This window comes from Thamnophis elegans, chromosome 1, assembly GCF_009769535.1.
Source record: "Thamnophis elegans isolate rThaEle1 chromosome 1, rThaEle1.pri, whole genome shotgun sequence".
NCBI lineage: Eukaryota > Metazoa > Chordata > Lepidosauria > Squamata > Colubridae > Thamnophis > Thamnophis elegans.
This window is the reverse complement of record NC_045541.1, coordinates 112788689-112910584: the sequence shown is the minus strand read 5'-3', so window position 1 is coordinate 112910584 and position 121896 is coordinate 112788689. Positions and strand designations below refer to the sequence as shown.

The following is a 121896-nucleotide window of genomic DNA, read 5'->3' as shown; positions in this document are numbered from 1 at the left end:
AAACAGTGAGATTCTAGCTGGACTGGACCTCTGACCCCAGTAGTCTGTCCTCACAGTGGTCAACTGGTAGACACCACAATGCAAAACACTTCACACAGAATAAATTCCAAAGTCGTCTCTTCTTCCAGAATAGGGAACTGAAGGGAAATTCCTTCTGAATGGGGGAAAAAAACTTCCTATCAATAAGAACCGTTCACTCATATCCAGTTCACTCAAGGAACCAAGTATCTTATGCACACATCCAGGGATGTGTGCATAAGATGAGCTCAAGCCAGGGTTATGACAGCTATTTTGTGAAGTTGCTTTATTTTGGATTCCTGAACTGGGTAGAGGTTTTGTCTCATTCTTGCTGCCTGTAAACATTAGATATGCTGCCTAAATATATGTACATTAAAGTCCAACAATATCTGGAGTGCCATGAAGTCCACACCCCCATTTATAATTTCATACTGCTCACTTTTACATTTCTTGAATATTCCCCAGATCAGCGATCCCCAACCTTTCTGGCTCCGCAGACTGCCATCAGTGGTAGCGGCAGAAGGAGGAGATGGTTTCATGTGCACGTCTGCCGCTTGTGCAAATGGCATATTCACCAGCGACATGTACAGTCCAGTTGCCGACAGGCAGCAAATTGTTAGCAATGCGTGGACTGGAATTGGGGACCACTGCCATAGAGTACATATTTAGATCATTTCCTCATCCGTGATTTACAACATTTTATAAAGAACCATCCAACAATCTCTGTAATGAATGTAATGAAGGCAGAGCTGATATTATTTAACAAAGGTTGGGTGGTGTTAGAAGACACTCCTGTCCAGGAAGACATTCCTGAATCTGCTGTGCCTCTTAAAAAGGAAACAAAGGAAACAAAAACCAGGCAGGTATCAAATAGTTATCCTATAGCCAACAGAAAATCACTGTGTAATTTACATTTTATGTACAGTATATTAAACATTTTTTCAAGTTCAGGCAATCCTTAAGATTTAAATCACAAGTAGATGTTCAGCTTTCTTTCCAAATTTCAGTGGTCTTTTCTTCAGATTACTAAAAAAACCCTGTATTATATGCAGACAATTTTTCTCCTCCTCTTCTTTTTTCTTTCTTTTTTAACAAAGTGCAAATGTTGTGACTGCCACTTCTGCTATACTGGTTGTTGCCAGTCCTACATGTTTTCAAATGGTCATGCATCCCATCTCCTTCCATCCATCCATCCATCCATCCGTGGCATATCCTCTTAGACAAGACGTCCTACTGAAGTTGTAGACAGAGAAGAAAGCAAAGGTGAAAAACCAATTAAATCCTATTAAAAAGTAATCAACTGATTAAGGGAGCCAGTCTGGAAATATAAAGACCGGTAGAAGATTCACTGCAAGAGAAGCACCCGGCATAGCTAAAATTAGATTATTTTAATTCCTTCTGGAAAGCAGCTCCTTTTACCAACTGCACTCATTTGAAAAGTGTTTCTGATTTTTACGGAGGGATTTTCAGGTTCAACAAAAGGGGTAGATTTTTTTCAATTTGCACAAATATTAAAATGCCATGGGTAAACATCAGGTCAGTCAAACATATAAATGAATGAATGAATGAATGAATGAAGGAAGGAAGGAAGGAAGGAAGGAAGGAAGGAAGGAAGGAATAAATAAATAAATAAATAAATAAATAAATAAATAAATAAATAAATAAATAAATAAATCTAATCATCTACCTGAGTGGGTCAGGCAGAATTTTGGTCTGGCAGGTTGTTCAATGCTTTTTAAAGTCTGTCTGTTTAAAGCAGTGGTAGTCAACCTGGTCCCTACCGCCCACTAGTGGACATTCCAGCTTTTATGGTGGGCGGTAGGGGTTTTGTCCGATACTGAAGCACTTTCCTTTTTTTTAATTTAATTGACTTTTTAAAAAAATCATAGCATTATTTAAAAACATTTTCATTAGGTTTTCATAAAATCACCATTACTGTGGAACCGGTGGGCGGTTAGAAAATTTTATTATTAACAGAGATACAAAAATGGGCAGTAGGTATAAAAATGTTGATGTTTGATGTTTATTGGTCTTGTATGCTGCCCATTCCCGAAGGACTCCGGGTGGCTTACAATAAACAAGGGAAGGGGATAAATAAACAAAACAACACTTTAAAATACACAACAGTCACAGTTTCCGTGGGGCTGAATATTTCGAAAGCCCCCCTGCCTGCTGGAGCAGCCAGGACTTAACGGCTTTGCGGAAGGCCGGGAGGGTAGTAAGCGTCTGGATCTCCACGGGGAGGTCGTTCCAAAGGGCTGGAGCTGCGACAGAGAAGGCTCTCCCCCGGGGAGTCGCCAGTCGACATTGGCTGGCAGATGGAATCCGGAGAAGACCTAACCTGTGAGATCTAATCGGTCTATGGGAGGTGATCGGCAGGAGGCAGTCTCTCAGGTACCCAGGTCCAATGCCATGTAGGTTGACTACCCCTGGTTTAAAGAGTTCTGTACCTATTTCCATTCTCTAACACTTTCTCCTCATGTGCAAAGCTTTCAATAGTCATTTCCCAAGCAATCTGTTTTTATATAGTTTCTTAATGCTATTATTTCATTCATACCAAGGGAAGTTCTTGTTTGAAATACAGATCTTTTTATATGCTTACTTTCTTAGACACATGCTCTTTTTCAGGCACATATCTCACAAAAAATATATGTTTATGATTATATTAATTTAAAATAATTATAATAATTTACACTTTTTTTAAAAAAAATCTTAACTCCTTCCCTGCTGCCCATACCATCTTGGGTTGAGAAAAGCAAGATACAATGAAGCTGTAAAAAGCATCATAAAATAAGGTAAGCATATAATCATGCAGAGAATCAAACTAGTCACTAGTTATGGTTTTAAAAATAAAAGGAAAGAATTTTTAATGCTGTATTTTATAACTTCTCTCATTAATTAAAAAGTGAAGAAACATAATTTTGCAAGACTGAATCTGAGTTGGCCACTGGGACTAAAGATTAAGTCTTCTGAGCTTTTAGACTCGTGATGGAGCCCCATGGGTCCAAAACCGTGGTGGGTTTCAGCTGGTATGGCCCGGTACAGCTGTACCAGTAGTAGCTAGGAGCAGCTGACAGCGTACCGGTATGGTGGCTCATTTGGCTCACCCGTCCACCTGTGTTCTACACCGATTTTTAAAGCAACTGGCCAATTGCTCATGCACCCACAGCATGTGGTGCCTATGCGAGCTCCAACAAGTAGTTGGGTGTCACAGGGGTGCAGCGCATGTGCACGAAAGGACGTGCGGCCCTGTGAGCACCGTACTGGTAGCGACGGGGAGAGGAACCCATCACTGGTCCAGAAGCACAGAAGATAAAACCTCCGGTCCCAGAAACTGATCCAGATTTGATCCCGCATCATTATCCTGGGACACCTATAATTGCTTTTAGTCAAGCATAATTTTGTGTAATTGCAAACTTCTTCTAACGTATTCTTAATACTTGTTTCCTTTATCCTTCTCTGCTCAACTAAAAAGCAAGCAAAAACATTCTTTGGATATTATTGAGAGAATTTATGTTATTCAAATATACCAAGTTATATAAATTGTTATAAGACAAATAGTTAACAAAAACCATTCAATAAGGCCCTTTCAAATCCGAATCATTTGGAGAAAGATGAAAATTGAGCCTCCATCTCCTGGTTTTCTTGACAAGCTGGTGTGTTAAGTTTGCTACTCTGAAAAGCATCAGCTTAAAATGCCCCAAGTGGCAGGTTAAGAAAGATCATGGGATAGGAAGGCAATCAAAACAATAAAAAACTACTTACTGAAAGGATTAACGCCTTGCCTTTTTCCATGTGGGAAGCTGCCAATGCTACCTGCAAATACAAAGAATATTCTTTTGTCTATTAACTCTAGATATTGGTCAAGATTACTACATTTCTTCAAAATAGAAGCTGTGGCTTCTCCTGCGCAATAAACTCACTAATATCTGCAGAAAAATAAAATGAAAACAGCTGGGCAATTCTGAACATAAGGCCTGTCCTTTCATATTAATAAAGGATTTTGTTTCATTTTTTCCCCCAAGTCGGCATGTCTCCAAGGTAGGGATAAGTGGTGGGATTCAAAACTTTTTATTACCAGTTCTGTGGGCATGGCTTGGTGGACGTGGCAGGGGAAGGATACTGCAAAATCTCCATTCCCTCCCGATCAGCTGGGAGGCAGAGGATAGATGGGGCAGGGACAGTCAGAGGTGATATTTACTGGTTCTCCAAACTACTCAAAATTTCTGCTACCGGTTGTCCAGAACTGGTCAGAATATGTTGAGTACCACCTCTGGTAGGGGTAGATTGAGGCAGGGAGAGCAAGAAAATTGCCACTATAGTCCCTTGCTACAGATGAGCTAAGGTGTAAGTAATAATTGCACAGGACTGAATAAAGACTTGTCTTTAATTACATCCTAGAAGGCGGAGGGGTGCAACATACACAATCTAGGAAATCCACAATTGTACAAGTGAATTATTAGACCCAAGGAATCTGTACTTAGCAGAGTCCCTCAGGATGAGGCTTGCTTAATCTTCACCCTAAAACAACATGATTTCAATCCAAATAAAAAAATAAATGTAGACAATAGCATTTCAAAATCAGTTAAATAGTTGAAAACTCCTGACTCCCGGTGACTCCTGACACAGGCACATGAAGTCTTCCCAGCAATCTTTTTTTAGAAGTGGTTTGGCTTTGCTTTCTTCCTAACACTGACTGGCCCAAAGTTACCGATCTGGCTTTGTACCTCAGGTGGGTCTAAAATGTACAGTCTCCTGATTTTTAGCCTGATGCTTTAATCACTACACCAAACTGCCTCTCTTGAAAGATATTATGAGGTAAATAACATTTTTAATGGAACTATTTCAAGGGAAATATGCACTTAGCTAAATAAGTAGTACCTGTCTCCAAATGACCAAGATTACCAGCTCCTTAGCCCTTTTCAACTGTCTCTTATGCATACTCCCTTCCCTTCAACCCCACCCCCAAAAGCCACAATCCCACCAAAACGACCTGGACAATAAAGCAAAACAGGCTGAATTCTAAAGCCAGTTGTTAGTTCAGCTTAATGAATAAAAGACACACCAACCTTCTTCCTTCCTGACCCCCAAACAGCCTTTCAATTCCTGAAGTGAGATGGACTTGTCTTTGTTGAGATCACAATAGTCAGTGAAGCGTCGGGTACATTTCTTGGGCTTGGCTTTCTTCTTCACGTAGCGCTTGAAGGGTTTCATCTCCCTTTTGTTGATGTCGCTGCTGTTATTGTTGTCCAGCTGGCTGAAGTACCAATGAACCACTCGCTCTTCCAGGGTATGACTGGGATCAGGCTCAGAGAACCTTGGAAGACGCATAATAGTTATCAGGCTAGATGTTTTTCTCTCACACTCATATAAAATGGAAACACAAACATAATCTGGTAGTCAGATCCTTAATACACTCCTATCATTATAATCAACACTGTCAGATGTTTGCTTCTAGGGACAATAGGACCTTTTTTTCCAAAAGTGTTTAGAGAAGCCTTGCATCAGGGGTGGGTTCCTGCCAGTTCTAACCTCTTCTATAGAAGAGGTTCCACAAATCTACAGTGCCGTTTAAAACCGGTTCCAGCTCCCTCCCCCCACCCGTCCACACATCATCAAGATGAAAAGCGAGAGGAGGAATTCTGGGAGTTGAAGTCCACAAGTCTTAAAGCTGTCAAGTTTGAACACCCCTGGGTTTTTTTTTCCTAAAGGGTTAGGGATGCACGGGTCTTGTAACTTGACAGCTTTACGATTTGTGTGCTTCAAATGCCAGAGTTTCTGAGCCAACATTTTGGTTGCTAAGCAAGAGCATTGTTAAGTGAGTTTCACCACATTTTACAAGTTGGCCACCCCCACCCAGTCACATGGCCGGCAAGCTACTCCCACAAAGCAGGCCACACCTACAGAAGAGGTTCTAAAAAAATGTGAAACCCACCACTGCCTTGCATGAACACAAAAGATTGGAAAAGATACAAATTTACGCAGTTCCTAATTCAATCAACCAAACATACGTACACACATACAAACACACTGCTGATATAAAATACATGAAAGTGTTATAAATGTTCTGAAATGAAAGAAAATGCTAAGTGGAAACTCCATTATCATCTTTCAATTATCTGTGAAAATGCTTCCTCTGCAATCATTTTAAAAATGTTGGATACAAAGATGTCTTTGGTCTAAACACCGATCTTAAAGTATCTGATGGGAATTTCAAGAGGCAGCAAGTTGTTGAGTGAACCCCTGTGAAAAACTGTTTAGGTGTTTTGTGAGTGGTAAACAATAAAAGAAGGCCATGCTGGAAAGCGATAGAACAGAAAGAGATTTGCACACATAAGCACACAAAGTTTGTGTTAATCAGCATCGTTTGTGATCTTATCTTCTGCCAAATTAATTGAAGGTTAACATTGCGGTTCAATATAACCCAAATGTAGAAAGAAAGAAAAACTAGCACACCAGAATTGTTTCACTTACAGGCTGTAAAATTCAGAACCAGCAAGATTCCAAATAGAATAGATGCATGAACCTAAACAGCATTTCTCTGTCTAGTAATTATTGTTCACGAACAAAGATTAAAATAAAACATAATCAGTGCATGTATAGATTTAAAATATTATGTGCGTGCACACACAAACACACACTTTAATGCTATCAAGAGCTTCAGAGAGGTGCTTTTCCCCACTGAGAGTGATCCCAGTCCCCCAGAATCCAATGGGGTTAGGGGAAAATGGTCTTGATCCATGGGGGAAATTTTACCATGGGGATGGGCTATCCTCCTGCTTCTTTTCAATTGGTATCCTCCATTAGTAATAAAATCAAAGGAAGAAGAAATAGATATTGTTGGTGCAAATTCTATTTTCTCACATTTCTACCTCTTTCTCTTTTAACGCTACAATAATAGACATAAATGAAAATGTAGGAAAAGCATAGCTTACACATGAATATTTAAGAATTGTGAATACCAAACAGAGAGTGATAAAGTCAGTGAAAGGAAATAAAAACCTATATAAATGTGAAGAAAGTGTGAAGGTATCTTAGTGTTAATTCAAGCATGTGGATGCAACTGGATGGCCTATATCTTATGCAAGCGTAAACCAGCTTATATTGACTAGCCAACTAAGAACAGAACAGATTTTTTCCCTGAAGAACCAAAATCCCAAAAGATAAGTGACGTACATCCATATTTTAAATGGTTTATCACAGGTTCAGACTAAAGGACATAAGAATAAAATATAGGTTCAGGAGCATAAAACCATAAAAAACTGAGGGGAGGGGGGAGGAAATCTTCCTTTTCCGGAACTCTTAATACTGCATTACTTTTGCTTGGTTTCAATAGCAGGCATGACCCTAGCAAGAAAGAACTGTGAGATAAAATGGAAGAAGGTTCACTCGTTCTCCTTTTTAGAGAAGAGACCCATTTTATATATGAATTGTACAAACCTTAATTATTTGTGTCTCAAGCACAAAAAGCAAGAGCTTATCCCTTTCATAATGAAAATGGGGAGTGATACAGGTAGTCCTCAACTTACAATCTTTTATTTAATAGTGCTTCAAATTAATGACAGCCTCTCAAAAAGTCAATTAGGAGCTACATTCAAATTTATGACTATTGCCCTTCCCCCATGTTTATGTAATCACAATTTTGACACTTGGCAAGCCGTTCGCATTTGCAAACAATATCCCATAGTCAGATGATCACAATTTGTGGTGCTGTTTTGTTGGTTTCCAACTGTGTGATGCAAGTTACAAAGATGATAATTCAATCATAAAAAGATGCAGTCCCATCAGGTGATGATTCAATTTTTCACCACAACTTACAGTGGAAATTTTGGTCGCAGTTGTGATTATAAGTCAAGGACTACATGCATATGAGGAAGCCTCTTAGATTTACGTAAGATAGTATATACCGCATAGATTTCTACTTTGTATCACCCTCTTGCAATTTTGTTATTGTCCAGGCACGAAACAGGTTTTTGGGTGTCTCATTTCTGTTTCACCTGAATGCTTCTAAACTCACCTTCCTCCTCCAGCAGGTGCTGCTGAGTTAATAGCCTGTACCATATCTGTGGTGAGCGCATCCAGTAAACTGGTAATAAATTCTACTTTTTTCCCTTCTGGGCAACCTGGAAAGAAGAGCAACTTAGTTTTTTTTTAAAAAAAAAACAGAAGACAAAACAGGTTTCTTTTTTTTTTTCCATATCTATAATGTTGCCATGCTATGTTTCAGGCAGTTCTGATGAGATGTTTTCAGTAAGTTGAAATCTCAATTGGCTTTTCAATAGCAGCAGACATTTTCTTCTTCCACAGTAAGTGTACATTTCATGAAGCTATACCCAATAAGAAGGAGGCAAAGATTGATTTCTCTAAGAAAAACGCTTTTGGTTGTTCCAGTGGAATTATAACATAATTGCACAAAGGCATACTGTGCAAATTTCAGGTTGATATACATTAAACCCGTCAATAAGAATAAAAAGAAATAATAGCAAAAAAAAACAGCAAGGGGGGTTTCATGGACGCTGAAAATCAATCACACACAATCATTGGAGTTTATAGATTTCAGTCCTTACGGATATTTTAAATTGACTTTTGCTAACGTCTTGGAAGGCCCAGAAGTCTCAAACAACATGGATAGTAACAATCCCAATAGAACCGAAGGCTGACTGGTTGGGGAAAGCTGTTTTAAATCAAAATGCAATTATCTCCTTATTTTTTATTAAATGTAATTATAGGGTCCCCACAATGAAGCTTCTAGTGGCAGGAACATATACTGTAGCTATACTGGAAATTTCTACAGGTTTAAAATGTGAAGTGTCATTAGCATGTTACTAAATTATATAGTGCAGAAAAAAACAGGATGTTTCAGTTCCATCATGATCATAATCCAATAATGAAGTAATGCAAATTAGCAACTGCGCATGCTAAAGAAAATCCTGAACAGTTATTCAACCATAATGAATACCTTCCACATTTTTAATTCAACATTTGTACAAAGATTCCTTGAATATGAGTCAAACCAAATTGATGGGAAAGAACTAGAAATAGGACAGCAAAAGGAACTGTTCAACCCCAAATTAATTGTAATGGGGAAGGGAATTACCTCTTCCCATACATTTTATGGCATTGTCGTCACCATTATTGACATTATATGATGCGAAGTGATTATATAAATAAAAGATTTAACATCAAAACAAAACTCTATATATAATCCACAGGCTAATTATATCCAACCAATGGGTGGGAGCCTGCCCATCCTTAACCACTCTTACTGTTCTTTTATTTTTACCTGGAAGTTCTCGGTCTTTGAAAGGATCATCAATTTCTGGGCTTCTGGATCGAGCATCGCTTTCACATACAGGGGTCTCATATCTAAAGAATGGAAATATTTTTTTAAAAAACCAGCACATTCGTAAAGCATGTGTGCCAATAAGTTTCATATTCTCCAACCCTATGGAAATCCAAGGTACACCAGACCAGGGAGTTCAAAAAATCATTTTATTTTCTATATTATCCCTTTCAAAACAATACTATATCACACGATTTTATTCCATGGGCATTTGGAAATGCAGACTGTGATTTTGAAAGGGTAAAAAGGAATCAAATCTAGGAGTTGGATTTGGAGGAGACTAAATAGAAATAGTCTCCCTGAAATTCAACTCTTCCCTGTGTGACTTTTATGAAGAATCCCTTCTCATTGACCAGAAGCTGCCAGGCTGATATGTTGACTGTTAGTTACTGTATTGGGATGATCACAGTGGGAAATAACATTACTGTACTGTCCACCCTATTAAAGAAAGTTTTTCTTCCTGAACTAATTGGGACAATCTTGGGACAGTCACAGCAGAGAACTTTTAAATACTTGAAGTCTGAAGTAATCTGAACTCAACTTTATTGAACAACTACAATGTTAGAACAGAACACGAACGGAGAACATAGCCCGCCTGACAGCTATTTATACTTGACAGCTGTCAGGCGGGCAACCAATCGGCGGTGCGCATTTCTCCCGCCGGCCGGCAGCCGCGTCAGAGCCAATCAGCTGCTTCGGGCTCTGACTGCGGCTGCCGGCTGCGTCGGGAGGAGGTAACAAGAACTATCCTAGATATTATGTCTTGAGGAAATTTAATTTTCATGCTGAGGTTGCCATGTCAGAAGTGGCTCAGAATTTCATGCATGCCGTGATGCCAATGGACTTGTTCCAACTTATATCTTGCCTCACACAGGCAGTAGAGCACCCAAAGGACTTGACATTCAGATGGAGCCTGTGAGACAAAAGGGATGAATCTTTCTGTAACTGTTGTCATATGGAGATCATTTTCTGATCAGTTTTATAATGCTGGATGCTGTAGACCTCAGAAGAGGTCTAGAGCCATGATGGCGAACCTATGGCACGCATGCCAGAGATGGCACACAGCACCCTCTCTGATGGCACATGAGCCATTGCCCCAGTTTAATTCCTCTGTGCATGTGCCTCCCGACAGCCAGCTGGTCTTTGGGTCTCTGCTGCGGGGCACATGCAGGGGGCAACATGTGCATGTGTGGGGGATGGGGGGCTGCATGAGCATGTGTGGCGGGTGGGGGACATGCAGAGCGTGTGTATGCATGGGGGGTGGGCCACATGAGGGGGTACACGTGCATGCAGGGGGCACATGCGCAGGGGCCACACACACATTGCATTTTGGGGATTTTGGTGCACACTTTGGGCACTCGGTCTGAAAAAGGTTAGCCATCACTGACATAGAGCATCAGATAAAGCAGTATGCTCCAAATGTCTGATGAATTTGCATATTTCCTAAATGGACCCAGATGAGGGAGACCGTGTTGAAATTTAATTCAGAAATGATGGAGACCCTATTAATAAGTACATCTGAAAACCGAAGGAAAGCCTGTTTGCCCCAGGAAATGGACTTTACAGTTTGGGATACTTTTTGAACCCATCTGTCACTGTATTTGTTGACAGTTGGAGTGATGAGGAGAATATTTGCACAATTACAACTAGTGCCAACTGGACAGCCACTTATCAGAAATAGTGTAGGGTGTCCTGCTTGAGCAGGAGATTGGACTAGATGACCTCCACTGTGTCTTCCAACTCTGTTATTCTATTCGAAAAGGATTCTTTTACTAGGATGCCGAGTATTGCAACAAAAGATCCCAGGAAAATAAAAGTCTGTTCCATGTATTAATCAGTTATTTGCATGTTTGGATCATCTAAACTCAAAAGAATTGTATAGGGCTGCAATCTAATATTTGTTTCCCAATTAATAGGAAATTTGAAGAAAGTTTAATAAAATATAAACAATCATTAACAAATTTTATGTTGTAGATTTACACCTGTCTGGAATTAAACAAAGTAATTATAATTTTTAAGCTAGCAATTTTTTCTCCAGTTTAATCATTAATGACATTAAGCATTGATACATGCACTTCAGACACAAACAAATTAAATGGTAAATATTTGTCTTTTTCATACTTACAGAGGGATGCTACATTTCAACCTACTGTAGGTTGAAAAAAGTTGTCCATCCCTGATCTAAATCCTCTTTATCTAAATCCTGCTTCTTCCAGCTCCATTCCACCTCCATGCTACGATTGATTGCATATAAAGGTGAAATGTATTTATTTTATTTGTTTGTTTGTTTACCAAACATGTACAAGATAGCAAGTATAGGTATGAACATAAACATGAACAAAGGAAGTAAATACAGATAAATGGGGACAGCAAGAGATGGTAGGAACACTGGTACGCTTATGCATGCCCCCCAATTCCAACAAATTGGAAGCAAATTGTTCTTACCGGGTGGAAGTGCCAGGTAGGGGGCGACCAGTGTCTACCAGAACACACCAGCAGTAGCCCGTGGACTGATGACACTGCACTGGTTTGTACAGTCCTCCAGGGGCACATTCAGGGATAACAATTCCTTCACGTGGATTCTGCTTGGCTTCCTCAAGTGCACTCTGCCTTTCTTGGTCACACGAATTAATTTTCTCTGAAAAAGAAATCATGAATTACCATGTTTTTGGAGTATAAGATGCACCAAGATTTTGAAGAGGAAAATTATTTAAAAAGTTTTTGCACTCTGCAGACCTCCCAAAAATGACCCGTTTTTTGTCAAAAAAAAAAAAGGGCATGAATAGCTTTTAGGAGGCTTAAAGAGTGCTCCTCTGCAAGCCTCCTAAAGATGCCCCCCCCACCTTTAGGGGTGCCCCCCCAAAAAAATGATCAAAAAACAACCTGTTTTTTGCAAAAAAAAACAGGCCCTTTTTGTCAAAAACTGGGCATGCATAGCCTTTAGGAGGCTTATAGAGTGCTCCTGGTGGCTTAGGGGTGGAAATTGAGCAAAAAACCGGCCTGTTTTTTTGCTCATTTCTGCCCTCCCCAGCTCCCAGGAGCACTCTGTAAGCCTCTTAAAGGCTATGCACAGCCATTTTTGCAAAGGGGCGGGGTTTTGGGAGGCAAAAAATGCTGTATTCAGTTTCTAAGATGCACCCAGATTTTCAGCCTCTTTTTTGAGCAAAAAAGACGCGTCTTATACTCCAAAAAATACGGGAGTCACTATTCAGGAAATTTTAAAGGAGCTTCCATCTTAGCAGCTTCCCGCCTCTAAAACAAAGCAAAACAAAACAAAACCCCGCCTAGTTCATATATCACATTATCGTAAATCATGATGCAGTTAGAATGGTTTAGACTTAACGAACCAGGTCTATAGCTTGTTCAATAGCTACCTCCTTGATTGCAACTTTCATCTTTTCTCCTGTTGTTCACTTAGTCAAACAGAGAGAAAGCAGATTGAGCAACCCTTCAGTGGATTACTTGGGTTTCTATTCATTTGTTTTGATAATAAGAAATGTAGAAAAAGAAAATGGAAAATCCTCTACTGGAACGGAAAAAAAAATCTAGATATATGAATCCTGAATGCATTGTTTGTGAAAAGGAAGTGTGAACATGCGTGAATACAGGACCATTGTTTAGATATAGGCAAATATGAAGTTGAAATGAATGTTATATTTTTATAAAATAAAGTAATGAAGCAAGTTGGGGGGAAATAACATGCAGATGGAAGAAAAATTGACAAAATCTGCTGAAACACGGATAAAATCTGATTGAACTCTGCTGGTGAGCATTCATGGTAAAGTCTATTTTATAGCAATGATGAAGACAGAGGAGAAAATATTCTTTCTTTTCTTTTCCATTGCCATTGCAACTTCAGTGTTCCCAGTAAAACTTTTCCAAATGATTCCTGAGCCTTTTGAGATCTGGGCACTGGATGATTTACAACTCTCAGCGGGTTAGCTACAACATGTTTATAGGGACAAATAAATGACACTTACATTGATTTAGAATTTACACTTCCAGCAATTTAATCTACTGGAGTGCCTGGCCCTTTGGTGGTCAGACCTCTTTGGAGGAATTTGAGTGCTCAGGTCAAGCAAAATCAAATCCTGATATTTCTAAACTTGTGTTTTTCTTCTTGAGAAATAAATGACATGTTATTCTACGGATAAGTGAATGATGGACACAGAAAAGGAAGAAGCAAATGCAGATGTTCAGCTATTAGAAAAAAAGACTTGTTCTGTCTGGCAGAAACAGATGGAAAGGACACAGGTCACAGCAACTCAAATAAAAGCATTGATGTCAAGACTTGTCTTGTATTTTGTTTGTAGAATAAAAGCTGCTTCGGTTACACTCCAAATTCTATTTCAAATAAGCTTCTCAATCTCTACAGTGTTAGTGCTTTGAATAATTGCAACAGACCTTAAATTGGACTTGGAAACTAATTGGAAAGCAATAAAAGCATTGTTATTTAAGCCTTATACGTTTTAAATAAACCTCAGGATTCAGCACTTTTTCAACAGCTTTTTCATACTCTTTGCAATCTCCACACATTTTCAAGGGCTAAAGATAAAGCTCCTTGGCTTAAGTCTGATCCTTGATGAGTGCATCCACGTAGTTTTTGGCAATGTTACACTTCCAAATCTGTTCACTGCCTTGGAATTTGAGCCCAAAATTTAATGTTGCTAAATGAGACATTTGTTAAGTGAATTTCGCCCCATTTTACGACCTTTTGTGCCAAGTGATTCATTGAAGTTGTTAAGTTAGTAACATGGTTAAGTGAATCTGGCTTCCCATTAACTTTGCTTATCAGAAGTTTGCAAAAACTGAACACATGACACAGGGACACTGCAACCATCATAAATATGAACCAGTTGCCAATTATTTGAATTTTGATCATGTGACCAAGGGAATGTTGCAATGGACATAAGTGTGAAGTCCTAAGTCACTTTTTCAGTGCCATTGTAACTTTGAACAGTCACGAAATGAACTGTTGTAAGTTGAGGAATACCTGTACAGGTCAGGGTAACCCTGCTTAACATCGGAAAACAGCCCAAATCAGCTAAAACTGCTTGGTTCTAGCTTAAAAACTAATTATCGTGCATAGCTCAATTACTTTTCTCCAGCAAAGAGTAGATCTTCAGACTATATTCATTCAATTCTCTATATTGGTTTTAGAGTGACACGCTACAAGGTCTAGATACTATAACAGGTAAGTCTAAAGTAGTACATAGTATGCTTGGCAATACAAACTTCTCATGTAGATTAAAGAGTAAAGCCTTTGATATGTCTTCATATTTAAGAATTCAAGCTGCATTCAAAGTTACAGGGCTTGTCAGCAAAACGTTTTGAAATCATATTTGAAGTAAAATACTAATCATCTCAGCATATAACCATGCAATGTTACATAAACCCTCTCTCAGGTTATAAGTTTGCATGTGTTCATTTATTTAAACCAAACTCCAATCTCAAAGGTTCAAACTCTCAGGAGGTTCAGAGGTGCACAATAAAAGCACGCAATCCGAGTAAGGATACAACATAAAATACAAAACTTTGTAAACAATAAAATAAGCCACCAATCCATAAACTTAACCAAGTTGGCCTTGTAGTCCGAATATCAACCAAAAGAGTTTCTTGTGAGTTACTTCCAGAGTGTAAAGTAGAAGCCAACCCATATTTATAGGGAGGCCATTCCAGATCAGCGTTATCCCTGAGTAATAGAACCTCTGAAATCCATTCCCCTTTTCCTTCCTAAATCAAATATCCCAGGCCATTTCCCATGGAAGACTGTAATCCTGCAGGCATCTTGGTACCAAGCCATAAAAGGATTTATGGATTAGCCACAGCATTTTAAGTTGCAGCTGGAAGCCCAACACTGTTGAAGGGTGGGTCATAAATGCCACTATTTGCTCCAAAATCTTCCATGTACTTTCGAACTGAAATCAATTCAAATTACTGTATAGTGCAATCATTTAAGTGAAATTATGCATGTGGCAATTATTTTATCCCAGAAATGCAAATGTAATTCAATTTGAATTCTACAATCTCAGAAAATTTTAGTTTCTGCATTTTCTATGACTTTTTCTATTTTATTGTCCTACCAGTTCTTGAGAGCCGAGGTAGCGCAGTGGTTAAATGCAGCACTGCAGGCTACTTAGCTGACTGCAGTTCTGCAGTTCGGCTGTTCAAATCTCACCGGCTCAGGGTTGACTCAGCCTTCCATCCTTCCGAGGTGGGTAAAATGAGGACCCGGATTGTTGTTGGGGGCAATATGCTGACTCTGTAAACCGCTTAGAGAGGGCTGAAAGCCCTATGAAGCGGTATATAAGTCTAACTGCTATTGCTATTGCTATTGCTATTGCTTGCAGGCAAATGATATTTCTTGCAGAATCTTCCAGTGCACCATTGTTGCTACTTTGTCATGCCATTCATTGTTTGTAGTCAGTCTTTGCTAATAAGGTAGTTCAGTGATTTTTCAACTTCTTTGCAGAGGCAGCATTTGCTATCTCTGGCTGCCTTCTCAATTCTGGTTTTGTATCCACTTGTTCTTAAAGCTTGATCTTGTGCAGAATCAGCTTCTCTGTTTCTCTTTCCAATTTTCTGTTTTTTAGCCATTGACAGATCTTGTTATAGCTGCTTTGCATATTTTTTAAAATATACTGGCCATGTCATGTTTTGCCTTCTCATGTCTATTTTCTATTTTTCATTTGGTATTCTTGAAGGCCAAATTGATCTCTCCAATACTCAGTAAGTCTTCCTGGTATACTAGTTTCAGTGCATCTTCTTCACTGATCTTCAAATATTCTTCCAATGGCCTTTTTTCTTTCTTCTTCAACTGACTGGTATATTTGCAACATTCCACACCCATATTTTCCTTGGCAAGAAGCAGCGGTGGGTTGCTACCGGTTAGGGTGCGTTTCTGTACATGTGCAGAAGTGACCGGCCAGCTGGCCGGAGCCTTTCACTGCTACTACTACCAGTTTGGTCAATCTGGGCCAAACCAGCAGCAACCCACCTCTGCTAAGAAGCCATGATTCACTGGCATTATTTTCCAGATCTTCTTATCCAGGGCTTTTAGTTCTGCTTGAGTCTAGTCTATTATTCCAGCTGTGCATCTAATGATTGCAATTACCCAGGTATTAATTGCCTTGACTTTGGACTTTAAGATCTTGTTTAGTCAAATGATTTATTCACTTCTAATCTTTTTAACTTCAGCATTTATTACTATTATTATTATTATTATTATTATTATTATTATCATCATCATCATCATCATCATCAATTAATTCTTGAATTTTCCATGCTTAGTTCACATGATAAATACATGTTGGACGATTTACGTTTTTAGTTTACAAAAGGTAGCCAAATGATTTTTGAATGCCAGAGCAGAACATGATCAAATAGCACAGTTTTAGAAATAAATGCCAAGGCTGGGGTGATTTTTTTTTAAAGGCAAACATATACCCATATCCAGCTTCTAACCTTAATAGATTACTCAGTCTTCCTTTCAAATAACGTAATGTACAAATCATTAGCAACTGTAACATATTTACCTGACTGCTACTGCTGGCTTTCATAGAGCAGTTTATATTTCCATTTGTCTCATCATTACATCATCCTGTGGTTTTCTTTAAAGGTTAAAAGTGTAGAATGACTGCATGGTTGAAATCTGTCTTTAACCAAACCCAAATAATTTCACAATAAAAGAAAATAAGGAAAAAGTCTAAGGTTTTTACAGAAGAAGTCATTATATAATGACTTCTTATATAAAGCCAACATGGGTTTGTCAAAAACAGATCATGCCAGACTAATCTTATTGCATTCTTTGACAAAGTAACAAAATTAGTAGACCAGAGGAATGCCATCGATATAGTTTACCTGGACTTCAGTAAGGCATTTGATAAGGTAGACCATCAACTACTACTCAGTGGTGGGATTCAGCCAGTTCGCACCTATTCGGAAGAACCGGTTGGTAACTTTCTAAGTAGTTCAGAGAACCGATGGTTGGAAAAAAATCTCTTTTTGTTTTTTTCCACTTTACAGGGCTAATCCTGTAAGGAAGGCAGGAAGGAAACATTCTAGTGTTGTTTCTAGCCTAATCTTTATTGACCTGCTTACAGAAACTGCCTCTCCGGTTATTACATTGTAACAGCTAAGGCGAAGCGTCCATCGACCTGAGTGACCTTGAGTTGGCCACACCCACCCAGTCACATGACCACCGAACCCCACCTACCCAGATGGTCATTAAGGCAGAGAACCGGTTGTTAAATTATTTGAATCCCACCACTGCTACTACTAGGTAAAGTAGAAGAATGTGGGTTAGACAGCATCAACACCAGATGGATTTGTAACTGGCTGACCAACCGCACTCAACGTGTAGTCCTCAATGGAACTGCATCTTCATAGAGGGAAGTGTGCACTGGAGTATCCCAAAGCTCTGTTTTGGGCCCAATACTCTTCAATGTCTTCATCAATGATTTGGATGAGGGAATAAATGGGGAACTCATCAAATTTGCAGATGACACCAAGCTGGCAGGAATTGCTAACACTCCAGAAGACAGGCTTAAGATACAGAAGGATCTTGACAAACCTGAACATTGGGCACTACCTAACAAAATAAAATGAAATGAAATTCAATGGTGAAAAGTGTAAGGTTCTACATTTAGGCAAGAAAAAACAAAATGCACAGGTACAGTATAGGTGGTACCTTGCTCAATAGTAGTAACTGTGAGAGGGATCTTGGAGTCCTAGTGGACAACCATTTAAATATGAGCTAGCAGTGTGCAGCAGCTGCCAAAAAAGCCAACACAGTTCTAGGCTACATAAACAGAGGGATAGAATCAAGATCACGTGAAGTGTTAATACCACTTTATAATGCCTTGGTAAGGCCACACTTGGAATACTGCATTCAGTTTTGGTTGCCACGATGTAGAAAACATGTGGAGACTCTAGAAAGAGTGCAAAGAAGAACAACAAAGATGATTAGGGGATTGGAGGCTAAAATATATGAAGAACGGTTGCAGGAATTGAGTATGTCTAGTTTAATAGAAAGAAGGACTAGGCGAGACATGATTGCAGTGTTCTCAGGAGTTGCCATAAAGAAGAGGGAGTCAAACTATCCTCCAAGGCACTTGAGGGTAGAACAAAAAGTAATGGGTGGAAACTAATCAAGGAGAGAAGCAACTTAGAACTGAGGAGAAATTTCCTGACAGTTAGAACAATTAATCAGTGGAACAGCTTGCCTCCAGAAGTTGTGAAAGCCCCAACACTGGAAGTCTTTAAGAAGATGTTGGATAGCGATTTGTCTGAAATGGTATAGGGTTTCCTGCCTAGGCAGGGGGTGGACTAGAAGACCTCCAAGGTCCCTTCCAACTGTGCTATTGTATTGTATATAATCCAAATAATATATTCTAGAAGAGTTAAGAAACTACCAGGTGAAGGAATAATAATCTGTAAATGGTCAGGTATCTGTTATTTATCCTTGCACTATCAGTCACAAGAAATTACTATCTCCATCTATGACAGATATGAATTCCAATGTAGTTCAACATCCATAAATGAGAACATTCAATTTTGTGGTGCAAATTTGTGTGTGTGTGTGTGTGTGTGTGTTCGCACACACACACACACACACACACACACACCACTGGATTCTGGAATGCTCTTCCAAACAAGGATATAGGGATTTATAAATGGAAATAATTTAATACTTTATTCTATAAGAAATATCCTTTTAAGAACACTCTTAAAATTTATTTCAGTTCATTAAGATGCAGCAAAATAAGTCTATCTTTGAAGGTATAATTCCAATGTCAGAGTAGCAAGAGGCAAACAAGTTTAGAAAATAGAACTTATACTAATAAACTAACTACATTCCATAAAATGGAAAACATGATAAAATCCAACCCGAAACAAGAAATTGAAGTTCTTTCGCCAGAGGCAGCTGACGCTTCCTTTCCTACTAAATATTGACTATCCAGATACGATGCTCAAGAATGACTCACACTAAACATGAGTGCGAGATCTACACTAAAAAAATACACTTCAATGAACACCATCACATACAATTTGTTATAGATTGTTTGACTGTTTAAATCCAATTTTTAAAAAGGAAGGTAAAAACTAATATAAGCTAATGTGCACTAAGAAAAATAATAAAAGAAAAAGCTAAATGTAAAAAAGGAGGGAAGTGAAACAAAAATAGAAAGAAAGAAATGGGATACAAATAAATTCTTCCCATTTTCTTTATAGCAGTTATAGTAAATTTATATAACTCTTTTCTTTCTACAATCCATCCTATAATCTATAATATAAAAATGTTCATTTTTTTCTGCTTCATGCAAAATGTCAATAAGGGGATTGCTAGACAGCAATAAATTTAGACAATTGTCTTTTCTCTTATTAAAAAAGACAATTTAACCATCTCCGCAAATTCCATCATTTTCACCTTCATTGTGGGTAATGCCAAATCTTTCCATCCATTTGCATATGAAAACCTTGCTGCTAAAATTTTTAGCCCATCTTATACTTTAAAAAATAGTTAAAACTTTTTTCTGTTTCAAATTTCAATAAAATTGTATTTATTTAGCAATTATGTGTTCATCATTTGTATGCAAAGGAAGAAAATATCTTTTTTTTTTAAAAAAGCATTACCTGAATTCTTCATACTAGAGCTGTTCAGTTTGGAATCTTTGATGACCAAGTGTTTAATCCAAAGGGTAGGGGCTGTAATTTCTGAAACACAAGGATAGCCTTATAATTTGCTTTAAAAATTAGGTCATGATTTAATAATCATCATAATAAACACAGTGCACATTAAAAGCATATTAAACAAAATACCAATATATAGATAGGTATTTAGGGAGGTAGAGAGGTAGGAAGGGTGGGAGGGAGGTAGATAAGACAATCAGAGAGTAAAAAACATTTTTTTCAAATGCTTGTGTGCAAATTTTCCCAAAATGTCCCATTTTCAAATGCAAGCCTGCCACTTCATGTATGAAGTAACCTTGAGAATTTCTGAATAATTAAGAAATAATTTTTGGTAACTACTTATATACAGACATAATAACACGCTTTGAAGGAATATTAATACTGTACATCATTTTAATCAGGTAAATCCACTTATTCCTGGCTTATGATATACCCCCCAAAATATAGTATATACCAGGTAAATTGTACAGGAACTATGGTATGTAGCACAATATTAATTTTCATTTGCCGTCATGTCACAAAACAATCTCACTCTGATTTCAACCAATCCACAAAGAAATAATGTGCATAAACAGCAATTATCTAAAAACACAATTTGTTTTTTCAATAATACAGTCATACCTGACATTTTCTTTACATAACATTACATTTTGGGGACTGCATAAATCAAAAGAGGCTCTTACCTTCTCCATCTAAAACTGGTTGTGTTTCCATGGTGGGTGTTGGTTTTGAACCATCATCTGAATTGAGAGTTAAAAAAAATTGAAAAGAAACTACCATTATTGAGGTAAATACTATCTACTCTCCAGTACTGTTGAATAATTTGGGATTTTACATGGCCCGGCCAAGTACATCAGAAGAAAATCAGAGAGACAGAAAAAAAAAGTACAAATCATAAAAGTACAAATATAAAGGCAAAGTACTTTATGGAACTGGCTAAAAGATTAGCAAAATACTGAAATACTTCTTTAATTCTATTTTTTAAAGTAGATACTTTTATCATCAACAACTTCTGTATTGCTGAATAATGAAAATCATGTGAGTACACTAAATTTATCTCACATAATTTAGCACTTCCTAGAGACCTCTTCTTAATAAAGATGTTACATGATTTTGTGGGTATAGTGACCTCAAAACAAATAATCTCCTCAAAGTTTCTGGGAATGCAGGAACACAGTCCATTCACAAACTCACTGCAAATGCTGGATTTACGGAGGCTTTCCCATCCTTATAAATAACGGACAGGAGAATTGAAACGAACTATTTGACTGCAAAATCCCAGCTCTCCCAAATAATTTTATTAGTTTTGTTTGAAGGGTCTTAATCTTTTAACCTTGTCGGCATCAAATTTATAATCAAGTTTTCAGAAAAACTTTGGTAATGACCATATTATTTCTATCAGTTTACAATGTAAATGATTTGATACTAATGTAATTATAACAGAAGAGTATCAAAAACATATTGTATACCACCCAGAGACCCTCTCTGCGGGAGATGGGTGGCTAAGAAATAAGAAAAATAAGCAAATAAATAAAGCAAAGTGTTATTCCGTTTCTTTGTTCAGAAATGTTTGTAATTCTAGCCTATATCAAACAACATTTAAATGATATTAAAATTCACTACAGAATGAAGAAATTGCTTACATTAATCTTCGGTTTCTGTCCACAGAGGCCTAGAAATAAAGCCATATTAGCTTTTTGTCTTACTTTACAAACATTGGGTCTAGACTGTGAGGTCTCCATTTTACAGATATATCAGAAGTGCAATATTGTCATTGTAGTGTTCCATTGCATGTAGTTCAATAAACATGGAAGAGATACAAACCCCTTCCCAGGCACTGAAATACCTACTTATTTCATTATGTAAGAATATGGAAGAATGGATGGATCTATCCATTAATCTGAACTGGCATTTTGGCATATTTGTTACAATCAAATAAATAAATGCCTGGACACATATTAAATCCTTAAATACAGAAACCTCTATACAAAAACATTACAGAATATTTAATATGAAAGACAGATTTTTCCTCAGTTTTTGTTAGTATCTAATGTTGAATTTTACAGATTCAGTGCACACAATTACCCACAAAGAAATACCAAGAGCTGGAAGAAGGAAAGAGTTATATAACAAATAATATTTTTTTTAAAAAAATATACAGAAAGGGTGATAAAAATGTACAAGTTTATATATAATAGTATTGCAGGATTTAATCAGGAGTTAAATCAGGATTAAATCAAAGTTTAAGATTTAAACTTTAAAAAACTTGTTTTATTTTTGAGTTTTCATAACCGTAAAATTTTCACTTTGATTAGAATGACGTGTGTTGTTGCATTCACATATATGTGCACATGTAAGGCATGACACATAGTTGTTTTTTTTCCTTGTTGATACTCAGGACCATGAATTGGGATTTCCCAAAAATGTAGAGAAGCAAGGGGTCTTTGGTGCTCTCTAAGCTTGGTTGTTTCCTTGCAGACATTTCATTACTCAAATTAAGTAACATCATCAGTGCTAGGCTAACATGTTGACATCACTTAGTTTGGGTAATGAAACGTCTGCCAGAAAACAACGCAGCTCAGGGAGCACCAAGAACTCCCTTCATTTCAATCCTGAGTTAATATTCTCCTTTATTAGTAGAGAAGTAATATGCCTTAAACCAATGCAATGTGCCCCGAACAAGACAATAGAAAGGAAAATTATGAAACAGGAAAAACAAACATATAGCTATAGCATTCAAAAGCAAACATACAAAAGCAAAACCAATTATTCTATGGAAGAATCAGAAGTTATTAAAAAAAGAACAGCAAGATAATCAGATAGCACAAAAGATATTTAGAAGACCAGTGAATAAGGAATGCCTTCATATAAGGAAATATCACAAGATGTTGGTCTGTAATTTTTAATATAGATGCCACAGCTGTCTGCCCCATTATTTCTTTTGTAAATTTATCCATCTCTGCACACTCTAACACTTTCATTATCTGCCCCAATCCTATCTCCCCTCTATTCAATCTCCCCCTGAATAGGAGTAAGGAAGCAGCCACTGTTAAATGCTGAGGAATTTTGTCAGACAGAAGATCCCACGGTAGGTTGAAATAAATTTTGGGGAATCCCCACAGCTATAAAATTGGGTGAAGTTGTGATTTAAGCCTTAGAAAAGGAGAAGAAGGACAAAGAACCAACTACATGGAGCATGAAAATATGTCCACAGAAGTAGCAAGAAGACACTAACAACATCCTTCATAGTGGTCACTTTGTGGAAATGGTCGAAACATTTTTTTTTCAAAACTCTTATTAGGCCCAGAGGCCATAAAAAATTGCAAGCTTGTTTGTTATTTTGACCCAAGAAATTAAATTAGGATGCAGAGCATAATCATCAATCAAAACATGATATCAACTTCTGAAATAAATTGTATCTGCTTCTTACAAACCCTGCCAGTGGAAATTGAGGCAACATGGTGTAAAAACCATCAACCAAGCCAGAAAGTATTTCTAGAATACATTAGGCCACCCTCCCTTTCCCTCACCCTCCTCAGAGCTCCCTTGCAGGTGCACTGATATGAACGAGGTGACCTCGGAATATTCTTCATGCTTCAAAGGCTTTGTAATTCAGCATGGTGAGTATGTGTTTGCGACAGACAGCACAATTCTTTGGTGTGCAAGAAAGGCTGTTCCGTACACAGGCAGCTGGAAGTCCCTTCGACCCCTGATGACACAATTCAAAGCCTCTTCTGTTTGGCTTTTTGATTTCTGATTGACATATTCACTGCTGGCTGGAGATAAATGCCATTGGAAGGACAATGTTGATCCGCTCCAACTATTCTGATGAAGGACTTTCTTCTTCTTCTTTTTTGAATAATAAACAAAACAAAAATGGTGTGCTTAAGTGTCTGAATAGAGCTCAAAACCGAGAAGTTGCATAGTGGCTTTAGAGAAGCTGGCAAGTCACTTGAAGTGTTAATTATCTGGGTGTACAATGAGTTTATTCTGACTCCAGACAAAGCACTTTCTTTCTCTGATAGAAATTCTTTAAAAGGGATATGTCAAAAGGGCCAATAGCTGCTGGTTTTCTTCTTACAAATGGCATCATATGGGCATTGCTTTGAAAATCTTGACTCCTAAAAACTTGGGTACAAGTGGCATAGCACTGAAGTTCAATTGCCAAACTTTACTTATGACTTTGGACCATGCAGAAATTCAGCTAACAGTGCAATTAAAAATGATAACCATACCTGACAGCCATGCGGATCATACATTGAAGGAAATTATTAAGTATTTATTCCAAATTTCATAGGAATTACATACAGGTAGACACTGAAAAAAAGTGACCTATGACCTGTTCCCACACTTATGACTGTTCAAGCATCACATGATCAAACTTTGGGCATCTGCAACATGGTTTCCAGCATCCCGGGGTCCTGGAATTATCGTTTGCAACCTTCTTAGGGAGCTTCTGACAAGCAATTAATGGGGGAAGCCAGATTTGCTTAACAATTCACTTAACAACTATAGTGACTCTCTTAGCAACCATGTCAAAAAAAGATTGCAAAATGTGGAAAAACTCACTTATCAACTGCCTTGGGGCTCAGTTATGATTGTAAGTCAAGGACAACCTGTATCCAATTATAAGTTACAGAGATACTGTATGAAATCTACTATAAAGCTTATAATGGCACAGTTGTCTATATAAGATACACGCTGTCAGTTACATCCCTTAATCCTCTGGCTTTTTATCATTATGCTCTCCATTTGCTAATGCTCTTCTATTAAAGTTAGTTTCATGTAGAGACAAATAATGGAGGACCAATCAGTTATTTCTTTCAGTTTCTCATTTCTGTAAGTCAGTCTGGGTCAGTTATCTAAATTCTTTATTTTCTCATTTATACAGTGAGACATCCCATCCCATTTAGCAATTTGAGATTTGAGCAAAGTTTCATACTAGCATTTGGGGCATTTTTATTCCAAATATTTTATTATATTTTATTTGAGATTATGCTAAAGCTGCAAACAAATCTATGCATTTGGCACAGTTTTGTGTACTTACACATTTTTAACATATTTTTCTGGTAAAAGGTTTTCTTAATTTTTGGTTTGCAAGTACATTGCAAAATGTGGAGTATTAGTATATGTTAAGAATGAATGAAGACCTTCCTTTATGGTCTGGCTTTTCTAAACAATAAGGCCTATATATTGGCAGTTAGAGCTAGATGAAATCCCACTTTCAGTAACGTCAGAAGATCTTTAGTTCAGAGGAAGACAAGGAGTGTATAAAGTCACTGTCAATTCATTGCAAAAGTGAATGTTTGATTGTAGGAGTTAACTAAAGATAAAGGTAAAGGTTCCCCTCGCACATATGTGCTAGTCGTTCCCGACTCTATGGGGTGGTGCTCATCTCTGTTTCAAAGTCGAAGAGCCAATGCTGTCCAAAGACATTCTCCATGGTCATGTGGCCAGCATGACTAAACACCCAAGGCGCACGAAGCTTTGTTACCTTCCCACCAAAGTGGTCCCTATTTTTCCACCTGCATTTTTATGTGCTTTCCAACTGCTAGGTTGGCAGAAGCTGGGAGAAGTAACAGGAGCTCACTCCATTATGCGGCGCTAGGGATTCGAACTGCTGAACTGCCAATTTTTCTGATGAACAAGCTCAGCGTCTTAGCCACTGAGCCACCGCGTCCCTTTCATAGCTGTATTGGTTCCGCAAATCTCAGTTTCTCTTGTGGGGAATTAATTAATTCATCTCCCACTTCTATTTTAAGGCTATACAATTTGTCTATAAAATACTTTTCTAGATAGGAATTTTATCATATCCTCTATCTATCATCTATCTATCTATCTATTCCCTTCTTGTTTTACCCCCCCCCCCCCTTGGGTTTGTTAGCCGCCCTGAGTCCCTCCGGGAATAGGGCGGCATATAAATACAATAAACCTTCAAACCTATATATCTATTATCTATCTATCTATCTATCTATCTATCTATCTATCTATCTATCTATCTGCATTTAAATCACTGCACATGTATACTTAAGACTGTATACCAATCTTCCATCTCTATGGAATTATGGAAGATAAAATCTAACATGGTTTGGAAGGCTAATATATACATATACATAAGACAAAATATGTTTAAATTAGACTTGTTTTGATTTAATCTTATTATTCAAGTACAAGGAGGATCTGGAGAACATATACTGGTAGTCCTTGACTTATGATCACAATTGAGCCCCTAATTTCTGTTGTTAAGTGAGACATTTAAGCGAGTTTTGTCCCATTTTTTATCTTTCTTGCCTCAGTTGTTAGTGACTCACTGCAGTTGGTAAGTTAGTAACCTGATTGTTAAGTGAATTTGCCTTCCCCATTGACTTTGCTTGTCAGAAGGTCGCAAAAGGTGACCATATGACCTTGAGACACACAATGGTCATTAATATGAACTAGTTCCCAAGCATCTGAATTTTGATCACAAATCATGGGGCTGCTGGAAATGTCATAACTGTGGAAAATTGTCATAAGTCCATTTTTTCAGTGCCTTTGTAACTTTGAACGGTCACTAACTGAATCGTTGTAAGTGGAGGATTACTGTTACAGAACACAGTAAGCATTTACTTTATTATATATATTTTGCATATTATTTATATCACTCTATATTGCAATTTCATTTAGGCATATCCAGTATCTTCCTGCATACTACAATAATGCTATGGCTATAATGCAACTAGATGTCCTTGGTCCCCTTTTCCCCCCAATAAAAATACACTTTTTACAATGAGAAGTGCATATTGGAAAGCAAAGGGTTCTTTCATGTAAATTAAACATTTTTTAAAAGATATTCGTAGAGAACAGAAAAAGCAGATTATATGATTTCTTGATTTAACAGGAAAATTTTTGTAATATACCTGATCCTAAGAATAAAACAATTGGAATATGCTCACATAACCGAAACAACTGTCTACAATGTTCACTGTTTTTCAAAAATAATTTAAACTTTCCTGGATGTTAGGCTCTTAGAATCCATGGAACTGTATGCGTAGTTCATACCTTCCAAGCAAATAAAAAGCAGTTCTGGCACAAAATGTAAAACGTAACCCAAAAGCGTGAAATATAACCCAGCCACTTCAGTTTATAAATCATGGTTTATGGTTTACCATGCTGCAAAAACCCAACCAACCATTTGGATTACACTCAACAGGACATACCAAAAAAGAACCCTGTAAATTAATAAAATGTACAAACCCAGACACAGTAGTTGGAAGCAACAGATGCCAAGATATGAATAACTTTCAATTCAGCTGGAACTCATGGAGAGATATTTCCATGCAAGTGTGTTTATTTATTTGATTTTATTTAACAGATTATATATCTGCCCAGTGCCCACCTTATGTAATATAACCCTGGCAGCTCACAAACAACAATAAAGATAGTAAAAATAATTAAAAACCACAGAAAATGCTTAGGGACCCTAACTTAGCCACATCTCCCCTTCTAGGCTCCAGATTCACACTACCTCAATGTTGGGGGGGAGAGGGAGAGCTAGGACTTTTCAGAAGGCTAGAAGCCCCATCGGATCTTGTGGAGAAGGTGTTCCGAAGAGTAGGGTCAGCTACCAGGAAGTCACACTTATCTAGATCCCACTAGAGGGCAACATTTGAAGGAAGGGATTTAAAGCACACCCACCCTATCAGACCTAGTGAGTCGGTAGGAGAAATGATCCTACAGACAACCTAGTTTTGTGAAAATAAGGACTTTAAAGGTGCTAACCAGTATCCTGAATCACACCCAAAAAGAAACTATAAGCCCGTGACATGAACCTATGGCACACGTGCCTGAAGTAGCACACGGAGCCATGTCACCTGGCATGTGCAGTGTCACCCATTCGTCTTCCGGGTTTCACGTGAGCATGCGCTTGCAACAATCAGCTGGCCTTCAGCATGCGGCAGTGCCGGAAACTGAAACAGCTGGTCTTCCATTTTCCAGCATGAGCATGCGTGCCGGCCAGCTGATCGTCACACACACATGCGTGCCAGTAACCAGAAGATTAGCTGGATGGCACGCATTCACGCACCAGAAACTGGAAGTTCATTTTCCCGCGCACGGATGCCCCCTGGGCAGCTCCTCTTCCAGATTGCAACCTAGATGAGCATGTGCATGCTGCCTTTTCAAACTCAGTGTCGAAAAGGTTCGCCATCACTGCTATAAGCCACGGAAACTCACACAGCAGTGGTACAACTTTGGCGAACCTCAAAGCACCCAGAATTGTGTGTGCCACTGCCTTTTAAATCAGCTGTAATTTACAGAGGGCCTTCTGCAAAAATCCAGCCAGGAAATGACCAGACCATCATGAGATACTATGATCAAGGCCTCCTGGTTCAAGAATGGGCACACAAGATGAATCTGTGCCCACTTGCTCCTTGAGCAGGAGTCAAGAGTCCAGGAGGATTGATTGATTGATTGATTGATTACATTATATGCCGCCCTTTTCCCCGAAGGGGACTCAGGGCGCTCACAATTCAATCAGGGAAGGGGGGTACAGACAGGGGGGGTAAAAAAGACGAGACATAACAATACAAAATTTAAAAACACACACAACCATACCGAGAAGGGGGGCAAAAAACTCTTTAGCCCCAGGCTGTCGAACAGCCAGATGGCATTACCAGCTCTGTCTGGAGGAGTAACCATGCCAGCAAGAGTAACAAATGATACCTCACCAAAACCCAGAGCCACTCTATCTTGCTAGGGGTGAATTGAAACTGATTTCGCCCCAACAATGCATTACAGGCTTTGAACTATTACCAAGGCAGTGTCCCTTGGTTGTCAGGAAGTGGAGACGCATAGCAGATTGCCTGCTGATGATACTGCACCCCATGGTGTTCGATGACCTCTCCAAGCATTCTCATGTAGATGATATGGATGGTAAAATGGAGAAGTGAAAGACCTGAACCATGAGGCACCCCTTCTACAGAGGCCAAAGATTGAACTGCTCAACCTCTCACATCCCACTAGCTAGAACCTGTCACAGAGGAAGGTAGAAAAGTCACTGTAAAAATAGGGCCCAACCTCCAGATCTGGCCTGTTCTAAAGCCAAGTTAATCTTCAGAGAGTATCCAACCTACTACTACTACTACTACTACTACTACTACTACTACTACTACTACTACTACTTCTTCTTCTTCTTCTTCTTCTTTCTTCTTCTTCTTCCTTCTTCTTCTCTTCTCTTCTTCTTCTTCTTCTTCTTCTTCTCTTCTTCTTCTTCTTCTTCTTCTTCTTTTTTCTTTTTAAATCAAACTGGCTTTTTTCTTCCCAGCATATTCTACCCTCCTCCAATTTCTTATTTGCAATCGAGATAGAAACATAACTAGCTTTAATTACTTGATGCACTAGTCTATGAAAGCAGAGGTCAAATGGAGACAAGTGGAAAAGTGCCTGCTGCATAGGAGTGGAAAATATTTAATGTTTTGCTGCCAGTGCAGCAAAAAATTGTCTCCCTCTTTCCTGTGCAATCTGGTATAAAAAGGTAAAGGTGAGCAAATCTTGTTTTATGTAAACAAACTGTATTGGGACAAGGACCATTATCCTGATTCTTTAAAAAAAAGCCTTATATTTATATTCTCATTCTTTTCCCTCTCGCTCCCTCCCTCTCCCAACAGTAAAAGCCTCTGCATTAAACCTACTCACATCTTCCAAGTCCTCAGGTTGGCAGAAAGGGGGCAGGGGTGCAGATCATGGTCATTTGAAATTCAACCATATGGCTGAAGACCCACAGCTGCATGTGTTAATTACCACACGTGCCCCCTGTAAAGCGGTCTGTTCAACAGGAAAAGAAAAACAGACGAGAAAAAAGGCTGTTCCAGAGGATTAAATAAATAGTCGAAATTTTTGGCCTAATTCCTCCCAGACACAATTGGCCTTCCTTCAGCCACCTGCATGGTCAGAAGCCATAATACCCCACTTTACATCTCCAGCTGTGTTCAATGAACCCAGGGAGAAATATCGCAAAGTGTACTTTTGCTTCTCAATTCTTTCCTCCTCACCCACCCACCCACCCTCACGGACACACCCTTTTTCTTTTTCTCACCACTAGGGCCACAGAAGCAGCCTGGACCACTATCCCCAAGACATTCACACAATTTAATACATTTGTAAATTCTGGATCAATACCTAGGCCAAACATGGAATACTAAAGACCATTGGAGCAACTGACCTTTAGGTTCTCTATTCTGAATAATATAAATAACATAATTTTATATGTGGGCATATTTTGATGAACATTTTTAAAAATCTATATCTTTAAGTATTGAATTCTGGCATACTTTTTTTCGTTTTCCATTAAATAGAATAGAATAACAGAATTGGGAGAGACCTTGGAGGTCTTCTAGTCCAGCCCCTGCCTAGGCAGGAAAGCCTACACCACTTCAGACAATTGGTTATCCAACATCTTCTTAAAACCTTCCAGTGTTGCAGCATTCACAACTTCTGGAGGCAAGTAATCCCACTGATTAATTGTTCTAACTGTCAGGAAATTTGTTCTTAGTTCTAAGTGGCTTCTCTCCTTGATTAGTTTCCACCCATTGCTTCTTGTTCTACCCTCAGGTGCCTTGGAGAATAGTTTGACGCCCTCTTCTTTGTGGCAACCCCTGAGATATTGGAACACTGCTATCATGTCTCCCCTAGTCCTTCTTTTCATTAAACTAGACATACCCAGTTCCTGCAACCGTTCTTCATATGTTTTAGCCTCCAGTCCCCTAATCATCTTTGTTGCTCTTCTCTGCACTCTTTCTAGAGCGCTTTCTCTACATGCCTTCTCTAAAATCATTCCAGAATTTCTTCTGAAAGGCAGGAAACCTATGCCCTGCATCTACTGAACTTTTTCTAAAGAAATGTATAGAATGGGTAGGTTTTTTTTTGTCAATGGCCATTAGGTTAAAGATTTAAGATCACTTTCCTTTTAATTTCAGTACCCCTTCAATAACAATTGATACAGTGGTGTTACCTGTTAAAGGAGGGGTCCTCAACCTCCAGTCTGTGGACCAGCACTGAGCCACAGCATGCCAAAAATCGGGCCCTACAAACAAGCGAAGCCCCATCTGCGCGATGCAGACAGTACACGAAACCATGCCCCTTCCGCTCTGCAAAAACAACCTCTCTCCAGAACCTGGTCCCTAGTGCTTAAAAGGCTGGGGGCTGCTACGTTAAACATTTTTAAAATGTTATGTTTTTCTTTTACACTTCTGTTTTTATTCTTGAATGCTGCCCAGAGTTATTTTAGATTCAGTCAGTTTTAATGGATAGATGGATGGATGGATGGATGAATAAATAAATAAAATAAAATTCTGTTTTACATCAGCATAGTGGAAAACAAACATACAACTCTATTTCTCTATTTCTCTTTCTTTCCTCTCTCTTTCTCTCTCTCTATCTTTGTGTGTGTTTGTGTATGTGTTTCTTTTCCAGGCACAAAGCTACAAAGCGCATTTAAGTCTGTGCCAATGATCACTTACCCTTAATAACAACTAACCGTTTATGCAGTTATTCATTTAATATGACATGAATTCCAAGACAAAAATAACACATTTTCTATTCTGCTTTCAGTACCCATTCCAACTCATTTAACACAAAGAAAAAGAATGATCTTACATTGGCACTGATATTCTACAGGTTCAGGAATTATTACATCACATTCCAGGTTTAATAAACAATCTATCTGGGGGAAAATGACTCTCCAGATGCAGTCAAAACTTAATTCAGTCATTCCGGACCTTCTGGAATTTGCTAACCGTTGTGGAATGCTACATTCCATTGAATTAACAGAGAATGATTGAACATCTGAGGTGTGCATCTGTTTTCCCTCAAAAATTTAAAAATTCTGAAAATGTTGTGCCAGCTTTGATATTTACAAATTTTTACAAAACAAAATGTGAACTACCTTGTTGTAGACAGCATGAGATAAAAAAGACTTCTGAAGATAGCCCGCAGAAAAGCATAAAATTGCCGATTATATTCTGAATACTTTAGAATATTGTGTATTGTATTCAATCTAATAAAGATTGAAGTTTATAAATCAACAACTAATACAAAACTACAGAAACAAGATGGGAGCTAGCATAGATATAGGTTGGAGAGATATGTTTTCACCTTTGTTCATGATTAAGCAATAAATATAATCACACCAAAAGCATTTTTAAGAAATAATAAATAATATTATGCCCACGGAGAGAGTCGGAGCATTGCGGTCATAACAGGGAGAGGCAGATATGGCGGGGACTTTAGGGCTGGCCATCATAGGGGAAGGAGGGTTCGCTATATTGCAGAGATCCCTCCTTCCGGCCCTACGTCCCACTCCAAGGTCAGATGGCGTGAGCGATCAGGACCCTGGTCTCAGGCTGCTGTCACTAAATGCCAGGTCTGTTATCCATAAGGCTCCCCTCGTCCGGGACTTGATTGTAGACGAGGGGCAGACCTGGCATGTATTACTGAAACATGGCTGGGCACGGAGGGAGGAGTCCCCCTCGTAGAGCTGTGCCCAGACGGGTTTCAGGTGCTTCATCAGCCGAGAGCCCAGGGAAGGGGTGGCGGTGTGGCTATTGTAGCCCGGGAGTCTTTAGCTCCTCGTAGGATCCCTGCTCCGGAGCTTGTCGGGTGTGAGTCCCTGCTAGTGAAGTTGGACCTCAAGGGTCAAGCGGGTTTGCTGCTAACGTACCTGCCTCCCAACTGCGTTGCAGCGGCCCTCCCTGCGCTCCTCGAGTCAATAGCCGAGCTAGCAGTTTAGTTCCCTAATGGCTAATGGTTCTGGGGGACTTCAATTTGCCTTCGCTCGGTGAACACTCTGATGGAGCGCAGGAGTTCATGGCCTCCATGACAGCCATGGGCCTGACCCAGGTAATTCGAGGCCCTACCCACTTGGCAGGACATACACTCGACCTCGTATTCCTCTCGGAGCAGTGGAGTTATGATCTTGGTCTGAGGGGAAATGAGATCATTCCCCTGTCGTGGTCAGACCACTACCTACTGAGGTTAGACTTCCGGAGGCCAAACCCCCACCGTAGGGAGGAGGAACCGACCAGGTGGTTCCGCCCCAGGCGACTGATGGACCCTGTTAGGTTCCAGACGGAGCTTGGGGTCATTCCAGATGCTCTCGCCCACAGTTCGGCGGAGACTATTGCTGCGGCCTGGCACTCGGCGGCATCAGAGTCTCTAGACCGAATTGCGCCACTACGGTCCCTCCGGGTCAGCGGCTCGCGGAGACCCCCTTGGTTCACCGAGGAGCTCCGCGAGATAAAGCGCCGGAGGAGACGCCTAGAACACCGGTGGAGATCCGACAGGTCCGTATCGAACCGAGCACTGTTGACAGCTTGCACCAAGGAGTATATTTGGGCATTGAGAACCGCCAAAAGATCACACATTGCCTCCTTGGTAGCGGCCGCCGAGTCTCGCCCAGCCGCCCTGTTTAGGATAACCCGCTCCCTCCTAAATAGGAGGGAGACGGGGAACCCCCTGCAGGGTAAGGCTGAGGAATATAGTCAGTTCTTGGCGGACAAAATTGCTCGGTTTCGATCGGAACTGGACTCCACCCCTGCAGATCCAGCCGGGACACAGGGGAATAACTTGGTAGACCATCTCTGGGTTGAGTTTCAGGATGTTGCCTCCGGGGATGTGGACAAGGCTATGCGAGCTGTGAGTTCCTCCATCTGCATACTGGACCCGTGTCCCTCTTGGCTGACTGCCAACAGCAGAGAGGTGACACGAGGCTGGATCCAGGCGGTTGTTACCGCCTCTCTTCGGGAGGGACACCTCCCCACCGCGCTTAAGGCGGCGGTGGTGAGGCCCCTCCTGAAGAAACCGTCCTTGGATCCAGCAGTTCTTAACAACTATCGCCCAGTCTCCAACCTCCCCTTTCTGGGGAAGGTTGTTGAGAAGGTGGTGGCCTTACAGCTTCAGCGTACCTTGGAGGAAGCTAACTACCTTGACCCCTTCCAGTCTGGCTTCAGGCCCGGTTACAGCACTGAAACCGCTTTGGTCGCATTGACCGATGATCTCTGGAGAGCCAGAGATGGAGGCTATGCGTCCATCCTGGTTCTCCTCGACCTCTCAGCGGCTTTCGATACCATCGACCATGGTATCCTTCTGCGACGACTGCGGGAGGTGGGGGTGGGCGGCACTGTTTTACAGTGGTTCTCCTCCTACCTCTCGGACAGGTCGCAGTCGGTGTTGGTGGGGAGGGAGAGATCGTCCCCGAGGCCCCTAACCTATGGGGTGCCGCAGGGTTCGGTTCTGTCCCCCCTGCTATTTAACATATACATGAAACCGCTGGGCGAGATCATTCGAAGGCACGGGATAAAATACCACCAGTATGCGGACGATACTCAGTTGTATCTGTCCGCCCCGTGCCAACTCAATGAAGCGGCGGACGTGATGAACCGGGCCTTGAGGCTGTTAAAGACTGGATGAGAGCTAACAAACTGGTACTCAACCCAGACAAGACCGAGTGGCTGTTGTGTTTTCCTCCCAAAAATTTGGCTAACGTTCCACCTATCAGGCTGGGGGGGCAAAATTTATTCCCCTCAGATAGGGTCCGCAACTTGGGAGTCCTCCTGGATCCACAGCTGAGTTTTGACCACCACTTGTCGGCTGTGACCAGGGGGGCATTTGCCCAGGTTCGCCTGGTGCGCCAGTTGCGGCCCTACCTGAACCGGGAGGCTCTCACAACAGTCACTCGAGCCCTTGTGATCTCTAGGCTGGAATACTGCAATGTGCTCTACATGGGGCTGCCCTTGAAGAGCATCCGGCGACTTCAGCTAGTCCAGAACGCGGCCGCGCGAGTGATCATGGGTGCACCACGGTTCGCCCATATAACACCAATCCTCCGTGAGCTGCGCTGGCTACCTGTTGATCGTCGGGTGCACTTCAAGGTCTTACTTACCACCTATAAAGCGCTCCATGGTAGTGGATCTGACTATTTGAGAGACCGCCTCCTGCCAATTACCTCCCTGCGTCCCATCAGATCGCACAGAGTAGGCCTCCTCCGAATTCCATCCGCCAGTCAGTGCCGACTGGCGACTACGCGGAGGAGAGCCTTCTCAGTTGCTGCTCCGACATTATGGAACAACCTCCCCGTGGAGATCCGTACCCTCACCACAGTCCAGGCCTTCCGCACAGCCCTTAAGAACTGGCTATCCCGTCAGGCCTGGGGATAGGATTACTCTCACCCCGCCCGAATGTTGAGTGAATGTTGTGTTTTTATGATCAATTTTCTTTTTAATCACGATTCTTTTCTTTTTAAGTCTTGTCTTGCACTCCCTTCCCTTCACTGTTGTAAGCCGCCCTGAGTCCCCTCAGGGAAAAGGGCGGCATATAAATTTCCAATAAAATCCAAAATCCAAAAAAAATCTAATACACAGGTAAAAGATAGGATTAAATTTAAGTTAGGGGGAGAACATATCATAGTGAACTGTCAAGTCAAAATTATTATTTCCTTACTGCACCTCCCCTTAAGTGTGATGTACAAAATAATTGTGCACCAATTAAGTCATTAGAAAAACAGTTATAGTGCCATATGATTCCATTTGACAATATCACAGTTGCAATCAGCAGCACATACAGCTTCTAGGCCACCTTAAATAATAGCAGATCAAAGGGCATTAGAGTAACAATTTTTTGAAATTCTTAACATAAAAGTAAGAGCTTCTCAGCCTAGAAAATATAAGAGTTAGTAAATGGATTGGAACTATGTTGTAAGCCTTTTCCTGTAGTGACATCTTTAAATTAAGGAAGTATTTAAATGACATTTCTTCAAAGCAGCGCACCTCATCTAGTATCTTCCTTATTTTCAAACTAAAAAACCAACTCTCATGGCATCTCAGTATCAACAAAAGTTTTTAGTTTCTGTTTATTGGCTCTTCTTCAGACTGGAAATTCTTATATGATGGTCAAGCTCTCCTAAAACTATAAGATTTTAAAAGATGCAAATATTGGGAGGTGTTCTTTTGTGAGGTTAATCCTAGACCAGGATATCAAACTCATGGCATCATGTTGTTGTCACGTGACATATCACGACTTTTCCCCCTTTATTAAATCGGGGGTAGGTGTGGCCAGCATGTGACGCATCCAGCCCATGGGACGTGAGTTTGACACCCCTGTCCTAGACCAAACCATTCATTTAAACCAAGTTATTTCATAATATTGCACTCTCCAATATACTAACATGCAAAGCAACCCACTGTGCTGTCCTAGTTGAGGCATTGGACTGGCACCAGGAAAGCCCACCCTCTTGTCCACTCTTAACCATGGAAATTTACCAGATGACTTTGGCCCAGTTACTCTTTCTCAGCCCAACTTACCTTACATGGTTTTTATAACAAAACTTAGAGAGAATACTATGAACATTGACATGAGTTCCAAGATAAAAAAAAACAAATTAATATTGCAGCTGTATTACCAAAATAAAATACGGGAGCTGAGTTGTTTCACAAATGTGAAATACAGAAAGAAGAATGAAAATGAAACACTCAAAACTCAAAAGTGCAAAGCAAGTCAGTAGGCTGGGGAGGAAGAACTAACATTTAACCCAAGATCAAATATTGCACTGTTTAACTAGAAAATTGCTGTGTTTCAATATATTTAACTCTCAATCAACAAGAATTAGGAACTTAAAGATAATGTTAATAATTATGTGGGAAATATTACATGTAACCATTGTGACAGGCTTATTAAAGAGGTGGAGCAAGAAAGGTCTCACCCAACCAGTCCCCAAACCGGTAAAGAAACTAGGTTATGCAATGGTGGGTTGCCGATTTTTTTTACTACCGGTTCGGACATGCTCCCATGTGGAGCATGGGAGGGTGGAGCCTCCCATCGCTGCTACTATCGGTTTGCCCGATCCAGGCCAAACTGGGAGCCACCCACCTCTGGGTGCATGTAGTTTCATATAAGGCAGAAGACTTCTGACTGAAATATATGCGTTAATAAGCTGGAAGGCTGCTCTCTCTTTAGTAACGAGACAAAGACAAAAGGTAGATTAAGGAACAGTAGAGATGAAGTGGGGGCGGGAACCCTGACAACTTACTTTCAGGCAAACAAATGGGAAAGTTCAGTGAAAGGGCAGGACCAAAAAAAAAAAAACCCTGATGGAAACAGACATAAAAATACTGTCAAGTTTCAGTCAATTCACCGTTCAGCACATGGCAGAAAAGAGCGGAGCTGTTCTGCTTTACATCAATTACATATGAGAAGGATTAAAGGTCAGGAGTGGTTTAATCCAAGACTTCAGATGAATGAGCAACAAATTCTTATAAACCCCAATTGTTACTCTCACTTCCAAGGTGAGGGATACTGAAACCCAGAGTTGAACAAATTATGCTGCTGTTTCTTTTTTTCCTCCTCCTCTCTACCCTTTCCATGGAAAAATGGCAGAAGATTCAGTTTGAGAATCCATGTGTTTTTTGCTCTTTCCCTCCCAGTTTGACAGCATACAGAATCACTACAAAGGAAAGCAAGGTTTGCATGGAAGATGGAAATAAATATCTCTCTATTATCCTCTTTAATAAAAAAAGATTAAAGTAATTTTATTATTATTTTTTGCTTTGCATAATGTAGGGTCAAAATGTAGCAGGAAATGAAATAAGAACCCCCTTTATACAACAGATAGATGTTTGCAACATGTTTTTTATGAGAGAAAACTCCTAGCAACAATGAATGGCATCATCTATTATATAGTATAGTTCCCTAACCCTCTTTTGTAGTGCAGTGACAATAAACAGCACAGAGAAAACCACATTTTCATTCCCTATCAGTTGCCACCTTATACAAAATGGTACCCAAGGATATACTGATTACCTTTACTACCACATGGCTGCTATATAGCAGTAAAGTCTTTCGGTAGCTCTTACCTGAATGCTGATCTCGCTGACATCATTTCTCATCAATCAGTGGTGTAAACTAAGGGAGGATTAGTACAAAAAGCCACATTCTACTTGTCTGGATTGTAGTGGCTAAAACCATTAAAACCTCATGTCTGAAAGCATTAAAACAATAGTTCTCATGTAAACATTGGATAGCATTCAGGGTAGCTGGGAATTTTGAAGATTGTAGCCCAAATACATATGGGATCATCAGGCTGAAAATTGCTTTGACCAACAAAATTTGCCTTGCTGGATGAGATCACTGTTTCAGTTGATCAGAAACTTTATTTCCAACACCGATCAGCCAAACAGCTTTTTAAAAGTTCGAGTTTCTAGATGACTGTACTATTTAATTTTATGGATAATAATTATCATATAATAACCGACATATAATTATTCAGAATATATGGCTGACACCCACTAGAAGCCATTTTTAGTTATTACAACTGGTAGTTAAATTTTACTTACATATTTATGTCATATAGTCATATATCATGACTAGTAGTCATATATCTGACTACTTCCAGGAACTTGGATAACTGCAATTCTATAATAAGCATAGATCATAGTACATGCAATATATTAGAAAAAGTTCAAAAATCCAAAGTACGTACTTTTCTAAAGCACATATCATAATTCTGGAAGATAAGCATCAATTATAAATCTAATCACTACATAATGAACATATCCTCCTTAGGTATTGTTCATTTTAGCAAAAGCTGATATTTGTATGATTTCGGATTCAGCTCCTAAAGGGCAGGCTTATAAAAATGCTAAAATGCATGTAACAGTTATTTAGCCTTTATAATGGAATTAAAGGGGAATTGTGTCCCAGTAGAAATATGGAAAATATAATACAAAACTACACAATTTTCTATATTGTCTGCCTTGGAATCCGCTGAAGTCATTTGAAAGATTTGACCTAAACAACTTTTAAAAGCTATTAATCTTCAAGTGAAAAATAGAGAATGGTTTACATAAAGATCAAGTATTTGTTTGGCTTATAAAGATTATACTTGGGAAATGAAAGACAATGGCATGTTTATAGCAGCATTTGAGTTGACCTGATATTCTTCTGCGGAGCTGGGGGAAAAAAGACCAACTATATCCAAGTCAAAGATGCTACTGTTCAGAAAGAAAAGTCATAAAACCTAACTTGGAACAGCCACTGTGTCTTGGATAAAGCTTATGTTAAGCATGCAAGTTTTGCATTCATTGTACAAGAATACTAGATGTCCTCAAGGTTAGCATGATTATCTTGAAATTTCTGCCAAAATTCTTATTTTTAAGTAATACTTTAAGATGTAGCATTAATGTCCAGCATAGAAGTTGAAATTTGGTTACAATGACATCCTTTCATTATGCTTTATGTTCTCCTAGAACAAGGGTGTCAAACTAGTTTTCATGGAGTGACACATCAGGGTTGTTTTGACCTGGGGGGGGGCATGGCCAGGGGGCATGGCCAGCTCGACGTCACTTGTGTCGGAGGTACCTGTGGTGACCCAAGCACTGCAGAGGCACCCCTGGCTGGTCCTTCACTGTTTTCAGGGCAGCCCCACGGGTCGATCTAAGCACCCTGCAGGTTGCATCTGGCCCATTGGGCTTGAGTTTGACAAACCCTGTCCTAGAAAGTTAAAATAGGGGGCAGATGTAAATGGGAAAGCCTTGAAAACCTCCCCTCTTGTAGCATAGAACTTACTCACCTTTTCTTCCAGAATTACCCTGTCCTAATGGCCGTCGGTACTGAGCCTTAAATGAAAAACAAGTATATGAGCAAAACATTCACTGGTATCATCCAAATTACTGTCCAATCTATAGGAAGCTTCAAAGCACTATGCCAATAGTAGTAGCTAGACAGCTGGATCCAAGCAATCATTGATTCCCTACACTTATTGCTTTGCCTGCCAGCTCTGAATTAGGTCTGTCTTTTTGCTGGTTTAAATTTGAAATAAACTTATGAATTACAAGGACAAAAAAAAGGCAGTCAGGAAAATTGGTGATGTCACCAACCTGATAAACACATGGCCAATGAACCATGGTAATTTGGTTATTGATCAGAACCATACTTAATATTAAAACTAACACTGTAGAGCAGGGGTGTCAAACTGGATTTTTTCGAGGGCCGGATCAGTATTGTAATTCTCCTGCGTGGGCTGCCTGAGAGTGGGGGGGTGGGACGGATGCCTCCTGCAGCAGTACCCTGCTGGCCAAAAATCAATTTTATCTGCCAGAGGCACCGTGGGCCGGTCCTTTGCTATTTCCAGACAAGCCCCATGGGCCAGATTTAAGCACCCTGCAGGCCGGATGTGGCCTGCTGGCCTTGAGTTTGACACCCCTGCAGTAGGGCCAATGTTTTTTTTTTCGTAGATGTATAACAGAAATGGGCAGTGTAGCATAAATGGTTAATTTAAGAGTTGTGCTATCCAGCTAAACCCAAAACAGACGCTTCTAGAGATAATTATTGAAATTGCCAGAATTTTTTTTCCAGATATGATAGGAATTTAAATTATTTCATTCTTAAGGATTTCTGTTAAACAATAAGTAACAATATACCATGTATTTATTAAAAGAAACACACTACTCAAACAGAATCAAGAAACTATGTGTTATTATCAATATAGTTTAGCACTATAGGTAATCCTTGACTTATGACTAGTCCACTTAATATGTGAAGATACACAGCCACAAAATCGTTACTCCACTTATAATACCTCCTCAAGTTATACCTGCTGCCCCACCTCCATCGTTGAGGTGACGGAGTAGTTAATGCAGCACTGCAGGCTACTTTAGTTGACTGCAGTTCTGCAGTTCTGCAGTTCGGCTGTTCAAATCCTCACCGGCTCAGGGTTGACTCAGCCTTCCATCCTTCCGAGGTGGGTAAATGAGGACCCGGATTGTTGTTGGGGGATTCTGTAAACCGCTTAGAGAGGGCTGAAAGCCCTATGAAGCGGTATATAAGTCTAACTGCTATTGCTATTGCTATGGTCACATGATCTCATTTTGGTTGCTTGGCAACCAGCTCCCTGGCTGCCGTGTCCCGTGGTCACATGTTTGCCTTTTCCAACTTTTTTTGCCATTTTCCAGCAAAGAAATGGAATAGGTCCAATGGACAAGCTGGATATCTAAGTTACAACCATATTGTTATTTAATGACCATGGTGACTACTTTAACAACTGTTGTAAAAACGATTGAAAATCAAGTCCAGTCACATGATCACTCAGCTTACAACAGTAGCAGTAACAGTAACAACTTACAACCAAAGGCCTGGGCTCATTTGTGATCATAGATCAGAGACTACCTGTAACTCCAATTGATATCTCTTGACCAGCAAGGTTTCAGCCACAAGATGGACAACAACCATTGTTGTTGAGTACAGAGCACAGAGTACAGTTTGGACTGTTGAACTGTATTAATTGAGTTTTAAAGATTACAAATGCAAAGAGCTTATTCCTTTCAAAGTATGCAAACCTTTAATTCTCTGCCTTCAATACCTGAGCATACAGGAGTTTTGTTCTGCACAGAAGAACCACTGATAGGCTTGCCATCTGGAGTGACACACCAGCAATATCCAGTGTAGGTGTGGCACTGGACCTGTTTGAGAGAATAGATGGTTACTTTTGCAATATGCCTCTGGCTCCACATTAATGCAACAACTTTCATCTCTTTAAAAATACATTTTCAGGAATAAGGAAACGTATTTCATGCATATTCGTGTAATGGTTTGTTATGTTGCACAGCATGCAATATTTATACTTCAAACATTAATATTATTTCAAAAAAAAGGTACTGCTCTTAATAATTTTACAGGAAACCAGAAACCCTAATTTGTGCTGTGTGCTGTCTTTTTTATATTACTGTCAGACATTACCTTCCAATTTTATCCACCAATACTTAGTGGATGCATTACCGCATTACCACATAACCATGACATGTATAACCATCATATTAAAGACTTGTCTCCTGCATTTCTATGATGTAATAAGCTTGATTATATTTTGTTGCTCAGTGTGCTGCTTGAGCCCAGTTACAGAAATTATAAATGGTGATGTCCCATAAATCTCTTTTTAACTATATTTCTGCAACTGAAAGCAAGTTTTTAGAGTGAGTAGATATAGGGTCCAATCTGGGTTGGTCACTGGGACCGGAAGTTTAGTTTTTCAAGCTTTTAGACTCATGCTGGAGTCCATCCTCAGGGAACTTCTCTCTAGCAGTGTGTGTGCTTTGGCCCATTCTGTGTGTGGTATTTATATGGTGCCTGTTGTGTGTGGCTTTTTAGTTGTTGATTGGGGTATTAATAGCAAGGTTCTGTCTAATACACTAAGCTCGTCCACCCCAAGGATAACAAATTGAGCAATGTGATATAAGCAATACAATACAGTGAGACATGTACAGATTGTATATTGGAGAAACAAAACAACCACTTCACAAACACATGGCACAACATGGCCATCACAACAAGATTCAGCAGTCCATCTGTTTTAGAAAGACAAAGGTCACTCTTTGGACAATAGCAAAGTCCACATTCTGGACAGAGAGGACTGCTGCTTTGAAAGTGGGGTCAAAGAGGCCATTTACATTAAGATTAACAGTTAACTCATCAGAGTGGGAGGAAAATGACACCACCTATCTCCTGTTTACAACACAATCCTTCCAGCAGTTCCAGAAGGTTCCACACCCCATTTGCATTATTCAGGTGACCTTGAGGGCACAGATAGACCTCCAAGTGCCTCAATGACTCTCCCAAAAAGTGCCAATGACCAGATGATTGCAAGGAATATAAATCCTTTCATCCTCCACCATTCAGTCAGAATTGAAGAAACGTCTTGGATGAGAAGTGAAATATCTTCAAGGAAAAACAAAGTCCAGTTGCCTTTTGAAAAAAAAATCACCTTTGGGACACCCAAAAGCCTAGTTCTCCCCAAATGTGCTATTTTATACAAACCTGGTACAATTATGAAAGTTTGTATTTAGCTCCCACTTATAGGGAGGGAGGGAGGGAGGGAGGGAGGGAGGGAGGGAGGGAGGGAGGGAAGGAAGGGAGGAAGGAAGGAGGAAGGAAGGCATTGTGAACTTTCCTTTTCACAATTCACAAACACTTCCTGAATCATTAGAGCCTCAAATTTTCTGGGCCAACTACCACAAAGCCATCTTAATTGTTTGTATAGTATATCAGGTATCTTCATAAAATATGTGTGCATGTACAGGTAATAATGCAAAATATAAATGTCAGACACTGCTTCAACCACATTGGTTATGGATTAAGAAATTCCCACAATTTATGATATTGGTTAAGTGCGTAAGAGAAAGTCTAAAAGTTTGAAAATCATAATAAAAATCTTACTTGGGTAAATGATCCATCCTCATGACACTCTGGAACAAAGACCGCTTCTTGTGGCTTCTTCACTTGATCCAGTGCTTGGGTTCTTTCTAATCTGCATTTGCTCTGACCAGCATCTAGGAAGAAAATCCATTCAGAATTTAAATAAAGATAAGCAATATGTCAAAAGCATATGACATTTCAATGAAAATAACTGCAAAAGAAAAACTTAAACAGTCCTGCTTTGCTGAACATTTATTTATGTACAGAGCCTCCAAGATATTTTTTATTATTAGCCCATCGGCATGTCAAATAATTAGGGATTATAACAGTAGAACTAGGTCCCAAAGATGCTTTTTTCAAGAGGCAACTCTAAAGAATGCTCATAACCATCTGTCTGCAGGATATAAATTCTTCCATTCACTACCATCCACCATTTAAATATTGAGTTAAGTCTTGGCGTCTGTGGCCATGGTACGTGGCCAAAAAAGGAATTTCAGGGGGGATAAAGAAAAGGTTGAGTTCTAAGCTATTCAGGTGTCCTTTACCTCTCAACCGTAACCTTTCCAGAAAATAACACATGACAAATTCTACCAATTAGAAGACTGTGAGATATTAAGAATGGTATCTTAATTCCCAATGTTAATCTTAATTCCCTAGCGCTGCGTAACAGAGTGAGCACCTGTTACTTGTCCCAGCTTCTGCCAACCTAGCAGTTCGAAAGCATATAAAAATGTAAGTAGAAAAATAGGAACCACCTTGGTGGGAAGGAAACAGCGTTCCGTGCGCCTTCGGCATTTAGTCATGCTGACCACATGACCACAGAATTGACATCAGACAGCACTGGCTTTTTGGCTTAGAAACGGAGATGAGCACTGCCCCTTAGAGTCGGGAACAACTACCACATACGTGCGAGGGGAACCTTTACCTTTACCTTACGTTTATCTTAATTCCCAATGTTTGTTATGATCATCATGATGCTCTGATATTACATCATTAATTTGATTTGAAAATGACAGCTGTTTCTGTGGTACATTAGTTTGCAGCCCTCAAAAAAGCCTCATCTTCTGCCGGTCATTATTTTAATCCTTTACTCTCTATTAACATACTGTCTCCTCTCCAGGTCCTTTTATTTGCCAAAAATGTCTGAATAATTCTTTTTAGGCAAACACGTATTTCCAATTTATCTTTCTAGCTTAAACAGTATCAAATTGAGTTATGAAATAATACACTCAATATTTCTATCCCAGATGAACAGAAGTGCCTTTTTTAAATTTCTTACCTTTACATCTGCCTCGATGTGCCACATTCAGATTGGAATCCTTGCACTTTGCTCTCTGATAATCACACATGGATTCATAGGTCCTGCCATCCGAAGCACAGAGAGGCTTGGCAGCAGATCTGGAGCACTGAAGGTTACATTGAGGGTCTTGGTCGTGGTCACTTATTAAAAACTATGGATAGCAGAATAGGTGAAAAATATTTCTTTAATTATTTGCATATAAATATATTGAATACAGCGTGATTGTCCTGGCATTTCACTTGCCATGAAAACCAATGTGAAAAACAAATAGCATATATACTATTTACACAGTGCTCGCATTGTAGTTATTTTTGACCATCATATTCATTCTAATACACCAATGCATATATAATATCTCTTTTCAAGTCCACCTAACCATTTTTTTCCATATTCCAACTTCTGCCTCATGCTTCTAACCATTGGTAGAATATTCTGTCTCTCCTTTGTCTTCTATTTTTAATGTTAGTCTATCCATTTCTGCACAGACCAAAATCTTTCTTATCATCTCCCCTGAAGGGGTGTTTTCACTCTTCCACTGCTGCATGTACACCATTCTTGCGGCGGTCAAGGTGTGTAGCATTAAGTATATTGTCCCTTTATCATAGCCATCTGGTATAATGCCTAATAGAAGTAATTCTGGCTTGAACTATATACGTTGTCTAAACATTTTTTCTAACCACATATTAATTTGTATCCAAAATTTCCTTGCTTTTTTACAGGTCCACCACATGTGGTAGTACTTGGAATTTGCTTACATTTCCAACAGTTTGGGGACATATTGCTAAACGTTTTAGCTAATCTTGCTGGGGGGAGGTGCCACCTATAGGACATTTTATAAAGATTTCCCTTATATGATGTGGCCAGTGTCAATTTCTGATTTCTCTCCCAAAGTTTTTGCCATTTTTCTGCCATTTTTAAAATAATTATAGATTTTTTTTTAAGTACAGCGAATTTGAAGGCATCATATGTTAAATATTATATTATAATTATCAACTACATTATATTGGCCGCTGCTTTGACAGTCTTTCATAAGGCCCTGAACACATGGTTTTGGCAGCAGGCCTGAGGAACCCAGAGTGTAATGGAGCCCATCAAATGGCTCATTTAATTGTGTGCTGTCGCCAGGATGGATGGATGGGAGTTTATGCTTTCTATTTTGGGTTTTTACTGTTTGTAAGCCACGTAGAGTTGCTGTGAGCGAGTAGGCGGCCATATAAATATTATAAATAACATAAATAGTATATAGTATAATTTTACTGAAAAAAATTGAATAGAATAAAAGATAGTACAAACCAGAAGAGAAAAAAGGATGCAAGAGAAAAAAGAAAATGTGGCCGTTTATATTATTAACTAATATACTTTTATATGTTCTCCATCCTCAGTAATAACTCTAGGCCAGTAAACTGAGGTAAACACAGATATGGGATTCACTTACCTTCTCTACTGGTTTGAAAATGTGAATGCGCTTGCATGCGCGCACCTTGTCTGTACATGTGCACCACCTTCTGCGCATGTGCAGTGCTCACGCATTACATTGGGATGGGTGAGCACCGGGTGGAACCTCCTGCAGCCGCCGCTACGGTTCGCCCGAACTGGAGAGAACCGGCTGAAAACCACTTCTGGGTAAGCACCACAGCTTGTAATAGCAACAGAAGGCTAATTTCAAAAGCAAATTCCCTCACCAAATCAAAACAATATCAACATTTTTGTTCTTTTCTCTATGAGGGATTCTTGGCATTCTGAGTTTGGTTGCACTGTTAATGTTACCTACTATGAAGTATGAAGTATCTGTAAAAAAAGCAACCAAGCTCAGAGAGTACCAAAGACCCTTATTTCAACACTGAGCTATAAATATTCTCCTCTATCCACTATTATTGTTTCATTGGGAATATTTAAATTATCTAAAACTGTTACATACTTTTTGAGTGTAAAGTGGCTAAAAATGGTGCTTAACTGTTCCAAGCTTATTGGCGTGATTTTTTAGATGTTGAAATTTGTCTACCTGAAATATCCACTTTTGACAAGTTAGACTAAACATCTTTTTTCACTTTAGTCATTTTTGAAACATTTTGATGGACAGAATTAAAAACTGACTATACTGCATGTCAATCAGTTTCTGTGGAGAAAGTCTCCTGCAACAGCGGAGAGAAGGCACGCAAAGTTCACACTTCGTATGATTCTTATTCTACATGTTCGTTTGCTATTTCTAATCTCAAGATTTTACAAATTGCCAACAAATATTGGCCAGGGTACTTTCTTTTTCTTTAAATAGAATCTCTTGTAAACCTGTCAGCACATCACATTTCAAAAGATTAGATATTTTTGCAGCTTCATAAAAGTGTTGCAGTTATCTGTAGCCAGACTAAGAAAATAAACTGTACTTCCTTAAATTAGAAACTGGGCCTACTTATCCAAGCATCTATAGCACAGCAAAATTCTAAATGTTTTATAACAGCAGAAAACTTTTTTCTACAAATTTAATTCCTTGATTGGATAGAAATGCATGTTGGAAATCTGACCCTAGGTCTTTGGTTTGGCTCAAGTCACCTACTGTACGTACAAATAATGTCCTACATTCTGGTAGAATTGTGCAATATTTTGGATTTTATTTCAAAAGGATTCTTGAGGATGTATGAGGGAATAACAGGACCTGGTTAAAAGGCTGTACTGTTTTTTAAATTTCTGCATGGTTCTTTAATTCTGAATACAACTTTGAAAAAAATGAAATTGCCAATTAAAGATGTGGCCCTTGGTATTTTAAATCTTGAATTATATCACTAATATATGCCTTCTGGTATCAAATTCTGAACATTTTAATTTATTGTGAATTTCTCCTTCCTGGACCCTTTGAGAAGATTTGTAAAGGTAGTCCTCAGATTACAACTTCAAGTAAGGCTGCCTAGATTGCTGTTACTAAGCAATATTGTTCATATATGTTCCCTTTTTCTAAATTTTTCTTCTCTCTCTCTCCTTTTTTTAAATAAATAAAACTAAAAGTTGCAGATAACAACTTGTTGACATACTTCAATAGCGGCCTCACACTTGAATGAACAATCATAACAAGAAAGAAGAACGGACTGAAACAGGCCAAACAATGGAGGAAAGTGTCAATTGGCAGAGATGAGGTTCAAATTTTAAACATGGTAATCCTTTCTATATGTTATGAGACAAGGAGAAATATTCTTTAAAAAATATGTTGGCCTGTAGCCAACACAACTTTAAGAATAGCTTTTATACCCTGTTTCCCTGGATAATAAGCCCAATCGGGCTTTTGAGCGCATGCGCTAAAAGAAGCCCTCACCAAAAATAAGCCCTCCCTGCCATGAAGTGATCATGCTCGCCGTCTCCTGCACCTCAAAAATAATAACACCTCCCCAAAAATAAGGCCAAGCGCTTATTTCGGGGGTCAAAAGAAAATAATTTTGGGGGAAACACGGTAGGAGTCCAAAAACTGCAAATTTCATGGATGCTTCAATTTAGTTTATGAGATATAAATTGCATGGGAAACTCTCTTCAAGTAAAAGAAGCCTTCTCATCACTTCAAATTAGTTTTTCAATAGAAGCCTGAGCAAAGAATTGTTTTGACACCAAAAAAACACACTCGCCACTGCATTCACATGTGGTTATTGTAACTGAATATCTCCTGCTAGTCACCTTAATACCGGATTTTACAATTGTTCACTTTCTATTCAAAGTGCACCAGTCCTTGGGTGGCAGTTAGAGGAGAGGAACTCTTTGGGAAATCTTCCAAGATAACAGCTGCCCTTAAACCCCTTCCTTTTCAACATGCATTTACACAGGTGCATATTTATGGCCACTTTCCAGACTAATTCCAGCCTCCTTTGACCTGGGAAGAGAGCAAATGCAAGATAAGAGAGGTCAGCCTAAAGTTAAATATGCCCCCCAAGTCCATCTGCTCCATCTTTCCACACCTCAGCACCATTGCTGACAACAACAACAAACACTGATTAAAAAACTTCAAATGACTATGAGAAAAGGGCAGATTACTTGCAGCTGTTCAACAGCTGGAACCACTTTTAAGAATTTGACTCAGGATGGATCCGTCCCCATAAAGAAGAGATGTTTAGCAGTTCCTACCCATGCACATCATAACATACAACTAAGGAGCATATGTGAGCTTTTGTGAAATTATAATCAGGTGCCCCAAAGCCTCTGCATTACAGCAGAAGCAAGTATGGATCAATCCCTACCATTCAAGAAGGAAAGAGGATGTGTTGGATTAAAACAAAACAAAAGAACCATGTTTGGGGAAAGAAAATAGAAGAAAAGCAGAATGTTTTAGTATTCCTCTTCAGTATTTAAAAACACAAAATTTATTGCCACAATCTCCTTTGCATCTGTACCTTACTGCTTCACCATCATAAACCTGGGTGAGTTGTTTGCCTATTTTAATAAAAGGAAATATGTTCGTCTAGGTCAGTATTTCTCAACCTTGGCAACTTTAAGATGTAGATTTCAACTCCCAGAATTCCCCAGCCAAGAATTGACCTGATGTAGCTGCCAACACTAAAACTTTTCCTAATTTGGAGCCATTCTGTTTTATTTTAGTAAAATGATTAATAGAAAGGGAAAATTGGATGAATACAGATAGAACAGTTTGCTGTACTGTTTAGAAACAAAAATATAACTATTTATTGTTCAGTTTAAAGTCCTCTGAAGCTTGCATTTCTTTAACTTGAATAAAACATATCAGTTGATAAAATAATACTGCAAACTACTCTACATACATTTTAGTTTTAGCGAAGTCTCCAATAGATACCATAATCTTTTAGAAAGGCTTTATTAATACTTGGTTAGGAGCCATATTTGCTTGGGTAAATAGAATCTATCCCTCCAAGAAATTTAACAAAAGAAAATACCTTAAAATTGAAATATCTTAATGTAAGATAATGTTCATTTGCTTTGTTAAAGTTTTTGCAGTGATAGATTCCATTGAGCCATAACAAGCCTCAGGATAAATTAAGTTAGCCTTGTATATATAAACACATGCTAGATACCTCTCTTCCATATGGCTTCCAATGCAAATCTATTGGCAACATGATGTATAAATAATAGAAGAATCTAGGTAATCTCTTGATGAATGTACAGTTATTCTATACAAATAACTTTCTATTTGTTGTTCAAACATACAGTAACTCTCTCAACTACACAGGGGTGTAATATTAAAATTTAAATCAGTCTTTCCAAGCCGGTAGCATACAATGGCACAAAGACCAACATCCACTATTCCTAGTTTTTGTTCACACTCGCTGAGAATGCTGGGTGCTGGGCAAGCTTTGCTCACATGTTGGGTAGAAAGTACAATCCTGTACATCACAATGAATCAGCAAATGCTATGTTTTCTATTGCTCCCTCCAAATGGTCATAAATTAAATTACAGTCAAAATATTTTTTCTAAAAAAAACATTGTGGTCGAAATCTTGCTAGATTTCTCCTGAGATTTTGAATAGTTTAGCAATTGAAGCAAGTCATCATATGATTGTATGCTGTATTTGAAGATTCCTGTGATCTATTATTAAATGGAGTTCGGATGCAAATGTGTATGAAAACCATTGTATTTTTATACTGATTTTGAAAGAGTTATTACAATGTCAAATATTTATATTTGAGAAGTTTCCTTTCTACTTTCAATTTTAGGCTGTTTCTAGACATGTATTTTAATGGATTCCCCATGTGTTTGCCCTTAGAGAGTTTACCAGCAACTGCATCATTCTAGTCTTACAGTACAGGTAGCCTTCAACGTATGACCACAATTGACCCCAAAATTTATGTTGCTAAGTGATATATTTGTTAAGTGAGTTTTGCCCCATTTTACGACCTTTCTTGCCACTGCCGAATCACTGCAATTATTAAATTAGTAGTGTGGTTGTTAAGTGAATTTTGCTTCCCCATTGACTTCTTGTCAGAAGGTCTCAAAAGGTGATCACATGACCCCAGGACACTGCAAAATATGAGTCAGTTGCCAAGTGTCTGAATTTTGACAATGGGTATGCTGCAACAACCATAAGTGTGAAAAGTGCTCATAAGTCACTTTTTTTCAGTGATGTAACTTTGAACGATCACTAAATGAAGTGCTATAAGTTGAGGACTATCTGTAATTGTTGTTAAATCAAAGGGGCCAAATTCAGTGTAGCAATGCCAACATCACAAAATAAATAATAATGCAGTGTCAACCTTTGCATTATTTTGGAATATCTCTTTGGTTCAAGTATTTATGCCCAGTCACATCTCTGATCTAATGCTTCAACTGGTGCTTAGTAACTACATCTTTACATTTTAATAAGTAAATTCTGTCTGTGGCAATAGCATTTAATGCCTTTTTAAGCACTGCATAATTATAATCTCTAGAATTTCCCTACTTTTACTATAGCATCATCTAAATACAATTTCTCAAGCTTTTTTTGCTGTTTAAAAAAAAGAGAGAAAATTAAAATACTTTCTAGGCAGAAGTACAGAAGAAGAAAAAGCAGCAGACACCACACACCCATCAAACTGTGCCAACTAAACAGAATAGCACATAAAACAAGAGACAATAATATCCAAAATTATAAGAACCAGAGCAAGAATGGCTCCACAGAGAAGTATTCCTCCCCCAGACTTTTTCTCTAACTACTTGGCCACATCCTTACAAGGAAGTGTTAAACAACAGGCCTGTGCAAAGCTTCAAAGGAGCATTTCACAAAACATTCACAAAGTATAAAAGCAGGAACAACCTATTTCTCTACACGTGCATGAATACCTACAGATATATCCGAAGAAGCAAAGCAGCTGTGCATATACATACACAAAGGCTGATAGCCAGAGAAAGTCTTCATAACAGCTGTGGTGAGTCTTCTAGAGGTCACGGCTTTAACCCTTTGAAGGGTGCTTTGTTCACCTTAGGACCCTTGGTAAAGCACCCTTTTAGAATGCTTTGTACATTACCATTACGGGACCTTATTGTCTGAATAAGAATTATTTTTATAGACCTTCATTTTTAAAGTTTCACTCACTTCTAGTTAGAGTCCTCCAGCCCAGCCTCCTCAGAGCTCTCCCAGAACCTAGATCAACCAGTTAAATTTTCTTGCTGGTAAGGAACTGGTTTGAATTTGACCATGTGCATGAAAAATGTCAAATCTCCTGCAGATTTTAGCTGGCCTGGTCTTGAGTATTTTTCACCAAGGGAAAAAAAATGAAGAAACTAATCCGAAAAGCAGACCAGAAGGCTTGGTCCAGTCCCAGAGAGACAGTATTTTCTATGAGTAATCTGGGCCATTTTAGAGTAAATCTGAAAATGTCAAAGAAACAATAGCTGACAATTACAGAAAAAGTTTCTAAACCAAAACGCCTGAAAGAAAAACAGATACTCTGCTGTTCAGCAAGACTTGCCCTCCATCAGCAGGAAGAAATCTTTTGAAGAAAGCTGTAAAAAATTTCTTTTGTTTCATGTCAGATTAGTACATTATTGTGCAGTAAGTTTTCAAGGTGGCTTTTTTTTTGTTTCTGTCAAGACTACATATCTAGCCAGAAAGGCAGGAAAAGAGGTCAGGAGCAGGCCAGCTAAAATCTGGCACATTTTAGTCAATATGCCATATACTATTTTATGCAGACCGAGATCTCCAATCTAAAGAATGCCTTGTAAACCAACATACTTCTGTCCAAATCAATCAATCAACTAACCAATCAATCTTTATTATTGTCACAGACTAGCAAATGAAAGCATTAAAACAATAACAATAGTAAAAAATAAAAAAAGTAATATATTGTGATTGTTGATGGATTAGCAGTGGACAGTTAAAGTTTGCCTACTTTTTTATACTGCATAGAAGAATTTGGCCACATTCAGAGAAACTACTTCATACCAATCTGATAACAGTAGTTTCAAGTAAAATGATCAGTAGTTCATGGATATTTTATTAAGTTGTTATATATGGAGTCCATGAGCCCATATATAAGATGTAGTGTAGCAGGACGTGAGCTAAAGTTTCAATGGCCTCTTGAGTCTCAGCACATATGATTTTTTTTTTTTGTATCAGCTGTCCAAAACTGTTATGGGAAAAGCATTTCAGAGTGCTAAGGTGAATGCCCTTCGGATTTTTGGAATGTATTTCTGCCCATATCCCACGAAGAAGAAGAAGAAGATACATGCAGTACATTGACACACTCAGGGTATATGATGTTTAGTAAGATATGAAATTGTTTTGAATATTCAGGGTCTTTAGAGACCCTGAAACTAGATCTACCGGTAGTTTCCAATTTCTTTTTATTACTATTCTGCATGTTTTTGCATATACCATAAAAGTGCTTACATTGTGTAAAGGATATGCATACATAGCTTTCATAATACTTTTTCCAGCTTATAAAGAAAAATGAATAAAATAAACTTACTCACACATGAATAAATATATTTGCAGCAATTCTTCTTCCCTATGTACTCTGTCATTGAAGAACACAGGTAGAAGCTATTTGTGGCCAATGTAATGCACTAATCTTTTTTTATTATTATTATTTATTTATGTATTTATGTATTTATGTATTTATTTATTTATTTAAAACAACTAGATAACTGCCCATCTTATACCAAAGATAGCTTAATAACTAAATGGTATAACTATATAAAATAGTTTATACAATTTAGATAACCTCCCTAATACCTCAGGAAGCTCCCACTCAAGAATTTAATCAATATCAATAATAAACCATAAAAACCATGTTAAAACTATTGAAACCATGAATATGGGCATCATTATCACATTTCTCCAATGATATGAACATCATTATCACATTTCTTCACATGATAATCAATATGAGATTAAATAATTGCTTCTTTTCCAGTATCCACATCTTCTCTCTTTCTTTTACGCTGCAAAGCTGTCTCCTTTTTTTAAAAAAATGTTTGCCATGTTTTCATATTTCCAATTGTTAACTTGTAGCTAGTGGCACTCCTGTTCTGTTCCCTCATGACTTGAGGGGAACTGTTAATGTTGACCCAACACCATGATACTGCCTCTGAAATGCTCTTCCTGAGGATGTTTGTCTGGTTCTACTATCTTTTCAGCAAAGGGTGAAGACATTTTTATTAGTTCTAACTTTTACTGTGATTAATGGTTTCAGTCTAGCTGGGGTGGGGGAGGAGTTTTCCCACTTTTTGCTGGGACTATAAGCATTTCTGCTCACTCACTAGCTTTCAAACTTTTAGAAGAATTTTGATGCCACCCCTTAAGGAGCCTCACTGTTGTCATCCTTACAACATTCATACTCCCCATCAGTCAACTACTGCTCCCTACACCTGCCTACCTCCTCCTAATGAGGTGTTTCTGGTAGCAAAGGGGGAAGAGGACCATGTCATTAAACAAGGAGTAGGAGCAAAAGGTGCCACTGAAGAAAAACTTTTGCACCAGGGATGCAAGACTCTACTCATTGGTTGGAAAATGGCAGTCTCTCAGTTCCAATATTAAAGCTAAACAACTGCTCTCACTGGATTTGTTCTAGTGCTGGGGCAAAACTGGGAGTGAACTGGATCACTTTCCGAAGCCCCAAAACACCTCAGAGACATAACAGTTCAGAACCAATGCCAGCTCAGCAAAGAGGCCTTGTGGATAGGACCCTGTATGAATAGCATTGTCAATTTTTGGAGTGTCTCTACAGAGATTCTTCTTTTTCTTCTCATACTTATCAGTCTCTATAAGACTTTGAGCCTTGTAGCAGTGAATTTCCCAAAATTGTTTCAGAATATTACAAAATATTTTGTCTTTTAACAGTTTTTTTTAGTTGAACCCTATATTTTGGGGACCAAAGTTCAGAAAACTAGCCCATTTGGAAGGCAATGGGATTTACTTGCATTTAGGGACCAGGAGATGAAGAGCTAAATGTTAACAATGCATAAGATCTATCTCAAGTTAGAGTAGGATTTAGGAGGCCATATGTCTTCTGCCACTTGAGGAAATATTTTTGAAAGGCTGCATAGTTTTGCTCACTGAGCTATACCCACACTAATCACTGCCTATTTAAACTCACAGAAAGGTAACAGTGCTGCACATGTTTTACATTTTGCATGGGAGACCACCAACAGAATATTTATTGTTTTGCAGAGGAGACAAAAATTGGATCTGACTGCTTGTGGTCACTGCAGCTGAATACTTTCTGGAGAAAAGAATAATAAAATCTATGTCTTATAACAATCCTAAGGCTCAAAGAGCAGTGATGTGATGCAATATCAAGTAATCCAGTTTCTCATTTGGAAACTTATAATTTTAAAACAGAGGCAAATAGTTATAAGGATGGGGGGGGTGTAACTACAAGAAGACAGACACAATTCAAAAATGTTTATTCTCTCCTCAGACAGCACACAGATTTCTCAATCACCCCCAACATAATGTTCACATTCTCAATACTTTCCTCTCATAAGAGAATTCAATGCTAGTACAGTCTAGCAGACATTTTGATGTCCTAAACAAAGTAAATTGTTTCCTAACTTCGTAATTCTATGAGCCCTGTCCCTTCTCTTAATGTTTTTGTGGCATCAATCATTTCACCTGGATTCCAAAGATCACTGTATCTGTAACTGTAATCTTTCTTTCCAAAGAGTAGCTGCAGGACAATATTGAATATATTCTAGAAAGACCTTCTCCAGTCATAAGTATTGCATTATTTCAGCAACTGCCCAAAGAAAAGAGACACAATTATCTGCAATTTTCACTCATTTCATCACAGCGATTATTCACTGTATTAGCTTAAATCTGAACTTTTATAAAATGCTATCATTTCTGGATGAAGGAGAAATAGAAAACTGTCAGTAGGTAGTTCCCAAAGAGGGTTTGTTAACATTAGCTTCAAGTAGCATCAGTTTTCCAGATTAATACAGAGAAAAATATTTCTGCTAAAGCCCAATTTACTTCTGTCTAGCTGAAATATGTCTCTCACAGATTCATTTGGGGCAACACATAGGAATTTACAATTCAAGTAAATCCCATTGTCTTCCAAACCGGGCCAGTTTTCTGAACTTTGGTCCCAAAGTTTGCCCATAGCAAGTGAAGCCTCGCAGGAAAGTGACATCACCTAATTTAACAAAACCAAATATATAAGTGTTTCAAAATAAACTGTTGACAAACTTAAGTTTAAAAGGAAAATGGCTGTACAGACATGAGCAGCTGCTGGGTTTTCTTTAGAATTGTGTAATAAGTACCATTGATACAGACGTTGTTAAAACCAGCCCCTGAAATCTGTTGAATTAGACTAAATTAAATGCAATTTTTAAAAGAAATCATTATTAACATTAAATGATGATATCTGGCCTGTATAATTTCACAGAACTGAAAGTCAAACACTGGAGTAAAAAAGAAATAGAACATATATTTTTAAAAGAGGGAAATTTTATAAAAACAAATACATTTGAAAGGTATTATACCTGAAATGGTATTTTTCCCAAACAACTCCAAATAAAAAGTTGAAAACGTACAAATTCCCTTTTCCCTACTCCTCAGCTAGTTTCACAAGTTACCACAGCTTTTTGATGAAAATAAGATCATTCTAAAAGAATTCTTGGGGTTTATTGTCTAAACAAATAAACAAAGTCTGATTAAATGCATAACTGGGAGTTTAAAAGCCAAATGATGTGTCCCTATATAATCAAGAGAGAATTCAGAAACTCTAGTAATGTACCTTTAATTTACACTGTAAGGAAAAAGGATCTCAAGACACAATCTTCTGTTCCTTTTTGCATAAGCAGTTTAAACTAGAACCAAGAATGCCCTTTTTACAATATTACAGAATTACATGGTTCCTTGTGAGAGAAAAGATGAGATAGTTTATAAAAGGCAAAAATAGAATATGGAGGCAAACTGTGAAGTACAAACTGTCTGAAAAGAGATACAGAAATGCTTGCAAATAGGAAAAAAATGTATTTGCTTTGAGTAACTCAGGAGAATCATGAGTTGACCATATTCAGTCTTCACAAATATCCTGTAAATTAATTCCTGACTTTACATACATCTTCCTTTTATGCCATATTTATAATCCTTTTGGACTGAATTCACATATCGAACTATTCCATGATTTGTTTATTAAAATAATTTTAGTAAAAAGTGTGAGCCTAGGTATGGAATTCAAATAAGAGGCCAAAAATACTAAGTGGGTAGAACTCTAAAATAGGTCAAGAAAAACATAGTTATATCTAAACCTTTAAGGCAGTGGTGGGTTCTGGATCCCGTTCCAACTGGTATGGTTGGAACGGGCCCAGCGGTATCCACATGGAAGCATGCAGTGAGCGCACATACACACACATGCGTTGTACTTGCCAGAGACGCCTCCGTGATGTTCCAGCTGCTCGGCGGACCATCACGCAGGGGCTGTATGCACCATGTATGTGCGCGGAAGCACTGAAGCCTTTAAAGGACAGGTAAGGAGCTTGGGCGGGCAGTTCGGCCCTCCGGAGCACTGTACCGGAACAGTACCCAGTGCTCCGGGCAGGCTCCGGTATGCCTGTACCAGGGTATACCGCCTGCAACCCACCACTGCTTTAAGGCCAACTTATAAATAAGAAGCTTCATAATCTGTTGAGGCAAATTAACAAGCATGGGAATTCTCCCTAGAGAACAACAATGTAAACATTACATCATTATAATACTTCTGTTGGAGCCATCCCCATCAACAAAAAAAACCCCTTGCCTGAATGCTTTATATGCTTCTCATTGGCTGTCCTTCAATTATTCTTGTTTAGAGCTATGATCCACAAACAGGAAAAAGTATGTTTATTTAGCAAGCTAAGACAAAAGCATTCCTCTCAAGTGGGAACAAGAATCTAGTTAAGAAGTTTACATTTAGGACAATCCCATCTAAATTTTAGGGCAATTCCAATGCCATTTTACAAATATACACATTATTTTCTGTTTCTCAAATATGATTACAGCAATAAGAGAATTGCTATGCTATGCATAGTAGCTCAAAGTCCACAGACCAAAATACATGGAAAAGCTAATTTCAGTATAGCTCATGTTTATACTGGCAGAATATATGTGCTTTGCTTTTGTATTGTTAAGAATTTACAATATGTAAATTCTTAAGTAGAATTAGTGTTACTTACTATAGTCATGGGTGAGCCTCCAGGTCATCATTTCACAGGTGTCTTGCTGACCATAGATATTTCTAAACATACAGAATTGGTGGCAATACAGAGACAGTCTTGTTGAAAACAGGCATAATCAAGCATTTACTAGAGCCAGAGCTTATGCACATACCATCTGGGCTGGGAGTGGGAAAAAATCAGGTTTCACACATGTGCATGTCTCACAAATGATCCAAAGCTCTTATCTTATCAGCATAAAATATGATGCACTTATGATATCCTTAATTTCAAATAGAATTTCTGCTGGTCTCTTGGTCAAGTGCTACAGATTAGGCTATTTTAGAGAGTGGCATGAGAGGTCCAACCCATTTGCAAACCTACCCCTAGAATATAGGCTGATTACATGTGCACTTCTTATAAAAATATTATGCAGTCAACTTGTTCCTGAGTGCTGTTTATTCGCTCAAAACCTGTGCTTCTTATATTAAAAATAACGGTCTTGCTCACAGACCTTTGAGTACGCAAAGCAAAATTTATTTTTTGAAAATGACAGAAGTAGTTATAATAACTGAATTGGTATTTGTCCAACAACATATACAGTATAATCAAGAATCAAATAAATAAAAACTCTCTAGAAAGATGACATTCTAAACTTAGCCAAGTTTAAGAAATCATATTAAATTTCCTAGCAGCCAGCTTCTGTGTAAAAAATATGCACACAAAATACCAACATATTTAAAAAACACTTCACTACAATGTGCTAGCAAAAGATGTGCTGCTTTTCTCTGCCAGGTTTGGAAGCTTAAATTGCTAAAGGGTCCTGATAATATCCATCCAAGATTTTTTTTTAGAAGTGTTTGTGTGTGAGATTGCTGACCAACTATCAAAAATAGGAAATTTGTCCTTTAAATCAAGCCAGTGCTTAAAAAACTGGAATATTGCCAAGGTGACACTAATTTTTTAAAAAGCGATGTAGTGGTGATTGAGAGAATTACAGATAGATAGGTTAACATTTGTCAAAATAATAATCAATAAAAATAACCAAGCACTAGAAAATATAAACCTGGCTGAAGGAAAATTGCCATAGATCTTGCAAAAATAAATCCTGCTTCACTATCTGTTAGACTTTCTTGAGAGTGTCAACAAATGATCCAAAGGGCCCATGGACGAAAGTGGCCCTGTCACCACTCCATACTTGGATTTTCAAAAAGCCTTTGACAAGTTCATAACCAAAGGCTCTTAAATAAATGTAACTATCATGTGATAAAAGAGCCTGCAATTCTATGGTATGCTAGGCAATGGTGAAATTCTGGTTTTTTTACTATTGGTTCTGTGGGCGTGGCTTGGTGGGCATGGTATGGCTTGGTGGGCATGGCTTGGTGGGCGTGGCAGGGGAAGGATGTTGCAAAATCTCCATTCCCACCCCACTCTGGGGCCAGCCAGAGCTGGCATTTGCCGGTTCTCCGAACTACTCAAAATTTCTGCTACCGGTTCTCCAGAACCTGTCAGACCCAAACGAGGACAAATAAATTAATAGTGTTCCCATAGGACAGAAGGAAGAAAATAATAAAGTCCGTAACAATCTGTTCTGAAACGGATGGTTTTTAACTTGTTCATAAATGAACAATTTACTTATGAGAAAGTAGTGGGCTAGGCACTATTGGATAAAACCAGACTGTAGATGAAATTGTTACTGTGAAGAACTCCAAAAGAATTTCTGTAACCTGGATGAATAGTCAACCAAATGGCAAGTGGGGTTCAGTGGGGTTATTTGTATGAAATTCATGCTAAAATGTAAAGCTCTGTTTGTGACATACCAAGTAGGTTGCCCCTGCCTGCTGGTGCTGTTTGTTACTGTGGAGTCAGAATCTGAAACACACATGAGAAGCCAGCAATTATCACAAATACTGAAGCCAGAAGATTTCAAAACTGCAACAGGAAGTGACCTATCAGTAGTTATCATTTGTTTGTGTAGAGTAAAGCAGAACAGAACAGAACAAAGCAGTTGTTTAGCATTAAAGCTAGGACTTTCTCGTATTCTCACCTTAATTAATTTTATATTAAATAAAATGAAAAGTTAGAAGTCTTAAATCTAATGAACACGCTAAGCTTCTCTTTTGTCAAGAGTAAACAAAAGGGCTTTCAAAAATCACTCTACTATCTGGTTGTAAAGGCAGATACTTTGTTCTGCTTCCCTTGTAGTAGGAGTTAAAACTTCTATAAAGCTTGATTTATCACTCTAGAGGAGTTAACATTTTTATTACTATCTCTATCAGTAAAGTACCTTGTGTTCCTTGGTGGGAAAATATGAAAAGGACAAAAAAGAGATTTCCCAGAACTTACCTATCTAATGAATGTGCCATAATGCAGTAAAAAAAAAATTATGGTATCACATCACACTATCACTGCACAGAACTGCTTTGCCAGATATCTTTATACTTAGAATGGATTTATGATATAAAAAGCTATAAAATACATCGATAGATATATCAAGAGATACAGTTCAAAACAACCACACATTCTGTTAAGCAGCAGACAATGATCACAGATCAAACATCTACCAGAATGTAATCTTGTTCGGACCAAGTTCAGACATAGCCCTGGGCCATTTAAGGATTGCATTAAAATTCTGACTTGCACAAAGGGACATAATTAAGCAAAGATGAAATTATCATGATCAAGCACAAGCCCAATGAAAAATATACTTACACGTAGTTCTCGACTTACAACCATTCGTTTAGTGACTGCTCAAAGTTACAATGGCCCTGAAAAAAGTGACTTATGACCGTATTTCACACTTACGACTGTTGCAGCATCCCAGTGGTCCCGCAATCAAAATTCGGATGCTTGGCAACTGGCATGTATTTAGTAGGGTTGCAGTGTCTCAAGGTCATGTATCAAGGTCACCTTTTGTGACCTTCTGATAAGTAAAGTCAGTGGGGAAGCCAGATTTACTTAACAACTATGTTATTAACTGCAGTGATTCACTTAACTGCTGCAAGAAAGATGGTAAAATGGGTGGGAAGGGAAACTCACTTAACAATTGTCATGCTTAGCAACAGAAATTTGGGGCTCAATTGTGGTCATAAGTTGAGGACTACCTGTGTCAGGGTTCCAAGTAACACCCCCAACGAAAGAAGACTCAGAAGCTTGAGATTCCATTTTATTAGGGATGTCATATTGGCACATCTGGGAAAACCCAAATCTGAAAGTTTCCAGGTTTTCCCCACCCAAATGAAAGTCCAAGACCCTGCCCAGCACCCACATGTCTGTCACATGGGCCAATCAGGCACCTTCCCAACCGGAGATTCCTCCCAGTCATAGCCCTCCAGGTGCAGGGCAAGATGTCCTTGACTCTCTGAGAAAGGAATGTTATTATGACTATATATCTCCCATACTCCATAAAATCCCCCCTCCCATTTTCCCACAGCATTGAATGCGCAGGCCTGAAGGCCTGACAACCTGTATATCAGAAGAGAAATTATCAAAACATCTATCTCTCAGTGATGGTTGCCTTTGTGACTCCAGCACAAAGGCAAACTGTTGCCTGTACCCTTCTTTATTGTACCCTCTTGGGATGTAAGAAATGTGTACACTCATTATTTCTAAGGTTCCCTGAGAGAAAGGATCCCTTCTATGTTTCTTGTTGTCTTGCAGATGTGTCCAAATGTAACTAATGTAACTCAGCCTTACCACAATACCAGGAAAGATTCTGGAAAAGATAATCAAGCAACGAATTAGCGAACACCTAGAAGTAAACAAAGTAATAGGCAAAAGCCAACATGTGTTTGTCAAAAACAGATCATGCCAGACTAATCTTATTGCATTCTTTGATAATGTGACAAAATTAGTGGACCAGAGGAATGCCATTGATATAGTTTACTTGGACTAAGGCATTTGATAAGGTAGACCATAACCTACTGCTAGATAAAGTAGAAGAATGTGAGTTGGACAGCCTCACCACCAGATGGATTCGTAACTGGCTGACCAACTGCATTCAACGTGTAGTCCTCAATGGAACTGCATCTACATGGAGGGAAGTATGCAGTGGAGTACCCCAAGGCTCTGTTTTGGGCCCAGTACTCTTCAACATCTTCATCGATGATTTGGATGAGGGAATAAATGGGGAACTCATCAAATTTGCAGATGACACCAAGCTGGCAGGAATAGCCAACACTCCAGAAGACAGCCTTAAGATACAGAAGGGTCTTGACAAACATGAATATTGGGCACTATCTAATAAAATAAAATACAATGGTGAAAAGGTTCTACATTTAGGCAAGAAAAACAAAATGCACAGGTACGGTATAGGTGGTACCTTTCTCAATAGTAGTAACTGTGAGAGGGATCTTGGAGTCCTAGTGGACAACCATTTAAATATGAGCCAGCAGTGTGCAGCAGCTGCCAAAAAAGCCAACACAGTTCTAGGCTACATAAACAGACGGATAGAATCAAGATCACGTGAAGTGTCAATACCACTTTATATTGCCTTGGTAAGGCCACACTTGGAATACTGCATTCAGTTTTGGTCGCCACAATGTAGAAAAGATGTGGAGACTCTAGAAAGAGTGCAGAAAAGAGCAACAAAGATGATTAGGGGATTGGAGACTAAAACATATGAAGAACGGTTGCAAGAACTGGGTATGTCTAGTTTAATGCAAAGAAGGACTAGGGGAGACATGATAGCAGTGTTCCAATATCTCAGGAGTTGCCACAAAGAAGGAGGAGTCAAACTATTCTCCAAAGCACCTGAGGGCAGAACAAGAAGCAATGGGTGGAAACTAATCAAGGAGGGAAGCAACTTAGAACTGAGGAGAAATTTCCTGACAGTTAGAACAATTAATCAGTGGAACAGCTTGCCTCCAGAAGTTGTGAATGCCCCAATAATGGAAGTCTTTAAGAAGATGTTGGATAGCCATTTGTCTGGAACCATATAGAATTTCCTGCCTAGGCAGGGGGTTGGGCTAGAAGACCTCCAAGGTCCCTTCCAACTCTGTTATTGTATTGTATTAAAGCAGTTGCAAAGTTTTCTATATCACTATTAAGAGGAGATGTCCAGTTCTGCCTATGTAATTTTATCAACAGCGCTAACCCAATTTTGTTTATTTTAACCCTTGGATCATGTGGTAGATTTTACTGCATTGCATTTCAATTGTATTTATTGATTGACCAATAGCTGCAATAAATTTGCTGCTGTGAAGAATGTTCTGTCATCTAGATGTTGCTGAACACAATCATCAGTCACAGCCAAATGGTCAAGAATATAAAATTTCTCTTCCAGGATGAGCAAGAACACCAAATTGGTTATAAACATATGACATTGGTTTTCAGGTCTTGAAACAAATTCAGAGAAATCTGGAGAAAAAATTACATCATTCCTACAAGATCCGAGTACTCTCTTAAAAGGACAATTCCTCCAACCAATGCATTCAGGCAAGACAGTTCAGAACAAACTGAAGAAAATGCCCAAACAATACTTATTTTAAAGTATTTTAAAGAATCAGACATGGATTGATAATATAATTACTCATCCAGATGAAGCAATCTACTCACTCAGGATGTACGTTTGGGGAGCTCAAGATGACACAAGAAATCCCAACTCTCACCCACACCCCAAACTTCAGAAAGCAGAGGAAATACAGGTTGTGCTGCTATTTGAATCAGATAATATGACCTGAGTAATACAGCATTCATGGCATACTCAAAATCTGTATGGAAGAAGTGACAGGGTTATTTCCAGTGAAGAAAACTATTCAAGTTGTTGCACTTTTTGTTGGGCTCATTTTCTATGAATATTATTTGGATGGATCCAAAACATTATCAGAGAACATGATTTTCCTATACTGTAGTCAGAGGTGATATTCAGGCAGTTCTTATCGGTTCAGGTGAACTGGTAGAGGCGGCTGCTGGAGGCTCCGCCCACCCGCCCTGACGTAATGCGCAAGCTGTAATGCAAACCAGTAGCGAAGGTAAGTAACCCCCCCCCCTGTTTTTCTTTCCATTGAACCTTCCTACATTCTAATCTCTTTAGAAATTATGCTCAAATTATCTTTTAAAATTTTATGGGGGGGGGGGACAAAAAGAGTAGCCAAACAGGAATAATATATAATAGTCTGATATAATGAGTAAGACTAATTGGGGCACAAAAAGAAAGTGAAAGGCAGATGAATCCAAGTGGGATTAATTATATCAGGTTTTCGTTTTGCTCTGCTGATTGACAGAAGGCTGGAGTTCCTTGCATTCTTCTCTGCAGAAACTGTTAAAATTATCAGAGAGTGAAACATCTGGGTCTTCTGTCTGGTGATTCTCCCGAATTCAGCACCATTCTTGTGTCACTATTCATTCTTATCATACCCATTCAACAGCTTGATGTTTAAAAAAAGCTGTCTGCTGTCAAACAGTTTGCACTATTTTAATATGCTGCTGCTGCTGTTGCATAGTTTCTTTAAAAATCAGGGTAATCAATATGAAAAGGTTTATACAAGTATTTGGCTTTTGAATAAATTATCTGTACTTGTCTAATAAAAAAGCAAAGAAGATTCTTGGCAACATCAATGATGTTGTCTACCCTAAGAGACTGTTTCATTCATAGCATCTATGATGACACCATATAATTTCTCCTCTTGTTTCCCCTCTGTTTCTTCTTGCAAAACACTGAAGAGGGATCAATGGAATACCTGTGTGATGTCCTTTGGGTGACAGCACTAGGAATCACCTATCTGAAGCTTCATGATTTTAATATGTTAACTAGAACGAAAGGTACATAATAGCAATAGCACTTTCACTTATATACCACATCAGAGTGCTTTACAGTCCTCTCTAAGATATTTACAGAGTCAGCATATTGCCCCCAACAATCTGGGTCATCATTTTACCCACCTCGGAAGGATGGAAGCCAATCTTGAGCCTAGAGAGATTTGAACTACAAACTGCAGGCAGCTGGCAGTAGTATCCTGCAGTACTGCATTCTAACCACTGCACCATCATGGCTCATAACCTGAAATCCTAAAGTTACATGCATATTCCCAAAGCCATAGGCTCAGTGTTTACTGCCCCTCCAAACTTAAGCAGTAATAATAAGAACCAAATTTAATTTTATGCAAATTAGTCCCACCCATTGCATTCTGTTTACCCTGCTTGGTTATTTAAGTATGGCTTTGTTGTACCAACAACTCCTCTCAGGCTGGAAAGGATTATGCAAACCTGCATCAGATAATCTCATCTTCTGTAATGAACCTGAGGTTCTTACTATTATTACTCTAATTTAATTCGATATATAAAAGGTATCAAAATCCCCGATCCAGTGTACTGGTTTAATTCAGTTCAAAAGGAAGCTTGAATAGTTTCATAGAGAAAGTGAGAAAGTGGCTTGACACTCAAGTCCTTGAGGTCTACTTTCTGTGCCCCATTTTGACCCACCCAACTCCCATAAGATAAAGGTAGCATGGAAGGTCAAAGAGACCCTTTCTGAATGGGTGTACCTACATTTGTATTAGTCCCCCCTCCCAATTCTAACTGATCCAATTCTACTTAGTTTTCAACAACTTACAGAAAACAATTGCTTGGAGAACCCTAGAAAAATATGCTGGTGCCATTAGACTGAACAATGCATGGTATTGCTTCTTTTTTACCTTTTACAATTTCTTTGTATTTTTTTTATTGCAACACAGTTAAATTCAGTAAATAAATATACATTTTAAAGATTTTCTCAAAGCCCCTCTCCCTTATACACAGGCACACCTGTACCTTTTTCCAGCATTTAATGGGGCAATAGAATCGAAAAATACCTGATTCATCCTAAAGTGGATTTTGACATCTCATAATTCAAAATGTTCTTATTTTATATAGATTTAGAACAGAAAAAAGTGCTGCTCTTTTGATTTAGTAGGGAGTGTGAAGATACAACATACAACTTTTCCTTAGCTTGTTGATTAATTAGGAAGTCAATCTTTTTTTTCTTTCTCAGACAGTTCATATTCATGGAAAACAAGAATGTTATAATTTTTTAGCATTTTGGAATACTTTCACATTTCTAGTTCAATTGCAAGTACTAATGTTCCAGAAATCCAGATTTCCAAGCCCTTAAACTATGGCCAATTCTGCTAACTTTCTGTGCTCCAATGCCTTCTCTCCATTATAAAACAAAATACAAAAACCTGGAAAGAATTTCTTAAGAAGATGTAGTTTAGGAAGGAAGACATTGACCTAACTTTTTAATCACCATAAAAAGGCTACAATGAATTATTCAAATAGTGTTTTGTTATGCAGATAGGAGCATAAAGCATTCCATCAGGAGAATACTGACAGCTTTATTGGCAGAACCTAATCAGCAGGATAAAGGGTATCGGACAGGATAAGCCCCTTTCACTTTCAATGTGCTAACAAACTAATGGTGGGGGGGGGACAAAACCACCATACTTTTCAAACAAATCACTTGGGAAGGAATGGGGACAAAATTTATGAGTTAAACATCATTAAATACAGAGTTTTACACTGAAGAGGAAACAAGTAAGCGTTTTAAAGGACATAGATCTTCCTCAACAAAGATGGAAGGAAAATATTGGCTATGACCCAGCTAGGAAAAGACTTATAAAAGTACTATCTGAAAGGGGTTTGTTGCAGCCATGTGGCAAGAAGGTGACAAATCAGCAGCTGCTTTTCAATGACCCGAGAATCTCTTGAAATAGCTTTTAAACTTTTTTTTAAGGATATAGTGCAGGGAGCAATTAGAGAGGCTTGTAAAGTCAAGTACATTAAAAGCTGTACTTGGTTTTAATTTGATAGACAAGCCTGTGCAGTTTATATAGGCCAACATCCATGTGTTTTACTTCTCAGATCAACTGTTCCTAATTAAGCCCTTCAGATACCACCATTTGGGGTCCAAGCATGGATTCTATACACGCTCTCAAGTGTTGAAAGGCAGCTGCCATTATCTTACATAATAGCATGGCTTAAATTGGTATGCAGTAAAACTTTAGGTAATACATCCTTTGTGCAGACTTAAATAGAAACCCCAAATTTCTGCTGCCTTTGGAATTCTTGAGTCTAAGGATTTATGGCATGCACTGGCTTCAATCTGCCACATTTTAACCATTGCTACACATCTGGTCATAAAAGGGGCTAAAAGGTACAGCGAGACAGGATACTTTTTCCTTCCTCCTTAGAACACATCAAACATTCTTACAATGACAGATGTTTGTGTGGCCTTCTAGCTTTCATTCAGTGATGCTTACCACAATGCACTGCCACTGAATTCTTTAAATCTCTGCCTGCCTTCTCAGCAGCAACTTCAGTTCATGAAAACTACAAACTTGGATTAGACATTACACACATATGCATATCCAGCAGTTGAGTTAAATAAGCAAGAAGGCACTTTTTATCAGCTAAACTATATTTTTAAGGGGCTGGCAGGCAAAAAGGATTAAGAACTGAAACTTAATATAGGCAAGCCAATTTTATCCATTATAGAAGAGTTATGTTAACTCAAGAGCAAAAAAAAAAGGGGGGGGAGTCTAAAAGCATCTTTTCAGACTAACACATTTTTATTAAAAGGCACAAGCCTTGTGAACCACAAGCTCACTTCATTACATGCTATTCTATTCAGGTTTCTTTGAAATAAATTCTATTTAGTTCAAATTTTGCTTTAAAGCACAGGGCTGCTAGCTGTAAAACTAGATTACATTGCTCTTTTTTTTAAAAAAAACTTTCTGGGAGAGAAATATTTAAATTTAATTTAGCCAATCCTTCTATCATAAATTAAAACACAGACTTCTTTCCACCAAGCCTAAATCTAAGGCATCAGAGTGATTGGGGAAAGGTTAATTTTTAAACTAACATTTATTTAATCCTCATTTGGAAAATAAAACAAAGTCCTAATGATTTGTTTAGACTGCATGGTAATTCTTTGTTCCATGCAAATTTAACAAGACAATGCTAAATTTTAACCCAACCATATGTTCATTTATAACAGATCTTTGGTCCCTCAAATTTATCCCTGGGATTAAAACCACAATATTAAAAACCAGAGCTGAGAAATCCTCAAAGCCACCACATTTTTCCTTCCTATAATAACTCTCCAACTTGCTCTGCAAGAACCGCTTTTCCTAACGGTAAAAGGCCATCTTTCAAACACCGCGTCTCGTTTGAAAGAAAACAAAATGTGTAAATTATCCATTAGAACTAAGTATGTATTTACATGGAGAGGAAGGGGGTTTGTTTTGTAAGTTTCTTAACAGGCTTCTTTTTTTTTAAAAAAAAAAAAGGCTTTAAACAGCAGAACGCCTGTCAAGAAGGGAGCAAAACCAGATCCAAGGGTTAGCACGAAGAGAGTTAAATCGAAAAAGTTTGTTTGAAGCACTCTCCTCCCGGTACCAAAAGAGGGGACAAGAGGGTGGGCGGCGGGGTTACACTCACCCGGGGGCCCGTAGTTCTGTGGAGGTGGACTTGCGAGAGAAGCAGCAGCAGCAGCAACAACAACGAAAGCAAGCGAGCGGGCACCAAGCCTCCAAACCTGGCGGGCATGGTCCCTCGGGGAGCAGGAAGGAATACCGCAGCCTCAAGACAATCCGCTGCGGATAAGGCAGCGGATCGAGGTGTTAATTCTGAGGGGCTTCGACTTGCCTCTGCCTCCCTTTCAAAATAATAATTTAAAAAAAGGCTCTCCGGAGAAACCCGAGCGTCAGCGACTTTATCCCCCTGCCACCCACTCTGTGCGCAGATGAGAGCAGCGAGGGAGATCTACCCCTCCGGACGCAACAGGTTAAACGCTTCAGCCTGAGCCATTGGGAGGCAGGGTTCCCATTATAAACCCCACTGCCGGGGCAGGGCGGGGCCAATTTAAGCCAAACCCGGGTGACTGACAGGCCGAGGGAACTTTCCCAGCCTCTCCGTTTTTTTCTTTTTTTTTTACCTCCGCCACAATCCGAGACAACGGAGGGCTCGGTCCTTTTCTCTCCTCGCTGCCGGCGCTTCCGATGGTGCACCTCATAAAGAGGTGACCTTCCAAGAAAGCCTCAGGAACGTGTTTTTTGTTCTGGCAGCGCCTTTTTTTTGTTTGTTTCTTTTCAGTTTTCTTCTAAACCCCAGAGTAACTCACTTCATTTTCTGCTTTTTCATGACAGGCTGAGCTGCAGACTAATCATACATGGGCTGATTTTCCTTGGCTAAAGTAAGACTGCTGGAAGCCACCTTCTCAACAAATACAAATCGTAACTGGTCGATCGAAATCTAGGCTACTGGTTGCCCCCCCCCCCTCCTTCTTGCAGCAGGGATGGGCAATCAGGAGCCTATTGCACAAATTTTAAAAGTTGTGTGAAAAAGTGTTCTCTGTTCTGCTCTGGAAGCATATTAGGAGAAAGAGAGAAGGAGGGGGAGGAGAGACAGGGAGTGGACCTGGTTGGCTCCTTGTTAATTACTGGCTTTAGCATTTCCCCACCAGTCACTGGTGATCTCTGACAGATACCCCTGAAGGAAATGTAACATTTGAGAAGCCTGCTTTGCATGCAAAAGTAGTACAGTACTAAAGAGAAAGCAAATCAATACACACTTAGTTGGTGGGATGCAGGGAACATCCCTAGTGTAGAGAGTAGAAAAATCTAGCTTGCATTGAATACAGTGAGTCTGCTGGCAGTAAAACTGGGCTTCCGACGTTCTTGTGACATGCTGGGGGGAAATGGTCACACTTTATAGGTACTGTCCTTATTTGTTGTGAAAGCTGCATCTGGCCCTGGTATGAGTAAGGCTGATAGCCAAGTCTAGATCGTCTCTATTTTACTTTTGTGAAAGCCTCCATTGGTCAAAGACATGAAGAGTAACAAAGGTCATAATTACCAGGCTACATGAAAGTCCCCAAGCTGGAAAATAATAGGAGGGAATGGTAAAAGACATGAATTGATAAATAAAATAGAAGAAAATAAGTATATTATGTGGGACTGTATCAGTGGTGGGATTCACTTACCTTCGCTACTGGTTCGCAAATGTGAACGCACTTGCATGCGCAGAAGGTCGCGTACTACGTCGGGGCGGGGGGGTGGAGCTTCCAGTAGCTGCCGCTACCGGTTTGCCCGAACCGGTAAGAACTGATAGAATACAACCACTGGACTGAATGTGGAACAGATCATTATTTTGGTAGTGACAAGAGTGTATCTTGAGAGGGGGATGAGTATAAAAAAGGAATGAAGTGAAATATCTAGAATTAAAGTAGGATGACTGTAGGAAGTGACTGCCTTTCTATCCCCTGCAAAGAGGCCAGGAAGACAAGAATTGCAATAGTAATAGATTGGGGGGGGGGGGGTGTTTATTTATTTATTTAATCCCATGTAAGTGCCACAACAGTTCAAACCAGCTCTTGGCAGCTCACAATATAATAAACAATAACATCACAATTCAAAGAATGGGATCTGGTTGCTCAATTCCAACTAGGAGGGTGCCATTTGCCTTAAGCCAAGATCAGGGAGAATAGCCTTATGGAACATCAACAGAGTAGGACCCACACTATGATAGGAAAGGAATGCTTCCTGGGTCACCGATAGATGGCACTGTTTAATTGAAGGAATTCAAAGTATGCCGACTCTGCTGGCATGTACAAGAAAAATTACAGTTAACAAAACGTTTTGCTAAAAGGTATAACTTGGGGAGGGGGATACAGAGGTGGTTCCTACCAGTTCGCACCTATTCGGTAGAACCGGTTCGTCAAATCTACCCAACCGGTTAGAAGAGGTTCCACCAGTGGACCTGGAAAGCAGGCCACACCTACAGAAGAGGTTCCAATTTTTTTTGAAACCCACCACTGGTCCTTGGATATGATTATTCTACACTATCATGCTCATATTTATAAAACTCAGTGCCTCTGTGAAAGGTAAGGATGACTACTGCGTTTGTGGTGCAATCAGAACATTGCGTGTGTTGAAGTTGTTTTAACGCAAACCAAAGATGCCTTTTAAAAAACAAGTTTACATCATATTCTTATGCATGCCAGTGCTGTGTGTGAGGTAATTTAAGGTAGTTCTCACAAGTGTCGTCGGCATCTTCATATCCGGTCACATGGGCAGCAAGCCACTCCCATCCAGTCACATGGGTGGCAAGCCACTCCCACAAAAGAGGCCACATCCACAGAGTAGGTTTGAACAATTTTTGAAACCCACCACTGGGGGGATAGTATAGCAGCATATCTTGCTTGCATATTCTATTGATTTCAAATTAAATTATCATAAAACTCATCTACCTCCTTTCCTGCATCAGTGGTTAGAGCATAAACTTTGGTGGTTATCTTATTAAAAGGTTAATATGAAGTCTAATTGATATTATTTAGTCACTGATTGCATTGTAAGAAGCCCTGTTCTTGCTGAACCCTTCCTGACTATGAAAGCCCCACCATTCTTCTTTGGTGGTTTGGTGTGTGTGTGTATGTGTGTGTGCTTGTGTTTGTGTGTATTCTCAGTAGCAAACACTGCTATTATCTGATTGAAAGTGTCCATCTCAAATTTTCCAAGGCTAGGATGTTAATGTGTAGTCAATTGATTTCATCTCTCTCTGTGCTGAGTTTTCTCAGGCTTGTTATGTTCCATCTTCCCATTGCAATTCTATGTTTTATTTTTTCTAGTGGCAACATTAGCATCATTAGACATCCTGCAATCTTTAATATAGCCAAGTCATAATTAACATTAGTACGCCAATAAATCCTCCATTCTTCCTCAATAGCATATTGAATGCCATCCAACTTGACGGGCTACTATCCAGCAGTATATCATCAATCATCTTATATCGCCTATCCATATGGATTCCTTGGTAAAATACAGGAATAATTTACCATTGCTGCCTCTTTCATGAGCTTATCGATCAGAAAGGTCGGCAGTTCAGTGGTTTGAATCCCTAGTGCCACATAACAGAGTAAGCTCCCATTACTTGTCCCAGCTTCTGCCAACCTAGTAGTTCAAAATGTCAGTAGAAAAATAGGAACCACCTTTGGTGGGAAGGTAACAGCATTCCATGCGCCTTCGGTGTTTAGTCATGCTGGCCACATGAACCACAGACACGTCTTCAGACAGCACCGGCCCTTTGGCTTTGTAACAGAGATGAGCACCGCCCCCTAGAGTCAGGAATGACTAGCACATATGTGTGAGGGGAACCTTTACCTCTTGCACAGTATGAAGTGAGGCCTTTGCCACTGTCACTAAAATGATATTTTCTCTCCAGCATCTTTCTATATATTATTGCTTCCCAATATCGATTCCTGCTTGCTTTTGCTGAGCAGCTGTGATGACTTTCATACTTTTGATAACTTGTTGGGATTATGTACTTCTGCCATACACTCTTGGCATTCTTCTTTTATTCCTCTCACAAACATCCACAATACCACAATGAGGCAACTCAGTAGGACTTGAGGAGTGTAACTATAGGACAACTGTTATTGAATTGGAAAATTGTCCTCAATTAGAAAGCTAGTCAATATTTTGATATGCTATACTTCTCATGTTATTGTGTTTTGAAACCCAGAGATTTGGAGTCAGGCCAGTCATCTTGCATACTTAGTCTCCAAATGGTGATCAAATGCTGGAAAACATACAGGTTGATGTACATTCCTCTTGAAGCAGACGCATTACACAATTCTTGTTTCTGACATGAGCTCAACAATCACTTTCAATATTGGATTGTGCGTAATAGCATGAGAGCACCAGGGGTATCTTCAAGACCAAGAAGATTCCATGCATCAAGTAGGTCTCCAAGTGTTCATGGTGTTATAAGACAACATCTTTCTATTCTAATAGTGGAGATACACAACTCAGGATTTACGTGGAGCTATCCAAGGTTCTGTTTCCTTTGCTTTTGCCTTATTTCTCTTCCTGAAGGACTCCTTATGATCTTTCCTGACTTCCTCTTTGAACCTTCAGTAGCCATAAAAACATAGGATTCCCAACATTCAATCTCAACTCCTGGTGACTACATGGACATGTGTTTTATTAGCAACAATATACAAGTGGTTTGTCTTTTAGGATGCTTTCCAACATTTTTGTCTACCTTACAGTTTGGGAATTTTGGTGGGCTCCCATCCAAGTACTGACAAAGTCCAACTCTCGTTAGCTGCTGAGCCCATGGAGGTTGACCAGATACTGTCACATGCTCAGAACTCCTAGTAGTTGTAGAACATACCACTAAGAATAGCACACTCTCTTTTCATACTTTACTTAAAGAATGAATGAATAGTTTGAGAATTTGTATTGGTTGACATTATAGATTGAACTGAAGTGACCTAATTATGATAGATAGATAGATAGATAGATAGATAGATAGATAGATAGATAGATAGATAGATAGATAGATAGATGGATGGATGGATGGATGGATGGATGGATGGATGGATTCCTGAATATATGGTTTTGACTCCCTGATGCACCCTGTGTTTGTAGGTGTTGGAATAATTATAGGAAAGAATGTAAATTCTAGAAAAGTGGTTGCTAGGTATGAATTATTTAAAAACAGAATGGGCTCATCCTTCAAAAAATATTAATTTACAAAACTGGATCAAATAAAACTAAGAAATACAAATATAAATAAATAAAAGTATAAGACTGATTAATCCGTATACACCATGGCGGCAGCAGGGTAAGAATATGTATACAGTAAATGCAATAGAGATTTTACATTTTAAGGAAAAAAGCTAATTCCTGAAACTAATCCCATGGCATAACACTCAACCCATTTTGCAACCAAAGTAAGACTTGGATGAAGTTTGCTCCAGAGTTTCCATAAAAACAGATCTTTGAATCAAATATTGTAGTTGAAACTAGTGTGAACAAAGAGTGAAAAAAATCTTTATAGCATAAGAATATCTTTACAACTTTTAAAATGAATACACAAGCTTTTTAAAAACACTAAAACTAATCACACACTTAGCTTTATAGTGAATTTTAAAATATTTCAGTAAATGTATCAATTTCCCTTGCCACTAACATAATGCCAAGTAAAACTACTACTCATCAAGTAAATTTTTATAATCAGCTTTGTGCAGTATCGCCCTGTGGTATATATTAACCTTTATCTTTTGGTTGATAGAGATCATCCTAAAAAATGTAATAGAATACTTGTGCTTGCACAGGGGTATTATCAAAGGAATTGATGTGCTGCATTCCTTTCCTTGAACCCTTCATTTACAAAATTATTTCCAAAAGCTAGGGGTGGCCCATTTGGAAATTAGAAGACCTATGAGGAAGCAGGATAAAGTTGCACTGAAGAAAAGGAGAGCGAAAGAACCTACAACCTTTCCTTCTACTTACTCCAGTATCAACAAATATGTAACCAATTAATATAATCACAGACTAATTATGGCATGTAGAGAAATAGAGTTTCAAGGATTTCAAGAAGGCTGCCCAAAATAGAAGGACTTCCCCACTCCACTCTGCAGAGGCTCACAGGTTGCATCTGTGTTCTTATAATTGGAGAGAGATGACCACTTGTTTTGCAGGTGTGGTCTTACATAGGGAAGTCAGGCAGGAATAGTTGAAAAGAAGAGAACAAAAAGGGTCATTCTCAAACTGTGACCAGTTCTATGGATTGCTTTGCAGTTATTTCCCAGCAAAATAACACTTCCTAACAAAAGGTGTAAAGCAAGCAGTGGCTTACAGCACAAACATGAAATTAAACTGGATGGAAAATAGGCCCACTTACTAAAATGGCACTGAATTCAAGAAAGTGTGCATTAAACCCAAAACAAAGTCTTCTATAGTCCCTCAATTAAAAGCCCCCAATATATTTGAATAGAGTAGCCACATCACAAAGCTGAACAAAACCTCCCTGGACCTCTTCAAAGTCTAACAGATTTCTTCTGATGCTCTGTCCTTTTTTTTAGAAAAAAAGACTTTCTCCTTTCATTGTCACTTTCCACGCTTGCCATTCCTCCTCCCTCCGAGTGATTAATATCTACAAACTCCTGACCTCCTGAATGGTTTCCCAGTGCCAACACTAATCACATTTTAAGGAGCAGGTCAGCGGTGAAGGAACTAAAATTCATGTGAAAAAGTCTCAAGGATGGCCTTGGTGGCTCACACCTGCACTTCCTATTCATTGGCACTGTTTACATATTGTCACCCACAATTAATTCTTTCCCTGGACACTTGGCTGATTGCTCTCCCTTTGCACAGGGACCCCTTCTGAGCCGTTGTGGCTGTTCAATTGAGCATGGGTCACCATGATTGAATTAAGTTTTGTGGCAGCCCCTTTTCTCCTTTTCTCTCTCTCCCTTCACTAAGGATGCCTATTGGAAAGTGATGGGCACTGAAGACCAAAGGTAATTATAGGCAGGACATGTGTGAGGTTTGTATTATGAAGTGTGAACCAGGACCACAAGGGGAGGAGGGGGCAATATATTTCTTGAACTACAGCCTCTTAATTTAAATTGGAGGAGTCGAAGAAGAAAGTAACAGAACAAGATCTGATAAAGAAAAACTGCATAAAACATAGAGCAGCAGGCATATGTATATGCTGGTTGGACGTTTTCTCCTTACGGTGACCGGAAATTTTATATATTGGATACTTTTATTTCATGCTGCTGAGTCCAAAGGTTTGAAGAATTGCTAAACCTTTAAGTGCTTTAAAGGTTAAAGCACTTAATTACTTAATTAATTCAAGGAAGGATTGTATTGTATTGTATTATACATTACATTACATTACACTGATTTATTATACTATATTATGTGAATACTCATGAAGAAAGAAGAAACATAAATAATATTAAGGTGAACTGATTGTAAATCAGTGTAAAACACTTAAGTTGGTTAAAAGTTACTCTGGGAGTAACCTACTTTCTCTCCAAGCCTCATAGATGGCTAAAATAATTGATCATGAATTTCTGTGCATATGTTCTGGATAATTTTCAGATCAGCCTTAATATACTTGTTACTGACACTTTTAAACTATTCCACTTCAAAAACGTATTTGTTTGTTTGTTTGTCAAATTTATTGGTGCCCATCTTACTACTAACATTCTCGTATCAGTTTGTTTGTAACCTCCAATTACACTCCAATGGGTGAAAAAATGCATGATAGGGCAACAATTATTGAACTAAGGTACCTTAAATAGGGTAACGTACAGAATGCCACAATGCATTACTCCTGTAAGAATGAAAATTGTAGTCACTTCAGCACTGCCAGTTGCAAGTTCTTCAGATAAGTCTCCCTCATCTGTGAAGCTTCCCCAGCCCCTCTACTCTTGTGCCATCTTGGCCATTTATGCAATCCCATATACCCTTCCCAAACTGTGCCAGGCAAGTACTGGCAAATCAGCCAGACATTGGAGTAATAGACAAGGACCATGATACAGCAGATGGTGATAGATGTAGCAGTGCTGATTGGCAACAACTTCAGGAAGAAGGAATAATATGAGGAACCGGAAAAGTGCCAGGAACTGAAGGAGAAATTAAAGAGCTTGCCGAAAGTAAAGGCCAAAAATGGTCCCAGTGGTGATAGGAGCACTCAAGGCTGTGACTCCTAAACTGGGAGTGTGGCTCCAACAGATCCACATTAAAGCTTTCTGTCCAGAAGAGTGCAGTGCTTAGCAACAATTAAGATACTATTGCACAGTAGAGGATCTGAGCTTGAGAAGACCCAATCTCACTTAGGGGTGAGGAGGGATTTTTTATAAAAGAGATATATGTCATAATTACCTAAACTTATATTCCAAGAAATAATTAAACATATTAGTTTAACTTTGACACACTGTTAAATGTTTTTGAACATTCATATTCTTTTGAATTACACACCTTTTACATGGAAATTGTTGTTGCTTTGCTTACATCTTTCTTTTTTTTCTGTTGAAATAACTAGAGGCAAACAGAATGGTTCTGTTGCAAAAATAGACTAATGATAACCTAATTATTTCTGGGCCCAGAGCTTGGCATTTTTCAAGCAGTCCCTATAAAGGAGAATATTTTTTAAGCAGTGCCTATCACCAGACAAGCAGCATTGGGATCACTGCCTTATTTTCATGTTCAAGGAGTGCCTGCCCTGTGTACCATCAGTGGCAGCCATGTCACCAGAAAGCATGTTTTACTTGGCTAGGCTCCCAGTTCAAGTAATCCTGCTGGCATAAATGGCATGGAATCCAAATATAGAGTAGCTGTTGAATCACCAAAAGCAGCTTGAACAGCAAAGGAGGTTTTTCCACATCTTATATTTTTTTTTCTTTTCTTTTCTTTTCTTTTTTCTTTCTTTCTTTCTCTTTCTTTCTTTCTTTTCTTTCCCTTTCTTTCTTTTTCTATTTTTCTCTTTCTTTCTCTTTCTTTCTCTCTCTCTTTCCTTTTTCCTTTCTTTCTCTTTCTTTCTTTTTTTGGGAAAAGGAAGTGTGACTTTAGGTGCACAATGAAAAGGATGATGAAAAGCACTTAGTAACTGGTATCACATAAGCACTGATTGGCTTATTTTTCTTATGTTCAGGGATTGGTTAGAAAATGGAAGTGCTGATTGGCTCTTGATTTTCTGGGGGCTATAGAGACTCAGAAGCATATGAACATATGCTCACGGCACTGCGAGTTTCATACACGTCTCACATCAATCGATCCTGACATTAATTAGAATTTGATTGCTTGGGAGACAAAAAAATTGGGTTATCTGGAAGGATTTGGTGCTAGATTATATACGGAATTGTGTTTAGAATCATGCAGAACACTTATGTAAACTCAGATATCTGAATTGCAGGAACAGACCTCCCCCAGTTTTAAATGTCCAAAGCTCCTGCTGTTCCCAGCTAGCATTCTAATAACCAGCATGATGGGAGTCATAAATCAATTGTTCTGCTGAACATCCCTTGAAAGAAAACTGACCAACTTTATGCAGCACCCAAAGAACTCTTATTGGTGGGCATCGTAAATACCTGTAACCAGTCTCAAAGCCAAAGAAATAAGACATAGGAATGTTGCAATTAATGTTAAAGTCAATCTCCTTCTGTAATTTTCAGCTGCCCAATTACGTACACATGTAAATCTGTTCATATACAAAATTATTTGTTTTTCTATGTCTGCAGAGTAGCCATGTTCCTCTAGTCTTAGTTTTGGCTGCTATAGTAGCTGAAAATGATTATACATTTTTGGCTCATTCCTCATTCAAAAAGTATATCAATCCTACCACCTGTAAATATTCTAGCCACTTTTTAAAAACTTTTTATTTTAGTGAGGACATTTCACATCCAGAAGGGTACATGCATTTACAAACCTGTAACTTCTGATACATAGTCCTTCACACAGTGTTTAATATGGTTGTAATCTGCCTACCTTTGGCAGTAGATACACCTTTATTTTATTCTGACCCCTTTCTTTCAAATAAAAAATAAAGCAGATCATGGTATTTTCAATGTCACTGATAGGAAGAAGACAGAAATTTTTATTTTACTTCGGGGAGCAGTTTGATGATAGGCCAATGTGGCACAGTGGTTAGAATGCAGTATTGCAGGCTAATTGTGCTGACTGCCAGCTGCCAGCAGTTTGGTAGTTTGAATCTCACCAGACTCAAGGTTGATTTGGCCTTCTGAGGTCGGTAAAATTAGGACCCAGATTGTTGGGGACAATATGCTGACTCTGTAAACCATTTAGAGAGGGATGTAAAGCACTGTGAAGTGATATATAAGTCTAAGTGCTATTGCTATTGCCATTGCTATTGAACCTTGAGTGGCAATTTGATAAGGGAATATGAGATGAACACCAAGGTGCCATATCGCTTATATATGTCCAAAAGGCAATACAGGTAGTTGAACAGTTAGTGACTGTTCAAAGTTACAACGCCATCAAGAAAAGTGATTTATGACCATTTTTCACACTTATAACCATTGCAGCATCCCCATAGTCATGTGATCAAAATTTAAACACTTGGCAACCAATATTATATTTTGGACAGTTGCAGTGTCCCAAGTTCACATGATCACTTCTTGGGGCCTTCTGACAAGCCAAGTCAATGGGAAAGCCAGATTCATTTAGCAACCGTGTTACTAAGTTAATAACTGCAATGATTCAGTTAACAACTTTGGAAGAAAGATTGCAAAATGGGGCAAAATTCATTTAACAATTGTCTTGCTTAGCAACAGAAAGTTTGGCCTCAATTGTGGTCGCAAGTTGAGAACTGCCTATATATAGCCCATAGGTGATAAACAAACTCCTTGAGTTTAACACTTTTAGTGTTGCAATTCTACATAAATATATTTGAAAAGTCACCTCACTGAATGCACTAGATGTACTTCAACCATTTCGGAATATCAAGTGATCGAGAACGTGTGAGATGAAGTTAATATTACATTTTGTGGGCTTCACAGGGTTTCTGGTTAGCCACTGAGGAAATTGAATGATGGACTGGATATGGCTTTGGTCTGATTCCAGGGCTCTTGAGGTCATAGAGTCTGCTGACCAAATACGGAGGATGGTACTCTCATATTGCTCTGATGATTTCATGTTCTTTGTGTTTTTCTAATGAACAATAATGGATGGAGTTCTGTGCAATAAGATCAACATTTATGGCATAAAAACAGCCCTAGGAATGAACAGCAACGAAATAATAAATCTATCAGTGTACCATAAAGTAATCCATAGTTTGTTTGTTTTTTTAAAGGAACTGGAAACTGAAATCAGGGAGAATCATACTTCTGTCACCACTGCTATTAAATAATCCCTATTGTCTAATAATACTGATTTAGGTCCAGAATATTTTCATATGTAGCCTTTCATATGTGTCCTAGTGTTTCAGCATCATGATTTTCCAGATTGATAAGCTTTGGTCTGCACAAGGAAGATACAAACATCTAGTTGTCATACAGGAGTGTGTGTGTGTGAGGGGGGAAATGCTTCTGGATGGGACTACAAACAGCCATTGAGGATTTCTGTTATCTCTGATACCCTAGAGGTCTGAAATCTAAAAGTGTTTATAACAGTTCTGCTCACAAGTTCTTCAGTTTTCGTTGCATTTGGTGTTTTTGCTCTTTCAGATATGTTTTAGTCCCCTCATCTGCCTGGAATCACTTTCTAGTTCTTCAGATAAGATTGTCAAACCATATAGATGAAGCCATGCACATTTTATGGCTTTGAAAATAACCTTCCTTTTTCCTTATAGAAATATATTATGATTTGATTAACAGACATCTGTACTGGATGCAAGGCTCCTTTCCCACCTGCCCCTATCCTGCAAAAAAAGGTTAATAGAGATTTTAGACAAGTGATGTGGATATTACTGATCTGTATACTCTCCTGAATATACAGGATATTATATGTGTGTGTGTGTATGTTTCTGTGTGTGTGTGTGTGTGTGTGTGTGTGTATCAAATGTAGTAGGAATGCTTTAAGGTATGTTTTTAAGATTTAAACATTTTATTAGATTATAGAATACAATACAAAAATACAAAAGCAAATGGTAAGACACTGTGGGGAGGAAAAGGGGAAAGACAAGTGCGGGGGGGGGAGAAAAAAGTGTTGACTTCCAACTCTCTCTGTTGCAGTAGAATAAAGCATTAACATCAAACCTCAACCTTTAAAAAACTTTTTTCAGGTGTTTTTGTAATGTGCAAAAAAGAAATATATGGATTACAGCAGGGGTGTCAAACTCAATGCCCATGGACTGGATCCGGCCCATGGGGTGCTTAGATCTGGCCCACAGGGCTGCCCTGGTAACAGTGAAAGACCCACCCACGGTGCCTCTGCCAGCAAAAATAGAGCTCTGGAGGGCCATGTGTGGCCTTCCTGAGCTCCATTTTGGGCTGCAATGGCTTCCTGCAATCCTCTGCCAGTGAAAATGGAGCTCAGGAAGGCCGTGTGTGGTCTTCACAAGCCCGTTTTCACTGGCAGAGTGCTCGGGCCATTGCAGGCACCCCCGACACGTAGCGCTGATCACCCCCCCACCCCTCCTGAGATCAAACACAACACTGATGTGGCCTTCAATGAAATTAAGTTTGACACCCATGGATCAGAGGAACTCACAAATCTCAACAGGTACTGTTTGGTATAAGATCCAGTTTCTATTAACCTTTGCCTTTTTTAGAGGACATGGCTGTTAAATTTTACATGGGATGCATCCATAGCTAGCAGTTTAAGTCTTTTGGGGATAACAGAACTGCCATATTTCACATCCCACAAGGCAATATAATCATTGCGGTGCCTGTTAGAAACCAGAACCAGAACAAATAATGTGAGCTTTACTGAGGATTATCTCTTTCCATTACTGAAACCTGAGATATTGATCCAAAGAACAACACAACTGAGATGCGAAGAGCAACTTTCCCCCACACAGGAATCTCCAAAGCGGCCAGACTGAACAAAGCTGTGTACAAGTTGATTCCTATATATTCCTGCCCAGTTTGCAGGCATAGACCATAGAATAATAGAGATTAGAAAGGATCTTGGAGGCATTTTTCTAATCTGTTTGCAAGTATATGTTCTCCATAATGCCACTCTGAAGGCTCTAACTGGTTAAAATACTTTTTATCCTTGTAGTGGACAGAATATGCTTTCCCCAATTTGTACTAATCTTGTTAGTTCTGTTTACAATAACATTTCCCCAAAGACTCCTTTGAACAAATAATGACTTCCTTTGTCACCCCTTGCTGTCAGAATGAACAGATGGGTATACAACAATAAACTCTTTTTGTTTCTAATGATGGTGGCCTTCAAGTGTAATTAAAACAAGTCAATTTTCCCCCAAGTGACAGCCACTCTGGAGAATGGAAGGCCTAGGTTGAATTTTCCCCAAATGCCTGTACAGTTTCTATTCCAAGGCAGCATATCTCTCTTTCAATCTCTCTTGAATTCAGTTTACTGCCAAGTTTTATAACCTAAAGCCTAGGGCCAATTGTAACTCATGAAAACCCTCTCTAAAAATTACCATTAGTTGTTGTTTTTAATGTGACAACAGAGAAAAATTAGTATACACTTGATTGGAGCGTATTCAAATGGACTGCACTTAATTTTAATTCAATTTAAAAGTAAGCTATACCCTGTTTACTTTGTCTCCTAACCACAGCGTCTTTTTGAAGCATAATTCCCTTTGACTAAAGTGCAAGCCTTATCCTGGAAAAGGTTGCACACACACACAAAAAACTTTTTGTCCATTCCTCCTTCCAGGTAGCCCCAGGAGGCTCACCTGTTCAGCTATCAATTGATATGAAAGTCATGCAAATGACAAAGCTTAATCACTGGTTTTACCTCAACAAACTCTGTCTCAGAGGTGAACTTGCTCTTTAAATCCACACATTGCATTAATGAATTGGTTGCTGAGTAAACCCCAATTGGCTGAGTTGGCGCAGCAGCCAGCTGTAAACTCTAATTTTCAAACTACAAGGATTGGAGCCATATAACCTACTAATTGAAAATCAAATGAATCACATTATGGCTTGGAGGCATGTCCGACTTCAGCAAGTGTCCTTGGGCATAATGGAAAAATAAAGTGTAAAAAAGCTACCATGGGCATCTGCTGAAATTACTCTTTTGTTACTATAAACTGAATTATAGATTCTGATGCAAAGCCAAGTGCTTTCGGCTTCAGATCCAACTGGGATCTTTCTTTCCCTTAACCATAAAGTTTAAGATGAGAGACTCGTGTCTTCTATCTGCTTCCCATGCCAGTGGGAATCACTGTTCTGCTTTTATCAAAAGTCTTAACGGCACCCGTTCTATACACAGTAATCATTAAAACCAACCTCTGCACCAGAAAACTGACTTCTTCTCTTCACCAGAGAATCATAGGTTAAAGTTTTGGCCCATTCAATAACTTCTGTTTGCAGCTACCATTTTCTTCATACTGGTAGAACTATCTCTGCTTTCTGAGCTTGCTTTGAATGTGATGTAACTATTTTAGGAAGTCTCGGCAGATAGCAGCACTCAGCCAATCTTGTCTAACCATAGTTGGGCCTGGCTGGCTGATACTGCTAGAGAACTCCTGGGCTGTATGATAGACTTGGAAGTTGAAAAAAATATATGGAATACAGAATAACAAAGTTGGAAGGGATCTTGGACATCTTCTAATACAACCCTCTGCTTAAGCAGGAAACCCTCTCATTTCAGTCAAAAAGCTGCCTAATCTCTTCTTAAAAACCTCAAGTGATGGAGCATCCACAACTTCTAGAGGCAAGCTCTTCCATTGATTGTTCTCATGGACAGGCTATTTCTCTTTAATTCTAGATAGGATATCTCTTTGATATGCTTCCATCTGTTAGTTCTTGTCCTGCCCTCGGGTGCTTTGGAGAATAGTCAATCCCCTCTTCTGGCAAATTCCTTCCATAGTGTTGCTGTGGTGATATATATAAGAAATGGGCAGGATTAGAACCCAGCTCAAGAGCAGCCTTATGTTAGCCATCTTCAAATTCTGGTCTCAGTAAATTTGCTCATTTCCCATGGCTTAAATATGTGTGGTCTCTCATCTTAGAATCACAACTCTGGGCTGCTCACAAAGATTATATAAACCAAGTAGCACTTAAAAAGATAAAAGCAAAACAATAACAAAGATTCTTGGTGCCACAACCTTGATGCAACCCACAGCACTGTGCTTCAGTTCCAATTTCACCCTATCCCAGGATTTGGGGTAAAAGCTGGCTTTCAAGGGGAAGGGTGCTCTAGGGGGCACCCTTCCTTCCAAGGAAATGATGGGGACATTTAAAGGAAAGAAATGTGCCCACTGTATTTCAATCAATCAATCAATCAACCAATCAGAATAGAACTGGAAGAGACCTTGGCCTTCTAGTCCAACCCCCTGCTTGAGCAGAGATCCTATACAATTTCAGGCAGGGGACTCACCAGTCTCTTCTTAAAAACCAACAGTGATGAAGCACCTACAGCTTCTGATGGAAAGCTGTTAATTGTCCTGACTGTTAGGAAGTTTCTCCTTAATTCCAGAGGTTGCTTCTCTCCTTGATTAGTTTCCATTCATTTGTTTCTTGTCTTGCCTTCTTTGTGCTCAAAGCATCTTTGGTGCTTTGGAAAATAAGTTGTGGCGGCCCTTCAAATACTGGAATACTGCTATCATGTCGCCCCAGTCCTTCTTTTCTCTAGACTAGCCAAAACCAAATCCTGCAACTGTTCTTCGTATGTTTTAGTCTCCAGGCTTTAATCATCTTAGTTCCTCTTCCCTGCACTTTTTCCAAAGTCTCAACATATTTTTGTTTAAAATATGTTTGTTTGTATTTTATTATTATTTTTTTATGTGGTAGGACAGGGAGAGGCAGTAGGCCATCCATAACCTGACCTCATGCCATGGAGGGCTTTAAAGGTGATCATCATCATCTTGAATTGACCTGGAACAAAAACAAGAGACAATGCAACTCACACAACAGAAATGCACTGAACATCTGGATCAGTTGTAACTTTTGGTTAGATTCAAGGACAATCCATGCAAAGCACATTGCAGTAGTGACCAAGGCATGAGTGACGATGAGATGTGTAACTTGGTATCATTAGCAAACTGAAGGCAATCCGGTTAGAAACAGCACATACTTTTAGTTAAAATAATCATTTTGGCAAATTATTTACACCCATTTAATTTAAATGAATAAAACTGCACATAAAGGAAAGATTTATGACATTAAGATACTTCCTTATATTGTTGATCCAGAGATAAGTTCTTTGAGAGAGGTGGGCAGTCTAGAAACATGAATTGAAAAATGAATGAATGAATGAATGAAAAATGAATGAATGTTTGGGTGGGATGCACTTTTTGAATCTTTCTTAATTCAGCAAGTCCCAAATGGGTGCCATATTGGAGATTTTGGAAGTCATAAGAACATATATATGTAGGGAGTTTGGTTGGAGAAGATTTTAAATGTGACATCATTGCCATTGTTCAAAATTATACTAGGCAAATGAATGAGTGGGATTGATCAAAATTGTTAAGAAGCTGGCTTATGTGATATCCAAGAGTGTGAGTTATGAAGCAGAAACTGCACAGTTCAAATGTCAATGCTACCATGAAACATTTTGTTGGTGGAAGGACAAAGAAGAATATCTAACTTCAAGTGCTTGAAAGCCAAGGGAAAAATTGTCCTGCACTGCCATCTGTTGGCTACTGAGTTCCAGCCCTTGAAGACTGTCATTCAGTTTAAATGAATCCGACGAAAACTAATCTGAGCCAATGGTTTTGATACAGGATTTGCAATGGATCCCCTCCTGTAAAACAAATTTGTGGAACAAATAGGTAGGATAATTTTCACACTTGGAAGACATAAGTATTGTCACAAAGATGTCACAGCAAATCACGAGGGGACAGCTGTCCCTTGTTCTGTCAATACATTTGTTTTTTCAGCTTTCAAAAGCATTCAAGTGGATTGAAATGAATAAAGAACTATATTGCTGAAAAACTCAGAATTTATTTCATTTAGTGTAGTCATGCACTGAGATTCTTTAAAGGAGATTTTTCCCTCTCTCTACTAAGTGACAAAATATCACTCAGGAAAAGCCTAAATAGATCAACCATGTATTTTCTCTTTTATCTTTTTGGGAGAAAACTGTAGGCAGCTGAAATTTGCATTACCCATACTTCTGAAGTCATTGAGGTTTACACCAAGGAGGCATCCTGACAATGTTTGTTGTCTGTGTGGACTAAAGCAAAACCTTCTTTGTATTGACCTTAATTCCTGGGACCTTCAAAGAGATGAACTACTTCAACAATATGGAAATAATTTGCTATATTTTGAATTTCCAACTCTAATCAATGACCATGAAAGTTTCTGATGTTTCCCCATTGAAGGACCAGTTAGGTCAATCCTGCTTAGTTTTCAGGACAAGATCAGCCAGGTGCTGTCACCTAGAAGACATGTATATACTGGGACAATTGAACATACCTGAGGGATTTCTGCAAATATTGCACAATTAAAGCTTTCTCTGGGTGTATATATCTTCTAAGCCAGGGGTGTCAAACCTGTGGTATCATATTGCCACATGACGTATCACAACTTTTTTCCTCTTCGCTAAAATGGGGGTGGGCATGGCCAGTGCATGACACATCCAGCCCCTCAGACTGCAGGTTTGACACCCCTGTTCTAACCAACCCAAAACCTTCTTTGGGTGAGCTTATACAGTGGTTGAAACTACAATCTAATGTGATTATCCTTTCATAAAGCTCCATTTCCACAGGCATTTGGGCTGGGAGTTTGGGTGAACACTGCTGATGTTTATTTGTGTGTTTGTGTTGTTGTTGTTGTTACTGTTGTTTTAGCCAGGGCATTATGGGTTATAATGCTGTTATAATAATTGTACAACTTCCAGAGTCACCACATTAAATAGACCACACAGCTTGGTCTAGTTTAAGACAAGCCCAGCCAGTTGTGACTTACTTGGAAAACATGGTTAAGGAAATAACACAGCATGATTGGTGATAACATAATCCCTGCCCCAGGGAATTTTCCCACTCTGAAACAACAGCTGCATTATTGTTGTTGTTTTTCTCTTTTCCTTGCCATCCTTTTTTTAGTGACTCCTGAGGGAAGTTGTCTCCAGCATGCAATCTCTCACCAAGCCAAAGTACAACTCCCACTAGCCCCTTATACCACGATTTAGCTCTCACAAGGCATCATAAATTTCTCTATAATCTTAAAATGGATAGGATAAAAGCTCTGCTCCTCCTTTTTAACCTATCTGATTGGAGGGGGGGGGAGAGAACTTGCACATGTAAAAGTTGTGGCTATGAGAACAAACTGGTAATTTCTGAAAAACAATTGTATGCCAAATGATTAGGCATTTAAATGCCACCCAGATGGGACCATTTCCAGCAAAGATGCTACCAGCAATCTTCCTTAAATCTGAAGGCCCAAAGGCACAACTCTGCTTTCCGTTTCTGAAGATGGTCTTCATCCCCAAGATGCTAGGTCTCTCTTATTCACTGTCCCATCTTTGAATCTTATACGCTATCATAGAGTATGAAAGAAGTCAAATAGCAATAATTTTTTTCCAGGTTATCTAGCCATTATAACAGGCTGTCTGATAAATTCCATCAGTGAAAACATCACACAGAACTAAACAGTGTTAGGCATGGCGCTGAGTCTAATTTCAGGAATGGAAAAAATAAATGGGTCTGCTGCTGGCTTTAACAGTAACCTGATGTGAAGCTTCTGACATAAGTAAAATAAGCATTTGCTCACATCTGTAGGACAAGTTCCTGATAAGAACACAGCTGTAGGGGCTGAGAACTGAGACATGGGTAGTTTACATTAACTTTGGTTTATTTTGACAACTCAAGTTGCTTAACAATTTGGAACCTGCTTTCTCTCATTTGAAACAATCTCTCTCTCTAGAGAGAGGGAGGGAGGGAGGGAATATATATATATATGTGTACATTCTACAGAGGAATTATTAATCTTTCATCTGCACCTCTATAACTGTCTGGTTTGGCACTGCAATCAAGCAAGAGAGACACAGACTTCAATGGGTAGTTAGAACTGCAGAAAAACCATTGCTACCAGCCTGCCTTCCATAGGAGCTGTATACTGTATACTGCACGAGCCAGAAAGAGCCCTGTGAAAATATTACAGACCCCATACATCCTGGATATAAACTGTTTCAATTTCTGTCAAGATGACTCTATAGGGCACTGCAAACCAGAACAACTAGATACAAGGACAGTTTTCCCCCATTCCATCATTCTGCTAAACAACTAATTCCCACAACACTGTCAAACAATTTAGTAAGGTTGTATTACTATTATTCTTCTCATCTTTCCTATTACCTATCTCCTTCTCTACTTATGACAGGGGTGGGTTCCTGCCAGTTCTAACCTCTTCTATAGAAGAAGTTCCACAAATCTACAGTGTCGTTTAGAACCGGTTCCAGCTCCCACCCCCCGCCCGTCCACACATCACCAAGATGAAGAGCGAGAGGAGGAATTCTGGGAGTTGAAGTCCACAAGTCTTAAAGCTGTCAAGTCTGAACACCCCTGGGTTTTTTTCTAAAGGGTTAAGGTCTTGTAACTTGACAGCTTTAAGACTTGGGTGCTTCAAATGCCAGACTTTCTGAGCCAACATTTTGGTTGCTAACCAAGAGCATTATTAAGTGTGTTTCACCAAATTTTACAAGTTGGCCATGCCCACCCAGTCACATGGCCAGAAAGCCACTCCCACAAAGCAGACCACACCTACAGAAGAGGTTCTAAAAAAATTTGAAGCCCACCACTGACTTATGACTATAACTTTGTTGCTTGTATCTTTACATTTTATATTGTTTATAGTTTCCTAGTACATTGATTGCTTATTTAGTATTCTATGACTGTGTTGTATCTTATGATACCTTATTAATGTATTTTTATGGTGACTATGATCATGATTTATCACTTATAGCTTTTATGTACAATGAGAACATATGTACTAAAGACAAATTCCTTGTGTGACCAATCACACTTGGCTAATAGAGAATTCTATTCTATTGTTGGAAGAAATATCTATCTGTTTCAGTTCTAAATGGAGAGAAAAACACTGGAAACATGGAGGCTGATTGGAAAGGTGGTTTATTGAAGGACAGGACAACAAGGGTTTGAGGTCCTGAGCAGCTGACCACATGGAGGAGGGAGAGAGAGGTAGTTATACACTCTCTTGGGCCTTGCCCTTGAGCTTCCTGTTCCTGTGCAATAAATGTGTTTTATTGGTTGTCAGACTCCCAGGGGTCTATGCGGGGGTCATAGCTAAGGTTGTCTTAGCAGGTTGAACTCTGCTGGGTGGTATAATGTCCCCAGGTGATTTTGCAATGCAGTAAGTCCTGCTGCTAGATGGGTAGAGGGCTAATCCTATTATTACAGGCTTAAGATACAGAAGGATCTTGACAAACTTGAACGTTGGGCACTATCTAATAAAATGAAATTCAATGGTGAAAAGAGTAAGGTTCTACATTTAGGCAAGAAAAACGAAATGCACAGGTACAGTATAGGTGGTACCTTGCTCAATAGTAGTAACTGTGAAAGGGATCTTGGAGTCCTAGTGGACAACCATTTAAATATGAGCCAGCTGTGTGCAGCAGCTGCCAAAAAAGCCAACAGGTTCTAGGCTACATAAACAGAGGGATAGAATCAAGATCACATGAAGTGTTAATACCACTTTATAATAAGGTGACCAGATTTTCAGATTGGTAAAGAGGGACACCATTGACAGGGGGGGGGGGGCCTTGATTAAAAATTTTATATTTTGTCAAACATGACCCCAGGACACTGAAACCATCATAAATACGAATCTGTTGCCAAACATCAAAATTTTGATCACGTGACCATGAAGATGCTGCAATGGTCGCTAAGTGTGAAAATGGTCGCTAAGTGTGAAATGGTCATCAGACACTTTTTTCAATGCCATTGTAACTTTGGTCACTAAATGAGCTGTTTGAAAGTTAAGGCTAGCTTGCATTATAATGCCTTATGCTAGCTTACATTTTCAAGAGAGAGAAGCTAAACTCATTGTTAGAATTGAAATAGAAATGAATAGAGTAGAGTAGAGTAAAATAGAATACAATAGTTTATTAGCCAAGTGTGATTGGACACACAAGGAATTTGTCTTTGGTGAATAAAGAAAAATAAAGAAAAATACATAAAGAAAAATAAGATAGTGGGATCCTTGCTCACCAAGCTTAGAAACCAGCGATCCCACGATCTGCCCCACACCTCCGCTTTCCTTAAGAAGAGGTGGGATGGGGGATCCTTGCTCACCAAGCTCAGAAAACAGCGGTCCCACGATCTGCCACACCTCCTCTTTCTCCCTCTCGTTCTCTTTTTGGGGGGGAAGGAGGAGAAAGGACAAAGAGGGAGAAATGGCTGCAGGGAGAGCGGCGCCCGAGAGAAGCGGCCAAAAAAAAAAAGAAGAAAAACCTTCCGATGGCTGAGCTTCTTGGCCCGGGACCGAGCCTCCTCCTCACCGTGCTGCCTGCAGAAAAACGGTGTTTGTCAGTGCACGCACGCGCAGGAGGGGAGAGAGCCAAGCAGAGAGAGGAACAGCTTGCCTTGAGAAATTGTGAATGCCCCAACACTGAAAGTCTTTAAGAAGATGTTGGTTAGCCATTTGTCTGAAACGGTATAGGGTTTCCTGCCTAGTCAGGGGGTTGGTCTAGAAGACCTCCAAGGTCCCTTCCAACTCTGCTATTGTAAATTGTAAATTGTAAATTGTACATGTCCTGAGGCATCATGTCTTAATCCCATCACCCTGGAGCTGAAGGTTTAATTGCCTTGTAGATAGGCTGGCCCAGTTCTGCTCAATCGGCCAAATATCTGCTGGGGGCAGGGAGCTGCAGGGAGCTGCTCTTTGTCTTTAAAAACACGTTTCTCCCTTTCTCATCTAGGGAAATATATAATATTCTGCCTTTTTAGTATTTCCTAGAACAGTGATGGCTAACCTTTTTCCCACTGCATGCCAAAAGCGGGGGGAGCACAAGAGGGTTGTGTGCGGGCATGCCCACACCCATAATTCTATGCTCCTGCCCTCCCACCCTCGCTTTTGGCATGTGATGGACCCATTTTTTGTCCTCTCCAGGCTCCAGAGCAGTGGTAGGTTGCAGGCGGTACGGCCTGGTACGGGCATACCGATGCCTGCCAGGAGCATCGGGTACCATTCCTGCATGGTGCTCCAGAGGGCCCACCCACTCCTCCCCCTGCTGTCCTTACCTGTATTTGAGCTCTTTGGCGCTTCCGCGCATGCGTACAGCGTGTACGGCGCCTATGCAACGCTCCACCGAGCAGCTGGTCATCGCGGACGCATCGCAGAGCATTACAGGTGACCACTGCACACGTTCATGTGGTGGATGCCATGCCCCATTGCACCATACCAGTTGCACTGGGATCCGGAACCCACCACTGCTCCAGAGGCTTTCTAGGAGCATGGGAAGGGTGAACCTTCCCCCCCCAGGAGGCCCTCTGGAGGCTTCAGAAGGCTTTCCTGTAGCCTTCAGAGGGCAAAAAAACCTGGTTCTACGGGCAACCTGGAAGTTTGGGAATGTTCGGCAGATGTTTTTCACCCTCCAGAGGCTTCAGAGAAGCCTCCTGAAGGCTCCAGAGAGCGAAAAATGGCCCTATGGGCAAATCTGAAGTCACTTTTTAGAGGGCGAAAAACAGCCAAAAATTAAGGCTGAAGTCAGCTGGCCACTGTGCTCATGCGCACTGGAACTGATAGGGCGACGCCTCACATGCCATAATAAATGGCTCCAGGTGCCACCTGTGGCACACGTGCCATAGGTTCGCAATCATTGTCCTAGAATATTTCATTCTTCCAGAAGAGGGGTGGGTGCTACTGCCCGCCGCCCCCGTGCTTTGCTGGCCACCAGGCCTCCTAGGACCTCCCCGGACTTGCTCTAGCCTGGCGGCCGCACCACACTAACTTCCACCTGCCGCCCCCGTGCTTTGCTGGCTGCCAGACTAGGGCAAGTCCGAGGGGTCCTAGGAAGCCTGGCCGCCAGCTGAGGCCTTTCTTGCCACCACCACCCCACCCAGTCCCCAGCCTCGCTTGGCTGGCTAAGCCTGCCAGGCCAGCTTACCTGCTGCCTGGTCGCCTGCCTGCTCCTTGCATCCATCGCATCGGAGTGCTGCTGATTCTGCCTGCTGGTAAGGTTTTTTCCCTTTATGCTTGTAATGTTTTTTTTTAAGGATATTTTATTTATTGTTTTTTTTTTAAATATATTTTATTCATTTTTCACATTCCATTTGCAATCACTTATATACAGGGTATTTACTATAAGAAAAGAAAAAAAAGAAAAAGGGAATAAAACGAACAAATAAAAAGGAAACACAACTCATCATTCACAACCCCACCTGACCCTTCCATCCTCCATACACCCCATCTACCCCCTCCAACTTTCCTTTCTCCCTCTAACACTCCCCTCCTACTTCCCTTTCCCCTCAAACCTTCCTTCTCCCCTTACTCCCCGGACACCCTCCTTACATTCCCCTTACTCCTTCCTTACTCCTCCCTCTTCTTTCCCTCTACCTCCCTCCTTGGTGTATGCCTTTATTCGAGTGTTGTTTGATCTGATAAAAGTAAAATGAACCAAGGGAAAAAAAAGAAAAAAAAAAAGAAAAAAAAAAGAACCACCGTATATAAATACATTCTTGTTCTTATTAAGACTATGTTAACACCCCCCCCCACCCCACCCCCCACAAATCCCCATCCCTAATCCTCCCGACTTCCCAGGGCCCACACCTGGCACTACCTTCTGTCTAAAATATCTTGTATACATATGGATTAAAAAATAAAAGTAATATATCGAAAGAAAAAAAAACAGAGAAAAAAAAAAGAGAGAAAAGAAAAGAAAAGAAAAAAAGAAAAAAAAGAAAAAAAAGAAACCACTCTTTGTGTTGATCTCAGCCCCCCATCTTTATCTATGCTTAAATAGTATAAATCATTCTATCTATATTTTATTCTCGTCTCTTACTTCTTTGCTATTTACCCCAACCTTCTGTAGATTCTCCCGTTCCTCTTCCTAAACCTCATGATCCCTTCCGATAAAATTTAAGCAACGTGGTTCATGCCATATATTCAAATATAACTTTACAGACAAGTAATCAAACTTTCCCTTCTAGTAAAATTTAAACAGCGTAAATGATCTTTCTTAACCCCCTTTTCAAACAGTAATTCAAAATAATCTAGCCAAGCTTCCCCTTCTTAGTAAAATTGAGCAGCGTAGATCAAATATTACTTTACACAGGAATCAATTTCTATCTTAAGATAATTCCAACCGGCTTCCTCTTCTAATAGGATTTAAATAACGTAGTTCATTCCACATGCATTTTACCCTCATCCCTTACTTGTCTGATATTTACCACTATCAAATTTATACTAGCATTTGTTTAAAATGTAACTCAGAGCGATTTCAACCAACTTTCCCTTCAAATAAAAGTTAAATAGCATGGATCATTCCACATATTCAAATAATACTTTCAGCAAGAGTCAGTTAACCTTCTATTTTAAAGTAGTCCCTTCTAACAAAGTTTAAACAACATAAATCATTCCGCATTCTTTTTACACTTATCTTAAGATAATCCCAACCGGCTTTCTGTTCTAATAAGCTTTAAACAACGTAAATTTTACCCTCATCCCTTGCTTGTCTGATGTTTACCCCTATCAAATTTATGCTAACGTTAATTTAGAATCTAGCTCAAAGTAGTTTCACCCAGCTTTCCCTTCTGATAAAAATTAGTCCGCTTTTTCTACCGGAGAGAGGTCTCAAACCCCCATTCAGTCCTCAACTTTAGCAAGCATTTTGAAATGTCTAAATTCTCGATCTCCGTTTTTCTGCTTCTCCGAGGGAGGAGGGGCTACCCCCTCCATCTTGCAGCCACATGGCCGGCCGCTTGCCTTCTCCTTCCGCTTGTCTCTCCTCTCTTCCAAGCGCATCAGGAAGTCCCGCCTTCAGAGTCCTACAATAGAAATCTTGAGCCTCCGAAACAGAGTTAAGACGAAATCTTTGATTCTCAAATGTAACCGTGATACCGGCAGGGGCCTCCCATCTGTATCGAATCTGTTGACTCCTAAGCTCCTTAGTTAAAAAGGTGTAGTCCCTTCTTGCTTTCAGCATCTGAAAAGGAATATCTTTGAAAACAATCAGGTCCTGGCCGTCAACTCGGAGACTGTTATTATGAAACTTTTGCACAATCGCATTTCTAGATTCTTTTGTAGAGAAATGTATAATTATGTCCCTCGGGAGCTGTCGCTGTTCCGCTATCAATGAGTTCTGGTGATAGATTTTCCGAATCTGCCAATCAAAGTTAAGTCCCGGGCTTCCCAGCGCATGGCTGAAGGCTTCAGCAAAGGTCTGTTTCAAATTCTCTTGCTCCTTTTCACGGAATCCTCTGACTCTTATTGCAAATGCCTTCCTATTAAAATTTATCATCATAAGCTGTTCTTCGTTGTCTCTAATTTTTTGTTGTAAAATTTGAATATTGGTAGTCAAATTAAAATTAGCCTTCTCCAGACTTTCCAATTTGTTCTCTATTTCAGCAGAGTAATCTGACAGGGCAGACACGGCTGCAAACGTATTCGCCTTCATCTGATTAACTTTAGACTTTAAATCATCATATAGTTCCAATACAAATTCCTTAATTTCTTGTTTAAAGGCATTAAACATTTTAAAGAGATATTCCTGTGTTAAAAATTCTCCAGTAGAGGGCATAGGAGACAAAGGCTGTGTTTCCAGTAAAAATTCTTTAAATTCTTTAGACACATTTGTAGCAAGACGCTTCTTTGACCTGGGTGCCATAATAAATAAACAAGTAAGCAGCGCTTCGCTCCCCTCTATTTCCAAAGAAGAAGAGTTTATTTTGTTAAGGAGAGGTCTGCAGGAAGATAAAACCGGCTAAGTACATCCAGTATCAATCATCCACGGAGAGAAATCGCCATTTTGAGGTCTATTTAAACAAAGAAGTCTCTAAGACAAATGGTGCTGGTATTTAAGATAGTAATAAAAGCATAAATCTCACAGGGGTGGGACCCGCCCGTATCAATTCTAGCTTGAAAAAACTTTGTTTTGTCCTGGGGGGGGCTAGCCTGTCTGGGGCTGCCAAAAAAAAAAGGCAGCTGAGAAGAACTGGCTGGAGATAAAAGCTCCGCTCCGGCTGGATCTAATCTCTTTCCACAGCCAAAAAAAAGAAAAAGGCTGTGGCTTACGAATAGACCCTAGTCTACGGAGCTACTCCCTGCCCCTTTCTTAGCCAAAAAGGGGTGCTATCTATGATCTTATTTAGATATACAGACCAGATCTCTGAGGAGCTCGGTGGAGCCCTCCTCGGCAACAGGCCACGCCCCCAGGAAGCTATTTATTGTTTATAGAATTCTTTTTAATGGCTTTTAGGGAGGGAATGGTATTTTTAATTATTGTTTATAGAGTTTGTTTTTTAAATGGTTTTTAAGGATTTTTTTATTACTTATAGAATATCTTTTTAAAAATTAGTTTTAGGCAAGTTTATTTATTTATTGTTTATAGAATATGTTCATTACAAGAAATGTTATTGCTTTTTGCAAATGTTTTATTTGTGATGCAATATGTTGCTTTTAAGTGTGCAGGTTGGTGCATGGTTTATGTGTCTCAAAGTGGCTGTTTTTCTATGGGGAGGCCAGGTTGGTGCAAGGCAGCTTTGCCAGATTTTGTATGTTTCTGTGTGTTGTTTAGGTAATTGTGAGGTGGTTGCTGGTTCTGTGAGCTTCCTGGCACTGTCCTTTATAATTTCCCACAATGCCTTGATGGTTTTTATTCCAGTGGCTTTGTCTTTCCTGTCCTTAGGGTTAGGGAAAAACTGGTTTCATCTGCAGTCTTGGGGGGGGGGATTGTTATTTTTTGGTGTTTTCCTGGCACTGTCATAGTTTGTGTGTGTCTGTGTGTGTGTGTGTGGTTATCTACACATTAATAATGATCAAGTACTAATAATATTTCCTTATACATTTTAGTGACCTTTCCTTACATAATTGGTGTTTTCTTTCATACTTTTAGATTTCTAATTTCTGTTTCTGTTAGTTAGCAATTGATAAAACAAATCCCACGTGAAAAAGTATTCAAAGCCTTCTTGATTTTAATTGTCAATTTATTCATTCCTGCACATTCCAATATTTATTCATTTTCATATCTCTGTTTTTCCACTGTTGTGCAAACACAATTCCAGCAGCTGTTAACATGTGTAAAATTAAATATGTATTGTATTCCCTTTGAAATGCCCAATCAAATATTACTGGTTTTAAATCCATATCTTGCTTTACCATTGCTTCTAACCATGACACCACTAACTCTTGAATAGCTACTTGGTCTGTCCTAAGTACTGAACCTAATTCATATATTCCTGTTTTTTGAACTGAGGAATAAATTTCAGAAAAAGAAATCTGTATTGCTCTGTGAATCTACCTATGACATTCATTCTTGATCTAACTTCTTAGATGAAAAACTATATATTTCCTGTTTGTTGGGGGACAACCTTCCTGAAAAGACTGTACATTGTTAGGTGAAAACAGAGGTCTCTTCTGTTACCTGTAGTGTAGTCCTCAGCTTACAACCACAATCGAGTCCAATATTGTTTTATTTCTTTTGCAGTTAGTATTATTTAACAGGATAAAGAGGCAACCGACTTTGATCTCTAGGACAGTCATCTTTCCTATGTAAGTAGCTGTTTTATTGCTGTGTGTGCTGGTTTCATCCTTAATGTGGTAGTGCATGCAATGAAAGTCTTCCTTTCTGTGTCTTTGTGCAGGCCATTCATTGGAGCAAGATGATCAGTCGGTGATGTTGAAGACACAGAAAAGGACAGTCATCTTCCTTTTCTATTATTTTGTGTGCTTGTTTCATGCTAATGCAGTGCATGCAATTGAAGAATTCATTTGTGTGTCTCTTCTTTGTGCAGGCCATTCATTGGAGCAAGTGTGGTCAGTGATGTAGAAGACCAGCAACGACAGTCATCTTCCTTCTGTAAGGCGCTTTTTAATTGTTTTGTGTACTTATTTTAATCTTATTTAAAGTAGTAATTGCACAAAATAATACATTTCCTTTTTTATATCTTCTTTATGTAGATCATTCATTGGGGCAAAGAATTCAGTGACATCGTCTTGGCCACTCCCACCCAGTCACATGACTGCAAAACCACTCCCATCTGGTCACATGGCTGGCAAGCCACTCCCATCTTGTAAAGAGCCGAGGTGGTGCAGTGGTTAAATGCAGCACTGCAGGCTACTTCAGCTGACTGCAGTTCTGCAGTTCGGCTGTTCAAATCTCACCGGCTCAGGGTTGACTCAGCCTTCCATCCTTCCGAGGTGGGTAAAATGAGGACCCGGATTGTTGTTGGGGGCAATATGCTGACTCTGTAAACCGCTTAGAGAGGGCTGAAAGCCCTATGAAGCGGTATATAAGTCTAACTGCTATTGCTAACTGCTATGGCCAGCAAACCACTCCCACAAAGCAGAAGAGGTTCTAAAAAATTTTGAAACCCACCACTGATAGATGATAGATAGATATTGTGCCCACAAAATCTGCAGAAATGATTTTGTAGTTAAGCAAAAAAAAACGAGGTAGCCTTACTCCGTATTTTTCGGAGTATAAGATGCACCAGAGTATAAGACGCAGCAAGGTTTTGAAGAGGAATTTTTTAAAAAAAGTTTTTGCACTCTGCAAACCTCCCAAAAACAGCCCGTGCACAGCCATTTTGGTGAAGGGGTGGAGTTTCAGGAGGCAAAAAATGCTGTGTTCAGTGTATAAGATGCAACCAGATTTTCAGCCTCTTTTTTGAGGGAAAAATGTGCGTCTTATATCTGAAAAATACGGTAACTAGTGCTCCATTACAATTTATGTCTACATTGGCCCAATATTGCTCCATAACTGCTTTTATTGTTTGGGTTTTAGTTTTTGCTTTTACACTGTAACTTGATCCACGGAAAATTAGGGAACAGAAAGACTAAAAGCATGTATCATTGTTTCCTTTAAAATCTGTAGTGAGTTTATTATATTGCTTTAATGATATAAAAGCAAAATCATACATAACAGATCACTGTTTCATCGTCTTCATGACTGAATGAGTAAGCAACCTTCTAATATAGCAAGATAGAGAAATCTGGGAGTTGAAGTCCACACATCTGAAAACTGCTGAGGCAGAGAAATACTGTACTAGACCATCTTGTAATGAAAATAAATAAACCTAACAAAGAAAGAAAATTCTCCACCCACAAGCACGCCCTCTTTTGCATATGAATAGGATTTGCCTAATCCCATCAGACCCAAACTAATCCCTTCCCAGTCCCAGACAAAGCTGCCTGCAATCCTATCTAAACCAAAAAAGAGAAGCAGCCCTCACCAACTCCCTAGCTAGCTTTCTCAAATTGTCCAGCCAATCAGATCCCTAGTATTTCCTACCTTTTAGGTCTCAACTTCTATGAAAATCTTTACTTTTCCATTGTTCAGGGTCTTTCTTTCTTCTAAAGCAGGTGCCCAACGATTATGTTGAATGTTGAATGTTGATTTTATTTATATGCTGCCCTTTTCCCCCGAAGGGGACTCAGGGCGGCTCACAACTCAACCAGGGAAGGGGGATACAAACAAAAAATTAAAACAACACAAAACAATGCATAATTAAAAACACACAACAGTCATACCAATTCGAGACGGGGGCAACAGTTCTTTAGCCCCAGGCCTGTCGGAACAGCCAGGTTTTAAGGGCTTTGCGGAAGGCCTGGAGGGTGGTGGGGGTTCGAATCTCCACGGGGAGTTCGTTCCAGAGGGTTGGAGCAGCCACAGAGAAGGCTCTCCTCCGGGTAGTCGTCAGTCGACACTGGCCGGCGGATGGAATTCGGAGGAGGCCTAATCTGTGGGATCTAATCGGTCTAGTGGAGGTAATTGGCAGCAGGCGGTCTCTCAAGTACCCAGGTCCAATATCATGAAGGGCTTTATAAGTGACGACTAGCGCCTTGAAGCGTATCCGGAGACCAATAGGCAGCCAGTGCAGCTCGCGGAGGATAGGTGTTACCTGGGTGAACCGAGGTGCACCCATGATCGCTCGCGTGGCTGCATTCTGGACAAGCTGAAGTCGCCGAATGCTCTTCAAGGGCTGCCCCATGTAGAGCACGTTGCAGTAGTCCAGTCATTATTCCAATAAATGTGGTTCTTCTACAATTTAACAAATTATTTCTATCTTAACAATGGATGTTGAAGAAAGTGAGTCATCCTGTTAGTCAATGTTAATCATTTGTGTTTTGCTGAACTCTGCGTCAAACTGTAGGTCAATATTATTGGGAAGTTACACATATCCTCATACATTAAATAGCTTTACTTCTTTGTATATGTTTACATTCTACAGTAGGTATCATAAAGTATGTGGAGACCACAGTTTAGACAATTGGATGGGCAACTTAGCACCAAGTATGTTACCCTATTGTGCCTTGATGAAAGAACAGTCTCTTAAGAATAGCACAAGTGATATAACCCTGTTTAATCTCAGATCTGTTTTTCCTTTGTTTATCCCAACTTTTGCAGCTATTTTGTATGTTTTGCTCCTTTTAAAAAAGTATAGTATTGGAATTTCAAAGCTTCTCAACAAAATCCATTTTGATTATAGCTTTAAAGGATGCTGTTTTAATCAACATCTATTAGGATAATTCCATGAAATTCTAAAATATAGACAAGATTGGAAATCCCTAAAAGACAACAATGACAAGTCACTTCCATATTTTTGCCAAGAAAAATGACTTACCTTATATTAAACTGCTCTAAACCAGTATTTTTCTATTTTTTGAAGATGTGTGGACTTCAACTTTCAGAATGCTATTACCTGGAGTAAACTACTGCCTGCTATTTATCAGACCAAGAACTGAATAAACCTGACACTTAAACTTTACTAACTGGACCATCTGATACAACAGCATAATGCTCCTATATTTATCATTTACATATCCACAAATTATATGTGGTTTACATTTAATTTGTAAAGGGCAACTGACTCAGAACTTAGTCCCTGGCCAGGCCAAGGACCACCACTGATCATCATCCTTCCTGCTCCTAGGAGGAGCCAAAGGTCACCCTGCTTCCATTCCTTAGGTTTCAATGGAGAAACACATTTTGGCCAAGACTCATGGAAGACATGAGCTGGGAGGGGAAATAAATTTCATGAGGAAATGTGGTAATCTTAGCAACTCATTAAAGGTGGAATCCAAATAAATATGTGGCAGGCAAAAATGCAACATGCACCTATTTGTAGTGCTTAGAGCAGGGGTGAAATTCAGCAGGTTCTGACAGGTTCTGCAAAACAGGAAATTTTGAGTAGTTTGAACTGGCAAATACCACCTCTAGCTGGCCCCAGAGTGGGGTGGGAATGCAGATTTTGCAGTATCCCTCCCCCAGGAGTGGGGATTTTGCAGTATCCTTCCCCTAGAGTGGGGTGGGAATTGAAAATTTGCAATATCCTTCCCCTGCCACACCCACCAAGCCATGGCCACAGAACTGGTAGTAAAAAAAATTGAATTTCACCACTGGCCTAGAGGTGGTAGTCCTCAGCAAACCACATTAGAGCCCCAAATTTCTGTTGCTAAGTGGGATGTTTGTTAAGTGGATTTTGTCCCATTTTACGACCTTTTTGCCACAGTTGTTAAGTAAATCACTGCAGTTAAGTGAATCTGGCTTCCCATTGACTTTCCTTGTCAGAAGTTCCTAAAAAGTGATCACATGACCCCCAGACACTGCAACCGTCATAAATATGACTCAATTGCCAAGCATCTTAATTTTGATCACATGATCATGGGCATCTATTCTACGGCTTGGCTCTGGAAATCCCTTCGAAGTGGATGAGAGCGCCTCTGTTTTTAGAATCGGGACAATAACACCTAATGTCCTAGAAATATCAACTTGATCAATTACAGCCAACTCTAATTATTCCTCTCCACCCACCTTTCGGATTTCATCTGCATCATCTCTCTGGAAGATTTCTGGGTTGTGCATTGATCATATATCAGAGGAGGCTCACTGCTCAGCCTGTTTTACCTGATTGCTATTATGATGTAAAGAAAAACAACAAAAACAAAGGGTGAAGTCTCTTTTCTGGATATTGCCATATCCGCGTTTTCGATTTGCGGAGAACTTTTTTGTTCCCTTTTTGCTGGGTCGTCCGGATTTTTGCAGCTAGCTCAACCTCAGACTGCTTTTTCAGCCAGGCTCCGCGGTGACTCCGGGGTCTGTTTTTTGCCGTTGCCTTCTACTTTTCCCCTTCTTACCAGCCTATCCATCAGTCTTGATGTTCTCACTGGTGGAATTCCATCCAGATGTTAACCGAGGCCGATCCGATTGCGTAACTCCCGAGATCAGCCAAGGTCAGAGGGGATGCCCGCTAAGGATTCGTTAGGCTGAGCTCAAACAGGTTAGAAGTCTTCAAGGTATGGCAGGAAAAAGCTTCGAGGGACTGGGCTGCGCCGATACCAAAAATGACCCCACCCTGTTTCTGCAAAACAGAGCTCCAGAAGGCGAGTCGAGATGGATCGAAAGCGTTCAAGTAACAACCTCGTCCTTAAGCGCAAGAACCGATTTCTCGTTCACCTTGAACCTCTTTTTCCCCCTCGCTATTTACATGATGCAGCTTCTAAAGTCATCCATAGCAGAGGCGTATAAGAAGAGCAAGAGAGTAAGTCCCCGATCTTCAACAACACAGAGAGAGAGAGAGAGGGAGAGAGAGAGAGAGAGAGAGAGAGAGAGAGAGAGAGAGAGAGAGAGAGAGAGAGAGAGAGAGAGAGAGAGAGAGAGAGAGAGAGAGAGAGAGAGAGAGAGAGAGAGAGAGAGAGAGAGAGAGAGAGAGAGAGAGAGAGAGAGAATTCGGTTTCCCGTCCCGTGAAAATGGGTAACAAATAACCAGTCGACCACTAGATGGCAGCAGATACCGAAACGCCGGGTCTTTTTGCTTTCTAGGAGCCATTCGAATTTGCGCGGCTCCGACCTGTTAAATCTTAATCTTAAAAGTTGCCGCCAATACCAATACTGTACTTTTTACTCAGCAGACGGGAGGATAGTGCCTAAAACTCTTGTTCCAAGGACCTCACAAACCGCGACGGATTGATTTTGCGGGACAGACCAGCCAGGTTTGTCCTGCGCAATTTATAATCGTACCGAATCCTCCACTGCTGCTCCCCGGTTCTGGTTTTTAAACGCCAGGACAGGAAACCTCAACAGCATCCACCTGTATATATTAAATGGCTCATGGCCGTTCCTGAACTTTTTATCTAAGCAGAGGGAGATTCTGTCATCCAGGTGATGGTTGTCCCAAAGATGCTTTGTTTGTTTGTTTGTTCTCCCTCCAAGAGGCAACTTGACTTTCCGGGTTTTTCTTTGGAGAAGTTGAAGAGCTGAAGCAGCTTCTTGGATGAGAAGCGAAAAGTCTTCAAAGCAAAACCAGAAAGTCCAGTTGCTTCTTGAAAGGGGGGGGGGGGCGGGCATCTTTGGGACTAAGCAGAGAGCACAGCCCAGATAAGAACTATCAGGACATAAATCCTAAAGCATTGGGTATTACCAAGAGTCACAGCAAGTGAACTCTACTCATATCCAATAATGGTTCAGTGGATATATTGCAATTGGCTGGGCCAATGCAAAAAAAATGTCTAAAGCATCTTATAAATCATAAAAACAGAGGGTGAACCCAGTTGTTATGGAACCTGCCTGCAGTTGGCCCAATTTCTTTTTCTGGCTGCCACCTTCCATTTGCATCTTAACACAATAGTTAATAACTATCAAGCAGCAGCTGCCCCTTTTATTTATGCTTCATTGCACTCAACTGAAATGTTCGAACTAACAGGTATGCAAAGAACTCTGTACTTCCTTTTTCTCCCAATATTTATTCGCAAGCTCATATTGCTCCATTAATTTACGATTAGGTATATTTTATAATTTACGGTTAGGTGAATTTCATAAAAATCTACACACCACCACAGAAAAATAACCCAGCCCAAATGAAAACACTGGTAGGAAATCGCTGAAAATCATCATTAAAAAGCTGACTTTTGAATTTGCACTTTGATGATGGCAAAATTGTTGAAATGCCAGTGAAAAGTTTGTTTGAAGGAAAGTTGTAATGCACTTAAGGTGTTTTGTTTAAGAACATTGTTTATCACGGCTTGCCATTTCTAAAATGCAATCTTTTGTTTACTGGAACATGCAAAACCCAGACAGGCTGCTGGAAGGCAAAATCACACAATTCCGCCTCTCAGCCATCTCATCATACATCAAACTAGCTGGGAAAGGCAGAAATGACTTGACATCATCAAAAACCAACCAGAACATAAACTGAAAGCTGTACAAAATCAGAAAATGTGAAGAACTTGGTCTTTGAATTGCTGAATCAGGCCTGATTGGACCAATAGCAGTATCACCTTTAATAATGGAATCAGGGCTCCAACCCAAGAGGTAAAGGGTTCTGTACTATCTATTGATTGCACATGCCTTGTAATGTACTAGCAGTAAAAATAGGCAAATCACATTTCTTTAGTTTTACCATAAAAGATTTAAAAAATACATTGTAAAATATAGTGTCCTTTGACTATTGGGGGGAGGGGGACTTCCAATATGAAAAACTAGTTTGGAATATAGAATATGCTCATGGTATACTACTTTTGATCCCTGTAAAATATTTGCATTTAGTACAAGCTTGACCAACTACCTTATTACATGAGTATCAGTCTTGAAAAAGCTTGGCACAAGTGCTGTATTTCTCAATGGATCTATATTCATAGAACACGTTTAACCAGAATCTAGGTTAGCAAACTGCTGACATATTAAACTGCAGTATTAAATTGTTGGTCTATCACTACTCCTACAACTGAGCCATTTGGATCAATTGAAATATTATCTCCATTTCATAACATATCACTTAAAATTACGTAAAAAGCTTTTTATCCTAGCTATTGACAGTTCTATTGTCATTTCCAATTATTCAGTGCAATTATTTTGTTGTTATTGTTAGTTGCGAAGTCGTGTATAGTTAGACTAAAGTATCATTTACCTAAATATTCCTTATCCTCACTCAGGGCTGGCTGTAGTAAGCAAAGATGGCATCTCAGTTACAGGTATATGTTGACAATTTTATACCATTACTTCATGAACCTTTCATTACCTGCAAAGTACTATTCAATTGCTCCAAGTATCAAAAATTAAGTAGAAATTCTAAATGCATTACAGTAGAATATGCTACAAAATATATCACAGGCAAGGAACATTCGGGGAAATGCAGCATGTAAGTTATGATACCATGACCAAGGTCAGGTACAGCTTTCCAATTATCTGTTTTATAACCCTATTTCTGAAAGATAAGATAACATCTAAGTGCAAACCCATGTAAAAATGCAGCTCTCCCACAGCTTTGAAAGAAAAACACAGATTTTTTTTTAAAAAAAAGGTTTATTGTGAGTTTTGACCAGTATATTTGGAAATATGGCCAAGGCAGCAAACAAATACTTGGGAATCATTCCCAAAACCGGAAATAAAGCTTTATTTACAGCTGGTGTAAAGCTCAATTAACCAATTTAAAACATTTAACATCCCAAATTTCAATTTCCAGAGTATACTGAGAAAATGTTTTTTTTAAATACAAAAAAATTAGTTTCTTCAAAGAACTCTAGCAATATACATAAAGCTACACACTTCTGATTTAATGAAGTGAGCAAGAAAAAGATTATCAAAAAGAGAATACAATTAGTTCAGTAACTTTCTGATGGTCCACATTTACAAAGTTGTTACAACCCTCCCCTCCCCTGGTTCAGAGTCCCTCTCTCCCCAAAGTCACATACTTACCACAACTATTAGCAAGTATGGTTTTAAAAGTTCCAAGGCAACCTGCACAATTCAGTTGCCACTATCTACAGATCTTGACCTTGAGCGTGATCTCTGGCGATCAACAGAAGCAGGAGACTTTGATCTACTGGAGGAAGCACGTTTCTGACTCTTTTCAGGGGCAGGAGACCGACTAAGTGATTTTGATTTGCTACGGCTCCTGCTCCTGGATCTGGTGTAAGACTTGCGGCTTCTCGATCGAGAACGGCTACGGGATCTTGAAGAGCTCCTGCTACGGGAGCGAGACCTGCTTCTAGACCTACTAAGAAAGGTAAATATCCATGTTAGGTTAGGTTTATACTGACCACAACTGTGTATACACAAGCATATCTTAGCTGAGTTCTTACCTGTGCCTTTTGCTGCCCTCAATTAGTTTGATTTTCCTTCCATTGATTTCCTTGCCAGAAAGTTTTTCAATGGCATTCTTTAGATCACTATAAGAGGCAAACTCAACCACCCTAATTAAAAAAAGAAAAGAAATACAGCTTATATAATTAAACTATCAAAGCTTAAACTTCCCCAAAAAACTACTTTGGAGATTCCTTCTCCCAAGTTATCTTTTGCAATATCTTACAATGGTTCCAAATACTTACCCTTCATTTAGTTTGGGCCTGTGTGCATCTGCAAATGTTACTTCCCCAGCTTGTCTCATGAAGTCTTTGAGATCCTATCACAAGATTAAACATGTTAGATAAAGGAGGTAGACAACATTTATAAATTAATAAAAATTACTACTGCAAAAAAAGATGTTAACAATTAAAGCGTGGCAAATGCCACACTTGTAGATAATTCCATATTTGATACAATATATCAGGGCACGAAATAAATGAAAACAGCATATTGCTTTAAGCAAAATGCTCAAATCATAATTATTTGTCTATACATTTTACACAACTGAATGCAAGACAATTTACTTGTATGAAAGCATTCTGAAATGTCTTACAACTAAACAGCACATTTACAAAACAAAAACCAGTTATTTTGTGCCCCATATGTCATTAAAAATATAGTTTACTTTACCTTTATTAACATTTCCCTAGGCTAGCCAAGCAGCAAACTGCATTAAGCGATCGAAGATACCACCACGGTACATGCCCGACTGGCTCTTCGTCAACATTTGAAGAGAACTACCCAGTCGATGGAAGCCTTTAATCGCACAGCCCTCCCTATTAGTAGACTACTGTCGGATCCAGACATTCTCTACTCTTGTGAAGTTACACCAAGGATCACTTTACTGCGATCAGGATTCCAAGGACCACCTAATTCGTATCTTTTCAACTCTCGATCACGATCTCTTATTTCGAAGCGTTAGAGGAGGTACAGTTCTCAACTTAGGAATCAGATCTCGTTAACTTTCGGGGATCGCTGCAACCCGGCACTCTAAGGAAGTGCACCGATTACGTCTAGACCGGCAAACACAGATCTAGAGGTGGCCAACTGATACACTGGAGGAGCTGACTGGAAAAGTCAACCAGGCCCAACCAAGAGTGACCAAGACAGAACGATTAGGATAACCCACAGGCACTCCTCGTCATAAGGCCAACGACACAGATAGGCTGGCAAATAAAATGGATTTTTAAAGTGGTTAAAATGGATTTTTAAAACAAGGTAAAATTACATTAAAATACTATTAAACTACTTTTGAACAATGCATTTAAACATTAATTAATAATTTTGATAAATGTTTTAAATTTAAGATAAAAAATAGTTTTTAATTAAAAAATTTACATATTACATACCCATAAAATGAAGTCTAAGATAATCATGTTTAACAAACCTGCCAGCTGACCCGAGAAGACAAATTTTCTACAATGAGACGATTTTCTGTTCTTACAGGTGGTGCATTTCTAGCAAAAACAAAATGTTCAGTTCATTAGTTATGTCTACAGAAAGTTAAACTGAGCATCACACATGTTCTTTGCATAGTATTTACCTTCTGTCATTTCGTGGACGGCGGCTGCTAAAACGGTCAGAATAACGCCCTCTGCCTCTTCCACCTCTTGAGCGGGCTCTAGCATGTTCAATTGTAACTCTTGAAAGCAAAATAGTAACACCTATTTAAAATACAACAGTCCATTCCATCTATGCGACATTAATATGAGAACACGAATTATGACTCCTTCCCGTTTCAGACAAATAGGTCAACCTGAACATACTTAAGTCCAATATATTTGCAAACTATGTGTTTGGGCACTACTATTGTCAAGCATACCATAAAACATGTACAAAGCAGCCAAATGCAAACAAAGGGTTATGAAATGTTACCTTTCACTGCAGAGTTCTTTTCCATCCAGTTCATAGACTGCATCATCAGCATCTCTGGGATCTTCAAACTCCTGTTAAGTAACAAAATAATGCATCAGTGATTTATTGACCGGCATCTCTGGTTAGTTTCAAGTTTCTTAATGGCAAGTAACAGCAGCCACTTAATTTGTGTTTTGGTGCATTGAATTTATTCCAAATCTCAGCTCCCTTTGTGAAGGAAATCATTAAAGACTGCATTTTAACTTTTTTTAAACTTACAATCAGTTCTGCATATTACAAAGTGTATTGCCGCTGTAAAGTATGCATTCCTACATATTTAAAAGACCGATGGGTCTGAAGTGGCTACCAAAACCACCGTAGTTCTTTCTTCCCATAGGAAGTAATCAATTTCATCGTTACAAAGTGCCGCTTGTACGAAGCATTTTTTTTAACCGCTTACCACAAATCCAAAACCTCTCTTCAAATCAATGTCTCGGATGCGTCCATATCCCTTGAAGAATCTCTCTACGTCCTTCTCTCTGGCGGCTGGATTTAGCCTTCCGATGAATACGCGACAACCACTCATGGTACCGTTTTCGAGTAGCTGGAGAAAAAAATTAAAAGAAAAAAAATTAACGTAAAAATTCAAGTCGGTAAACCGAGTCTTAAAAAAAAAAAAAGATGGCCGCCGCCGCTCAAAAGGAGGAGCAGCAGCAGCAGCTGGCCCCGCCAGCTCTATTCATGCCGCAGTACCTCCTCCGCCCTCGGTTGCCGCAGTCTGACATCAGGGAAGGCAGCACCCTCGCAGGGCCCATCGCCCCGCCCCGCCCCGCCGCTCGTTCCAACCAGCCACCGAGTTCCGCCTCCCATCGTCCAACTGGAAAACGCCAGCTCGGTTCCGCCTTTTCTCCAGGCAGCCTAAGCAGCCAACGCGAAGTTACGGAGAGCTGCGCATGCGCCTTGCACACGACCGCCCATCAATCCTAGCCCTTTTGATTGCTTTCACGAAATGGCGGCGCGGCCGCACCCCAATGTTCCAGGCCAATGTTACCTCTCCTGGCTTTTTCTGTTAAGAGGAAATGTAATCGCTCACACACACACACACCGTAGACGGTTTAAAGTACGTTTAAAGCTTCTCTCCCACTTAATCATACTTATACAATGCAACCGTCTCTCTCTCGCCCCCGCCCCTGCTCTTTTACATCGCCTATTAAATTTGAATAGGTAGGCACTTACGATCGTCTTGTTCTCGGTTTTTTTTTTCCCAAGTTCAAGTGTCAACGGACAAAGACGAGCTGCCAACCGCCCCCGACGATGTCCTTGCCTCGACTGGGTAGGTTGAGCGTTAACTACGCCACAAAATGGAACCTCGTCCCACGTGATGGCGGAGGCATGTGACCCACTTGTAGTTCAGTGATAGGTGGAAAGAGAGGGGAGGGGAAATGAGGTCGGTGGTAGGAGAAGGGCTCTCGGCTTGACTGAGACACTGGAGAAAAAGCCCGCTGCCTCGAGGTAGTTGGCGCATGCGCAATAATCTATTCTCCCCTCCTTTTATGAATTTTGTAGTCCGCCGAAACGACGAAAGAAGGTCCTAAAAGTGCTTTTTTTCAAGTGGCAGCTGGGCTTTCTGGTTTTTCTTTGAAGACGTTTCGCTTCTCATCCAAGAAGTTTCTTTAGCTCTGGCTGGATGGTGGGGAATGGAAGGAATCCAGCCAGAGCTGAAGAAGATTCTTGGATGAGAAGCGAAACGACTTTAAAGAGAAAAACCAGAAAGTCCAGTTGCTTCTTGGGGGGGGGGGGAAGCGCTTTTGGGGACAACCATGACCTAGATGACTGAGAATCTCCGTTGACATTTACAAAAGAGGACAGCGAGGCCATATTACGTAAGAGACAGGGTTAAGGGGGCGGGGGGATAACGAAATCAAGGCTACAACCATCCGGACGACCACGAGATGGCACAAAGTAGCGATGGTCCGGATTGTTTGCAGCTCATAACTGGTACGGTAGGTACCGTAAATTTTGTGTGTGTGTGTGTCGCGTAGTACATAACATCCAAACACCTTTCCGTAACTTCTTTTTGGTACCATTGTGTCTGTACTTGGGCTTTAATCTCGCCATGTACATACGAACTAGTCTGTTGATTCTCTGTGCCATATAATATATGTGGGGTATATGCAGAAATGTGTATTTATTTAGTCATGTTGATGTAGTGTATATTGTATAGTGGTGACCCTTTGAGAGCTGTATGCAACGAAATTCCATTTTAATATAATGCCCACTAGTGTACATTCAAAGTGACAATAAAAATTGTTCTAAATCGTAATTTAATCTCGGGGGAGTGTATGTCTCTGCAGCCTTCTCTACCAATGTAACAAAACAGCGTCTGCCTGTTTTGTTTTGTTTTGACTTAAAACGAAGCGCTCAGCCTCTGGTCCTCCTTCCCTTCTCCGCCCCGGTTTCCCAGGGCTACAAGGAGGCCGGCTCGGCCGCTCTTCTCTCGACCTCCTTTCCTACAATCTCGGCTGATTTCCCAAACTGCGCGGGATGGGGAGAAAGAAGCCCCAAAGCGCCGAGGATCTTTCGGGGTCTGAAAAACCTGGAGCTGAAGGCGGGGAAGGGGCTGCATGTTGTGCGAGCCCGCCTCTGCGCGGAGCCAGGGGGATTCGCCTTATGGGTTGTTGAGTGCGAGATGCTTGGTCGGTTTCCCACCTCAACAAGGCTTTGTTTCGGGATTCGGGGTCGAAGGGTAGAGGACTTTATGCCACCCTTCCTCGCCAACTCTTTTTAACCAGTATTTTTTCAATCCGTTCTAATATGCTGGGTGTTAGTACTTATAGTAGTAAACGACAAATTTCTCTAGTCAGTTTCACAACTCAGCTATGAAAGGTGCCAGGTAGCTTTTCTAATTAATTTTTAACATGCCTTTTGATTGTCTGATTACTTTCGCAGTTAGACAAGGGAACTGCAGGATACATCCTTAAACCTCCTTATTCTTGATACACTGTATTGGATTAGAGAAGATTTAGTCCTGTTCCTTTTTAATTTTAAAAAGCAGGCAGTTTGTATGAAAATGCAAAAGGATTTTATTCCTGTGCATGTTTTCAGTTTTTAAAATTTAGCACCAGTAAGATTGCAGCCTTACAGCCATCTTATCATCAGTCTTAGTTCCCACGTTGCTAAACTATAATGGGATTTGATTTTAGATTAGAATATGTTACATTTCCCATTATAATCTGTGAACCAAGCCATGATCAGTTCCTTAACATATTTTTAGTATTTAGTATTATGAACAAAATCATGGCTTTTTAAAGAGTAGTACTTAACTGTATAAATAAACCAAGGCCTCTATCACATTTCCAACTTTTGCGGGGGAACTTACTGTACTGCATTTATTAGTAAAGTATTTGAATGTGTTTTCGCAATACAATCAGATTACTTTCAGATTTTGTTTTGCTCTCATGTCAATGGTTTAACTTTCATCTCCACAGTTGTAACTTTTAACTTATTAACAAACTAAGGCTGTGAGGAAATGTCTTGAAACTGCTAATTATCTAATGCAGTTTCCTCTAATGCATTTGTACTAATTTTTTAAAGAAACTCTTGAATTGGAAATTCATCTTTACAGTATAAGTTATCATTCTGATTGGTGTATTTATATATGCTTTATGTCTGTGGAGATTCTCAATTATCCAGGTCACTGTTGTCCCAAAAGTGTTCTTCCCTCCAAAAGGCAACTGAACTTTCTTGTTTTTTTCTTTGAAAACATTTTGCTTCTCATTGAAGAAGTTTCTTCAGTTCTGACTGACAGGTGGAGAATGGAAGGATTCATAATCTTTGCAGCCATCTGATTGTTAGCTCTCTGAAAGTCAGTTGAGACCACTTGGGGTTTTATCTGTACCCACAAGGTCATCTGAATCAGAGTACCAATGGGTGTGGAACCTTCTTGGGACTCCTGAAAGGACTGTGTTGTAGATAAGATAACTGGTGTCATATCATCTCCCCTCTGTTGAGAGAGGACTGTTCAATTTTAACATGATGGCCTCTTTGACCCCTCTTTCAAACCAGTGGTCCTCTCTGTCCAGAATGTGAAATAGTTGTTTTAAAAAGAGTGACTTTGTCTTTCAGATGCAGATGGACTCCTGAATCCTGTCTTGATAGGTTTGTTCTCCTATGTTGTGCCTTGCATTCGTGAAGTGTTTGTTTTGTTTCCCTAGTGTACAGATCTGTTTCTCAAATTGCACTGCATATATCATATGCTTTATGTTGTAAACTGATACTAATTTTCATATATAAAAGCATTTAAGAGACTTTTTAAAAATCCACAGTATTAAAAATATATATGCTGTAATTAATGTGTTAGGCTTTCAAGAGAATAACACAGCAGAAGCTTGGATAAGTGGGCTACTAATTATAAATAAAACTATTGGGATAAAATTCTTTTTGTAAATGTGATAAGCGCTTAAATAGTTGTTTGCTGGGGAATTGTTTGGGTCCTGTTGCTAAGAAGTTGTCAGGAACAATTGGAGTTTAAGTAAATATTTGGTACAGTTTTAAGTTGTCATTTTTAACTTAAGTATAAAAGGAATTATAAACAGCAGACTCTTAAATTTGGATTCCTCCACTAGAGATGGTAAATTAGACTGATTTGATATTTAAACCAAAAACAGAATAACCATTGTATGACAAAGAATATCAAAGTTTAACATTCTGGTGGCTAATAGACCAAAGAAAGGAGAAATTACTCTAACCTCTCTTTAAAAAACAACAACAGAGGAGCAAAGGTAAATGCTTCAAACAGATGAGTTACTTTTTATGCATAATTTTAGTTACACATTTGTCCTTTCAGGCCTTGAATTTTTATTATAACCTGGCTAAAGGAATTACAAAATCTGTCCAACTTATCTAACTGCTTCATTTGGGTACTTATATAACTTTGCATAAATTGGAATTGGATCAATTCTCTTCCCCTCCCCCCCAAAAAAAACCTGCAGCTCAGTTAAGACAGAAACAACATAAAAATTACAACAGAAATATCTATTCACAAGGCAACCATACTAGCATGAAGAAGCCTTGCCTTGTGGAAATTCAGCTTCTGTTACAAACTCACTCCATAATATTCATTTAGTTTGTATTGCCTAAGTAATGTGAATTATTATGCATCTTTAACATTTTTGATATAGGTTATGTAGACATTTGCATCAAATTAGATTTATGTAAATCAGCTCTTACGTAATCCGGGCCACCCTTACTGACTAACACAAGAATGTTTGAATGAAGAAAAAATAAACTGCACAAGAAAAAAAATGCTATGAATTCAGTGGCATCCAATTCATGAAACTAATTATCTCCATATCAGAGAATGCTTTTGTAATATCTTTAGATTTTATCTTTTTTCCTTATGTTGTTTTATAAAACAACACACATATCGATTGTGAAATAATCATATTCTGTTTACAAGCTGCGAAAGCTGTTTGCTTTCAAGATAGGAACGATGTTTTGAATCCAGTGTGAGGATGCTTTATATACCAATTAAAGGTATGAAAACAACTTCAGGTTGTGTCCTGGTTGTACCCATTTCTGAACTGAGAGGGTCTGCTCATCGCCACTGCCCTCATGAGCTCCCATTTGGAGTACTGCAACGCACTCTACATAAGGCTGTCCTTGAAGAACATTCCTAAGCTTCAATTGGTACAGAATGTACTTGCAAGTGTAAACACCTTGAATTATTTATAAAAAAAACAGTGAAGGCAGGAAATAAACAAACAAATGGTGTTGGCTATTGTGCACATGTAACACTACTACTTCAGGGGCTGCATTTGATTGCTAATGTGTTTCCAGGTGCAATATATTGGTTGTCACCTTTAAAGCCCTCCGTAGCTTGGGACCAGGCTTCTTCTAGTTGTCTCTATCTGTCCAATCCTGTTTGCCAGGATGGGCATAGAACATACCCAATCAGCAAGAAATGTTGTTTAGCAGGGACCAGGAGACATGCCTTTTCTGTCATAGCCTCTGCTCTCCTTCCTCATGAGATTAGCATGGCCCCAACCCTATTGACCTTTCAGAAGTCCTTGAAGAGTATCTGGCTCTATGCAGTTTCTTGGAATGTGGCACGGCAATGAAGCTACCAGGATATGCTTGAATCTTAATTAAGTGAAATGAGGGAATATCCATACAGATAGGGGGCATCTAGCATTGTGTTTCTCTATTTTATAGCTTGTGCCATTAGATAATTCTTTATATTGAGCCCAAATCTCCATTTAATTTCAACTCTCTGGGCCACTTCTTTTCAAAGAAAACAGGCCCACCTCCTCTTGCACACTTAGCCATAAACTGCTATCATATTTCCTCATGGTGGGAGAAGGAGAGAGGAAGGGGAAGTAGAGAAGGGAAGGATGACAGAGGGAAGAAAGGAGTTAGGGAGGGGGAGGAGAGAGGGAGAAGAAAGTGATGGATAAGGTACAAATATGGTGTATGGAGAGCAGAAGAGCCAATAGTTGTTTTTGGGAGTTGATGGTAAGATGAATTGATGTAAACATTTAATAATACAATATGATGTTGGCTATGTAATAGTATACACGTGATTATATGTTGTGAAAATAAAAAAATAAAAAAAACTATAAAAACATTTCCTCATGGTTGCCTTTTTTGCAAGCTAAACTTGCTCAGGTCATCAATCATTCCTCTTACTCTAGGCCTTGCTTTCCAGGTCCTCTTAGATCGTCCAGTCCTCAGTGTCCAGAGCTAGGCAGAGTCCTTCAAGTGCAGTCTAGGCATTGCAAAGAACAATGGAACTTTAGCTTCTCTGATCTGGATATAGCCCAACAACGCATAGTCCTTTTAAACATGTTGTATACCAGGCTTGCTCACTTTCACTTGGTAGCCCACTTAGACTCCTTTCACAGGCGTTAAAACCAAGCCAGGTTTCCCCAGTCTTCCAGTTGTACATTTGATTTTTCCTAATCAAATAGGCTGTTACCACTGCCGCAGCCCTAAATCAGTCCTACTAAATGTGGCCCATTGTCAAAAACTTGTTTAGGTCATTTTGAATTGTGATTTTATCCTCAGTATTTTCCAATTTTCTTAGTTTAATGCCATCTGCGAATTTGTGAACTATCCTTTCTTCTAGGTTCTTTATACACAATTTCAGTAACACTGGGCCAAAGGAGATCCCATACCTCGCCTTAGGAAAACTGTCTGAATCTCTGTCTGTTGAATCTATATGCTGCCCATCACTATCCAAAGTGACTGGGTGGTTTATGAGTATCTTTTGGATGTGGTTGTTTCAGCTAGCAGCAATACTACTAGAATACCTGGAAATAAATGTTTGTTTTGGCAAGGTGAATGATGTGTAATCTCAAAAATGTTAGCAAAGAACTATTTGTTCTGTAAAGCATTTGGTCCTGAGAGACAATACTACAACCTCTTTCACACAGTTTGTTCTATTAAGGGATCAATGAGATTGTTTCAGTCCACATTGTTCCCTTGGGTCTAATCAGCTAGAGCAGGGGTGTCAAACTCAAGATGACACATGATCGTCATGTGACATATCAACTTTTCCCCCTTTGCTAAAATGGGGGTTGGTGTGCTCAGCGCATGATGCATCCGGCCTGTGGGCCATGAGTTTGACACCCTGAGCTAGAGGGACACAATGACTGATATATTGTAGATGTGTTTGCCCACAGACTGTGAGTGCATCTAACTACCTCTTAAAGGAAAGATTCACTTTCTTGTAATAGGTTTGGAAATGGATCCCAAATGAGGGATATCATTTTGAGACAAGCTGGTGTACCAGCTGCTCCTGGGCCTAGCCTGGGAAAACAACTGAGAGATCTCCGCCCCAAGGGCTTTCCTACAGTGTACGTTGATTGCACAATGTATGTATTTTAGTTTCATAGGACATCTGAATTTCCTTTGAGCTGATATATGATGTGGTAAAATTGTAATTTGCAACATTTTGTAGCTGGAAAAAGAATCCCTCCATATTAAAGTTATTTAAATGAGAGAGTTGCCTTTAAGTTTCCTTTCCCCTTGATAGCTCTGTGCATTAATGTGCAGCTGGTGCACTCACTGGATGGAGTTCAAAGATCAAGTTAGCTCAGTACTGCAACACTTCACAATTTATTATTACTTTCTTTGCTTGCTGTGTCACCATCTGCTGTACACAAAGCTACTGAAAAAATTATTGTGCACCTGTTTACATTTACTCCTTATCACCTTGTATAGAAATAATATATTTAAGTTGAATAAAAGCTAAGTATAAAAGACATGTTAAAAGAAACGTGTTAGAGCATACTTAAAAAGTAATCTGTAAGGATACTGGCAAATTGTAATAAAAAGACTGAATATGGTCATTTGATGTATTACTGGCATTTTCACTTCTAAACTTTATTGGGAAATGCACAGGGTATGTCCATTTTCAAAACATGGCACTGTACTTAATTCAGTGGAACATACATGTTCAGATTTGAAACAAGATAATTTCATTGTACAATATTCTAAACTGATTGCAGATTGAGAGAGGGGATATTTTAGGTTTTAAGTGAAAGGTTCAGTTTTAAAGAAAGCAAATATAAATCCAGAAATAGAATGCAAACCTTTTCCAACTCAGGCCAAGTTATAACCCATAGATATCCTCTTTTCTAAGCAGTAGAAGCTGAATAATATTAAGTGAGCTGAATATTAAGTGAGCTTTCCTTGACCTGGGCTATATATCTTGTTTATATTTGAGTAAATACTCCATCAAAGCCAGAGTGAATGATTAATATAATGACGCTGCTCTTTGGGGATCAGATAGTCCTCAACTTACAATCAGTTGCTTAGCAACAATTCAAAGTTATGATAGAACCTCAAAAAGTACTTATGATCTGGTTCTGAAATTCTGACAACTGCCCCTCCCACAGTGATATGACTATATTTTGGGTGCTTGGCAACTGGCTCATATTTACAGCTATTTGCAGTGTCCTATGATGACATGACAAATTTATGATCTAGGCTCATAAGCTAAGGTGCCTATACAGTATTCTGTCCAGTATTGAGTGTTTTTTTGGGGGGGGAACAATTTCATTTTTTTATTATGTTACTTGAACATACCTCTCAGCTTCATATTGGCTTGGACAGCCTTTAATCTCACTTTCAGGATTTCAATAGACTGGTTCCAGCTTGCAGATGTTCCTTTTCATCTCTTCATCGACAAAAAAAAATTAAAGCTTTACTGAATTCTGTACTTTACTTCTTGCAGTACAACGTTTCAACACTAGATGATGATATTTAACTGTAGTTGCCTTGATATATTTGCAGAGGTATGATTAAAAATGCATCAGCCACAATATGCTGCACAGTGTTCTTAGCTAGAGGAATCCAGTGGTATCCAAAATACAAACACAGTCATAGCCGCTGCCAGTTTATATGCCTGGTGGTAAGGTTTGTGCATTTAAAACTTATAACAAGACTGTTGTAATTATTCTTGGAGAAGATAAAGAGAAACTATAGACTTTTACTATAATAAATCACTAATGGTATCACACAATTTACTTGCAGAAAGAGAAAGACAAACAATAAAGTGATAGGAATATTTCAAGCTGTAGTTATGCAACTAAGCCTTGTGAATAAGCTAATTTTGAACAAGACTAAGGGAAAGCAACTAGAAAAATTCGTTCCAAGTACACAGGAAAAACCAGCAGTGTCAAAGAAGTCCCTAAGAATCACAGTGTTTACTGTTCGTTCATCTTTCTGTTCTTAGGTGTCAAATTACTTTTAGTCAAGTACCCATTTACATTCTTCACTTGGCTTTTAAAGTAAGATTAGTTAGTTGAATTTGTTTTCCCATGCCCACATTTCTTTACTTTCGGTTATTATACAACTCCAAAGTATAATAGACACATGCCAGTGCTGGGTTCAAAAAAATGTTGGGTATTTCAGGAAGAAATGATCCAACTATGCCTCCAAGTTAATCATGAAGTACTAAGGAAAAAAAGATTTAAAAAGTTTTTAAAATGGACATTACAGATCTCAAGTTTAAATATGATTGAAAGTGCCTGACCTTTTGAGCTAGAAGTGTTCTGGAAGGAAGAGTAAGGGGGGAAAAGAAAGCAAAGATAATAAGGCTTAGCTGGCTAAGAAATGCTTGGAAATTATTAGAGAGGTGACTGAAAGAACATCCACATGTCTTGTGTTTGCCATTGTCACTGTTTTCTCATTGTTTGAATCTGTAAACAGCTATATAGTAAGTAAGCATTCAATGTGCAAAAAAATGTAATTCAATTTTGTACTGATGAAAGAAATGTCCTTCTGGGTTCAGCTCCAAGTGGGGAAAAGACACTGGAGACATGGAAGCTGCTTGGAAAGATGGTTTATTGGTGGACAGGACCACATGGCTTGAGCCCTGAACAGAAAAGGTGATCACATGCTTCAATGTTGGTGGAGAAGAAGAGAAGGGCTTGCTAGGCTTTTTATACCCTGTTTAGTCCCACCTCTCTGTTTCCTGTTCCTGTGTAAGAAATGTATTCTGATTGGTTGTCAGACTCTCATGGGGCCATGCAGGGGCTACTCTCTAGGCTGTGTTTTGAATCCAGGTATGGATGAGTTCTCAGATGCCATGTGGAGAGTTGAGTAAAGTTCCAACATTATCATGCCTTTACTCCCATCCCCCCTGGGGCTGCAGTGGAGAAGTCTTTATTATGTAAAGTGGGCTAGCCTGGCCTTCTCAATGGCCCATTGACAAAGTGTGGATGGGCAGGAAGCTACAGGCAACTATTCTATCTTTTAAAACATGTTTCTTTTCATATCCAGAGAAATATTCTGCCTTTTCAATATTTCCTAGGATATTTCATTTTTCTGGGAGAGGGCTGGATGATAACTTCCCACAGTACACTACGTCATGTCACTTTCTGTTTAGTTAGGAATTTATTTGTTTGACCAGGGACATCTAAACCTTTGCATATACTTGGATATGAGAGGTAAAAGGAGGCATAGGTCACCAGGGAAAAGTTTGCTCTTTTTCCAGGCGACCTGGATGTGTAAAGATGTCAGCAAAGCTGAACCTAGTGAAGGAAACCAAAAGGGGAAAAAAGCTGGCTTCAGATAGGATCAAAATAAAAGAGAAAATAAAATTATATTTCAATTTCTCAGTGAAAATTACAAAACTGTAACAGAAGGAAGAACTGTTCCAACTCCTAGTTTAATAGTTTACAAGATAATTTGAAGACAAGTTTGAAAAACCAATATTCAGCTCAAGTTAGAATTTACTCAGTGGAGAGACAAGAAGTTGTTTGGATTGCAAGATGTTATTTTTAATAAACTAAAACAAGGATATTTTGAATATAATACACAGTGTTCTTCTAGACATAATTGGTTCTAGTATTTTTAAAGTTGCACAATTATTTAAAAATTGCAAAAGCAATGGAGAATATTTGAAAGTTTGATTGAATTTAAAAATTGTGTAGCACATAATAAACATTTGTTAGGCACAATTTGTTACTTACTAGTAGAACGCAAATCATAACCTGTACAGATTGAAGTCTATATGTTTAAATGTATGAAAAATATAGAAATGAAACCATGGGAATTTCAATGGAAAAGAAATTAAATTTACTTCAAATAATAGAGGGAATTGGGAGAAGTGGTTGTATTGCTAGTACCGTATATCACTGTAGTTTTGACCATTAAAATGAATAATTCCTTTTCTAATGTTAGAAAAGTAATGAACAAAATATTAACAAAGAAAAAAGAAGAAAGTCATTCAGTCAGACGGCCTGTCCTTTGAACTAAAGTAACAAAAATCCATTTCTAGTTTTTCCCATGATGTTCATCTTCAGTGCTGCAATAAAATAGTACCAGCTGAATATTATCCTCCCCAGTGGAATGCCTGACCTTTGTAGATGGAGCAGTTGCAATTCTCACTTGGCAACTGCGCACTTGAATAACTGGGAAAACTAGCTGGCCTTTTCATACCTAGAAAGCATTTCCATCATCTCCAATTGTATAATTGTGTACATGAACGAAAATTTTACAACAAACTCATTACTGCCCTTTATCTAATTTCTAAATCACCCTACACAGGAAAGCATCCATTTTTGTCTTTCAGTTGCTGAATATGAAGTCTGTAATTATGGTATCTCTAGCTCAGTTCCTCAGTATTTTTCCTTTAAAACACCGATTAGTGTATACTCTCAGCTGCTCCCTGACTTCCTTCTGATTCTTTTCTTCTGAGACCCATTTCTTTGTTTATCATGTTTCACCCAGCTTCCCAGAACCGGTCTATTTTCTGCAAATTTATCACTTGTTTACAGCATCACTGCCATGGCCACAATTTACCACTTTTCCTGTCAAGAATTTAAAATTGGATTGATTGGATTAATAGTCCTATGTTTCCTCATTTAGCAGAATTAAATAACTAATTTCCTCATTCTCACACACCAATGTGCCTATACAAATTTACTTGTTGTTTTTGGAAAAATAGACCCATTTTCTAAATTGGGGGTGCACAATTTCTTGTGATGCTAGGATTGCACTACAATTTGTGGTGCACCAGTAGGTCCATTTGGGGAATTGGATGCAGAATACTGAGGGAGTGAAATGCATGTTTTCAGCATCTTCAAGATTTGTATCTGTGGTGGAATGCAGTCTGGATTCCCAAGAGGAAGAGGCTGCTTTCCAGTCAGTGAAGAGGAAGCAAAGTTTGGAAACTTTGGTCAGCAGGAAGAGGGTTAAAATGGCTCCTCCTTAGCAGTACCCAGAATATATCTATAGTTATGCAAATGGTTGTTTTAGTCTGGCAAGATTCTATCTATAGATGAAGAACTATAAAGGAAAGTAACTCCATGTATTGCTCTAGGTTTGTGGTGCTTCACATTATCCCTTAAACTCACCAATGTGCAAATGTGCCCAAACTGTTGGCTTAGTCTTAGGAGGGAGGCTGTGTTTTTGTCACAGAAGAAATGTGACAAGCCCCATTCAGTTCTCAGGCACAACACAGATGAAACGGGGCAAATACAAGATATTTATCGATGCTTAATCAGCAGTCAGTTCCTTCCTTTCCCCAACTGGATTTAATCTGCCACTTTTTCTAAAACATACTGCATGGTAAAATCCAATGTAGCGGGTAGCGCTATACCAATAGTCAACACTAATGATACAATAATCTACCCTACATTTATTTTACTTTTCCTTAAGTAGATAAAATTATTGTCATTTACTAATATTGCATAAGAGCCTATTAAGCACATCAACAGCAGCAGATGAACCACTGAAGGCTCTCTGGCCTATCATGTTACCATAGCAACACACACAGTAATTATTGAAGGACATTTTATTGATACTTAAGGAATAACTCCTTCTATTCTCTTTAATGCTTATAGGATTCTCTGTTGTAAAAATGCAACCTTTACAGTACTTTGGGAAGATATCTAAGTGCCATCCAGGAATGTTCTTAACTAGCTAGGAAACTTTGGATGTTGTAGTATAGTTAAGGGACATCATCAAGCCATCAATTTTTGGAAATGGCTGGGCTGGATATTTAAAACACTGAAGAGAGCACTGTTTAAATAATATTTTCACTTCCATTTATTATTTTACTATTTGTATGAACCATATCCTCTGAATACTATAAATGATGTGGAATTGAAATAATTGAATCACTATAAAAGAGAGCTTTAGGAAATATATTATAATTCTAATTTATATTAGGGGGATGTAGTTCTGAAGAATTTGTGATGTGTTTTGAAATATCAGGTGTGTGTGATTAAGGCCTTCCTAATATGCTGATTGCGAAGGGTGTAGCTCTGCTTGGATAGTAATAGCAGTAGAAAAGAATAATAAGATTTAAATATAATCTTATCTCAGTTTAAAAGTGTATATAATTTACTTTGTGCATCTTCAGTCAATTGTACCCTGACTATCAAATGTGTTTTAAAAAAAACAGGATGTTGGACTTCCTGGGGGCGTGGCCTGTTGCCGAGGAGGGCTCCACCGAGCTCCTCAGAGATCTGGTCTGTATATCTAAATAAGATCATAGATAGCACCCCTTTTTAGGGGTGGAAAACAGCCTTTTTCTTTTTTTGGGCTGTGGAAAGAGATTAGATCCAGCCGGAGCGGAGCTTTTATCTCCAGCCAGTTCTTCTCAGCTGCCTTTTTTTTTTTAGGCAGCCCCAGACAGGCTAGCCCCCCCCAGGACAAAACAAAGTTTTTTCAAGCTAGAATTGATACGGGCGGGTCCCACCCCTGTGAGATTTATGCTTTTATTACTATCTTAAATACCAGCACCATTTGTCTTAGAGACTTCTTTGTTCTTTGTCTAAATGGACTTCAAAATGGCGATTTCTCTCCGTGGATGATTGATACTGGATGTACTTAGCCGGTTTTATCTTCCTGCAGACCGCTCCTTAACAAAATAAACTCTTCTTCTTTGGAAATAGAGGGGAGCGAAGCGCTGCTTACGTGTTTATTTATTATGGCACCCAGGTCAAAGAAGCGTCTTGCTACAAATGTGTCTAAAGAATTTAAAGAATTTTTACTGGAAACACAGCCTTTGTCTCCTATGCCCTCTACTGGAGAATTTTTAACACAGGAATATCTCTTTAAAATGTTTAATGCCTTTAAACAAGAAATTAAGGATTTTGTATTGGAACTATATGATGATTTAAAGTCTAAAGTTAATCAGATGAAGGCGAATACGTTTGCAGCCGTGTCTGCCCTGTCAGATTACTCTGCTGAAATAGAGAACAAATTGGAAAGTCTGGAGAAGGCTAATTTTAATTTGACTACCAATATTCAAATTTTACAACAAAAAATTAGGGACAACGAAGAACAGCTTATGATGATAAATTTTAATAGGAAGGCATTTGCAATAAGAGTCAGAGGATTCCGTGAAAAGGAGCAAGAGAATTTGAAACAGACCTTTGCTGAAGCCTTCAGCCATGCGCTGGGAAGCCCGGGACTTAACTTTGATTGGCAGATTCGGAAAATCTATCGCCAGAACTCATTGATAGCGGAACAGCGACAGCTCCCGAGGGACATAATTATACATTTCTCTACAAAAGAATCTAGAAATGCGATTGTACAAAAGTTTCATAATAACAGTCTCCGAGTTGACGGCCAGGACCTGATTGTTTTCAAAGATATTCCTTTTCAGATGCTGAAAGCAAGAAGGGACTACACCTTTTTAACTAAGGAGCTTAGGAGTCAACAGATTCGATACAGATGGGAGGCCCCTGCCGGTATCACGGTTACATTTGAGAATCAAAGATTTCGTCTTAACTCTGTTTCGGAGGCTCAAGATTTCTATTGTAGGACTCTGAAGGCGGGACTTCCTGACGCGCTTGGAAGAGAGGAGAGACAAGCGGAAGGAGAAGGCAAGCGGCCGGCCATTTGGCTGCAAGATGGAGGGGGTAGCCCCTCCTCCCTCGGAGAAGCAGAAAAACGGAGATCGAGAATTTAGACATTTCAAAATGCTTGCTAAAGTTGAGGACTGAATGGGGGTTTGAGACCCCTCTCCGGTAGAAAAAGCGGACTAATTTTTATCAGAAGGGAAAGCTGGGTGAAACTACTTTGAGCTAGATTTTAAATTAACGTTAGCATAAATTTGATAGTGGTAAACATCAGACAAGCAAGGGATGAGGGTAAAATTTACGTTGTTTAAAGCTTATTAGAACAGAAAGCTGGTTGGGATTATCTTAAGATAAGTGTAAAAAGAATGCGGAATGATTTATGTTGTTTAAACTTTGTTAGAAGGGACTACTTTAAAATAGAAGGTTAACTGACTCTTGCTGAAAGTATTATTTGAATATGTGGAATGATCCATGCTATTTAA

The 121896-nt window shown here is 39.2% G+C and overlaps 2 protein-coding genes across 3 annotated transcripts; both read right to left on the bottom strand.

Moving 5' to 3' along the window:
- Window positions 1–1176: 1176 nt before the first annotated feature.
- Window positions 1177–68387, bottom strand: SMOC1 (SPARC related modular calcium binding 1). The gene is made up of 14 exons (XM_032228025.1): window positions 68041–68387; window positions 44544–44715; window positions 43286–43398; window positions 41436–41535; window positions 40574–40584; window positions 39648–39687; window positions 20737–20793; window positions 19997–20077; window positions 11807–11999; window positions 9302–9384; window positions 8036–8141; window positions 5088–5335; window positions 3784–3834; window positions 1177–1251 (listed from the first exon to the last, which is right to left on the bottom strand). The coding sequence occupies exons 1-14, from the start codon at window positions 68146–68148 to the stop codon at window positions 1235–1237; spliced, it is 1380 nt and encodes a 459-aa protein (XP_032083916.1). The 5' UTR covers window positions 68149–68387; the 3' UTR covers window positions 1177–1234.
- Window positions 68388–103395: 35008 nt separating this feature from the next.
- Window positions 103396–107463, bottom strand: SRSF5 (serine and arginine rich splicing factor 5). 2 transcript variants are annotated; one of them, XM_032228002.1, is made up of 9 exons: window positions 107328–107434; window positions 106845–107157; window positions 106552–106695; window positions 106113–106183; window positions 105781–105879; window positions 105625–105694; window positions 104441–104514; window positions 104195–104305; window positions 103396–104109 (listed from the first exon to the last, which is right to left on the bottom strand). In XM_032228002.1, the coding sequence occupies exons 2-9, from the start codon at window positions 106959–106961 to the stop codon at window positions 103860–103862; spliced, it is 936 nt and encodes a 311-aa protein (XP_032083893.1). In that variant the 5' UTR covers window positions 106962–107157; window positions 107328–107434; the 3' UTR covers window positions 103396–103859. The 2 variants fall into 2 exon arrangements, with proteins under 2 accessions (XP_032083893.1, XP_032083903.1); XM_032228012.1 differs by lacking the exon at window positions 106845–107157 and having other exon boundaries at window positions 107328–107463.
- Between the last annotated feature and the right edge of the window lie 14433 nt (window positions 107464–121896).

What these genes read in the sequence shown, in the direction of transcription:
- SMOC1 (XM_032228025.1), bottom strand. Translation starts at nt 68,148, where the DNA reads ATGCCCGCCAGGTTTGGAGGCTTGGTGCCCGCTCGCTTGCTTTCGTTG. An exon ending in ACCAGTTTTAGATGGAGAAG is followed by an intron (nt 20,078 to 20,736) that starts GTAAGAGCCTCT and finishes CTTGTGTTTCAG; the next exon opens with AAATTACAGCCCCTACCCTT. An exon ending in CAAAGACCGAGAACTTCCAG is followed by an intron (nt 8,142 to 9,301) that starts GTAAAAATAAAA and finishes TCTTCTTTCCAG; the next exon opens with GTTGCCCAGAAGGGAAAAAA.
- SRSF5 (XM_032228002.1), bottom strand. Translation starts at nt 106,961, where the DNA reads ATGGGAGGCGGAACTCGGTGGCTGGTTGGAACGAGCGGCGGGGCGGGG. An exon ending in AGAGAGGTTTTGGATTTGTG is followed by an intron (nt 106,184 to 106,551) that starts GTAAGCGGTTAA and finishes GTTACTTAACAG; the next exon opens with GAGTTTGAAGATCCCAGAGA. An exon ending in GAGGGCAGCAAAAGGCACAG is followed by an intron (nt 104,110 to 104,194) that starts GTAAGAACTCAG and finishes TACCTTTCTTAG; the next exon opens with TAGGTCTAGAAGCAGGTCTC.